Source organism: Mercenaria mercenaria, chromosome 6, assembly GCF_021730395.1.
Source record: "Mercenaria mercenaria strain notata chromosome 6, MADL_Memer_1, whole genome shotgun sequence".
Classification (NCBI taxonomy): domain Eukaryota; kingdom Metazoa; phylum Mollusca; class Bivalvia; order Venerida; family Veneridae; genus Mercenaria; species Mercenaria mercenaria.
The window spans coordinates 22552716-22679747 of NC_069366.1; the positions used below are offsets into that span (position 1 = coordinate 22552716).

The following is a 127032-nucleotide window of genomic DNA, read 5'->3' on the forward strand; positions in this document are numbered from 1 at the left end:
TGAGTTCTTGTTGTATATATATATGTTGGAAGCTTTTTGTGATACTTTATTAGTTCACCTGTCACGTAGTGACAAGGTGAGCTTTTGTGATCGCCCCATTGTCCATCTACAATTTCTTGCATAATATATTGATTCCTTTCAAAAACTGGCCAGATCCCACCATGGGTTCCAGAGTTATGGCCTCTTAATGGGTCAAAATTTGCTATTTTGGCTTGTGAACACGATAGAGACCACAATTTGCTATCGATTTTAATTAAACTTGCACACAACTTGTATTGGCATAATATCTTGGTTCCTTTCGAAAACTGGTCAGATCTCTTCATGGGTTATAGTCCCTTAAAGGGCCAAAATTTGCTATTTTTGCTTTTGCAGCCATGTAGACTTCATTTATGATTTGATTTGATACAAACTTGCAAAATATCTTTAACAACAACAATAGATCTTGGATTTTATGATGAATCCTTCAAATCTAGTTATAGGTTCCAGAGTAATGGCCTGATTGACCCCTGAAAGAGCAAAAAAAAAAATTTTTACCTTGTGAACACTGTAGAAGTAACATTTTACATTCAATTTCAACCACACTTACACACAACTTAAGTCACAATATGGTCTTGGTTCCTTTCTAAAACCGGCTAGATTCCATTATGGCTTCTAGAGTTACTGCCCCTGAAAGGGGCAAAATTTTTTATTTTGGCCCATTCAGCCATTTAGAGGTTTCATTTATGCTTTGATTTGATACAAACGTGCACAGAATGTTTATCTTGATGATCTCTAGGCCAAGATAGAAACTGGGTTGCGTTTGGTCAAAAACTAGGTCACCAGGTCAAATCAAAAGCCTGTTTAAACCCTCGAGGCCACATTTATGACCCTATCTTCATGAAACTTGGTCAGAATGTTTATCTTGATGATTCCTTTGCCAAGTTCAAAACTGGGTCATATGGGTTAATAAAAAACTAGGTCACCAGGTCAAATCAAAGGAAAAGATTGTTAACACTCCTGAGGCCACATTTATGACCCTATCTTCAAGAATCTTGGTCAGAATGTCTATCTTGATGATTCCTAGGCCAAGTTCGAAACTGGGTCAGATGGGGTCAAAAACTAGGTCACCACTCAAATCAAAGGAAAAGCTTGTTAACCCTTTACTCCATAGATACTCCTTTTAACGCATCTATGCATTACTCCATAGATACTCCTTTTAACGCATCTATGCATTACTCCATAGATACTCCTTTTATCGCATTCTAGTACAATGATAGATAAATGCAAAATACCAATAAAATGTATTGGCAATGAAGCCCACAAAAGCATATTTGTGAAGTTTAAACTGTTAGTAAAAGATCAGTTTCAGAAAAACTTGTGGTTATAATTGTAATTTATTGATAATTATCAGTTTTAATTCAGGTGGCATTTTCTGAAAATCACACTGACTTTATACATATTAGGACAGCTATTGATGGATGGAAAAGTACATAGGTGACCCAAAAACAAGTTATTATTTGCATTCTATCATTCAACTATGGCAAATTATGTAAAAGTGAGAAATAAAATTGGTGTAATAAAAGGTGTGGTTACCATAGCAACCATTAAAATCCATAGATCACTTGTCAACATTATGGAATTTATGCTAATTGACCTGGGCCCCTTGGAAGTGTGTTTATTGTGCACAGCTGTCAAAACAATGCAATAATTAGGGTGTTGTTTGCATCATTATTTATGATGTGGATCAATAAATTTTATAGAAAGTGTCTTTGATCAGTGCTTCTTATCAAAACATTATGTAATTAATTAATTTTATGATCTATGAAGTTCTGTAAGTTTGGTAGGGGTGTAGATTTTAATGATTAATTAAATGGGTTTGCTTATTTTGAAAATCACTCAATAAAGACCTTTCTAGTCTTTCATTTACCTTCAATTAATAAAATTGTGCATTTGTAACAGTAAAAAAATTTCTTTTCTGTTGTATCACATGCATAAAACAGCTAAATTATAATAATATTGTAAGGTCTTAGGTTTGTAGCTTGCTATTGTGAAAAATATTTATCACAAAATTATGAAAAATATACCATCAGAAAGGAAATTTAATTCTAAAAATAAATTATGTTGGACACTAAATGGTTAAAACAAGTATTCATAGACTAATTCTGATCTGAGTAACACAGGTATAAATTTTGCATTTTTCTCCAATAACCTGTATGGAGATAGTGTACAGATAATGCAACTGAGTGTATTGGGTATCAATAATCAATACTATTGTATCTGTATGGAGTAAAGGGTTAACACTGTAGAGGCCACATTAATTTATGACCCTATCTTCATGAAACTTGGTCAGAATGTTTATCTTGATGATTCCATTACGGGTTCGGCCAGGTGAGTGATATAGGGTCATCATGCTCCTCTTGGGTTGTTATGTCTCCCACCACACAGTGGTGTGGGAGACATATTGATTTACTCCTGTCTGTGTGTGTGACTGTCTGTCACAAATCTTGTCCGCACTCTAAGTTGAACATTTCTCATCATATCTTCACCGAACTGGGACAAAATGTGTTTGACCATAAGTCCTCGCTCGGCCAAGTTCGATAACTAGCCAAAGCGGCCCAGGCACTTCGGAATTATGTCCCTTGAAATACAGAAAATTGGCCTTTTTACTCTTGTTTGCGCTCTAAGTCGAACATTTCTCATCCGATCTTCACCAAACTTAAACAAAATGTGTTTGACCATAAGTCCTCGGCCATTAATTTTATAACTAGCCAAATCAGCCCATGCATTTCAGAATGATGGCCTTTGAATATCTGAAGATCGGCCTTTTTACTCTTGTCCGTGCTCTAAGTCAAACATTTCTCATCCGATCTTCACCAAACTTTAACAAACTGTGTTTGACCATAAGTCCTCGGCCAAGTGCGATAACAAGTCTAACCAAATAGGCCAAGGCACTTCAGAATTATGGCCCTTGAATTACCCAAAATCAGCCTATTTACTCTTCAACGGTATATTTGTAGTGAGTAAACAGTATATAAAGACTGACTTACTATTTAGATGATTAGGCAGTTGTGGGAGACATGCGCTTTTCTCAAAATATTTACACTGCAGAACTGTCTCAATACAAATCTAATTACCTATACAAATGTTGGTGCACTTAAGACTGTTATGTGGCAGATTGTTATCTATACAATTTGTTTTTGAGTATACTTTATGCTAGCTGTAAAACAGCATCAGTTTTGTTATAATTGACCATATGCCAGTCCTCTATATTTGAACATGTATTCAAGCATAAATCTGCTGTTCTTGTCACTTTGTCAGGGGTGTTTTAACAGAAGAGTAAACATGTGTTTACAGAGAGATTCTCGCACTCATGTGCTGTTAAAACACCTTTTTATATTTGCGCGTTCCGTAGCAAAGTCTAAACATATTACGGTCCCAAAACGGATAATTCAAAAGGAAATGACATCAGCATGATATAACAAAGCAGAAATTACCGTGCATTTCATGATATTTTAGTGACGCTGAGGGACAATAATATTCATGTATTAGTTTTTTAGCTCACCTGAGCACGAAGTGCTCAAAGGTGAGCTTTTGTGATTGCCCTGTGTCCGTCATCGTCAACAATTTGACTGTTACACTCTAGAGGTCACAGAGATTTTGGCCCAATCTTAATGAATCTTGTTCAGAATGTTACTCTTAATAAAATCTTGATCAAGTTCGATATTGGGTCATCTAGGGTCAAAAACTAGGTCACCAGGTCTAATCAAAGGAAAAGCTTGTTAACACTCAAAGAGGTCACAATTTTGGCCAAATCTTAATGAAACTTGGTCAGAATGTTACCCTCAATAAAATCGACGAATTTGATATTGGGTCATCTGGGTTAAAAAACTAGGTCACCAGGTCAAATCAAAGGAAAAGTTTGTTTACACTCTAGAGGTCACAATTTTGGCCCAGTCTTAATGAAGCTTGGTCAGAATGCTACCCTCGATCAAAATTTTGGACGAGTTTGATATTGGGTCATCTGGGGTCAAAAACTAGGTCACCAGATTAAATCAAAGGAAAAGCTTCTTAACACTGTAGAGGCCACATTTATGACTGTATCTTCATGAAACTTGGCCAGAATGTTAATTTTGATGATCTCAAGGTCCAGTTTGAATCTGGTTCATGTGGGATCAAAAACTAGGTCACCAGGTCAAATCAAAGAAAAAGCTAGTTAACACTGTAGAGGCCACATTTATGACCATATCTTAATGAAACTTGGTCAGAATGTTAATCTTGTTAATCTTTAGGTCAGTAGGTCAGATGAGCGATACAAGGCCTTCATGGCCCTCATGTTTACACGTTTTATGCTAGAATAGCATTAGTTCATGTTCATTTCATGTTATAACATCATCATAATCTCTCGAGATATGTTGGTACCCTCACCCAACCAAGCTCGGGCACCAACCAATTCCTGGGAATTCTGCAGATCTTATAACACAAAAATGCATTATCCCTACATAATCCATACTCTAGAAAAAGGATTAATTCAGTCCAAAAATTCTTTCATGTTGGGATCTTTTAAAATTGACTGTTGTCTCACAAATACAATGAGACATGTTTGTTGTCGAGCCCGCTTGCGGTGAGCTCGATATAGTCGTCACTTTTGGCGGGCTGGTGTATGTGCATGCGTGTGATTTTGTCCGGACCATAACTTTGACATGCATGGACTAATCTTGTTTATATTTGGCATGAATGTTAACCTCAAATGAGGAGTGTCATGCACAAACCCCCATGTTCCTATCTCAAAGGTCAAGGTCAAATTGAAGTTTGTCCAGACCATAACTTTGACATGCATGAACCAATCTTTTTTATATTTGGCATGAATGTTTACCTCAATGAGGAGTGTCATGTGCAAACCCCATGTTCCTATCTCAAAGGTCAAGGTCACATTGAAGTTTATCAGGAGCATTTCTTCTTCATGCACGGTGGGATTTTGATGTATTTTGGCATGAATATTCACCATTATGAGACGGAGTGTCATGCGCAAGAACCAGGTCCCTAGATCTAAGGTCACACTTAGAGGCCAAATGTGCTGGCGGGCTCGACATTCTGCCTGTGGGCATGCTGAATGTATTTCTAGTTAAATGCTTGGCATAAGGTCAATCAGGTTGAAAGTATAATAGTAAAACTATTGTGTATTGTTGTTGTTTTACATTAAATATTAGGGAAAATTAGAGCTTGTTGTTTTTAATGAAGTCATACTTGGCTCTTGTACTTTTAAGACTGTTCCTAATTTTTCAAGTTAAAAGCTTTCAAATGCGTGTTAATGCCCATCAGGGTTGCCACTTAGTTGTGAAAATGCTAACAGCCGTCCAATCCACCCTTTTATATTTATTTTGTTTCAGATATAATTGTCTATTTTGGAGGCAAGGGTTGCAAAGCCTTTGTCATCAAAATTCCAAAGTTAACATAAAAAAAGAAATGGATTCAAACACATTTAAATTGTTTATACACAATTACACTAAAATGTGTTTGGAAATAATGCCAGTGCCACTGAACATTTTAAACATCGACCCAGGATTTCATTTTTCCCCCCGACTTTTCTAAAATTTCATTTTTCACTAATCATTATCAAGATTTCCCAAACAATTCACTGACCTTGAAAAAAGATCATTTTTCCCTGACTTTTCAAGGTAAATGGCAATCATGTCCATATATTTCTTGGAAGTAAAAGTATTTGAGCCACGCCATGGGAAAACCAACATAGTGGGTTTGTGACCAGATGGATCCAGACCAGCCTGCGCAGTCTGGTCAGGATCCATGCTGTTCGCTTTTAAAGCCTATTGGAATTGGAGAAACTGATAGCAAACAGCATGGATCCTGACCAGACTGCGCGGTCGCAAACCCACGTTGGTTTTCTCATGGCATGGCTCGTTTACAATATTTTTACTACATTTTATATGCCAGTAGTTAGGAGCATTCAATACTTTATATAAAAGGGAAATTCAGTGATCATGGAAATTGAACCCTTCTTGGACAATGCTTGGATATTTTTCATTTAGGTGCATTTCATTTTACATTCAACATTGACCTAGATTGCTAAAAATGGCCTAATATACTGTTCACTTAAAATACAGAACTGTTGAACTGCCCAGTATCTTTCAAATCTATTTTGAAATGGACTGCAGATAGAGCGGGTGTGGGTAATCCCGAACAGGGGGGTAATTCCGAACACATTTTTCCAATGACATTTTTGTATTCTTGAAAGGCACCAATCTAATCCACGGCGTCACATACAGGATAACAACGAATTCCATATCATATTGCAATGAATGCAAAGTTTTGTCGCGCACCTTTTCAAAATAACAGACAAGAATTTATACGACCGCTTGCATGCATGTCGTTCTTATCGGTTTTCGTGTTTTGATGCAAGTAGTATGTAAGGATCTAAAAGTATTGATTTTTACCGCTGACAATATTTTGATGGAATTCTTACATCACAAGTGTCACGTGGGAAGGGAGTTAACTGCATTTCTCATTATGAAAAACGTTGAAAGATCAAAGAAGCCGTTCGGAATTAGACACACTTGTTAATTAATGTGTGGCTAATTCCAAACAATCAATGTATGAGGAACAGTTTATCCAAATAAGTATATATAAAGACTTATAATATATTTGAAGCAAATAACTAGAGTTAGATTATAAATAAATAAAAAGTAGATAAATAAATATATGAGCCGTGCCATGAGAAAACCAACATAGTGGGTTTGCGACCAGCATGGATCCAGACCAGCCTGCGCATCCGCGCAGTCTGGTCAGGCTCCATGCTGTTCGCTTTTAAAGCCTACTGCAATAAGAGAAACCGTTAGCGAACAGCATGGATCCTGACCAGACTGCGCGGATGCGCAGGCTGGTCTGGATCCATGCTGGTCGCAAACCCACTATGTTGGTTTTCCCATGGCACGGCTCATATATATATAAAAAAGATACAGTAACAAATAAATAAATCTACTACTTTGAAAAATGAGTTCAACTTCCTTTCATTCATATTGGCTCGTTTCAAACATGTGCAATATGATCCGACTCTGGTAGAGGAGGCGGCGACTCATGTAGCAATAGCATGAGCTTGTCAAGAGTTGCAAGCAAATTTTGGGTGCCAAGACAACCCTGCAAGACAAGGTCCATGTTACTGCTATGCATGTGAAAAACCCTACATGCACCAATTGTGGATACAGATTTCACCCTAAATGTGTGGCAGATGAATTATTGGGCTATACAGACAAACTTCTGTTTGAATGCAAATACTGTTAATTTAAACACAGATTCTAAGACATTTTTAACACTGCAAACTGCATCATGTATAAGGGTGTTAATACCATATTCAATGTTTCGGACATTAATCATGTAGAAAGTTGTCACAGATGTTGTTCTGTGCTTCTGCAAATTTAGGTTTAGATACAGATGGTCTGAAAATTCCAGTTATATGTTTCGTTTTATAAAGTTTCTTTGTTAAAAATGCAAGTATACTACTGTAAAGAATGTCTGTGTTTATCATTGTAAACAAACAAACGTTCTGTTCTTAAGAGGTTGGAACTGTTCGGAATTAGCCCCTCTGTTGTTCGGAATTACCCGCTCTGTTCGGAAATAAACGTCCAATAGGTAATATCCTCAGTACACTATACTGACAATATCTGTATATGTTCGGAATTATACACGCTAAATCAGCTGAAATCACTCTATAAACAAGTTGTTTTTAAATGGCAATATAAGTGGGTATTTCCGAACATTCAACATTATTGCTTAACTGTTCGGAAATACCCACACCCGCTCTATTCAAACCTAGGATCTCTGAAACATAAGGCAGACATCACATTGCTGTAACAGCAGGTTTTATAGTGAGAGGATTAAGTGCACCCTTATACTCTACCTGATTACATTAAATTTTCTTGAACTGGAACAATTTTGTCACTAACATTTTCAGAATACTTCTAAAAACATCTGTGTATCAAAAGCAGCCAACATTTTTGGCCATCTTGGATTCTTCTGCCTACCCCAATGCATTTCTGTAAGACATTTTTCTTTTCTTGAATAACTGCTTAATATATAAGACACAAATCTTGTTGTTCTATGAAAATATCTCCACCCTAGCAACAATAATACAAACTCGAATTAAAATAGTTCAATATTTATTGAGCTTGGTATCATAATATAAAATACACAGATCACATTTACAGGAGTTTCAATACAATTATGACTATATACAAAATCACAAAGATAAAAGAATGAACAACATGTGACAATAGAAGTAAGGGGTGATTTGAAAAAGTAGAAAAGTGAAGAATGGCACTAAAATGCAATGACAACTTTTCAGTTTGGAACAGAATTATTCCTGCAACCCTCTTCACTGTTTGTTGGCAAAAGAATATTATTACTGGTACTGAAGGATTCAACAGAAGATTTTCAAGACATCATACAACGTCAAATTTAAATAGCCCCAAAATCTAACACACCCCATTTTACAGGAAACACTAAAATGGCAACAACAAAAAATATTTTCAATAGCACTTGAACTGCAACTGACTAGTCTTCATTTTATGAACAAAATGTATGGACAGATTTACATTTTCAAGCACTTAGAGAAAATGCAACTTCATTTTACACATGCCAAAATATTTTTTACTTGATGTATGCAAGGTGAAAGTTGAAAATTATTTGGTATTAAAGCAGATTTACGATCATTTCTTCTGTGAAATCTGCAAATATACAAAATCCTGACACAGTGCAGTATTGAAAGCTGAACATAAGTGCCAAACTATTCATATTGATCAAAGTATCTGACTTTATAAAATGTTATGAAAGACATTAAAAACACTGGACACAGCAGTTTATATACAAGGACAATTTACAAGATCACAAGGAAAGTATTTAACACGAGGCTGAAAATCAAGACCCATTACTGTAAATGACTATGATGTTACACTGTCTCAATATGCTGAATCATTAACGTGTTAGTAATGAATGCCGACATTTTCAGATCTTTTGTTCATACATTTAACATTTAGGCGAAATTCCATTTAAAAATTTGCTGTCTTAAAGATATCCAATATCCTTTTTTACTAAAATATTTTATCTTTGGAATTAACTATTTATTTCAAATGCAGAAAAATCCAAATCAGAGGTATTAAACTTTTATCAAATATATAATTCAATTCTGTATGTAGTGTTACACTTCAAAATTCTGTGTGTTTAGACTGGTAAAATCCACATTGAAATTTCTTGCAAATCAGTAAATTGTGCTAGAAATGGATGAAGTCCCGCTATGGTTAAAACCATCTAAACACATATAATATAGCTTGGTACAAAATAAATAGTTTACTTTCCATGGGTATCGGAAAATCAAATTTACATGTCATGATAATAATCGTTTGAACATCTAAATGGAACAGCCAAAAACATATACCCACATTTTAATTCGCCTTTCAATAAAAATACAGTTCCTGAATTTTTTTTTTATAAAAACATCTTTAAATCCAAGAGAAAAAAAAACAACATAGTTGTGTTCATTCAATTTCAAACTTATACTATAATGGGCCATCCTTTATATTACTGAACCAATGTTTTTATAAGGAAATGAACACTTTTTTTCCTTTTAGAAATAATATATCCCAAACAGTGATTTGTCATGGAATAAAATTACTGTTTGGAGTTTAGATGCGAAGGAATTATATCATGAAGGCACAGCCCGAGTGATATAATAATATGCAATCTAAACGACAGTGCAAATCACTGAGATATATTATTTCGGTTTAAACATGTTATCAAGGATTATTATGTACGTCCTTGTGGATATCTATCAAATATTTGCCTGATTTCTGTTGATTTCTTTTCCAGCGCGCCGCTATGCCTTCTAACGCTAAGACATAATAATTATGACATCAGAAAAATGAATTGTTGAATAATAACACAGTTTTCATCCTTCTTTTTTTAAAGGGACTGGCCTCTAGATCGTTAGACAATTTTTAGAATATTTTTAGATATCTGGAAATGCTATATTTCTTAAGAAGACTTTAAAACTTAATTACCGACAAACTATATGTAACGGAAACACATGAAAATTTGCTGTTTTTACTACCTTTTACGATGAAAATCGAAAAGCGTTTGTAATGCTTTACTCCAGGTAAGCTGTCTTAATTATAAATATCTATATTTTGATGTCATAATTCACTAATTCTGCTATAGTGCTATTGGTAATGTCTTTATTGCCGCAGCGGTCCGGGGTTCCATTCGCGATGAGGTCATCTTTTTTTCTTGATTTTGGAATTTTTAAAATATTTAAATTATGAAACAAAAACTCATATTCTAATGTTCGTAATATGACCAAACTTCAATTTGAAAGAAAGATTATTTTTAGCCAAGGTCAGTACCTTGAATAGGAAAACAAATCGGGTTGTGTTAGAATTCTAAAGAAAACGTAGTGCATGTAAATATTCATGAAATTTGGGTCTAGTATCCCTTTTAAATGATTGCACAAACTGAAAACTAAGCAATCGGAAGTCAAAGAATATTAGTCAAGAAAGTTTAGTAAGAATAGAAAAGAGGAAGTGTACATGTTCAAACAAAGAATACACAAAAATATGACACCTTGTAACTGGTGTGGGTTGTGCAAAATTCTGTATTACATATACTGTGACAAAGTAACTTTCAAACTGATAATATATTTCCATTTAAAGAAAATAAATCATTCACTTTACACACAGGTAAAATGCTCTATTTGAAAGTGCACCGGTACAACATAGACTATGGTGTCAAGGGCAGATAACTGGCATTATTTCCTGTACTTCCTTAATTCATGCCTACACACAAAATTAATTATATTCCAATCCCTCACACCTCAAGATTTCCTGCACACCAGATAACTTTCAAATATATATTTAGAAGTTCCAAATTTCTACTGCATTAATCAAATATAACAGTTAAAAATTTCCCTTGCATAAGCCAGACTCCAGCTGTTACTTATAAATTCAACAGAAGGATGTTTTCAAATTAAAAGGTGTTAAGTTAAAAACAATCTTGTGTGGTCTAATACAGAAAAATATCATTCAACCCATTGGTACTGTATATCAATGAATAACCTGAAGACTGATCTTTTTAATGACACTGTGTCACCAGATTGTCTCAACATTTCATCTCACATGAGGTTATTTTTTAGCAATCAGTAATATAGCGTATCATCAAATTATTTGTTGGCCGCTGCAGCATGTTTGTTATATTTTTCCACAACGATTTTCTTATATTCTGTCTGATTGTTCCACTGTTCAGCTGCCTGTGCATTCAATGGACTCTCATTGTTTGGCTCTGTAAAAAAATAAATACATAAAAAAATTAGTCACTGATGCTCTTTGTTATCTACTTTGTACAAACACACACACATTTTTAAGGAAGGATATCCTTTTATTTGGTAAAAGATCAAAAAATGTTTCACCTTGTGTTTATTACAATGCAAAAACATGTTCATTTTACCAGCTTTATTCTGACAGATGAAACTTGAGCTATCACTGAAGGTGATGAATGTACCCCACGCATGCACTGACACAGTACATTGCAATTTGACGCACGAGTCAATATCAAATTTGGCACACAAAGCTGTCCTTTTAATTTTTCTCAGAAAATAAAGTTATTACTAAAGAAAACGGAGTTGTTTGTTATAAATTGGATAAGGAGCTACTTATATACGAAAATATGCATTGCATAGTTTAGTTAAATAAAAGAAATATGGTTGCAGTAAGCCCCTTGAAATTGCAGAATTTACTGTCCCTACATAGAAATCTTAATTTTTGACATTTATAACTAATAGTTAAGGCAATACTATGATGTAATTTTATCAATGATGTAATCTATAATGTTTCTTTAGTTGTATTAATAACAGCTAATATCAATTTTTTCATTTTCAGACAACTAATTCTCTGCAGAAACTTTGTCCCTAACTTTTGACACTTAATTGTCCTTTAAATAACATAAGCGACATGTAAAGAATCCTTTGCTGTAATTTTTATCTTTGGACTCTTTAAAAGGAGGTACATTTAGTTCAAAATGGCGGCGTAGGTGTTTACTGTGTGTCAACAAAAGGAAATTTAGAATTACAAGAAAATATTGGTAAGTAAGTGAGTGCGTGATATTTTATTTTGTCCTTTATGTTATATCAACTGCAAGATTATCATATGATGCAAGCAGAATTCTCAAGCTGCTTAGGTAAGGGGTACTTAGCCTTGTTAAAAATAAGGTTTGGTACATGTGATACCCTATGCCATTTTTATGTTTTTACCCATAAACCCCTGCGTGACTCCTTCCAATAACGGTCCCTGCAGTAACTACCAATATTGTTATTGGAAGGATGATTTTTGTTATTGATAGGACATTTGCTTGGTTTTGACTATGCAATACATTTATTTCAAATAAATAACACAAATCTCAGTTTATGTCCACCTTATATGTCATTATTTATGAGAATAATTGAAATAAATGATCATTTTTTCTGAACTTATGACATTAAAGATAGTTTGTGTTATTGTAATGACCGAAAGCGTTACTGCAAGGATGATTTTTCAAATATTCCTGATGTGTCGGTTGTTACAGCATGGTAGTGAAAAATATATAAAACCAGTGTTTAAACTGTTTTCATACGCCATACTTTTTAACATTTATCAGTCAAGAAATGAAAGATCAAATCCATAGGATACCCTTTTGATAAACCCCGTTATTGGAAGGATTATAAAACGTTACTGCAAGTACTTTGCTAACTTAATTTAGCATGTTTTTTTGCTATTAAGTATGGGACTGAAAATGCATTATTTCATAGCCCTAGCTTGATGTCCGTCCAACTCATTTGTACATGTATAAGCAGAATAATTCATTCTAAAAACAGGTAGAATACCAGATCATCTATTCCTGTAACTGAAACGACTTTAAATCATTGCTGTAAAGAATTGTGCTCCAATTTCTTATTTACTTGCTAAAATTGGTGAAGGTGAAATAAATGTAGTTTAAAATTCTCATTACTGTTGTATTTATGCGTATCAATATTTGTTTTACAATACTACCCAAACCTGTAATATTTTTGTAAGCAGAAAGACATTACCAGTATGTTACTGGAAGGAGTTTTAAAATTACATATTAGTTATACAATTCAAGAATCGTTTATTTTGGTCATCATACATGTATAATTTATGCAGTTCGAATTCAATGTGAAATTTATACAAATAATTACAAACAAATAGAGACAACACTGTTAAATAATTATTTGTATCCAAGAATATGTTACTGGAAGGACAATGTTGTGTTACTACTTAACAATAATCTAACATTTCAGATAATGGGAATGTCAAATGCCGAGCGCCAAAGACGGTTTCGGGAACGTCGAGATGCTGATCCAGAAAGACGACAAATATATCTGCAGAAAGGCAGAGAGAGGTATCGAAATGACTGTAAAAGTGGAAAGGTCAAACCAGTTGAACAGTTATCAGACAGAGACAAAAGAGCCATCAGGAAGCGATGGAGAACACAAAAGCGAAAGGACAGGTTGCGACAGAAAAAGAACATGGAAACGCTTAAAACTTTGAATACACCTCCCTCGACACCAGAGCATGAAAATCCTAGTAGCAGACAGAAGAAACAACACAAAAAGAAGTCACGAAGAGAAGAAGCAAAATTATACAGAGAAAAAAAGAAGATGGAACTTGAGATAGAGAAATTAAAGAAAAAAGTCGAAATGTACAAAAAGAGACTAGCCCGCAAACAGTCAGAAGACGAAAAGAAACAACAAGATACACCCAGAAGACGAACTCGAAAATTGTTGCGTAACCTTGCACCAAAGGAAGTAAAGAAATCTTTGTTTAGTTACCAAGTCCTAATAGAGGCACTCAGGCAGAAATATAAGGAGAAACGAAAGAGAGAAAAGACAGAGTTTGCCACAATTTTATGTAACCAAACACTGAAGAAATATCGTATCAAGAGTGAAACATATAAACTGATTGGACAAAACCTTCGAAGAAAACGGAGCAAAACCGGATATAACTCTTTAACAAAACGAGTGTCTGAAAAGGTGCATGCATTCTATACACGGAATGATAACTCGAGATTAATCACTGGAAAGAAACAAACAAAAACACACAAAAAGATTAGAAAACAAAGAAGGGTGTTGCTATTGAACCTGAAAACCTTGCACAAAAAGTTCTTATCCGAGGGAAAGACGAACGTTAGTTACTCCGTGTTTTGTAGACTTAGACCGTTCTATGTTGTTTTTCCAAGGCAGAGTGATCGAAACACATGCTTGCGTAAAACATGCAATAATACAGAACTGCTAGCAGAAGCATTAACAAGGGCAAAGGCTACTAAATCAGTTGATTTAAATTCGTATGTAGAGGAGGCAGTGTGTAATATCAATAAGAAAACATGTATGTATGGTGAATGCAGTGTCTGCAAAAATAAAAGCGTTGAAGTGAACAAAGCTGTTTTGGACATAGATGTAACATGGTTCGAATGGACTACAAAGAGAGACGTGCGTAAAATAAAGAAAGCAAAAACTATGATAGAGAAGCCTGTCTATGTGACAGTGAAAGAATGTAAAGAAGGAAAGGTTGATCAACTATTTGATAGGTTTAGTGATCAGCTTAAAAGATACCAAAAACACATATATCGAACCAATACACAATATGACTATTACAGTATGAGAAGAAAAACACTTAGTGAAAATGAGTGCATTATGCGTATTGATTTTTCAGAGAACTATGTTTGCGGATATAGTGAAGAGATACAAAGTGTTCATTTTGGTGCGTCAAAAAAACAAATAAGCCTACAAACAGGTGTTACTTACATGAACAAGAGCTGTCGGAGGACAGCAACGCTCGACTATTCAACAGCCTTGTCGACTGAATGAATACGAAAGTCGAAAAAGGGGCATAATTTAAAAAAAGCAAAATAGGGTTATGGAACCTGCATAGTGCTTATCAGCTCATGACAGTGGACAAGTGTGTGAAGTTTCAATCCATTCCCATTAGTGGGTACTGAGATACCAGCTTACATACAAAACCTTAACCAAAAAATTCTAAGTCGAAAAAAGGGGCATAATTTTGTAAAAAAGCAAAACAGAGTTATGGAACCTGCTTTGTGTATGTCAGATCATGACAGTGAACAAGTGTGTGAAGTTTCAATCCATTCCAATTAGTGAGCACTGAGATACCAGCTTACATACAAAACCTTAACCAAAAATGTCTAAGTCGAAAAATGGGCATAATTTTGTAAAAAAGCAAAATAGAGTTATGGAACCTGTGCAATGTATGTCAGTTTATCACAGTGAATAAGTGTGTGAAGTTTCAATCCATTCCCACAAGTGGTTGCTGAGATACCAGCTTACATACAAAACCTTAACCAAAAATTTCTAAGTCAAAAAAGGGGCATAATTTTGTAAAAAAGCAAAATAGAGTTATGGAACCTGTGCAATGTAAGTCAGTTTATCACAGTGAATAAGTGTGTGAAGTTTCAATCCATTCCCACAAGTGGTTGCTGAGATACCAGCTTACATACAAAAACTTAACCAAATCGGGACGCGGACGCCGACGCATGGGCGAGTCCAATAGCTCTACTATTCTATGAATAGTCGAGCTAAAAACCATTCCACAGAAACATTCTGCACAGTTAGTGACTCGTTGGTGCATGGCCCTGAGGGTGTCTGGGGGCATTTAAGGCCCGTCTTAATAGATATGAAGAAGAAGAACCCAAACATATCTGACATAGAAATTTTCAGTGATGGACCTGTTACGCAATATAGACAGAAGGGAAACTTTTATCTTGCTGCATTAAAGGGGAGGGAATATGGCTTTCAGAATATTACCTGGTCATTCTTTGAAGCCGGCCATGGCAAAGGTGTTCCAGATGCTATTGGAGGTGCTATTAAAAGACAAGCTGATAATGCAATTAAATATGGACGAAATATTACATCTGCTGAGACGTTTTGTGATGCAATTGCGAAGGAGTCAAGTGTGAAAATGTATTTAGTGTCTGAGGAAAGCATTAGTGAAATGAAAAGAGAATTAGATAAAATTGCCTTGAAGGCAGTACCCGGCACTCTGAATCTCCATCAGGTGATATGCGAGATTAAAGACGGAAAGATTAAATATAGACACTTGAGTTGTAAATGTGGTGTAACAAATGAGCACGAAGGGCACGAATTTGAATTAGCAACAATTTTAGAAACGACAGGTCAAAACGGTGTCACCAAAGAATTTAAAGATGAAAACAACAATGAAGTAAAATTAAATAAAACAGACACTGAAAAGATACATGAAAATGAAGCCGTGCCAGGAAATGATAAGGAAGCAACTAAATTTGTTAAGATATTGTCTCATCCAAATGTGAACATGAAAACACAGACAAGACATGTGACTGGCAACAGAAAGAGAACAAAACATGAACCATCAAATAAAAGGGCAAAGAGAAAACGACCACTTTCAATTGATTATGAAGATCTGTTGATAGACTGGGAAACATGTCGATCATTTGATGAGTTGAGAAAACATGTGCAGAAACTTCCAGAAATAGCAATACATGTTAAAGTAGATGAAATAAATTTGCCAAAAGATCGCCTTGATATTGACTATGATGCCATAAAAGATATACCAAATGATGTAAAAGTCCCAAATAACGTTGATGAGATGTTTCCAGTAAAGGTCAGTGCAGATGGGAATTGCTTACCATCTTGCGGGAGCGTTTTCGCTTTTCTCACACCTGGAAGAAGTGAAGAAATGCGGGCAAGAATAGTGAAAGAATTGGCCATGCATGAGGATGTGTACTTAGACAATGCATTTCTGCAGAAAGGGTTAACTTCTGAATGCACTGGCACTATCAAATCTTTGAAATCACAGTATGCGCAGTACTCAGAGTACTACATTCCTGGGATGTCACTTAGTGGAAATACCATTCGAGAAATATACAGAAAGGAAGTACTATCAATAACAGAAAACAATTCCTTTATGGGGATCTGGCAGATATTTGCCCTGGCCAGTGTTCTCAACTGTCCAATATATTCAGTTTATCCAAACAAAGGAAACGCAACTGTGCGAAATGATTTAAACAGACTTATAATGCCACGTACACAACTTGAATCGCGTCCAGTACATATATTATGGACAAACACAAGAGACGACATTTCCTACGAACATTGGGTACCAAACCATTTTGTTGCTCTTCTGCCAGGCAAAAGGAGATCTGAGAAAGGGATTACAAAATGTGACACTGAACATGTGAAAGACCAACACACAGAGACTATGAACACTGACAATCAGAGCTATGACTCTTTGAAAACAGAAAACGAGCGTGATGCCGACACGAAGGGTCAAGACAAAGGTATCGATAGTGAAAAAGATCAAGGTCAGATGTATGAGGAAGTTAAGGATCTAGGTAAAAGTGCACCCAGTATGAGCCAGCAAGACGATAGTACCGCTAACATGAGGTTGAAGAAGAACTACGTAGAGACATGAAGGATAAAGGTGAACAATTAGATAAGTCTATGGACGGTGACGAAAGAGCTGCTAAGAAAAGTCAATGTGACAGTGTTAAGGACAAGGGCCCAGAAGATAGAATCAATGATGTGAGGAAGAAGGATAAACACAATAGGGTTAAGGATGAGCTTAAAATTGTTGGAAATATGAACGAGGGTGGTGATAGTAATATGATTGTAAATGATATGAGTGGAATCAATAACGTAAGTATGGAAACAAGAGCACCGCCTTGCGGGTGCTGACGCTCATCTGATTTTTTTTGTGTAATAGAAATATTGTCCTACCCATGATTTTCTAAGTCTAAAAAGGGCCATCATTCTTGCAAAAAGCAGGATAGAGTTATGTTTCTTGATGTACAGTGTCCACTTATGATGGTGAAAAACTGTTGCAAGTTTTAAAGCAATAGCTTTGATAGTTTATGAGAAAAGTTGACTTAAACATAATACTCAACCAAGAAAATGATTTTCTAAGTCCAAAAGGGGCAATAATTATTGCAAAAATCAGGATGGAGTTACGCTGCTTGCTGTACAGGGTCAGCTTATGATGGTGAACAAGTGTTGCAAGTTTCAAAGCAATAGCTTTGATAGTTTAAGAGAAAAAGTTGACCTAAACATAAAACTTAACCAAGAAATCTGATATTTTCTAAGTCCAAAAGGGGCCATAAATCTTGCAAAAAGCAGGATGGAGTTATGTTTCTTGCTGTACAGGGTCAACTTATGATGGTGAACAAGTGTTGCAAGTTTTAAAGCAATAGCTTTGATAGTTTAGGATAAAAGCTGACCTAAACATAAAACTTAACCAAGAAAACTGATTTTCTAAGTCCAAAAGGGGCAATAAATCTTGCAAAAAGCAAGATGGAGTTATGTTTCTTGCTGTACAGGGTCAGCTTATGATGGTGAACAAGTATTCCAAGTTTCAAAGCAATAGCTTTGACAGTTTGGGAGAAAAGTTGACCTAAACATAAAACTTAACCAAGAAATCTGATATTTTCTAAGTACAAAAGGGGCCATAAATCTTGCAAAAAGCAAGATGGAGTTATGTTTCTTGCTATACAGGGTCAGCTTATGATGGTGAACAAGTATTCCAAGTTTCAAAGCAATAGCTTTGATAGTTCAGGAGAAAAGCTGACCTAAACATAAAACTTAACCAGGCAACGCCGACGCCGACAACCGCTAAAGTGATGACAATAACTCATCATTTTTTTTTCAAAAAATCAGATGAGCTAAAAAACCAAGCTGCTGATAAGGAAACGGAGAATGACAAAGTTGTTTATAAAAAGAATGATACAGAAAGTAAAGAAAAAGCTGACAATAAAGTAGAGTATGAAGTAGATTGTTTGAACAAATATGTTATAGTTCAGTTTAATGGCAAACCATATCCTGGCTATGTCCAGGACATAGATGAGACAGAAGTTGAAATATTATGCATGCACCAAGTGGGTAGACGAACCGCCAACTGCTTTTTCTGGCCACAGAAAGTAAAAGATTTATCATGGTATAACTATACAGAGATAATGACCGTCATTCCAAATCCCACACCAATAGGAAACACGCGACATTTTAAAATTTCAGAGAAGCTCTGGGAACATTCTCTAAATATTTGCAAATGATTACTTACATTATTGTCATTATATTGAGGAACATGATGAACATTATATGGAGGACACTATTGATGAAGTGTTTAAGTATAAAAAGGCTTCCACCAATTATTGCTTATTTTTGCACTTCAAATTTCATTTACTATAAAAAAAGACCTTTGATTGTTTTTCGTTTAAAAGATAGCATAGATCAGCAGGAGTTCTTGTAATTCAACAATCACATTTTATGCGTCAAAATATATTTCCCGTTCCCAAACAACTTTTTCATATCTTATCAGAGAGACCATTGCTTGTATATCTTCCTTGAATCTCCTCATGAGAAAGTCATGGCTACATTAAAGTTTAGGAAAACCACTTTAACGTGTTTTTTGTTCAATTCAAAGGTTTTACTCCACCTTAGTTTGTATCATATTTCAAATATCAGCCAGTAAGGTCTGTCTATCAAGTTTTTACATAAACAGTATTAGAAATATCTGTGAAGTAATAGACTTAAAGATTTAAATTTGTTAAAGTTTAATTTCAAAAGTTCGTAATTCAAATGTTTGTGTTTGTTCATTTTCATTGAAAGGAAAGATAAACGTTAATGTGTTCCTGTAATAAAGGATTATTTCTGGTATAATTGGTAAATATGACAGTTTATGCCGTCAAAAGTGTGCACTTCATTTTTTACACTTGAACAATATTCATTTCTGATCGGATATCATGTTATCTTGATTTGCGAAGATCTTTAGTAGATATGACTGTAAATGATAATAAAATGTCATTGCAATAACTATGAAAACATTTTGTTTAGAATATACTAATTCATATATGTTCTTCGTCCCTATTAGTAGCATTCATATTGTATTATCATATTCTTTTTGCTTTGATTTCTATAAAAAGTACTAAGTCGTGAGTGAAAAGTATTATTCGTACAATAACTGACCACTGTCATTGCAATAACACATTTATTTATCATCACTGTCTTTTACTGTGTCTCAAGAATACCGAAATAGCACAAAATAGTCAATAGAATTGTTTTAGTCTATAAAGTCATATTAAGTTTTGAAATTCTAGTCATTCATTTACAAATGCAAGAAGTTAAATTTTATCACTTTTTCCTTTAAGTAACAATACACTGTCTTTGCGATAACACCCTGAAAGTGTATACTATTTTTGCACACAACAGGAACATTGTAATGTAAAACTATTTCTTTCTTTTGTTACTGTTTTCTCATTGTTACCTGTTTTGTATATTGTTTGTGGTTAGGAGTTTCAAATTAAGTTTTGTCATTGATATTTGGTAGTTTTTCCTTTAGGTAACAAAAACTGTCCTTGCAAGCATGCACATGTCCTTGGCGTAACGGAGCATTGATATCTGCTTATTTCAGTGAAACATAATACAGTTATAAGAACACTGGTAAGATGGATTAAAGCATATTGAGTATGATACATACCAGCTAAAAGAGATTTGTTTACTTTTCAGAATGAGAAACTCGGACATGTTTAGAGAAGACAAATCTGAATTGATTGTTTACATATAAATATCATATAGAGATAGTACCTAAGTTTTTCAAATCATAGGTTTGAAGTTAAAAAGCTTTGAAATGAAGACAAATGTCCATATATTTCTCAAAAACAGAAATATAGACAATATTTTAACCAGAAGTGCGGAGTTATGAGCATTTAATATTTTCATGATAACGAAAATTTTGTGATCAAGGACATGTAACTCTTCTTGAACATGGAGAGCATAAACATCAAAGGGACATAATATAGTCAATATTTTCTAATTGGGTGCATTTGATTTAACATTCAACTTTGATCTGGATTGCTAAATACTGATCCATAATACTGTATGCTAAAAATTTAGAACATCTGGAACAGTCTATTAACAGAAAAACTATGCTTAAGCAGAATCTAAATAGTTAAGCTCTAACTGGGACTCGAACCCAGGACCTCTCACACCTAAGGCAGACACTCTACCACTTCCCTATAACAGCAGTCGCTAATAGCTATGCAGTTTAATTGCTGGATTACATTGCGTGAACTGGAACAATAATCGGTGAACTCCGGATTATCGGCGTATTCGCTTTGTTACCTAACGGCATTTTTTGTGTAAAGAAAAAATATAATCTAATGCTGCCAACGTCATAATTGGTCAAATCTGCCCAAATTTCTCAGACGTGTTGTTCAGAGTATGAACTTACTAACTGGCAGTACCAGTGAAATATTACTTACACTGAATATTTTATATTTGCCCTTTTTGCAGCTGCCGAACGGCAAAGACGATAAGATTTGTCCAAATATAAGTAATTATTTTACCAGTTTTGAGAGAATTTCAATTAATGGGAAATTACAGTTACAAACTAAATACCTTTCTGCAACACATGCAGTCATTAGCATTCACTGTCAATCAGTATTATGACTAAGATCGACTGTCATTCATTCATTTCAAAGTTTCATAGACAAAGTCCGTTGTTTACATTTTTATCGTAACCGGTGCACTTGTAAAAATCACTTTAGTTTGAAAAATCAAAGTATGCGAAGAGCTATGGTACGGTCTCTATATCATACCGCTGTTTTCGAAATTATGAGACAGAGTCACTTTCTTTCTACATATATAACATACATGCAACTTTTAGGCTAACATAAAGTATAATTTACAAACATTTTTGTTCAAAGGTTTGAATAACTGTTATTTTCAACATGTTACTGTAAGGACAATATCTGAGGAGATATAACATTTGGCATTCGATCAATAACCAACTGAAGATGAATTAAGGTTGGATTTTGATCTATATCAGTTCTGGGAATGTATACTAATCAACTGAAGGCAAAAAACATACGAAAATATCACTTTCATATTTCAAGATTTGTATCATCCAAATATGCCTCAAATTTGATATTGACTCGCACACAAGATTACATAATTATCAAGCACAAATTGTAAAGTAACAAAAAAATACCAATTATGCTGGATTTTTTTTTCTGAAAGAACGTAACATGCACCATGCACAACTAGGGTTGGTACCAATCACTTGTGTAAAGTTTCATTATATTGGGGGGGCAAGGGTTCAGTTGATAAGGTGCACACAAGATTGCATATGCAGACTGTATGTATATGGCATAGTAATACAAGAGGACCATGATGGTCCTGAATCGCTCACCTCTTCCCACATGACCCAGTTTGTGTATGACGTCGTTTTTTTCTATTATATGGCATAGTGACCTAGTTTTTGAGCTCATGTGACCCAGTTTTGAATTTGACCTAGATATTATCAAGATAAAAATTCTGACCAATTTTCATGAAGATCCATTGAAAAATATGGTCTCTAGAGAGGTCACCATGTTTTTCTATTATTTGACCTATTGACCTAGTTTTCGAAGGTACGTGACCCTGTTTTGAACTTTACCTAGATATCATCAAGGTGAACATTCTCACTAATTTTCAGGAAGATCTCATGAAAAATATGGCCTCTAGAGAGGTCACAAGGTTTTTCTATTTTTATACCTACTGGCCTAGTTTTTGACCGCACGTGACCCAGTTTTGAAATTGACCTAGATATCATCAAGGTGATCATTCAGATCAATTTTCATGAAGATCCATTGAAAAATATGGCCTCTAGAGAGGTCAAAAGATTTTAATAATTTTAGACCTACTGACCTAGTTTTTGACCGCAGTTGACCCAGTTTCAAAATTGACCTAGATATCATCAAGATGAACATTCAGACCAACTTTCATACAGATCCCATGAAAAGTATGGCCTCTAGAGAGGTCAAAAAGTTTTTTTAATTATCTGACCTACTGACCTAGTTTTTTAAGACACATGACCCAGTTTCAAACTTGACCTAGATATCATCATGGTGAACATTCTGACCAATTTTCATGAAGATCCCATGAAAAATATGGCCTCTAGAGAGGTCACAAGGTTTTTCTATTTTTAGACCTGACCTAGTTTTTGATCGCAGTTGACCCAGTTTCAAACTTGACCTATATATCATCAAGATAAACATTCAGACCAACTTTCATACAGATCCCATGAAAAATATGGCCTCTAGAGAGGTCACAAGGTTTTTAGCTCACCTGTCACAGTGACAAGGTGAGCTTTTGTGATCACCCTTCGTCCGGCATCCGTCGTCAGTCCGTGCGTCAACAATTTCTTGTCTGCACGATAGTGGTTTCATTTATGATTTTGTTTTAACCAAACTTACACACAACTTGTATCACCATAAGATCACGGTTCCTTTCTTGAACTGGCCAGATCCCATTATGGGTTCTAGAGTTATGGCCCCTGAAAGGGCCAAAATTAGCTATTTTGACCTTGTCTGCACAATAGCAGCTTTATTTATGATTTGATTTTTACCAAACTGGCACACAACTTGTATCACCATAAGATCTTGCTTCCTTTTTTGAACTGGCCAGATTCCATTATGGGTTCCAGAGTTATGGCCCCTGAAAGGGCCAAAATTAGCTATTTTGACCTTGTCTGCACAATAGCAGCTTCATTTATGATTTGTATTTAACCAAACTTGCACACAACTTGTATCACCATAAGATCTTGGTTCCTTTCTTGAACTGGGCAGATTCCATTATGGGTTCCAGAGTTATGGGCCCTGAAAGGGCCAGAATGAGCTATTTTGACATTGTCTGCACAATAGCAGCTTCATTTATGATTTGAATTTAATCAAACTTGCACAAAATTTGTGTCACCATAAGATCTCTGTTCTTTTCTTGAACCGGCCAGATCCCATAATGGGTTCCAGAGTTATGGCCCCTGAAAGGGCCAAAATTAGCTATTTTGACCTTGTCTGCACAATAGCAGCTTCATTTATGATTTGATTTTAACCAAACTTGCACACAACTTGTATCACCACAAGATCTTGCTTCCTTTCTTGAACTGGCCAGATTCCATCATGGGTTCCAGAGTTATGGCCCCTTAAAGGTCCAAAATTGGCTATAGTGGCTTTTGCAGCCATATAGAGACTTCATTTATGGTTTTATCTGATACAAACTTCCAAAATATCTTCAACAACCATAAATCTTGGATTCCATGACAAATCAGATCCAATCGTAGGTTCCAAAGTTATTTTATATCTGATTACCTCCCCTGATTATAATCAAAATGGATTTATATCAGTAAGTACTTATAGGACTTATTTGAAATTTCATTATTGTTATGAGTTGGACTGAGACAATCAGGGTAGATAACTATGGACTGATTTTATGTCAAATTACCTCCCTTTATTTCAAGTTAAAATGGGTATATCTCCGTAACAAATGAAGATACTGATCTGAAATTTCATTTATGTCAGCAGATTTATTTGGCGGATCCTTCTTTTGTTCACTTACAATTTTTTTTTATTACTTCCCTTTTACGTTACTATAAATAGCTTATTTTAGTAACTTTTTTATTATTGGCCGTAGGGAAAAACCAAGACCACTTTTCTGTGGTACAACATGGATGCTACCTCCAATTTTTAGGTGTATTTTGACATATCTATACCTTGAAAGAATTTTTGTTTTCTTTTTGGTTTAATTTCTTCCTTTTGTTGTTCCTGTCCTTTGGACTGAGATATCTTTTCTGAGGACCTTCTTGTCCTCAAGTGCAATGATAACAGGTGAGCGATATAGGGCCATCATGGCCCTCTTGTTTCATTATTTGACCTATTGACCTACTTTTTGATGGCACGTGACCCACTTTAAAACTTGACCTAGATATCATCAAGATGAACATTCTGACCAATTTTTATGGAGATCCATTCACAAGTATGGCCTCTAGAGAGGTCACAAGGTTTTTCTATTTTTAGACCTACTGACCTAGTTTTTGATTGCACATGGCCCTGTTTCGAACTTGACCTAGATATCATCAAGATGAACATTCAGACCAACTTTCATACAGATCCCATGAAAAAAATGGCCTCTAGAGAGGTCACAAGGTTTTTCTATTATTTGACCTACTGACCTAGTTTTTGATGGCATGTGACCCACTTTCGAATTTGACCTAGATATCATCAAGATGAACATTCAGACCAACTTTCATACAGATCCCATGAAAAATATGTCCTCTAGAGAGGTCACAAGGTTTTTCTATTATTTGACCTATTGACCTAGTTTTTGATGGCACGTGACCCACTTTCGAACTTGACCTAGATATCATCAAGGTGAACATTCTGTCCAATTTTCATGAAGATCTCATGAAATATATGGCCTCTAGAGAGGTCACAAGGTTTTTCTATTTTTAGACCTACTGACCTAGTTTCTGACCGCACATAACCCAGTTTCGAACTTGACCTAGATATCATCAAGATGAACACTCAGACCAACTCATACAGATTCCATGAAAAATATGGCCTCTAGAGAGGTCACAAGGTTTTTCTATTATTGACCTACTGACCTAGTTTTTGACGGCATGTGACCCACTTTCGAATTTGACCTAGATATCATCAAGGTGAACATTCTGTCTAATTTTCATGAAGATCTCATGAAATATATGGCCTCTAGAGAGGTCACAAGGTTTTTCTATTTTTAGACCTACTGACCTAGTTTTTGATGGCACGTGACCCAGTTTCGAACCTGACCTAGAAATCATCAAGGTGAACATTCTGACCAATTTTCATGAAGATCCATTGAAAATTATGGCCTCTAGAATGGTCACAAGGTTTTTCTATTTTAGACCTACTGACCTACTTTTTGGCCGCACGTGACACAGTTTCGAATTTAACCTAGAATTTACCAAGATGAACATTCTGACCCATTTTCATAAAGATCCCATGAAAACTGTGACCTCTAGAGATGTCACAAGGAAAAGTTTACGCTCGCACTAACGGACAGAAGATGGACGCTACGCGATCACAAAAGCTCACCTTGTCACTTCACGACAGGTGAGCTAAAAAAAACAAAGTCCCATAGCAGTTAACTGTGCAGATTTATTTTTCTGAAAGGACCTAACATGCATCATGCAAAACTAGGGTTACTACTGATCACATATGTAAAGTTTCATTAAATTGTGTGCATGGGTTCAGGAGATTAGGCATGCACAAGATTGCATATGCAGACTATGTATATAGTATAATAACAAAAAACAGTCCCATAACTCTGCAAAAATTTTTTCTGATAGAACCTAACATGCACCATGCACAGTTAACTACTGTTGTTACTGATAACTTTTGTGAAATTTCATTAAATTGTGTCAAGGGGATGAGGAGAGTTGGTGCGCACAAGTGTCTACAGATGGACGGACAGACAAACAAACTGAAACCAGTATACCCTCCCTTTACAACTTAGTTGTCGGGGGATACAAAAAAAAAACAACAAAGTTATAAATTTCTGTTTCAACTGCAAATGTAATATATGTTTTTCTCCTTTCGACCTTTTTACCAACTTTGTTTCGTTAATAAAACAATTGAAGAATAGTGTCTTGACTCTCTCACCTGACAAACTGAAAATTATTTAACTGAACTCGGAAACAAAGTTCAAATTTGTTGAAAATCAAGGTTGTGTTAAAATTATGATCTGAGTTATTACAGAATTTGAGTTCAGACACCAGTACCAACAGTCAAGATTCTGAATGGCTGTTTCTAAGCACCATAAAGTTACCAACAGCTGCCTTGTAAGACTGGTCTCTAGCAGTACAAAATGTAACAGCTTTTACATGTATAATGCTTTACATGGAACTAACCTCCAAGAAGACTTTGCAGAGATAGCAGTATAGTCCGGACATCATACAATGCTGACCATTTCTCTTTTAATATATCGAGGCAGATGTTTCCCGACTGGTCTACATTTGGGTGCCAACACGGGGTCTCAAATTTCACTGTAGGGGCCTGGTATGGGTAACCACTAGGAAACTCTAATGACAGTTTATAACTTAATCCTTCATATGCCTGGAAAATAAAGTTCAAATACACCATATCAATTATAATTATGTACTTAACATGTTCAACTCAAACTTCACTGTAAGTAATCAAAGAAAAGCAGAAATAACAAGAGCACTGCCTAGCGGGTGCTGACGCTCATCTGATTTTTTTGGTATAATAGAAATATTGTCCTACCCATGATTTTCTAAGTCTAAAAAGGGCCATCATTCTTGCAAGAAGCAGGACAGAGTTGTGTTTCTTGGTGTACAGCGTCCGCTTATGATGGTGAAAAACTGTTGCAAGTTTTAAAGCAATAGCTTTGATAGTTTATGAGAAAAGCCGACTTAAAAATAATACTCAACCAAGAAAACTGATTTTCTAAGTCCAAAAGGGGCAATAATTCTTGCAAAAAGCAGGATGGAGTTATGTTTCTTGATGTACAGGGTCAGCTTATGATGCTGAACAAGTGTTGCAAGTTTCAAAGCAATAGCTTTGTTTGTTTAAGAGAAAAAGTTGACCTAAACATAAAACTTAACCAAGAAATCTAATATTTTCTAAGTCCAAAAGGGGCCACAAATCTTGCAAAAAGCAGGATGGAGTTATGTTTCTTGCTGTACAGGGTCAGCTTATGATGGTGTACAAGTGTTGCAAGTTTTAAAGCAATAGCTTTGATAGTTTAGGAGAAAAGCTGACCTAAACATAAAACTTAACCAAGCAAAACTAATTTTCTAAGTCCAAAAGGGGCAATAATTCTTGCAAAAAGCAGGATGGAGTTATGTTTCTTGATGTACAGGGTCAGCTTATGATGGTGAACAAGTGTTGCAAGTTTCAAAGCAATAGCTTTGATAGTTTAGGAGAAAAGTTGACCTAAACATAAAACTTAACCAAGAAATCTGATATTTTCTAAGTACAAAAGGGGCCATAAATCTTGCAAAAAGCGGGATGGAGTTATGTTTCTTGCTGTACAGGGTCAGCTTATGGTGGTGACTTTGATAGTAAATAACTATTTCAAGTTTCAAGTCAATAGCTTTGATAGTAACAGAGATATTTGACTTTATCAAAAACTTTAATCAACGGTGACGCTGGGGCGAGTGCAATAGCTTAAGTACATGATATGCCACAAACTAATGCATTTATAAATTTCCATCTTCCTGAATATCAACATGGGATAAAACTTAAAATAATAAATTGTGAAATAGACAAGAAACCATTAATTTCACACAGGTTAAGTCTAGTCAAATAGTGTCAATCAAAACCATCACCAGTGCAGGTGCATACACTGCATAGCCTTTGTCCTAGTATAGTGAACAGTGGACAACTGCTCCTATCTCAGTGGCAAACATGACCACATAACAAATGACATGCAAAGACATACCGTGCCCTTTGCTCCAATAAGTGTAGCTACCCATCTAAAGAGATTGTCACCATCAGGAAACGCTGAAACTCCCGGATCACCCGACATCTATTAAATATAAAATAAATACCGAGGTCAATCAATTACACAATAATTAAACTTTATTAAAGCTGCATATTTATGTCAAATTTTTCAAAATTTAGAAATTGATTTCACTAGATAGTAACTGCAATAAAAAGAAAATAAAAATTGATTTAGAAATTTATTATTTATAACAAGAGGGCCAAGATGGCCCTAGGTCGCTCACCTGAGTAACACACCATAACAGTGTAAACATGTTTTACCTAGTGATTTCATGGAGACAAATATTCTGACCAATTTTCAGCAAGATTGGACCAAAAATGTGGCCTCTTGAGTGTACACAAGCATTTTCTTTGATTTGATCTAGTGACCTAATTTTTTTATCACATATGACCCAGATTTGAACTATCCAAGCTTTCATGAAAAAAACATTATGACAAAGTTTCAGGACGATTGGAGTAAAAAAGTGGCCTATAGAGTGTGACCTAGTTTTTGACCAGACGTGGCCCAGACTGAAATCATCCAAGACTTTATGTAGGCATAGGAAATAAAGATCAATATAATAGCACCTTTACTAATCCTACCAGGTGTTCTGTATTACAAAAGTGGTTCTATTGTGACATTCTGATGCAAGCAAAACTGTATTATCTGCACTAATATTTACATACTCGTACCTCATTTTATTATTGGCTTGTTAAAAGTTAACTTTTTACCATATGTAAGTTGACAGAATCATAGGAACCATGTCTTGAGGGGTAAATCAAACACAAATGAATAAATCCTAAATGATTTTGTTGTGCAAAAAAGTATGATATTGTGTCTAAAACAATTTTCATTTTCCACACAATTGTTTAATTGCAAGGGAAGTAAACTAATAGATATCTCTGCTTATAAGTACTAGCCCAAGGCAAGAGTTGTCATTCTTTGTGGATCACAACTTTAAATTAAAAATTAAAACTTCTGTTACTGATATTAACAAAACTATCATAAACTTCACATTTGTGAAATCACTTTTGGTTATTTCAAGGTCTTGGAAATCAATTTCTAGTCTTTATTTAATGTAATACCAGGGCACTCGTTTGGCCATTTTTGGGGCCGAATATGGGTACCATTCCCCTCCTAAAATAATATGTTTTTTCCCCCTTTCTCAGAAGAAAATTCCCCTGATGATAGGGTGTTTGACACAAATAGATATGAACTCTTTCTTTTAATATTATATAGTGCCTCTAAGGAAGATTACTGTTGCAATATAGTCACATCAGTCAGGAATGATTGAAAACAGTATTAATAAGTGTGAAAAGTAGTTACATATACATGGCTTAAACTTCCCCTTTCGTCTTAAAATGTCAAAAAATTCCCCTTCCTGAGGGTATGGGTACCTGTCCCCAAAAGTTGTCTAGTGCCCTGAATACTATCATTGAAAATTTTAGGGTCTATCTCTACTTTATGATAACAAACATTCTGACCAAGTTTTATGAAGATAGAATCAAAAATGTGCCCAACAGAGTGTAAACAAGCATATTCTTTGATTTCAAATCAAAGCATAAATGAAACCTCTATATCACACCCTATTACCTGATGTCCACCATGCCGAGGGATGCGGCTGCCACAGAGGTCAGAAATCAATAACGATGAGTAGTGGTGTTAGTCTTTTGAGCTGTATTTTTTCATTTCGACTTTCCATGAAAATATTCTGGTGCAAGCATACGTGTAAATGCCTTAACATATTATATAATTAATCCTGATCGCCAACTTTGCGAAATAAAGAATAATTCAGCTGTTTAAATTGGATGTTTATTAAAATTGATGCGAAAATCATATTCAACGGCCCAATTTGAAGTGTTTACAAAATAATTTGATCGGATTTACCTCACACGTCAAACGATCAATCATCTGGGGATAATCCTGGCAAGTTTCAAGTCTGTCCGTACGTCTACACCGACGTTCTGACCCTCCAAACGGACCCGGGTATAGTCACACATGATAAACTTTACTGCAGAGGGCATTTTTAAATGATGCTCATCCCACCGAGGAGTCAAAATATAGGATACCATTTACGGCAGAGGGAAATTTGGTGTAAACTCGTTTATTTTGGATGTTTGTTTCGCTTTTAAGACTTGGGAGGTCATTGAATCATTTGCAGTATGCATTGTTTATACTTTCGTTTAATAATGGGCGATTTTCAATGGCGAACACCGCTGTAACACAGTGTTAATCAGTCTATATTGTATTTCTACCTCCGACATTGCATGCTATCTGCTACATGTATAGATTGGTTCTGCTGCTGTAAATGTTCATTTTATAAATTCATTTTTGTTTCAATTTATTTTATGATGAATTATACAGAAATAATGATATCTTTAGTCCTGGTACTTGCGTTCTTGCAGGATTCAGTGTTGAAGTTACGGTTAATATTAGATATTAAATCGTTCTGCATTTATTATATACAGCGTTCGTTTAAATACACATCAGATCATATAGTTTAACACAGTTTGTCGAATAGTATATTTAAGCATATATATTTGAAATATATGAGAATTGTTTTTAAAAACTGCTAAGACACTGATTTGCAGCTTACGCTAGAGTGATTGACCATTTAGTTACATGGAACTGGAATAAAATGAAAACATTTGAACTGCTGCATATAGGACAAAAAACATATACCGACGTGATTCCAAATGAAGGTGAAATATTCATTTCTAGTGACCAGCTTGTGGGCATTTATCGAAGGTACAGGGCAAAATATCAAAATTGAATACATCTTTAAAGTTGTCAAGAGAGATCGATCAGAATGAAATCTTCATTTCAGATAGTAACTCGGTAATAACAGGTGGTTTAGTTAATTCCATTTCATTTTGATAGATCTCTCTTGACATGACAATTAACTAAATGGTCAATCTCTCCAGATTTAACTTCAAAATCATTTTTACAGTAATAACATGTGTATGCCTTCATCTTTGGTTCTGAAACTGAATACAAAATAAATTGTTTAGAACATTTCTGTAAACGATTAATAAATAACAGCTTTATTCAGAACCGATCACTTGACATATGCCACTGACAACAAATATATTTAAGTTTTCTAGCCTAACTGATCTTTTATGTAGAACTATATGTTACTATCAGTAGCCTCTTAGTATGAAAGCTTGATAATGCAAAACAATTTGATATTTGATATTAACCTATATTCAACACTGAATCCAGCAAGAATGCAAGTACCATGACTTAGGATTTCATTGCTGGCAGCAAATGTCGGTATATTATGATAAAAAGAAACAAAAATGATTTTACAAAACGAAGACTTTCAGCGGCAAAACAACTCTATACATGTACAGTATCGAATTGTATGCAATGTAGGAGATATATATAAATACAATCTAGACTGATTGCAAAACGATTTATCATTTAATATAAACCGTAAATTCAACACTGAATCTAGCAAGAACGCAAGTACCGATACCATCAGGACTTACGATATCATTATTTCTGTATATTTCATGATAAAAGAAATTGAAACAAAATTGAGTTTACAAAACGAAGACTTATAGTAGCAAAAACAACGTCAGAGATAGAACTTCAATCTAGACTGATTTATAACACCATGTTACAGCGGTGCTCGCCATTGAAAATCGCCCATTACTAAACACAAGTATAAACTATGCATACTGCAAATAATTCCACGAGCTCCCAGGTCTCAAAAGAAAAACACACAGCCAGAATAGACGTTTTTACACAAAATTTCCCTCTGTCGTAAACGATATCCTATATTTTGACTCCTCGGTGGGATGGGCATCATTTAAAAATGCCCTCTGCAGTAAAGTTTATCATACGTGACTATACCTGGGTCCCTTTAGAGGGTCACAACGTCGGTGTAGACGTACGGACAGACTTGAAACTTGTTAAGATTATCCCCAGATGATTGATCGTTTGACGTGTGAGGTAAACCCGATCAAATTATTTTGTAAACACTTCGAAGTGGGCCGTTGAATATGATTTTCGCATCAATTTAAATAAACGTCTAATTTAAACAGCTGAATACTTCTTTATTTCGCAAAGTTGGCGACCAGGATTAATCATATAATATGTTAAGGCATTTACACGTATGCCTGCACCAGAACATCTTCATGGATGTCGAAATGAAAAAATACAGCTCAAAAAACTAACACCACTGCTCAATGTTATTGATTTCCTACCTCTGTGGCAGCCGCATCCCTCGGCGTGGTGTACATCAGGTAATAGGGTGTGTATATGGCTGAAAGAGCCTATATAGAAAATTGTTCCCCATATAGGGGCAATAACTCTAGAAGCCAAGACAGAATCTAGCCAGTTTTCGAAAGGAATCAAGATATTATTGTGTCTTAAGCTGTAAGTGTAGTTAAAATCCAATGTAAAATGTCACACTTCTATCGTGTTCACAAGATAAAATTAACAAATTTTGGCTCTTTCAGGGTCAATCAGGGGCCGTAACTCCAGAACCTATGATTGGATCTGTTGGATTCATGACGGAATCCAAGATCTATTGTTGTTAAAGATATTTTGCAAGTTTTTATCAAATCAAACCATAAATGAAGTCTCTATATGGCTACAAAAGCCAAAATAGCAATTTTTGGCCCTTTAAGGGGCTATAACTCTAGAACCCATAATGGGATCTGGCCAGTTTTCGAAAGGAACCGAGATATTATGCAAATACAAGTTGTGTGCAAGTTTAATTAAAATCAATTGCAAAATGTGGTCTAGCGTGTTCACAAGCCAAACAAGAGCTGTCTCCATAGGATGACACATGCCCCCGATAACACTTTGAATGAATAGTTATGGCCGATGTTAGAGTTTAGGACCTTTGACCTACGGACCTGGGTCTTGCGCGCGACACGTCGTCTTACTGTGGTACACATTCATGCCCAATAATTTTAAAATCCATGCATGAATGACAAAGATATGGACCGGACACGCCCATTAATGCACTATCATGAAATATGACCTTTAACCTCTAAGTGTGACCTTGACCTTTGAGCTACGGACCTGGGTCTTGCGCATGACACGTCGTCTTACTGTGGTACACATTCATGCCAAGTTATTTGAAAATCCATCCATGGATGACAAAGATATGGACCGGACACAAATGCACTATCATGAAAACTGACCTTTAACGTCTTAGTGTGACCTTGACCTTTGAGCTACGGACCTGGGTCTTGCGCGCGACACGTCGTCTTACTGTGGTACACATTCATGCCAAGTTATTTGAAAATCCATCCATCGATGACAAAGATATGGACCGGACACGAAAATTGCGGACAGACTGACAGACCGACAGACGGTTCAAAAACTATATGCCTCCCTTCGGGAGCATAAAAATAGCAAATTTTGGACCTTTAAAGGGCCATAACTCTGAAACCCATGAAGAAATCTGGCCAGTTTTCGAAAGGAACAAAGATATTATGCCAATACAAATTGTGTGCAAGTTTTGTTAAAATCAATTGCGAAATGTGGTCTCTATCATGTTCACAAGCCAAAAATAGCAAATTTTTAAGGGGCCATAACTCTGGAACCCATGATGGGATCTGTCCAGTTTTCGAAAAGAACCGAGATATTATGCAAATACAAGTTGTGTGCAAGTTTGATTAAAGTTGATTGGAAAATGTGGTCTTTATCATGTTCACAAGAAATTGTGGACAGACGGACGACCACAAAAGCTCACTCTGTCATGGTAGAGCTAAAAACACTCGACTAACCAATTAAATTATTTTAAATATTCAGAAAAGTCTCAAAAGCGTTAGTCATGCTATTGTTATTAATTGAAAAATGAAAAATAGAAGCTACTTAGCTTTTATATTTTTATGTCGGATACACATTAAAACGTCTACTTAAACAATACTAGTTTATCATTTTTCGATATCTAATATCAACTGCTGTTTTCAAAAAATGAAATTTTAAAGTTTATCTGGGGGCATGTCTCTTTACTCAGTTATTCACTTACCATAAAAATTCCTAATTTTGGCAAATACAATTACCAAACTTGAAAAGAATAGTTTTATTACATTATTTCCAATGTGAACTTTAACATTTCATTAAAAGGCATTGTGCTCAATTAATTCTTTAGTAAAGCATTTTTTTGTTAAATACAATACCGCCAGACAAAGTACTTACAAGAAGTGTCCTCAGCTCTTGCTGCAATCTGTTGAAATAAAGGAAAGGTTGAAAATTAAAAAAAAGACTGCGAAGTGAATATAAAACTTATAACAAATTTAAGTTAAAATCACTGTCACAATATCTGGGGAAAAAACTGGAATTTCACATTAAAAAAGAAAAGAAAAGGAAATGTTGCTTTTATACCAACAAAGATACCCAGAACATTTTATATCAACCCATTTACAAATAACGTCAAAACTTTGATGTAAACAAAATGCTAAAAATGTACCTGGAAAATACCCAATCAAAATTGTTTTAGCACCTTATCGGTGTTTTATAAAAAAGATGCCAACTTCATGAAAATTGTAATTGAATATTATAAGAAACAGAAGTATCTTATACTTTATAGATCTAATTAAATTTCTGAGCCAGAAACTATGAAAATGGTCCAAACAAGTCATATAACCACTTGCAATTGTTTGTTTTTGCCAAAAATTTTCTGTAAAAAGGGAAATATGATTCTTGTTTCTTTGTAATGGGTGTCACTGTGGGTACACTTCCCACAGTGGACAATCATTTTTTTTCAAATACAATGTTCTAAACTTGAGATTATGTCATTAAAAAGAAAAGGAAAATAGTACATGTATTTGAAAACAGATCATCCACAATAGGAAGCGGACTAACGGCCATGACAAAAGAGTCAATCAGCACCTTAGACCTCTTGACTATCAGGGAATCTTGATTTCTGAGGTAACACATAAAGTATATCTCTCATAATGATAGATGATATTGTCTGTGTGAGGGCTCTGTTGGTAAATGACAACACAACACCAACCAAGCTATTCTTGACAAGGAAATTGTGTCAAAGTTAGTTCTCTTAACTTCTTTAAAATATGCACTGACTGAAATGTAGTTGTGGCTGTTTTTATTTTCTGTTGGTCGTGTCCATTAAGTTATAGTGAAACCCCATTTGGTTAACTAACCAGTATCAAACCGCAACATCTTGCATGAAGTCTCTAGTGAGAAACTGATGACGTCATGCAACAGTTCAGAGCACGCGGTTATTTTTGAAAGTCAAGATCAAAATTTTATTTTTAATTATTCTATTTATAAATTTAATTCATCAAAAACATAACCATTTTCGATAAAATTCATAAAACAAGAGCCGTCAGTGGACAGCATGCTCGATATTCTCAGTGCTTGATAGTATAATATAAGCTATGACTCATTTAAGACTGGTTAATAGTAAGTGGTTTAAATCATAAATTGAAACCAACCACCCTCGATTTCCTTCATTATTCTAAAGGGATTATTGGCTTATCTGGGGTTGCTACTATGAGTAAAACTTTAACATTACAATAAGCATATTCTAAGTCGAAAAGGGGCCATAATTCAGTCAAAATGCTTGATAGAGTTGTCTCCTCCTTTTTACAGACTGGGGTCATGATGGTAAACAAGTATGCAAAATATGAAAGCAATATCTCAATGGACTTTGAAAATATTTGGGGTGGTACGCAAACTTTAACATTTGTGTGACGCTAACGCCGGGGCGAGTAGGATAGCTCCCCTATTCTTCGAATAGTCGAGCTAAAAACATACCTTAGAAAGGTTTAAATTCTCAGAAAAGGTCAATAAATAACAATTTTTTTATCCCCTATTGGTTTTCAAAAAGAAGAGTACCCTGATCAGGTGACAACTGCAATGGCGGACAAAATATTGCAGACAGGGGTGCCAATTTTGAAACTTGTGTGCGTAACTTGTGTTCAAATTATGTTGCATGGATTATTTTATGCCAGATTAAAAGAAAAATGGATTAGAAATATTTTAAAGTAAAACTAAAAGGCGAGTCAATTGCATTTCATTTGATGAAATTATAGCATGACAGTCTTCTGGCACAATTCAAATAATGGGATAACCCTGACAAATGTGAAGTCCTTAGAGTAAGCAGGAAGAGAAATCCCATTATTTATCCCTACAGGTTACACAACACAGAGTTAAAGTCCACCTCATCAGCTAAGTACCTAGGAATAACTATCTCCAATGATTTGAACTGGTCACAACATAATTACATATAGAGAACATAACCTCTAAGGCAACCTCTTCCCTTCAATTTATCAAGAGAAATGTCAAGACAGATAACATAAAGGTTAAACAAGCCGCATACACCACCTACAATGTACGTCCGCCCCCAGTTAGAATACTGTTCAAGTGTGTGGCATCCCTGGCAGAAATCTCTCACCCATAAACTTGAATGGGTCCAAAGGTCAGCAGCTAGGTATGTAATGAATGACTACAACTACACATGCAGTGTAACCGAAATGTTGAAATCCCTAGAATGGAAAACTCCAGTATCGCAGGTTAAACTGTTCACTACTTTTGTTTTACAAAATAAGGACCCAGTCCGTCGCAATTGACCAAAGTTACCTGACCCCCATTAGAAATCTGACATACTTGATTCCTTATTCCAGCACCCAATACTTTGCTAACTCTTATTTCCCTAGAACCATCCGTCTCTGGAACTCCCTCCCCACATCAGTCAAAGCTAGCCCCAGCCTCAGTATCTTTAAAGAGAGACTGGCGGTGGTCACTATGTAAATTGTAATTCTTCCATTCTGTCCTATTTTAACTGTAGCATACTGTCCTTTTATCTTTTAGTTTTACTTTTAATACTGTAATATACTAAATTTCTTTAACAACAGTTACTGTTTCTCTGACAGCACCAACCAGTCATAATCGGAAATTCATAATTTTAACATGTCCAAAACATTGCGGAATGATACTTATTTCACTTGGGTATTGATTACATTTTACTCGGACTTTATCATAGACTCCCTGTGTAAAAAACTTTTAACTAAAATAAAATTATTAAATTGATATAATATTTCAATGAAACTTCAAAGTTTTGTTGTTTGTAGCATCATCTGGGGCATGTGCAGTTAAAAATCTTAATTTGATTTCTAAAATAGTGTGATATTTATTTCTAAATGTTCATTGTAAATATGCTTCGTTATACAGGTCCCAGAAAAGTCACAAATTACCTATATAGCTAAATCTAGCTATATATAGCTAGAAATAGCTATAAAACCAATAACAATTGTTTAACATATGTGTATATTAAATGTAAAATAATTATTATCCCATTCAAATGGTTTATGAGACAGAAGACAATCACAAAGAATGGAGATCTATGCAGTTTCAGTTTCAATAAATGTTACGAATTTCTGCGATTAGGCCTAACAAAAAAAATTGTTTGTTTCCAGTGACATGGCCATAAAAAATAAGGTAGGTAGATAGGCATTTTTTTTTTTTTTTTTTTTTTTAACCTAACACCATCCTAGTTTCAAACAGGGAGATTATAAACCTTATAAACATGCATCCTATTGTTATGTTTGATTTACACCTGAATGTACAATGACTTTGATGATGTTTTAGCAATATAAAATGCCATTTAATTGTGTATTTAAATATTATGAAATAAATATATGCTTTATGTTTGTGTTTTGTTGTTGTTGTTTTTTCATTTCCAGAGTAGCCCATCCGATTAGCTCAATAGGTAGAGCAGTCGATCTACGGATCAAGTGGTCATAGGATCGTTGTGTCTATATCATTCATTCTCCGCCGCTAACTCATGTGGAGAAGTTGGCAATTACTTGCAGAGAACATGGTTTATATTTGATTAAACATGAAACTTGAATGAAATCTTGCTGTGTATTCTCTCTTTAAATAATAATTTTAATATTGAATATTATTCAACAACCAACATTTATATTTCAAACTAAAACCAAGTAAAAGCACACTGGCCAGGAATATGATTTGCATCTTTGATCTGCATTGAGATTAATACCATCACCCCCTACCCCAGTCTAAAATTCTGGATTAAATGGAAATGCTAGACAATGGAGTTTTGACTGGTATGCCCAAATTGTGAATTAATAAAGCTGCAAGTGGTTGTTCAACGTCTTACTACTATAATTCCAGGGTTTTCCCTAGGAAATTTATTTTGAGGGACATCATGTTCCCCCAAATTTATTTTTCTGGAAAAAAGAGACTATTTTGGGGGACATGTTAGGATTTGCTTGATTACTTTGATACTCTTTTGGGCTTTTAATAGTTTAAATTGATTGAAATTAACTTTTAATTAATTTGAAAAATTGTTTTTTTTGGGAAAACTCATGCCCCCCTTTGCTAAGAAAAGGAGGACATGGACCTCGAAAAGTGGTAAATTTACCACCTTTTTTGGGGCTAGGGAAAACCCTGTAAATCCCATCTAAAACCTGACTTTTCAAGACTCTGCAGGCCTCGGCCTTAACTTTTTTCAGCAGGTCCACCAACTGCTGAAATCTAGGAGAGCTGCTCAGACTTTAGTGGACCTCCAATTCTATCACATAAATTGTGATGTTGTAGACGTCATAATTTCATATGACTCAAAGAAACAGGACTTATTTCTAAAATAATTAAAAATGGAAGACTGTAGCAATCTGTTATCCCGAAAAATAATTATTTTGAAAAGTGTCCCAAAATATGGACACAATAATCATCATCCACCCGACGTCCACCCGTGTTGAAAGTGAAAAAAAAAACATTAATAATTATCGGTAATTGTTCTGATGATAAACTAAGTAATTAGCCTTGTTTTTATCATCAATTAACCCCGCCTCAAAGAGCTAAAAGAAGTGTCAGGGCTTGAGCTAGGGAGCAACTTGAGCGAAATAGTCGCTTTGTAGCTCCCCACTGTAGCTCTAATCTAACATCAAAGCGAAATTCAAGTCGCCCGATTTTTTTATCCACACTCCTCCAGTTATCCGCTATCGGCCTGTTGACACTTGACTGGAATACACGATGGCATAATTTAAGCTCCGCCTACTTCAGATTACGGAGAAGTGCGAAGGTGACACTTGAGTTGATAAACAAAGCAGTAGGGATTTATATTATGTAAGCTTACACATTCTGTTTTGAACATTAGAAAGTATCTTACCGTGTTTGGCTCCAGTAATTTACTTAAATCCACTAAATTTTACTCGTATTTTTCAAAACCCAAACTTAAGAAACACAATGATATCACTGACACTTTCTGTGACTAAAATAACGTAACTGAAATTTACGCAAATTTTTGACACCTGCCATCAGAAACTGGGTTAAACCTGTTTGACAACTGTTTCTTTTAATGTGTGCCGACACCAGCGTATCAAAGAGAGACCAGCAGATCAAAGAAGATGTGTATTCCGTGTGATGTCATGGTGATGTCACTGCTATTGACATGTATTTAATTCACATTATTTCTTGTTGACTGACTTTGAGCTTTGAGTGCATTAGCATTGGGAGCTTGATTTATTTTTTTTTTGCTGATATGGAATTAACTTTTTTTAATTGTATTCATATTTAAAGGGTTTTCTTGGTTTGGACAATCATTGCAAGAGTGAAAAAAAACTTGATTTTGCAGTTTAATTACATTAGATTCACAAGGTTAAAAATGATAAGAAAACAGAATCACTGACATTTTCAGTGAATTTGTTATTTACTTTAAATTAATAGACTTTGTAAACAAAGACAGGGAATAATAAAAATAGTACGTTATATTAAGCATATATAGTTCCTTTTTCAGCTTGCATGTCATGGTGCTAAAATCTTTCCACGTTTTCCCTAAAACCTCGCCACTTCTCCCTAAAATCTCTCCACTTCTCCCTAATCTTACCTGAGGGAGAAGTGACTTCTCCCTAAAAAGTTAGCCTAGCTTAAGCCCTGAGTGTGTCGGTTATTATGGCATATGAAGTGGAGATCAAAGCGGTATAGTTGCCCGAGATTGTCATGGCATTACGTCATGTTTTCGCGCCATGTGACACATCACTGTCTGATCGTACTTTCTCGATTCCTTAAATAATTATTGTTGAGAAGAAATCAATAAAAAAGTTTTTTCTTTATCTTTTTTTAAAAGCGAATGTGCAATATCCCGAATAAACTGACATGCAAATGTGTCGTGAACGATGATAGTGGATAGCCTACCTCTGTGACCTATTTGCCCTCAAGGAATTTACATTATTGTTTGAAAAGAATATCTAACAAAGTGTTGTGTCAAAAAATACATGTACTATGAGTAATTTAAAACTTATTAAAATCCGCAACAACATCATACTGCTTTATTTTAAAACCACATTTCTATTTATGTTCACGAGGTCACGTAACCTAATTCTGCCGTGCTAACAGAAATCTGTTTGCCAAAAATCGTTTTACTCCATGTATTTAAATTGCTGCTGCTTTTTCATTATTTAAGATTTTTAAATTGTGTTTTTTTGTACATTCTGGTCAAGAGTCTGAATTTTATTACCACAGTATGTACCGTTTATTTACTTTAAGAAAGAAGTAAATAATCAAGATCGCGCTGTTTGAAATTTTACAAAACATTATATGAAAATCTGATCGTTTTTAAAGAATTTTGCCTACATTCCTGTCGATATCTTATTAAAATTGTTATAGAACTCAAACTGTATTAGTTCTCAAGCGGTGTTGAAAATTTAAAGTGATTACATTGAAAAATGAATGCACCACGCGCGTTTATTGTGTCAAAAGTAACCGCGATGCAAATAAGATATTACGATAGGGCGCACGTGTTTGTGGAATGGAAAATTACCAACATGACGTTTTGATATTTTTACGATTCGCGGGTAAATTCCAGTCAATCCAGGTAATTTTGCCTGATGTATTAATTTCTCAATTTGGTAAAGTTACCACGTAAAAACCACCCGCCCGATCGGTGGAGTAGTCCATTCGTGCAAAGAGCTATAAAAATAATAATATACTTATTTGCAAAAATATGTGGCCCGATTTTACCGCTAAAAAAGTTTAGGGTTGGCGGTAAAAAAAATAGGGTAGGTCGGGCCACCGGAAACAAACAATTTTTTTTTACGCCTTAGTCATTTATAAATTTGTCTTATACTACTGGTTGGCGACCCAGAATTTCGGACGACCCAGAAAATCGAACAGTTGTGTAAACGCTTTAACTCTCAACAGCATCACGCATCTACAGTTGAATGTAAACGAGGTAAACAACACTAAAAATGTCTTTTCATCATTAAAACCGACTTAACGTGATTCTGCCAGACAGAAGGGATGAAAATTAGTATTTTCCTACTGTCCAATTTCTGGGTCCTGCAACACGCTGAAAATGTTAAATTTACGTACCCTCTTTCGGGCCTCAGTGACGTGTTCAGTTTATTTCTACATACAAACAAATTTGTGTTTAGCGACACCGAAGAACTGAGCTTGATTTAAGTATCATTTCATGGATCTTGAATTAAAAATGAAAATATGACAGATGAAAAGGTTGTAAAATTGTTCGAATCTGGGTCGGCAACCAGTACGATGATTATCACAAGTGAAAAATTCTGTGATCGCAAAATACTGCCACAGTTATTGAAAATGTGACTACAAAGATCTTTGGATTTGTGTTATTGTCTTTCATCTTATAAACCTTTTGGACGTAATTATGACCATTTTGCATCTTGTTTTCACATATTTTGCATTACTGGTATTGGTTTTATAGCTACTTCTAGCTATATATAGCTAGATTTAGCTATATAGCTAATTTGTGACTTTTCTGGGACCTGTTATACCCAAGTGGAAACTGGCAGGTACTCGAAAATGCAGCTCTCTGATTGGTCAATTAGTACCCCTTATGTACTGTTATGTCATGATAAAGTTGTGAATCGATTGTTGGTTGTACCGATGTAGATTCCTGGTTAGGTTTCAGTACGAGAATCGTTTCAGCATATAAACATGTCTGAGCTGGAATGTATGCCCTTTTCTCGTTATTCCGAGCCCCTAAGCCGGTTTTTCAGTGCTGGTCAGTAGAAGAATTAAGTTTCAAAAGAGTTTTTGCTATAGTTTGGTACTCCAACATCTAAACTTATAAAATCCCCATGAAGAAAAATTCTAAGGATTTTTGTAAATGAATAATCTAGGCTTTCACATGATGACCCTAACCCTCTGAAACAGCCGAATTCTTTCTCGTTAAAACTGAGACTTGCAGTAATTTGTACTAGCTCTGAAACATTAAGGCTTTTTTGAAAAAGTTCTTTGTTAAAATTAAGAACAGATATATTATTGTGTTAGTGGACAAAAAAGTTTTAAAATAAGTGCTTTCTGTTTTCTGTAAGAAGGTTATATATTACCCCAATGATTTTAGATAAGCAAATTTTGTGCCAAAATTTTCTGTTGTGTATATTTCTATTTTAATGCAAGTAATTCTATTTTCTTTTTACTTTTGTTTAACTGTCATATTATTTTTTACAACATACATAAAATTTAGAAACAGGAAATAGCTGCAAGTGCAAATTTTCCAAAGGCTCGGTTCAATGAGAAGGCTCGGAATTACGGAATTACGAGAAAGAGGCATATAATTTAGCTAACAAAAATGTTGTTTTTAAGACCTAATTTTAGTATAATTTCTCACTATAAATATGATTTTCGGCATATATATTGATTATTGAACCTCTAGAAAGCCCATATACGGGTCCTTCCAGTGTTCTTCGGGGTCCCAAGAAAAAAAACATCGCGGAAACTTATGACAAATTGATATTTTCTTTTCTTTTATTGTTTAAATTTTGTATACCTCTTGCTAACAGAATGTGTATCTTTTGCTGAAGATGTTGATCTATTGTTTTCTTTTGTTCTTGGTAAGCTCAGAGCTGGGTCAATGTTTTGCTCCGACATTTTCTACAGTTTGCTCGAATTTCAAACTTCCCAGGCTAAAATGAAAGGACCAATGAAATTCGTCTTTTCCGTGAACGTTAAATTCACTATATCGTGACGTTGACAATAATTTTCATATACTGTAATGAGGTTATTTCCCTTACTAAACTTTACACCATTTGCACAAGTGTTTGGGAGACCAAAATCCGATACAAGATACAATTTTGTCGCTCATATGTTAGTCAATTACTGTTAAAATCGATGCATGTGTGCGTAAGTCTTGTTACTGTTTTTTTGCATGTAATTTTATTGCGCAAATAACATAGGATACAATAGATTGTGCAGTTTTAGACAGTTGTTGTATGTCAATCATTGACAGGAAACGTCAAAACATGTACATGCACGATGTCACAGAAAAGTAGGACACTTTTACCTACTTACGCTCTTGTGACGTCAATAACATTGGAACCTTCATTCAAGTTCATTTAAATATGAACACATACAGAGATGTCAACAAATATCTGCTGTTTAAACATTAAGCAAATTATAGGTCTGAAGTGAAGAATTCAGGCGCATGAAGACAGCAGTTTGACATTTTATTAACATGCAAGATTTGCAGAAATCGTAAGAATAAGACAACATTTTCCATTCTGTTCTTGTTATTATCAAATGTCTAGTTCTTCTAGAACATTTTCTAGTGTGAACATTGTCCTATTTATTGACCTGTGTTGTACTACTTTTTGATAAATTATTATCCAATTGTATTTTCAGCTTTTTCTGCCAGTTATGCTGTTGCTTGAATAGGGTTTCAACCATTGGATTATTTTTGACATGTAGGTAATAATTTTAAAACTTAGTGACTTTAATTTTAGTTTATAAATCTCCCTGTTAAAATGTGTTTATAATTTGTATATATTAGTAACTACAGCGAACTTGCCCTTTAAGAACCAGTTTTTAATTCTTTATCAGTTTTCTTCGTCAAGTTTATATTTTAAATATAAATTTCATCTTAAATGCTGGACAGATATGTCACGATCAGAATAACGTAATCCGGGTCATACTCGCCTATTCCGAATCACCACAAATGACCTGAAATTGTTTTCTTGTTACTATCCACAACAACATAAAACTACCATCTTGAATCGAAAACTGAAATTATTTTATGTCAGGAATGGAAATAATCGCATTTAAAGCCAATTAAATGACTAAAATGGTTATCATGACATCCTTCTCTGGCATTATTGAAATATGTTGTTTTAAAACAGTCATGTGGGCGATCTTGTCCTTCGTGTTAATAAAATTGTCACATGGTATAATGATACATCCCCCTTTTTCTTTAACATCTGGCCATGGGTAAAAATAATAACATAAATTAATATTTTGGACACACTGAATCGGCATTTTTTTCTGCAATATTTAAACAACATGCAGCAGAACAGAACTGAAAATGTGTGATTCGGAATAGGCACAATGTAAAACATCTATATTTCCTCTTTAGGCATCTCAATGGTCAAGTTGTTTTTAATGTGGGATATATGACTGGAAAGAGCGTAAAATTTCCTTCTTTTTAATTTCCCTTTCGTTTCATTTCATTAAAAAACTAGAAGGCAAGCGCTCTTTGAATCTGACATTTTTGTTTACATTCGTCAGATTTCCACATAAGAAAAAATATAGCATTTGGACAGTGTTGCAGATATTAACTTGAACATTTACCAGCAATGAATTATTAGTTTAATGCATTAGATATAAAACCAAAACGTAGCTTACGGTTTTTCTTGACGTATGCGTGACGGCTGCTTAAAAGCATGGAAATGAGTCAGTTTACAGACTGGTTCAGAATAGGCGAGTTCAATGTACATGTCTTTCTGTTTATTACATATTATAGAAGTTTTACAAACATTTTACCTGCGATCATTTGCTGAACCAGAAAGAATATATCAGTTCTTAAGGTTAGAGAAAATTTTCTGTTGTTAAGAAAGTAAGCTAACAAAATTAAAAAAATATTACTTTGATGGCAGTGTCTACTATACCTATAAGGGGAAGTAGCAATGTGTTGGAGTTTGCATAAAACTTTGTCAGAATGTGTTTTTCTCTGTCTGTGAAATTTAGGTAAAATTTACTTTGTCAGACTTTTTGCATCTATAAATTTAGGTCATATTCAAAATTGGGTTGTCAGAGGTCATAAACTAGGTCATTAAGTCAAGTAATTTTTGGAAAAAAAAATGTATGAGGTATTGCCTTCACTTGATCGCTGTGGTCGGTGACGGCGTTGGTTAAAATTTTTGTTTAGGTGCAAGTTTTCTCAAAAACTATAAGAGCTGCAGCTTTGAAACTTTGCACTCTTGTTTATTATCGTTACATGACTATGTAGGACAAAAATCACAACTGTCATATGTATTTGTCAGAATTATTGCTTTTCTGTTACTTGGAAAATTTGATTTTCTTGGTGAAAATTTCTGTTTTGGTCCACCTTTTCTCAAAAAACTGTAAGAGCTACAGCAGCTTTGAAACTTTGCACACCTGTTTATCACCATAAGATGACTATGTAGGCCGAGAACCATAACTCTGTTATGCATTTTGTCAGAATTATAGGCCTTTTTGTACTAAGAAAATCAGTATTTCTTGGTTGTTTGTTTAAGTTCACTTTTTAGCTCACCTGAACTTTGCTCAGGATGAGCTGTTAGTGCAGGTGGATAGTCCGCATCATGCGTCAACATTTTTTACTTAAATATCTTCTCCTCTGAAACTACTGATCAGAATTAATCAAAATTGGTCAGTAGCATCCTGGCATGGACTTCTATCAAGTTTGTTCAGATGGTTCAACTTGGCCAGAGCTAAGAATAGAAAAAACTTTTTAAAAACTTGTTCTCATGAACCACTTGATGGATCTTCATCAAACTTGGTCTGTAGCATGATTGTAAGGTTCTCTCATAATTTTGTTCAAATGGGGGCACTTGGCCCCTAAAAAGGGGCCGCTAGAGCCAAAATTAGAACTACTTATACCTTCAAACAACTTCTTCTCATGAACTGCTTGATGGATGTTCATCAAACTTGGTCTGTAGCATCATGATATTAAGGTCATCTCCCAATTTTGTTCAAATGGAAGTGCTTGGCCCCTTCTAGAGGCCACTAGAGCCAAAACCAGAAATACCTTTAAACAACTTCTTAAGACTTAGGATTTTCATCAAACTTTGTCTCTAACATCATTATAAGGTCCTGTCCCAATTTTGTTCAAATTAGGGCACTTGGCCCCTTTAAGGGGCCGCAAGAGCCCAAACTAGAAATACCTTTAAACAATGTGTTCTCATGAAGTGCTTGATGAATCTTCGTCAAACTTGGTCTGTAGCATCATTATAAGGTCCTCTCTCAATTTTGTTCAAATAGGGGCACCCACTAGAGCCAAAACTAGAAATACCTTTAAATGACTTCTTCTCATGAACCGCTTGAAGAATTTTTATCAAACTTGGGTCTGTAGCATCATTATAAGGTCCTCTCCCAATTTTGTTCAAATGGTGGCTCTTGGCCCCTTTTTGGGCCACTAGAAGTAAAAATAGAAATGCCTCTGAAATACTTCTTATGAACTACTTGAATTTGCATCAGACTTGGTATGGAGGATCATTATAGGGTCCTTTCTCAAATTTGTTCAGATGGGGGCAGTTGGTCCCTTTTAGGGGTTGCTAGGGCTAAATGTAAAAATACCTTTTAATGACTACTTCTCATGAACCACTCAATGGATCTTCATCAAACCTGGTCTGTAGTGTCAGTATAAGATCCTCTCATAAATTTGTTTAATTTGGAATGTTTGGCCCCTTTTAGGGTCAGATGGTTAAAGTCCTCTTCAGGTCAGATCATAGAGGCCACATTTTCTACCTGATCTTCATGATACTTGGTCAGAATGTTTGTCTGTTTAATCTAGGTTTAAGTTGTAACTTGATTGCTTGGATGAGAAACTAGTTAACTAGGTCAAATCATTGAAAAAAAAGTTGGTTAATGATCTGTCTAACTTACATAAACCTGGTCACTATGAAATTACCTTTAACAATATCATAGAAATGTTCCTTTGTTGACCATATACCAAGTTTGTTCAGACCATGCCAGTGCCACAGGATGGGGTAGTAACTTTTAGTAATTCCTTTATGCATTTAGTTCATACTTTAGAAAATCTTCTTGTTAGAAAACACTGGCCCAGTTTCAAACTAATTTCACACAGATGTTTTCCATGTGTGACCCTCCACCAAAATTGTTCAAGCTATCTGTGAAACTCAGGTGAGCGATCTTTGGCCATCATGGTCTTCTTGTTTTTTGAAAAGGACAGAATCATCACAACTGTCACAGTGTGCATTAAACACATGCATTTTTCTGTGCTGAATTGTGTAAATTAAAGTAATACATGCTGGCAGTATGTGTTAAATCTTCTGGATGAGTGCCTGATGTGTATAATTTCTGTGGCATGCATCATTTGATCTTTTGTTGGTAAGAATATTTACAGCTGAAAAATTGGTGAATCTTGAATTTTCTGATATTTTAGGTCATTGATCAATCAGTTAAATGTAGACTTCTGACTTATATATGGAAAACTAATACAAATACGGATTTGACAAAGGTATACTAAATCCAAATTTCATAAACAATTTCTACATATTTTTTTAAAAAGTGTATGTAAACTTAAAATTAACATGTTTATGTGTGATAATATCACTGTGCATTATGTTTGAAATGGTAGACACAATTTCTACATATCTTTTTAAAGGTGGTCAATCACATTTAAACAACATTTAATGACATTTTTTACTTTTTGTATATTCTGGTAGAGAATTATTTAAGGAACAAAAAGACCGATTACATAGAGTTAGATTCCTATTTGAAATGTATATTTTATTATTTTTATAAAATTTTGTAATTACTCCCCTTTAATATGAAAGTATATAAAAAGCTGGGTATTTCTTTTTATTTCGATACAATGTCTAGTTTTACATTTGCATTTGATAGACATATCAACTATTGAACAATCTGAACCAAAATGCAAGTTTAAAAGCTGTGTGTAGCCTCTGAATTCATTTATTTCCAATCTATCTTGGTTGCACAACCAAGATAGGCAAAGGGAGGTAATAATAATTTTTCAAACTTGCGTTTCTAATGAATTCCATCTAAATACATAATTTTTAATGCACATATTTTACAAATATATTACAATATGTCTAATATTTATACATTTCCTTAGGCAAAGTATGTTTATCAAATTTATACTTATGATAAAATAACTCTATCTTGGTTGGGCAACCAGGATAGGAAAATGAAATTTTAAAAATACCTCCAGTGAAAATCTAATTTGTATTAAGTGTTTAGTGAACATAAATGAGTGTAAATGATCAGATGCTAAAGTTTCGAACAAATCCGTTACATGTCCAAAATCTGATTATCCACCTTTAAAAAGTTTATGTAAACTTGTAATATTACTATGCATTATGTTTGAAATAGTAGACACAATTTCTACATATCTTTTTAAAAAAGTGTATGTAAACTTAAAATTAACATGTTTATGTGTGATAATATTACTGTGCATTATGTTTGAAATAGTAGACACAATTTTGACATATCTTTTTAAAACGTTTATGTAAACATAATAAACATAAAATTAACATATTTATGTGTGATAATATTACTATGCATTATGTTTGAAATAGTAGACACACCTCAGTCCTGTATAACTTAAAGTACAAATGTGTACTACACTGAAAAATCTTGAAGTTTTTTGAACAACAACTGTTAGTGCTGGACATTTAATTATATGTAGCACCAGTTAACTTTTTATTTAGTCAAATTAAACTCAGTTGATGATGATTTTTTACATTTGAATCAAATATCTGAAGACAAAAATATTTTAGTGAAAGATTTTGGATATCTTTAACCTTTACCCTGCTAAATTTCTAAAATGGACTGGTCCATCATTCAATTTAAGCACTACCATTTATTATTTGAAAATTTACTGACTGAATAGCGAACAGTGCAGACCATGAATAACTTAATGTTCATAGTTAAATATTAATACAAAACAGTGATATTTCAACATTCTCCGAAGAGTATTAAGTCAACTATAAATAGTTAGAATTTTCAAAGACTGTCCTAACAGATAAGTTTTCTCAAGAAATAACATTTTTATTTGCAAAATATAAACATTTAGACAGAGCTCAAAGAGTTTGCATGAAACTGGATGACAAAAGGCTATCAAGTTCAAACAAAGTCAGAAAATAGTAGTTAAACTTCTTTGCAGGTCTATAAAATAAGACAAACAAGATTAAAGCATTAAATGAATTGCATATTTTCTCTTAAGTCCGCTGACATCAAGTCACCTGCTCGGCTGCATCTCACCGATGGGGGTTCCAAATCCTGCTAAGGGTGTAGAATTTTCATGTGAGGAACATCCAGCTGACTTATGGAAGGTCAGTGGTTCTACCTAGGTGTCTGCCCATACGTAAAAAACAATACCAGGCGCGTCACCTAGAAACACTCACTGTATGACCTAAATTTGTCTTGGTCACAAGTTGGTGTGAGTCAAATCCCAACAAAAATGAAAAAAAATATCCACTGTTCACAAGGTATATTGTCGTACCTTCCTGTTTCATTATATATATAGACTATTTTATCTAACTAATGCAGTTCTCCTTTTTGTTCTCATTTACTAATATACTGGTATAATTATAGCTTTCTAACCCAAAGACATGTTTAAAAACCTGCTCCAGCCCTACCTAAGTTTAACCTTAAATTGTTGCTGAAAAAGCATGAAAATCCTGACTATGAACAGTGACGACTGCCAAAATAGAGTCTACCGGTATTTTATATAAAATTCTATATAAAATACCTGTGGTTTTGCGTGCTAAAGTGTGGCGCATGGCCGTTAACTGTTACTTATTGTAATAATGGGTTGCATACACACAACAGAATTTGAATAGCCGCGGAGCAGGGCTTTAACCTTTCCCCTGCTAAATTTCTAAAATGGACTGTTCAGTCAGTACCATTTATGATTAAAAGGGGTGTTCACTTAAATTTACTGACTGAACAGCGAACAGTGCAGCATGGATGTGCAGGCTGATCTTGGTCTGCACAGATCGCAAAGGCAGAATCACTTGCCACCAGCAAGTGAAATAAAGTTATAATCACAGTATACATTGTGTGAAAAAACTGTGTCAGTTATTCTTGTTTGATGATATCAAGGGGTATTTTGATGTTGAATTGATTATCCCAGATGTACATTTAACCGTGACTTGACATAAAATTTTTGACATAAAATGTTCATTAACTGTATGTGCAATATAACTAGAGATGTATCATTTAGATTAAGTATACTGGTTCAATATCTGAGCATACTGACAAACTATAAATACTAACAGACTGTATAATGAATATTCCAGGAATATTTGATTAAAATTTCATAGTGCATATTATGTGTAAAAGGTTTGTAGTTTCTAATAATGTACATGTTGAACTTTTGTTACACATAAAATCTGATACAGAGTTACATACATATATACAGGTATATTAAAACATGGAAAATGTAAACAAATCAGTATTTCTAAAATGTATGATCACACTTTCTGGCCCCCAGGAACTATTTACTGTTGTTTTGCTGATTTTTTTTATAACTGTATTACAAAGAAAGAATTTTGGCCCCTTTATTATTAGACCTCAGGTAAATTTATTTTAGTATGAACTTACATAAACTTAGATATGATGTTGAAAATTCATAAACCAACACAGTTTTGTCAAAACATGTTCCGCTTTAATAAGCTTCTTCAGTTGACAATAACATACACAATGATACATGAAATACGGAAATGATGTCGATGCGCCAAATGGACGTCAACGTTTAGACGCCACAAATGGCTGATAAAAGTGCTTCATGAAATAATACGTCTATGTATGTTAAATAATATACATTATTATACAATTTTTCATTGTAATAGTTGTAGAGGTTATAATTTAGATAATACACATAAACTCATCATTAATTAACTGGATCAAATGATACATAAACTTAGATAAAATTGCAGTTGTATTCTTTTTTTATTAACCTGGATCATATGTCTTATTTTGATATGTAATAGTTTTGTTTCGAACAACAAGCTGTCATGGTAAGAAGATTAAATTCTCCGGGTCAGATTTCAGGAAGCTCAGTTCTATTTAAACTTTTTCAGAAGTACAGTCACATACAGTAGCTTTGTACCATTCTGTTTTATGCACCTTTTGAAGAAGCAGGGCTATATTGCTTTGCACCTGTTAGTCGCGCCAGTCGATAGGTTAGTCCATCTGTAGGTAGCTTTAATGGTTTGTGCACAATAACTTGAGAACCACTTGACCTGGAACAAACTTGTTAGCATGATTGGGATTATGAAAGGGATAACCCTTACTGTTTTGGGGGTCATTAGGTCAAAGGCTAGGTCGCAGGGACCTGAAACTTGAAAACAGTTTCTGCTCAATAACTTGAGAACCACTTGACCTGGAACCTTTAAACTTGATATCATGATTGGGCTTATGAAATAGATGACCTCTGTTGTTTTGGGTCAAGGTCTCAGGGACCTGCACCTTAAAAAGGCTTTCTGCTAAATAATTTGAGAACAACTTGACACAGTATCTTGCAAGTTGATAGCATGATTGGGCTTATGAAGTAGATGAACCATAATATTTTAGGGGTTAGTAGGTCAAGGCCATAGTGATCACAGGACTGAAAATGGCACAGCTTATCTTGGAGGGCTGGGGCATACATGTTTTACAAACAGCTCTTGTTATATTGAGAGATGTTAGTTTTGTCTTTTTACAGAGTGAAAGTGTACTTGATGTGAAAATAAAGTCTTCGTAAAACATGTCAGCAACAGCTCTAGAACTTTGGGGTGTGACAATAACCAAGGATACAGCAGATCAGATCATAGAAAAGGCCAAGCAATGGGCTCTTCTCCATGGTAAGAATATAATGTTTAAACATCTTTAATTTTATGTTTATGACTTGTTCCGCCCATCTGAAAACCATTTTTATGTTGCATGTACCTAAATATTATGCCCTGTGTATTCTTTGTATGTTTCACAGAGCTACCACAAATAGCTAAACCCATATAAAGGCACTGACCTCCAGATTTAGTTAAAAATAATCTTTATCTCAAATTGAGGTTTGGTCACATTATGAACATTAGAATATGAGTTTTTGTTTTTAAAATATTATAAAAATTCCAAATCAAGAAAAAAAGTTGACCTCGACTGGAATCGAACCCCTGACCACCACAACAATAAAGACATTTTCTGTCTTTGCAACCAATAGAGCTATAGCGGAATGAGTGAATTATGACTTCAAAATAAAAATATTCATAATTGAGACAGTTTACCCGGAGTAAAAGCATACAAACGCTTTTCAATTTTCATCGTAAAAACAGCAAATTCTCATGTGTTTCGGTAACATATAGTTTGTCAGTAATTAAGTTTTAAAGCCTAAACAAATATAGCTTTTCTTTCCAGATATCTAGAAAAAAAATTGTGTTGTCGAATGATCTGGAGGCCAGTCCCTTTAAAAAATACTTACCTTCTTAGCTCATCTGATTTTTTGAAAAAAAATGATGAGTTATTGTCATCACTTGAGCAGTTGTCAGCGTCGGTGTCGGCGTCTGCGTCGGCGTTGCCTGGTTAAATTTTATGTTTAGGTCAGCTTTTCTCCTAAACTATCAAAGCTATTGCTTTGAAACTTGGAATACTTGTTCACCATCATAAGCTGACCCTGTATAGCAAGAAACATAACTCCATCTTGCTTTTTGCAAGATTTATGGCCCCTTTTGTACTTAGAATATATCAGTTTTCTTGGTTAAGTTTTATGTTTAGGTCAGCTTTTATCCTAAACTATCAAAGCTATTCCTTTAAAACTTGCAACACTTGTTCACCATCATAAGCTGACCCTGTACAGCAAGAAACATAACTCCATCCTGCTTTTTGCAAATTTTATGGCCCCTTTTGGACTTAGAAAATATCAGATTTCTTGGTTAAGTTTTAGGTTTAGGTGAACTTTTTCTCTTGAACTATCAAAGCTATTGCTTTGAAACTTGCAACACTTGTTCACCATCATAAGCTGACCCTGTACAGCAAGCAACATAACTCCATCCTGCTTTTTGCAATAATTATTGCCCCTTTTGAACTTAGAAAATCATTTTCTTGGTTGAGTATTACGTTTAAGTATACTTTTCTCATAAACTATCAAAGCTATTGCTTTAAAACTTGCAACAGTTTTTCACCATCATAAGTGGACACTGCACATCAAGAAACATAACTCTATCCTGCTTTTTGCAAGAATGATGGCCCTTTTTAGACTTAGAAAATCATGGGTAGGACAATATTTCTATTATACAAAAAAAATCAGATGAGCGTCAGCACCCGCAAGGCGGTGCTCTTGTTTTGAAGAATTGTCCTTAAAGTCTTCTGTGAGAGATTTCTCTTGCCGGATTTTGAGAACACAAGATCACATAAAATCACCATACTGCCTTGGTATTACTACTCATATAAAAATCAGGTTTTTCTTCATCAAGTATGACTTTCTGTCTAATTTTCCTATAAATGTCAAAAAAACATCAACAATGAAAGTCAAACCAAGAACTAGCCATAATTTAGACCTGTGTGGCCGACCCAAGTGAAAAATTAGTGTTCAGTAACCTGTATGCCATAATTATGTGATATGTGACCAAAGGGCTCCTGTGCTGGTTCTTTTAAAACTGTTAGGCATTTACATTAATATTTATGGATTATACTGCCCATCATCTTTTTATCATGGATTATGCAACCCATCTGAAAACCATTTTTTGCTCGACTATTCAAAGAATAGTAGAGCTATTGGACTCGCCGATGCGTCGGCATCTGCATCCGCGTCCCGATTTGGTCAAGTTTTTGTATGTAAGCTGGTATCTCAGTAACCACTTGTGGGAATGGATTGAAACTTCACACACTTATTCACTGTGATAAACTGACTTACATTGCACAGGTTCCATAACTCTGTTTTGCTTTTTTACTTGTTCACTATCATCATCTGACATGCAATAAGCAGGTCCCATAACTCTACTTTGCATTTTTACAAAATTATGCCCCTTTTTTCACTTAGCAGTTTTTGGTTAAGTTTTTGTATGTAAGCTGGTATCTCAGTATCCACAAATGGGAATGGATTGAAACTTCACACACTTGTTCACTGTCATGATCTGACATGCACTGTGCAGGTATGTAAGCTGGTATCTCAGTATCCACTGATGGGAAAGGGTTGAAACTTCACACATATGTTCACTGTCATGATATGACATACAATGCAAAGGTTCAATAATTCTACTTTACAAAATTATGCCCCTTTTTCAACTAAGCAGTTTTTGCTTAAATTCTTATATGTAAGCTGGTTTCTCAGTACCCACTAATGGGAATGGATTGAAACTTCACACACATTTCCACTGTCATTAGCTGATAAGCACTGTGCAGGTTTCATAACTCTGTTTCCCATTTTTACAAAATTATGCCCCTTTTTTGACTTTTGTATTCATTCATTGACAAGGCTGTTGAATAGTCGAGCATTGCTGTCCTCCGATAGCTCTTGTTTACATTAACATTTATGGGTTGTGATGTCCATCTAAAAATAATTACATACACATCCTTGGATGCTGATTACCAATAAACCTGACTGTTAATTTGAATAAAAAATGAATCGCTGGTAACAGTATTTTTAAAACCATCTAAAATTAAGAAAAAAAAGATGCCTGCATTGGGTATCAAACCCAGTACCGCCAAGGAGGAATATTATACATCACATTAATTATATAGATATTTAGAATTAAGGCAGTTAACCTTGACTAAAGCATTGCAAATGCTTTTTCGATTTTCATTCTAAAAATTAGTAAAAACAACTAATTCTCATGTGTTTCTATAACAAATTAAATTTCAAAGCTTTTTTAAGAAATATAGCATTATTTTCCTGATGCCTAAATTTTTTTTCCACCTTTTTTGTTGTTGTACAATCTGGAGGCCAGTGGCTAAATGTTTTAACTGAAGAAGTAAAACCCTTCTAGATGAAACATTGTTCTTAAATATATCATTTACTTATAATTTTTGAGTAAATGTCTCTCATATTGAGGTTTCATGATATTTTCAGACAAAAAAACTTATACAGTACATTTTGGTTTACGTATTACATATATTCTGAATCAAGTATAATGTTGGGAGTCAGTCTGTGCTAAAGAAAGTTTAGAAAGCAGACAAATATGGTAGAATTTTTTTTTCAGGTGTACAAATGAAGCCCCAGCATGACCATTGTTCGACATGCCAATGTGAGTATGCCCCAATCACATTGTTCCCCAGCCCCCTGCCAGTAACCACTCTCCAAGAAGCTAAATCCATGCAGAAACATTACAATCTTCTGATGCACAGAGTGGCTCATGATCCAGATTTTCTAGAGCAATGTTTCAAGAAGTAAGTTGGATTTTTAACCAGGTTTTCAACGAAAACCTGAGTTATTAGATTGGGGTAGATGTCGGTCGGGCGGGCGGGCGGCGGCGGCGTCAAACTGGTGTTTCCGGTCAATAACTTTGTTTCGGTAAAGATATTTAAATAAAACTTGGTATGTATGTAGCTTATATCAAGACAAAGGCTGGGATTGATTTTGGGGTTTCTGGGGTCAAGGTCAAGGTCACTGTTACTTAAAATAGAAAAAGGGTTTCCGGTCAATAACTTTTGTTTCGGTAAAGATATTTGAATAAAACTTGGTATGTATGTAGCTTATATAAAGACAAAGGCTGGGATTGATTTTGGGGTTTCTGGGGTCAAGGTCAAGGTCACTGTTACTTAAAATAGAAAAAGGGTTTCCGGTCAATAACTTAACTTAGGAATGAGCTATCATGAGGAAACTTGGTGTATAGAAAACTTATATAAAGTTGTAGCTTGGGATTGATTTTGGGGTTTCTGGGATAAAGGTCAAGGTCATTTTTACAAAAAATAGGGTTAGGGTTTGGGGTTAGGGGGGTTAGCTATTTTTAACATCCCATGGGGGGTTTTTGATGAAAGTTGGAAAAAAAACAATTGTTCACCTTTTCAGGGAAAAGGGAGTGTAATGCCGAAAAACCCGGGGGCCCCTAGGTCTAAGGCCCAACCCCCCCAAATTTAGAGGCCCCAAAGGTTTATAAAAAATGAAAATTTTTGTCCGGGGTATTTTTTTCTGCTTTAGGGGGATTTTCCATTTGGGCACAATTATACCCCCATATGGCCCAAATTTGCCCTTGGCAAGTCCCTTTTTTAGAATTACTTCCCCTTTGGGTTTTAAATATAAATTTTTTTATATTGTAATTTTTAATTACTAGCGTGGGGAAAAATGGGGGGACCCCTTTTTAATAAAAGGGCATTTTACTTAAAAAATTTCAGGTGTTTTTTGGCCCCAATTTTCCCCAAACCGGAAAGGGGGTTTTGGTGGCCCTTTTTTAAAAAATTTTTTTTTTTTGATTTTTTTTTTTTTTTTTTTTTAAAGTTTAAAAACCTCCCTTAGTTGTTACTAAAATAATTAAGGTAACTTTTTTAAATTGACCTTTGGGGGAAAAACCCCAAGCCCATTTTTCTGGGGGACAAATGTTTTTATTTCAAATTTTTGGGGTTGTATTTTAAGGTATCTTCCCGGGAAAGGAGTTTTTTGGGGATTTAAAAAAACAAAAAAAAAATTAAAATGTTTACAAAAAAACCCAAAAAAAATGAAAAATACAGGTGCAGAGTAAAAAAATTTTGCTGGGGGAGGGGGTTTAATTGGGGAAAATTTGGGAAAATTTGTTTTTTATGAAAGTGTTAAAAAAAACCTGGTTTTGTGGCTTTTGCCGGGGTTTTTGTTTTTTATCCCAAGGGGAAATTTCAGAAAAGGGGTTACCTTGTTTTTATCTGAAAAAAAGGGTTTTTTGGTTTGTTTGTTTGTTTGTTGTCCCAATTACTGTTGAAAAATTTTTTAGGGTAGTAATTATGGGGGGACTTTGACTTTTTAAATTGGTTGGGGAAAAATTTTGGTCCCATCTGGGCATTTTTGGCCCCCCGGAGTATTTTCTTTACTATCGCGGGGCCCTCTAACTGATTGGGGGGGGAAGGGCAGGGGGTTTATTTGGAGATCAAAAAACCCCCCAAATCAAAAAATTAAAACTGTCGTTTCCCCAAGAAAAAGTCTAATGGACCCCCCAATTAAAGGGGGGAAGCCCACAAAATGCAGAAATTCAGAATTTAAACTTCCAAAATGAAATGCTTTACTTGCTACATTTTTGTTTTATTAGGAAAAAAAAACTCCCAAATCCAAAATTTTTCACCTATCTGAGACATTTTTTTGGGGAAAAATTTTAAAAGGATTTCTTTAATATCAGTGTTTTTTTTCAGGTTATAAAGGGGGAGGATTTTTCAAAGATTTTTATAGGGAATGTAAAAGAGGAAGGGGGGGAGAAAAATTACTAGGTTTTTTCTTTGTCATTGGTATGTATTTGGGTCATAAATCAGAAAAATTTTTAAAGATGTTTTGAAAAAAAATGTTTTAAATTTCCCAGAAAAAATCATAAAAATTGGGGAAAAAAAAACTTTTGATTTTTAGTTTTTTACATGTTAGGGGGAAAGGGTTGGGGAAAAACATTGGGGGGGGCCCCCTAGGGCTGGGATTTCTTTTTTATGAGACCCTTTTTTAAAAGGGCAGACAATTTTTTTCAATCCCAGAGACCTATTTACTTTTTCCCATATTTTTTTCTTAGTGTTTGGTTTTTCCCAATACCCAAAATTTTGAAAAAAAATTCTATTTTTGGGGGGAAAAATTTCGCTCATCTCATTTTAAAGGGGATTTGTGAACCCCTTTAATCTTGTTTTTTTATTTAGTACGGGAATTGAAATTGGGGTTGGGAAATAAACTGTCATTTTAACTGTGGGGGAAAAGGAAAACTAGTAGCCCCTTTTTAGAGTAACCCGAATAATTTGGGGCAGGTAGGGGGCCCCCAAATAGAACCTTTAAATTTAATCTTCCCCCAATTTGGGACGGGGTTAGCTCCCTCATAGGGAAAGGGACTTGGGGCCCTGAAGTAGGTGGGGAAGAGCAAGCCGTTTAAATTTCACTGGGTCTTAACCCCCTTGGTCATAAACAAGCTTTTAAAATTGAAACAAACTTTTTTTTTAAACGTCAAAGGGTTATTTTAAAATTTAAAAAGCCCTTTCATTCCCTGAAGAGTTGTTAGTTTTTTAAATTTTGTGCATAAAAAAAAATCACCGTTTTTACAAAAATTAACGGGTTTAAAAATTTAGGTTTTGAAAGTAAACTTTTGGGCCGTTAGAATGGGGACATTTTTCGAAAAATCTGGATATTTTGCTATTTTTTATTTTTAAAAACTTGCTTTTGCCCAATTTTGTTTCGGGAGTTCAAAATTTATTTGGGATTTTAAAATTTTGAGTGAAATCTTTCAAAAATTATTGAGGGCTATTGTTTTTTTTTTTTTTTCATAAAAACCCCCCCCCCAAAAAGTTGGGATTGTTTCGTAATGTTTTACATGAGGGAAAGTGGGCCCAGTGTTGTAAAACCCAACGTGGACTGCCACCAGTCTAGTCTAAAAAGTTGAGTTCAATAAAATAGCATTATTTTTGTGGTCGTTTCGCAAGGTGGGGGGTTTTAAAACCCCGGGGGTAACAATACTCAATACATATCTAGTTTTTTATCTCCCAAATCTCCCAACTTTGGGGTTTTCACAGGTGATACTATAAAAAATTAGTTTTTCAGAGCTGTTTTTTTAAAGTGGGGAGTGTTCACAGGAAAAAAAGCAAATCAATTCAGATCTAGCTTTTCTGGTTATATCATTGCTTTTTGGGGGTGTTCGTGGGGGTAAAAACTATAGAATCTAGTTTTGGGGGCCCAATTTTCTAGTGGGTGTTAACGGGGGTAAACTAGGGAAAATTAGCTTTGCTTGCATCTTCGGGGAATTTTGGGTTTTTTAAGGGGTTCAAAAAAAATATAAAATCAGTTTTGCGTCTATTTTTCGGGAAGGGGGGGGTTAAAAGGGTTAAAAACTATAGAATTTAGCTTTGTCGTCTATTTCGGGAAAAAGGGGAAAGGGGTTCCAAAGGAAAAACAACATAGAATCTAGTTTTTGCCGTTATTTCGGGAAATGGGAAAGTGTTAACGGAAAAACCCCATAGAATCTAGTTTCCCTTCGTCATCTTTGGAATGTGGAGGTTCACAGGAAAACAACATAAAAATCTAGTTTTGCTCTTTCTATTTTTGGAATGTGGAGGTTCACGGGTTTAAAAAACTATGGGAATTTAAAACTTTGTTTTTGTCAAATTTTTCGGGAAATTTTGAGTTTTTAAACTTGGTCTAGCTTTTGGCTGGGTCAATCTTCGGAATTTGGAGTGTTCACAATTTAACAACTATAAAAATAGTTTTGCCGTCTATTTTGGGGGAAATGTGGGGGTTACGGGTTTAAAACCTATAGAATCTAGCTTTGCTGGGCCCCCCAATTTTTCTGGAATTTGGAGTGTTAAAACAGGTTCCCCAAAATAGAATTATTTTGGGGCTCGCTATCTTCGGGGAATTTGTGGAGTGTTTCACAGGTAACCACTAAAAATCTAGTTTTGGGCTGTCAATCTTCTGGAATGGGAGTGTTCAAAGGTTACAAATACAGAAGCTAGTTTTTTAGTACATGTCACAAAGTGACAAGGGACCCTATGGATTGCGCACCCGTCCTTTGTCGTGCGTAGTGCATGCGTGGGGTAAATTTTTGCTGAAAACCACCAAAGAGGTAAACATTTTTCAGGGGGGATCTTTATAAAATTTGGTTTCAAAATTTTTAAATTTGATTGATATTAGGAAAAGGTCAAAAAAAACTGGGTCAATTGCGTTTCAAAAGTTAGGTAAAGTGGGTTTCAAAAACAAAAAAAACCCTTTTGTGACCCCTCTAGAGGCCATATTTTTCAACGGATCTTATAAAAGGTTATTCAAAATGTTAAATTTGATGAAAATTAGGGAAAAGTTTAAAAACGGGGTAAAGTCCGTAAAAAAACCTAGGTTTCGGTTAAAAAATTTACAAAAAATTTTGACCTCTCTAGGGGCCCAAAATTTTTCATGGGATCTGTATGAAAGTTGGTCAGAATGTTCATCTTGATGATATTAGGTCAAGTTCGAAATGGGTCAAACTGTGGTAAAAAAATAGGTCAGGGGGTTCAAAAAAATGGGAAAAAACTTGGGGGCCCTTTCTAGGGGCCCAAATTGTGAATGGATCTTCATAAAAATTGGTCGGGAATGTTCATTTTTGAGGAATTAGGCCCATTTTCGAAACCGGGGGTCACATGCCTTAAATAACTAGGACAGTAGGTCAAATTCAAAAAAAATTGTGCCCTTTCTCTGAGGCCATTTTTTCAGGGATCGTAGAAAGTTGGTCTGAATTTTCCATCTTGATATTTAGGTAAAGGTTCCCAAAAACTGGAAAAACTGCGAAAAAAAAAAATAGGTCAGTAGGCTAAAAAAAAAAAAAACCTTGTGCCTTCTAGAGGCCATCCCTTTTAAAGGGTTTCTTAAAAAATAAGTCAAAAGGGTTTCCCCTTGTGATTTTAGGTCAAGTTAAAACTTGGCACAGTTTTTAAAAAATAGGTCGGGTAGGTTAAAAAAAAAAAAAAAAACCTTTTTACCCTTTTGGGGAAATATTTTAGGGGTTTCTGTATGAAAGTTGGTCTGAATGTTAATTTGTGATATCTGGGTTTCATTTTTAAAAACCGGGGTTTAAAAATGAAATTAAAAAAATAGGCCCTTTTAGGTCTAAAAGTAAAAAAAACCTTGGGCCCAATTTAGAGGCCTTTAATTTGAATGGATTTCAGGGAAAATTGGTCAAAATTTTTCCCCCTTTGGGGTTTTTGATATCTAGGTCATTTTTCAAAAACTGGGTTTCACGTCCCCTTTCAATAACTGGGGTTCAGAAAGGCCCAAATAAAAAAAAACCTTTTTGACCTTTCTAGAGCCAAATTTTTCAATGGATCTTCATGAAAATTTGGTTAAAAATTTTTTACTTGAGGGATTTTCTGGGAAAAAGTTTCCCAAACTGGGTTTACATGGGAAAAAAAAACTGGGGTCACAATGTCAAAAATAGAAAAAAACGACGAAACTGGGGTTTAAAAAGGGGAAAAAAAGGGTTAAGGGAGACAGGTGGCGATTCAGGACCATATGGTCCTTTGTTTTTTTTTGGCCCCTTTTCTGCAATGTGAAGTTTTCACAGGCACAAAACTGAAGAAGCTAGTTTTGTGGGTTTTTGTTTTCCCCAATTTTAAAAACCTTTGTTTTTAAAAAACAAAAAAATCCAGTTTTTGGGGTTATTTTTTGCAATGTTTAGGGGGAACTGTTTATAGCATTGTATTAAGGGTTTTGCCCTTTTGTGGGGGGAAAGTGTTAACAGGAAAAACGCTATGGGAAACCCCCGGTTTAATGGTCTGTCCTTTGGGATGTGGGGGTTTTCACAGGGTTAACTGTTTAAAGAAATACGGTTAAGGTCTGTCCTTTGGGGATGGGGAAGTTTTTAAACGGGTTTAAGGTAATTTCCAAAAGAAAAATGTGTTAAGGGTTTTTCCTTTGTGTGGGAGTGTTCACAGGAAGCTTAGCATTTTGTGTTAATGGTCTGTTTTTTGTATTGGGAGTGTTAACAGGAAAAGCTATAGCAGGGTTTTTGGTTTTAAGGGTTTCTGTCCTTTGTGTGTGGAGGGGTTCCAGCTAACGTTATAGAAATTTAGTTTTTAAGGGTTTTGCCCCTTTGTGAGGGGGAGTTTTTCACAGGTAACTGCTATAGCTCCCGTGTAAGGTCTTTTCCTTTGTGATGTGGAGTGTTCACATGTAACTGCTATAGCAATACGTGTTAATGGTCTGCCCTTTTGTATGGGGGATGTTCACAGGTAATTTGCTATGCAAACGTTTGTTTAAGGGTTCTCCTCCTCTTCAGTTTTGCGGGGAACGGTTTTTAGTATCTAGAAAATTTTCTTAGAAAAACCTTTTTAAAACACCCCCGATACGGCAATTTTCCCTGTTTTTCATAAAAACTTTTTTTTTTTGGGTTTTACAAAATTTTTTGGGGGTTAAACCCCTTATCAGGCGGGAAACACGTGATTCTCCCCTTTGCGACAGGAAAGATTTGATCGCCACCCTTCCCCGTGCAAGTCTGATAAAGATTGAAAGGGATCGCCATTCAGTCAGTTTTTTTTTTAAAAAGCCCCCCCGTTTAAAAAATTTCAATGGTACGCCCAAAAAATTTAAAAGATAGAAAAGTTCTTTTATAAAAATTTGGGCGGGAAAGGGGTTTAAGTAGGGAAAATTTGGGTTTAAAACTGTTGTAAAAAACTAGGTCCAGGTCAGTCTTTGGGAAAAACCCTTGTTTGTTATAGAGGGATTTCATTTAATACTATCTTTTTGAATTTTTTTTTCAGAATCTTTTCCCTTTAAAACTAAATCAAGTTTAAAAAAATAGGTCTCTTGGGTAAAAAAACTTTGGTCAAAATTAAAAAAAAAAAAACTTTTTAAACACATTTGGGGGGTACATGATTTTAAAAATATTTGGGAGGGAAAGTTGTTTTAATAAAAAATTAAAGGGTTTAACTTGATTTCTAGGTCATATTAGGTATAATCAAGGGGCATATGCTTTAATTTAAAACCCAATGAGCCTCTGTTAACCCAAAATTTTTTCAACCATGTTAAATGTTGGTCACTTTTAATTTTCATCATTCCAGCCCTGTTTGGGCCCTTTGGGAAATTTTATCATTTAGGGCCCCAAAGAAATATCCTTTGTTGGGGGTTTCCCCAAAAAAATTTGGGGTCAATTCATTATACATTCCAAAAATACCACCCAAACCATTTTCATTTATTTAAAAAGAATTTGAATTGTGCACTTTTTTTTAGTTAATTGTAGTGATTGATTTGGGTCATAAGGGTTGGTTAAAAGGTACACAATAAGAGGCCGGGGGTAAAAGTGTGGGGTTATCAGGGAATTTGGCTTTCTGGGAAAATTTTTTTCTTTACACCTGACTGGCATTTTCCCGTCATTTTTCCCAAAAAAATTTTGTACCCCCCCCCCCATGCCCAAAAGAATTTTTGTGCTATGACCCTTTGGAATATTTGTAAGGAAAAATTTTGGTTATTCATTGATTGTATACGGTTTTTTAAAGTTTAAAAAGCCCAAATTAAAATTCAATACCTTGTAGTTGTTCCCCCCTTCCCTTTAGTTTTTTTTGGATTTTAAAAAAAAAATTTTCCTTATGGGAAAAAAAATAAAATTTTTTTGGGAAAAAACGAAATTTTAAAAAATTTAAAAAATTTGGAATTTGGGTTTGGGTTTCATCATTTTAAACTTGGGAAAACGGCATTTTTTTTTTAAAGTAGTTTAATTTCCCCTGCTTTTATTCCCAAATTAATGCAGAAAAAGTGCTTGCCAAAAAAGAAAAAGTTTTTTATTGTTTGCCCCCCTTTAGCAATTTCTTTTAGGGGAGTTTTTGATTGCCGTGTCCGGCGTCCCTCGTCCGCTCTGTCGTTGCGGGCTGTTTTCCGTCGTTCTGTCAACATTTAGCTTGTTTTGGGTGCGATTTGAGGCTGTATTTTTTTAATTTAAACTTCAGGGAATTTCTGGGCAGAATTTTATAACCTTTATTTAAACAGGCCCAGTTCGAAAAAAGGGTCAAACTCCCGGGCCAAAAAAAAAGGTCACTAGGTCAAATAAAGAAAAAAAACCCTTTTGTTTGCATAGAGACTGTATTTTTCATTAATCTTATGAAAAATTGGTCAGAATGAAAAACCTTGATTAAAAACTAGGCGATTTGAAAATGGGTCATCTCGGGTCAAAAACTTTGGTCACTAGGTCAAATCAAAGAAAAAACCCCGTGGGATGCATAAAAGGCCCGTATTTTTCAATTTTCTTCCGAATAAATTTGGGCAGAATGATAACCCTTTATGAAAACTAGGTGAAATTCGAAAAAGGGGATCTCGGGTTTTTTAAAAAAATAAGGGGCACTAGGGGAAAACAAAAAAAAAAAAAAAACCTTGTGTTGCAATAGAGGGCTTGGGATTTTTTCCCAATTTATCTTCCTGAATAAATTGGCGTTCCCGAATGATTTCCTTTGAGGAAAAATAGGGCCCAAATTTTGAAAATGGGTCATTTAGGTCAAAAAAATAGGTTCACTAGGTCAAACAGAGAAAAACCCCTTTTGGGATGCCCATTTTGAGGCGGGATTTTAAATTCAAGATCTTTATGGAAAATTTTGGGGGAATGATTACTTTTATTTAAATCAGGCCGGTTCCCAAAATAGGTCATCTCGGGTCAAAAAAAATAGGCCTAGGTCCCAAAATTAAGGGGAAAAAAACCCTTTTGTATGGCCAAAAGAGGGGTGGATTTTTCAACTGATTTTCATTTAATATTGGTCCAAAAAAGATGCCTTGATGAAAATCTAAAGGGCCAAAATTCGAAATTGGGGGATCTGGGTCAAAAAAAAAGGTCATAGGTCAAATCAAAGAAAAAAAAACCCTTTTTGTATGCGGGTAGAGGCTTTTATTTTTCAATTTTCTTTTATGAAAATTGGTTTAGGGAAAGAAACCTTTATTTAAATTTTAGGCCCAGTTCGAAAATGGGTTAAACTCGGGTTTTTTTTTTTAAAAATAGGTCAGTAGGTTCCAAAACAAAAAAAAACCTTGGGGTTTTGCCCTAGAGGCCTTTTTTTTTTCAATTTATTTTTCATGAATATGGTCAGGGGGAAGATTGCCTTGATGAAAAAACTTTGGCCGAGTTTGAAAAAAGGGTCATCCCCCGGGTCAAAAAAATAGGTAAATAGGTCCCAAAACAGGGGAAAAAACGTTTGGGGTAGGGGATAGAAGGGGGGATTTTCAATTTATTTCATGAAATTTTGGGCAGAAGATTTCCCTTTATGGAAAAACTAGGCGGAAGGGGAAAAAAAGGGGGCATTGGGGTCCAAAAAAAATAGGTCAAGGTTTAAATTTAGGAAAAAACCTGTGTTTTGCGATAGGGCGTATTTTCCCTATCTTTATGAATTTCCCCAAAAATAATTTCCTTTATAAAATTTTAGGCGGAGTGCGAAAAATGGGGCATTCTGGGGTCAAAAACTAGGGTCACAGGTCAAAAACGAAGAAAAACATTGTGTATGCAATAGAGGAGTAGTTTTTTAGTTTTTCTTCATGAAATTTGTCCCGAGTGATTTTCCTTGAGGGAAAACTAGGTCGAGTTTGGGAAATGGGTTTTCTGAGGGCCAAAAAAAATAGGTCACTGGGCAAAATTTTTTAAAGAAAAATTTTGTTTGTTTTGCGATTTGAGACTGTTTTTTTTTAATTGATTTTTTTTGAAATTTGGCAGGGATTGCCTTTAAAGAAATCTAGGCGAATTTGAATATGGGTCATCTGAGGTCAAAAAAACAAGGTCACTTGGTCAAATCAAACACAAAATTTGTGTATGTGATAGAGGCTGTATTTTTCAATTGATCTTCATGAATTTTGGTCAGAATGATTGCCTTGATAAAATCTAGGTCGAGTTTGAACATGGGTCATCTAGGGTCAAAAACTAGGCCATATCTAAGAAAATGCTTGTTTTATCGCAAGAGACCAATTTTTTGGTCCAATCTTAATGAAAATTGGTCAGAATATTTGTTTCCATGAAATCACTAGGTCAAACATGTTTTACACTGTTATGGTGTGTTTCTTAGGTGAGCGACCTAGGGCCATCTTGGCCCTCTTGTTTTATTTATTCTACAATTTTTAAAGAAAAATAATCTACCACTGGTTGTAGATGAAGATGGGAATATCAGGCTGTTTGGTAAATGTTTAACTTTAAAATTTGAACTCCTTCCTTCCTTTGTCCCTGTGTGTTTGTGTTAGAATCATTAACTCTCACTTTTATTGCTTGGCAGAATTAGTTCAGACCTCTGCATTATACATCCGTGATATGAATCTATTTTCAAAAAGAAAAAAAAAATTGGAAAAAGGCCTTAATAATTGGCAGAATCGGTTCCGATTTCCACAGTTGCTTGAAGTAGACAATATTGATGGCCCTTTTTTACTTCTATATAATGTGCAGTGTATATATAGCATGTCTGTATTCAGTTTTCTGTCTATCTGAATTCATATCTCAGACATGATTTGAAGGATTTCGGTAAAACATGGTGACGTTTGAAAATATAAATGCTTTCTATAGGCAAAGAATGCTTTTTATGCCCCCGAAGGGAGGCATATAGTTTTTGAACCGTCTGTCGGTCTGTCTGCAATTTGCGTGTCCGGTCCATATCTTTGTCATCAATGGATGGATTTTCAAATAACTTGGCATGAATGTGTACCACAGTAAGACGACGTGCAGTGCGCAAGACCCAGGTCCGTAGCTCAAAGGTCAAGGTCACACTTAGAAGTTAAAGATCATTTTTTCATGATAGTGCATTGATGGGCATGTCCGGTCCTTATCTTTGTCATTCATGCATGGATTTTAAAATAACTATGCATGAATGTGTGACACAGTAAGACGATGTGTCACGCGCAAGACCCAGCTCCGTAGGTCAAAGGTCCTAAACTCTAACATTGGCCATAACTATTCATTCAAAGTGCCATCGGGGGCATGTGTCATCCTACGGAGACAGCTCTTGTTTAAGGGTGAAACCTGTATCCTATTTTGCAGGGGATATCAGTTCACTGAATTTGCTTGTTTTAGTTGACAGTCTGTTATGTTTTTAAGGGACAGCAGTAGTAGATTGACATATGATATAAAAACATGAACATTCTTTAAGCTTCCAGAGAATGTTCCAGCTCATGGTCTTGCTGTTGGTTTTGTGAAGGCATGGGAATGCTATGCTAAACCTAGGTAAAATTTCTACATTATCACTGTACAATATGTTTACTTCATAATTTAGTTATTTTTTAGCTCACTTGGACCAACCATTCTCTAATTGAGGACTTACAAGAATATACTTTATCCTGTCAATTCAGAATCTGGTCTTATTTTTTTTTTTGTTCTATGCATTGTTTTCATGATACTTCGAACTTTGTTTCCTTGAGCTCGAAGGAACCAGCAAAGTGGTAGTTCGAGCCATCGAACAAAATATACAGGGATTTTGCCGGGACATGATGAGAAGTTCGAGTGAAGGATGGTGTACAGATTTTCAAAGTTCGAGCGAACAAAGTTTGACTGTACATATAATTGATACCAGTGATGAGATATTTTCATGGTCATATTTTCAAGGTCTAGGTCACCGAGCTTATAAGTCCGGATTTCTTGTCTCGGTCATATCTCTGTGCATTTCAGCAGTTATGTTTTTCATACTAAACACAACAGTTACCATCCATCATGCAAAGTGTCATATGCATGGACATACAATTGTCATGTCTTTCAAAAAGTATATTGAATTTGAACTTTATGGATCACGTAATGTCTGAATTTACGTTTAAAGTATTTTTAGGTAATTATGTTTGTTTATATGTCACTCTCATTGTAATGCTTTAATAATTGCAAGAAGTGTCCATATCTGAATATTTCTCCAATTAACGGTCAATTTTATTATTATATTCTGTATATTGAATCAGCAAAAAAACAATTTTATTATTATTTTCTTGTGTACAGTGCAGTGGTGTTGTTTATTGTACAAGCCGTAGAGAGGAACTCGGTGGATCAAAGATGGCTGGAACGTAAGATGCATGAGATAAACCATGATGTTACCGTGGTATATAGCACATTACTGTATGCATCGGAACATTGTCAACTATTTGAAGGGAACATATTAATGTTGTAAGAATTTTTCCTTTATGGAATCCATTGTTTTGGCAGTTGCACTTGAAGCCCTGCCAGGGGTGTTGCTACCTGTATGCAAAGTACCCAGCTGTGTACACATGGTGGTTGGCATAAATTGGAAACACAAAAGGTCTATAGAAGCAGTTTTAATAGGGGTGGGGGTAAGGTATATGTGTTCTTGTGACAATTTATTCTGTTTTGATAATGTTTTTGGTAGACTATCGGATTTTTGAAGATACTGATGCAAAAGTTTCTGAGTTGCTGTAACTAAATGGGTGTTTCACAGACACTCTTGAATGTACTTTTCAGTACCAGTGCATGTTGTCCCTGTCATCTACAACACGAAACAACCTACATTCTTCCTATATATACCTTTTATTTATGTAATATGATAGAGGTTTCAACAATGAGCACTCATACCAGATGGTATGCCAGTGACTAACAAAATTTAATCATCTTTATATGTTGGTATTTTAGCGGGGAAATCATTTCTTTATTTCAGACTACCCTACACATAAACAACTATACATAAATGTTCACCATGATAATATGATTAGAATTATACATAATCCAGGTCACTAGATCCAAGGTCAAGGCCACGCTTAGAGGTCAAATACATTAACTTTTTGTCCATTCTGTATCTTATAAACTGAAGGATTTTCATGAAAGATGTATCAGCTGTTTGCTTGATCAAGATGATGTGCAGAACTCTTGACTCAGGTCAGAAATAAAGGTAAAGGTCATATAGCTTCATTTCAGACTGCTTAATTGATTTTCTAGTATTTACACATATATGTTGACCATCATTATATGACAAGAATCATGCTTAATCCAGGACACAAAATCAAAGTTCAAGGTCACATTTGGAGGTCAAAGGTTATGATATCAAAATTTTACCTTACATGACATTGTATCCAAACAGTGTCTGAGGGGTATTAATCTCCTTCAGTGATAGCTCTATTGTATTATTACAGAGGATGTTTGTATTATTATAATTGCAGGGATGGTAAGGAAGTTGCTGTGATATATTACAGGGATGGTTATATGCCAAACCATTACCCAACACACAAGGTAACGGCATATGTTTCACAGTACGGCTCTTTACTAATAGAAATATAACTGAAGCCAAACATATAACTTTGCTACAGAGATAGGAAACTTTGAACAATAAAATCATCAACATTAGATGGGCATATCATGTCATGTCTTGGTGTTATTATATTTTAATTTAAAATCATTTAGTGTTAGATGAGCCAAAGGTGGACGGATATTGTTTTCCATCCAGCTGTTTGTCAGTCTGTCTGTCTATTTGAAATTGCTTGTTTTTCGAAAAGTATTTTAGCTGGAATCGCCAAACATTACAGAATTGTTAATTAACACATGACCTTTGCTCACATTTAGTATTATCCCCTTGATCCAGTAAAAAAGAATTTTTCCCCTTAATTAGTAATTTTTAGTTCAAAATTTTTTTTTAGCTAGAATCACCGAACCACACATAATGGTAAATTTGCACATGACCTTTGCTCACATTTGGTATTATCCCCATTGATCTCTGTATCTGTAGGAACCCAAAGTGGCAATTATGTGGTAGCGGACTTTATAGATTTATGTGTTAAGTTATATGTAATTTCTTAATAACATAAGTAGCATTTCTTTTTGCTCCATACATTTAACTCTATGTCTTTCCAGGAAAAAGATGTGCGTCTGTTGATGGAAAAGTCCTGTGCTATAAAGTGTCCGAATGTAGCGTTACAGCTGGCAGGATGTAAGAAGGTTCAACAAGAGCTTGCAGTCCCAGGTGTCCTTGAAAGGTTCATAAAGGACAAAAATGCTTGTGATAGTATCAGGAACACATTTGCTGGCCAGTACAGTCTAGACACAGTAAGTACATATATTTCTAGACACAGTAAGTGCATACATTTCTAGACATTGTAAGTACATACATTTCCAGACACAGTAAGCACATACATTTCTAGATATAGTAAGTACATACATTTCAAGACACATTAAGTACATGCATGTCTAAACACTGTAAGTACATACATGTCTGGTCACAGAAAGTACATACATTAGTAGACACAGTAAGTACATACATTTCTAGACACAGTAAGTACATACATTTCAAGACACTGTAAGTACAAACATGTCCAGACAAAGTAAGTACATACATGTTTAGACACAGTAAGTACATACATGTTTAGACACAGGAAGCACATACATTAGTAGACACAGTAAGTACATACATTAGTAGACACAGTAAGTACATACATTAGTAGACACAGGAAGTACATACATTAGTAGACACAGTAAGTACAAACATGTCTAGACAAAGTAAGTACATACATGTTTAGACACAGTAAGTACATACATGTTTAGACACAGGAAGTACATACATTAGTAGACACAGGAAGTACATACATTAGTAGACACAGTAAGTACATACATTAGTAGACACAGGAAGTACATACATTAGTAGACACAGTAAGTACAAACATGTCTAGACAAGGTAAGTACATACATGTTTAGACACAGTAAGTACATACATGTTTAGACACAGGAAGTACATACATTAGTAGACACAGTAAGTACATACATTAGTAGACACAGTAAGTACATACATTAGTAGACACAGTAAGTACATACATTTCTAGACACAGTAAATAAATTCATGAGTAGACACAGTAAGTACAAACATGTCTAGACAAAGTAAGTACATACATGTTTAGACACAGTAAGTACATATATGTTTAGACACAGGAAGTACATACATGAGTAGACACAGTAATATTTCTAGACACAGTAAGTATATACATTTCAAGATACTGTAAGTACATACATGTTTAGACACAGGAAGTACATACATGTTTAGACACAGGAAGTACATACATTAGTAGACACAGTAAGTACATATATGTTTAGACACAGTAAATACATACATGTCTAGCCACAGTAAGTACATACAAATGTCTAGACACAGTAAGTACATACATTAGTAGGCACAGTAAGTACATATATGTTTAGACACAGTAAGTACATACATGTCTAGACACAGTTAGTACATACATGTCTAGCCACAGTAAGTACATACATAAGTAGACACAGTAAGTACATATATGTTTAGACACAGTAAGTACATACATGTCTAGACACAGTTAGTATATACATAAGAAGACACAGTAAGTATATACATTAGTAGACACAGTAAGTACATATACGTTTAGACACAGTAAGTACATACATGTTTAGACACAGGAAGTACATACATTAGTAGACACAGTAGGTACATATATGTTTAGACAAAGTAAGTACATACATGTTTAGACACAGTAAGTACATACATGTCTAGACACAGGAAGTACATACATTAGTAGACACAGTAAGTACATATATTTCTAGACACAGTAAGTACATATATGTTTAGACACAGTAAGTACATACATGTTTAGACAAAGTAAGTACATACATGTCTAGAAACAGTAAGTATATACATTAGTAGACACAGTAAGTATATACATTAGTAGACACAGTAAGTACATACATGTTTAGACACAGTAAGTACATACATGTCTAGACACAGGAAGTACATACATTAGTAGACACAGTAAGTACATATATTTCTAGACACAAATAAGTCATATAATAGATTTAGACACAGTAAGTACATACATGTTTAGACAAAGTAAGTACATTTCATGGCTAGACACAGTAAGTATATACATTAGTAGACACAGTAAGTATATACATTAGTAGACACAGTAAGTATATACATTAGTAGACAAAGTAAGTACATACATGTTTAGACACAGTAAGTACATACATGTTTAGACACAGGAAGTACATACATTAGTAGACACAGTAAGTACATATATGTTTAGACACAGTAAGTACATACATGTTTAGACACAGTAAGTACATACATGTCTAGACACAGGAAGTACATACATTAGTAGACACAGTAAGTACATATATGTTTAGACACAGTAAGTACATACGTGTCTAGACACAGGAAGTACATACATTAGTAGACACAGTAAGTACATACATTAGTAGACACAGTAAGTACATATATTTCTAGACACAGTAAGTACATATATGTTTAGACACGGTAAGTACATATATGTTTAGACACAGTAAGTACATACATTAGTAGACACAGGAAGTACATACTTTAGTAGACACAGAAAGTACATATATTTCTAGACACAGTAAGTACATATATGTTTAGACACAGTAAGTACATACATGTTTAGACACAGTAAGTACATACATGTCTAGACACAGTAAGTATATACATTAGTAGACACAGTAAGTATATACATTAGTAGACATAGTAAGTATATACATTAGTAGACACAGTAAGTACATATATGTTTAGACACAGTAAGTACATACATGTTTAGACACAGGAAGTACATACATTAGTAGACACAGTAAGTACATATATGTTTAGACACAGTAAGTACATACATGTTTAGACACAGTAAGTACATACATGTCTAGACACAGTAAGTATATACATTAGTAGACACAGTAAGTACATACATGGCTAGACACAGTAAGTATATACATTAGTAGACACAGTAAGTATATACATTAGTAGACACAGTAAGTGTCTATCATACATCATATGACAAGAAATTTTGATTAGAAATAAAGCACCACTTGCATTAAGAGATCACCTAAAGGAAGGGCAAACAGTTGGTCTCTCGTTTTTTAATACAGCATAATTTGATCTTTAATGACACATAAGGAATTAATAAACTGGTCACTTTATAGTCTTGGCCCCTCAAGTAAGTTTGACTGTACTGTCACAATGGTATACTTTGAGTTTTATATTCACCATAATTCCAGAGTTACCATTGGTTGTAAATAGTCCCATCATACCAAGAAATTATTTAATTCTGTGGGCATAAAAATTGGTTTTAAGTGTAAATGAATATTTTATATGGACTTGAATTTGTTGATTTTGAAGATAAAATAAATTTTGTGGATTGAAGCAATGAAGAAATGACTGAAAATTTATCTCTGTGGAATATTATTTATTTCACAATACATTTTGTATCTTTTTTTTTTAAATCTCAAGATGGCCTTTTTAAAGGGCAAAAACTTAGAAGTTCTTGTTTTAATTAAACTGGATGGGAATTGCAGTATAAAGATAACATGATAGCTTAATGGTATCTTTCAGACTGAAGAAGGAGACAGAAATGTTGAGATGGCTTTGGCACATCCTAAAAAGTTTGTTCTTAAACCTCAAAGAGAAGGTGGAGGTAAGTGAATATATAGAATGTCAGCATTGTTGACCTTTATCAAGAAGCACTGTGTCTGTGTTTAACTCGCTTTGAATGAGGTATAATTTAGGTTATCTGTATATCCTCTGTTTATGACACCTCAGAAGGGCAAACTCATCTCCACAAATAATTCTAAGTAAATTAACATCTCCAACAAACTACAAACACATTCCCAACTGTGTTCATTACAGCGAGGTTGCAGTGTATTTGAAGACAATGAAAATGAATTTTTGAAAGGGAAATAACTATACTCTGAAGGAGAAACGCATTTCCTTAAGAGTTACTTATCCTTGACCTCTATAGCTTATAATTTATTTTTTAAAATTGACGTTTACCTCTATCATAGCTTTTATCTTAAATTTTGTTTTAATTAAGGCAGTTGTCTGAATTTATTTCTCTGTCTCTCATCTGGTTCTCTATCTCCCATCTTTTATTTATCTGGTGAAGATTTGTGAGTTACTTGCAGAAAACAAGTTAGTACTGGTGCAAAGTCTAGGAACAGCAGTTAGGTTACTTTACGCTGCTTGACACATACTGTTTGAAAACAACATTTAACCCAACAAATTAAACAACTGTTTAATTTGTTGAACCAGATCTTTCAGAAGTGAACACATGCTTATTAGACTTGAGTCGAGAGATGAAAATTTAACAGTGGTTGTACAGTTGTACAATATTTAATGTTCAAGTTCGGAATGTCCATTGGTTCAATTCTCAGTAATAGGTGTTCTTTTATATTTGTAATAAAATGGCACTTTAGATGCACCAATATTTTCTTAAAATTGTTTGCCTCTAAAAACCTTGTTTTATTGGAACTTCCGTGTCTCTTGTTTTTAAATAAGATAAGGTAGGATTAAATATTCTATTCAACAATGTTATTTAAGGTAATAATATATATGGTGAGGATATCAAATCATTTTTGCTGGGCATAAAGGACAGTGAGGAACGCAACGCCTACATTTTGATGGAAAGGATATTTCCATGGCCACAAAAAAACTACCTGTTGAAGGAAGGCAAAGAACCAATACTACGAGATGTGATAAGTGAATTGGGCATCTATGGTGTATACCTAGGGTAAGGCAGTCACTTAACCTGTATCTCATAATTTATTTTGATTAGGTAGGAACTTTTAAATTTATACAAGTCTAGCTAGTTTACCAAATTTTATTAATTATGCTTCCCGGAGGGGAGATCGTTAAAATTCTTCTGATGGGCTAAAAAACCTTGGCCATCACAGGGCTTTGTTACTTATCTCTGTATATATAATCTAAAAAAAATTCTTCAGAAACTGTAAGCCTAATTTCTAATCTAGTTCAACAGATAAATGACCCAAAAAATGTTCAGACAATTTGATTCATCAAAAAACGTGTTCCTCCTTGCGTCAGACTAGTTTCCCCATATGGAAAGGTTTGAAATTCTAATAGTCAAAACCATCTAGTCAGCTTTAGAAATGTTGTGAACAAATACAAAGATTAAAAGTGTTGTGGATTGGACCAACATTTATTGTGAATGGAAAGTGACACTACATTTATCATTTTATCAATTGGATAATTGTGATTAAAATGTTTTAACTGGCAGGAATGAAAATTAGTCAGTTGGTATGTAATCATTTAATGCTTGTTCATTAAAAGCACGAGTTTTTTGTATCAGCCACCTATCATGATTTCATTAGAGAGGACTTATTGCCCCCCCCCCCCCTTCCCTCATCTCCCTCATCTGTCTATCCCTCAGACCATCACTCAAAGTGGAATCCTTAGATAAAATATACATGTATATATAAGATATTTTTGATTCATTCAGTCGTGTAGGAGTTATGGCCCCTGACTTAGTAAAAAATTGGTCATTTTAATGTTGTGTCGCAGTAGCTCTAAAAGTATTTGGCCTAGAGTCACCAAAGTTTACAGGAATGTTGGTCAGCATGTGCAGTTGTGCACCTGGGGTTTCGCGTCCGGATTCATTCAGTCATGTAGGAGTTATGGCCCCTGACTTATTTTGTTTTTAGCTCACCTGTCACATAGTGACAAGGTGAGCTTTTGTGATCACCCTTCGTCTGTCGTCAGTCTGTCCGTCCGTCCGTGCGTCTTGTGCGTCAAAAATTTCTTGTCTGCACAAGTGGTTTCATTTATGATTTGATTTTAACCAAACTTGCACACAACTTGTATCACCATAAGATCTCGGTTTCTTTCTTGAACTGGCCAGACCCGTTACAGGTTCCAGAGTTATGGCCCCTGAAAGGGCCAAAATTAGCTATTTTGACCTTGTCTGCACAATAGCAGCTTTATTGTACCCCCCGACAACAAAGTTGTAAGGGGGGGTATACTGGTTTCAGGTTGTCTGTCCGTCTGGCCATCTGTCCGTCTGTCCGTAGACGCAATCTTGTGCGCACCATCTCTCCTTATCCCCTTGACAGAATTTAATGAAACTTCACACAAGTGATCAGTACCAACAGTAGTTGTGCATGGGGCATGTTAGGTTCTTTTAGAAAAAAAATTTGCAGAGTTATGGGACTTTGTTTTTTTGTTACTATACTATATACATAGACACAATCTTGTGCGCACCATCTCTCCTCATCCCCTTGACACAATTTAATGAAACTTCACACAAGTGATCAGTACCAACAGTAGTTGTGCATGGGACATGTTAGGTTCTTTTAGAAAAAAAAATTGCAGAGTTATGGGACTTTGTTTTTTTGTTACTATACTATATACATAGTCACAATCTTGTGCGCACCATCTCTCCTCATCCCCTTGACACAATTTAATGAAACTTCACACAAGTGATCAGTAACAACAGTAGTTGTGCATGGGGCATGTTAGGTTCTTTCAGCGACAAAAATTGCAGAATTATGGGACTTTGTTTCTTGTAAACATACTATGTACATACAGTCTGCATATGCAATTTTGTGCATGCCTAATCTACCAAACCCTTGCACACAATTTAATGAAACTTCACACAAATGATCAGTACCAACCTTAGTTGTGCATGATGCATGTTACATTCTTTTAGATAAATATTCTGCATAGTTATGGGACTTTGTTTTTTGTTACTATACTGTATACATACAGTCTATATATACATACAGTGTGGGGGGGGGGGGGGGCGAGTACATTCATCACCTTTAGTGATAGCTCTAGTTTATAATTTGATTTTTACCAAACTGGCACACAACTTGTATCACCATAAGATCTTGGTTCCTTTCTTGAACTGGTCAGATTCCATTATGGGTTCCAGAGTTATGGCCCCTGAAAGGGCCAGAATTAGCTATTTTGACCTTGTCTGCACAATAGCAGCTTCATTTATGATTTTATTTTAACCAAACTTGCACACAACTTGTATCACCATATGATCTTGGTTCCTTTCTTGAACTGGCCAGATTCCATTATGGGTTCCAGAGTTATGGCCTCTGAAAGGGCCAGAATTAGCTATTTTGACCTTGTCTGCACAATAGCAGCTTCATTTATGATTTGAATTTAATCAAACATGCACAAAACTTGTGTCACCATAAGATCTCGGTTCCTTTCTTGAACCAGCTAGATCCCTTAATGGATTTCAGAGTTATGGCCCCTGAAAGGGCCAAAATTAGCTATTTTGACCTTGTCTGCACAATAGCAGCTTCATTTATGATTTGATTTTAACCAAACTTGCACAAAACTTGTATCACCACAAGATCTTGGTTCCTTTCTTGAACTGGCCAGATTCCTTCATGGGTTCCAGAGTTATGGCCCCTTAAAGGTTCAAAATTGGCTATTTTGGCTTTTGCAGCCATATAGAGACTTCATTTATGGTTTTATTTGATACAAACTTCCAAAATATCTTCAACAACAATAAATCTTGGATTGCATGACAAATCAGATCCATTAGTAGGTTCCAGAGTTATTTTACATCTGATTACCTCCCCTGATTGTAGTCAAAATGGATTTATATCAGTAAGTACTTATAGAACTTATTTGAAATTTCATTATTGTCATTAGTTGGACTGAGCCAATCAGGGAAGATAACTGTGGACTGATTTTATGTCAAATTACCTCCCTTTATTTCAAATTAAAATGGGTATATCTCCGTAACTAATGAAGATACTAATCTGAAATTTCATCTATGTCAACAGATTTATTTGGCAGATCCTTCATTTGTTAACTTACAATCTTTTTTTTTTTTTTAATTACTTCCCATTTACGTTACTATAAATAGCTTATTTTTAGTAACTTTTTTATTATTGGCCGTAGGGAAAAACTGAGACCACTTTTCTGTGGTACAACATGGATGGTACCTCCAATTTTTAGGTGTATTTTGACATATCTGTACCTTGTAAGAATTTTTTTCTTCTTTTTGGTTTAATTTCTTCCCTTTCTTGTTCCTGTCCTTTGGACTTAGATATTTCTGAGGATCTTCTTGTCCTCAAGTGCAATGATAACAGGTGAGCGATATAGGGCCATCATGGCCCTCTTGTTTAAGTTTTTTCATTACACAAGACCAGACTTCTTGTCCAGACTTATTCAAAAAAAAAAAAGTTTGTGAAACATGTATGTTAAAATGTACTTGACCTAGAATCATAAAACATTAGAGGATTGTTTTATAGCCTATGAAGTGTTCTCTTCAGGATTTTACTCAGCTAGGCCAGAGTTATGGCTAGCTAAGTGAAAAATACACATAAGGTTCTTAAAAGTTTGTGTTGCAAACATCTTAAAAATTATTTAACCTGAGTCATAAAACCATGTTACAGTGGCAGGAGTGGGGGCACCTGTGTCCTATGGACACACATCTAGTTTCATGTAACTTGGTACATGGATAGATGGCAATATGGAGAACATGCATGTCCTCTTATTTTGTTGCTATGACAAAAAAATGTAATTGCAATGACAACAAATAGTTAAAAAATATGACAGACATGTAGGATCCTGAGTACAAGATTTTTTTCTTTCATGGGACTTGATACCTGATAGATGGCAATATGGAGAAAATGTATGTCTTTTATTATGTTGCTATGACAACAAATGTGGTTGCTAATAGCAACAAAAAGTGACTTGATAAGTTAAAGTACAAGTTAGAGATTTTTTCATGAAATATGGCAAATAGGTAGAAGACAATGTGAAGACAATGTGGAGAACATGTACATTATTTTATTTTCTACACGTGTCCATCCATTCATCCATCTGTCTGTCCTTCTGTCAGTCACAAATGCTGGATTCTGTCATAACTTTAAAAGTACAAGAGATTTTTTCATGAAATCTTGGACATAGATTGAAAGCAATATGTAAGTTATATAGATCATTTTATTTTGTCCTTTTATCTGCCCATTTGTCCATCTGTCTGTCCATCCATTAGTCACAAATGATAGATCCTTTGTCAACTTTTAAAGTATAAGAAATATTATCATTAAACAGGACTTACTGGTGATAGATTATTTGAGCCACACCATGAAAAAACCAACATAGTGCATTTGCAACCAGCATGGATCCATGCTGTTTGCTTTCAAAGCCTATTGCAATTAGAGAAACCGTTAGCGAACAGCATGGTTCCTGACCAGACTGCGCAGATGCGCAAGCTGGTCTGGATCCATGCTGGTTGCAAATGCACTATGTTGGTTTTCTCATGGTGCGGCTCATTTTGTGAATATGCTGACTCTTTAATTAAGTTCAATGTAAGAAAATTGGTTCCTATGGCACCAAATAATTATGACAAGCGCCCTTTCAGGTAGAGGACTTTTATTTCTGAGCTGTAATCTTGTTTATCCTTATATATATATGATAATGATTTAACTTTTATTCAGGACTGCTGAGGAGGAGTTTCTTAATGAAGAGGCTGGCCATGTTTTGCGGACAAAGTCAACAGAAGATGATGAAGGGGGCATTGTAGCTGGCTTCGCAACAATCGATTCTCCATTACTCGTACAACCTCCATCAGTGTACTAATGTCCTATATATTGTATGCATCGGTTCTCTCAGTTTTAAATCAGAGTTGTTCACTGTGAAACTTTGTTTAAATTCTTAATTGAAAATATGCTGGCATACTTACTTGTTCAGAGGTATTCACAGTGAAATATTCCGGCATAACTTATGTAGAGGACTTCACTTTGAGAATATGCCGGGATACTTACTTGTGTAGAGGTCTGCACTGTGAAAAAATGCTGGCATAATTATTGAATCACTTTGTCTGCGTATGACAGTCCGTCCTGTCTCAAAACATTTAAGATACGATGTAGTAACTTTAACTCCACTAAAGGATATTAGATATAGCTGTTATAATCGCTTGTAAAGTGGCAGTTATTGGCAATAATTGCGATTGTTTTTGATTTTTTAATTTGTACAAAGGTCATCATTGTAGACTGTGGATTTTGATTGTATTTTAACTTATATAGTGGCCCTCCCTGTGGAATTTTGTTGACAGTGTAACTTGCAAAGGGCTCTTCTTTTTAAACTTTGTTGGCATTGTGACTTGTACAGAAGTCCTTTCTCTTCTTTTTTTATGCATTATTACTTGTAAAGAGACCATTTAGTTGGCATTATTACTTTTACAAGGGTACTTACTTTGGATTTTTTTTTGCATTATTACTTTTACACAGGGCATTCTGTTGATATTATCACTTGTACAGAGGTACTTACTTTAGATTTTAGTTACAACATTACTTGACAGAGGCCCTTACTGTAGATTATAATGGTAGTTTTACTTGTACTACTTATACAGAGGCCCTTACTGCAGATTTTTATGGTATTTTTACTTGTACTACTTATACAGAGGCCCTTACTGCAGATTTTAATGGTAGTTTTACTTGTACTACTTATACAAAGGCCCTTACTGCAGATTTTAATGGTAGTTTTACTTGTACTACTTATACAAAGGCCCTTACTGCAGATTTTAATGGTAGTTTTACTTGTACTACTTATACAAAGGCCCTTACTGCAGATTTTAATGGTAGTTTTACTTGTACTACTTATACAGAGGCCCTTACTGCAGATTTTAATGGTAGTTTTACTTGTACTACTTATACAGAGGCCCTTACTGCAGATTTTAATGGTAGTTTTACTTGTACTACTTATACAGAGGCCCTTACTGCAGATTTTTATGGTATTTTTACTTATACTTCTTATAAAGAGGCCCTTACTGCAGATTTTAATGGTAGTTTTACTTGTACTACTTATACAAAGGCCCTTACTGCAGATTTTAATGGTAGTTTTACTTGTACTACTTATACAGAGGCCCTTACTGCAGATTTTAATGGTAGTTTTACTCAGACTTCTTATACAGAGACTGTTATTTTGGATTTTAATCGCATTAAACTACTTGTACAGAGGCCCTTATTGCAGAATTTGTTGGCCTTATTTCTGGAACGGATGTCCTTTCTGGGGATTTTAATAGTGTAATTACTTGCAAAGAGGCCCTAACTGCAGATTTTGATAAGGTTATCTGTTTGTAAAAACATGCTGGCATTTTATAAATACAACATGCTGGAGAGGATGACATTAAAATTGTCAACCCAAGAAATGGAATACACCTGAGGCAGTGCCTTATGTTATACTTAGTAGGTTACATTAAAAATGTTTGGAGTGGTGGTATGACATGTAACAATGCTTTTTACACCAATTCAAGTTGTTTTTAGCTCACCTGAGCAAAAAGTGCTCAGGGTGAGCTATTGTTAGCGCTCAACGTCCGTCGTCCGGCCGTCCACACTTTCCTTTAAACAACATCTCCTCCTAAACCACCAGGCCAATGTTAATGAAACTTCACAGGGATGTTCCTTGGATGGTCTTCTTTAAAAAAAATTCAAAGAATTGAATTCCATACAGAAATCTGGTTGCCATGGCAACTGGATGGAAAAACTTTAAAAATCTTCTTGTCCAAAACCACAGGTCATAGGGCTTTTATATATTTTACATTTGGTATGTGGCATCATCTAGTGGTCCTCTACCAAGATTATTCAAATTATCCCCCTAGGGTCAAATATGGCCCCACCCTGGGGGTCACATGTATTACATAGACTTATATAGGGAAAAATCTTCTTATCCAAAACCACAGGGCCTAGGGCTTTGGTATTTGGTATGTAGCATCATCTGATGGTCCTCTACCAAATTTGTTCAAATTATCACCCTAGGGTCAAATATGGCGCCGCCCAGGGGGTCAGATTGTTTATATAGACTCATATAGGGAAAAACTTTGAAAATCTTCTTGTCCAAAACCACATGGCTTAGGGCTTTGATATTTGGTATGTAGCATCATCTAGTGGTCCTCTACCAAGATTATCCCCCTAGGATCAAATATTGCCCCGCCCCGGGGGGGGGGGGGGGGGAGCTGGGAGGGGGGAGCACATGGTTTAAATAGACTTGTATAGGGAAAAACCTTTTAAAAAAATCTTGTTATAAACCATAAGGCTCTAGTAGTTCTCTACCAAGATTGTTTAAATCATGACCCTTGGGTCAAGTTAGGCCACGCCCGGGTGGACCCTTGTTTTACAGCAGTGGCAAAGAAATTTGGACCACAAGCATAATGTTTGATACAGATTTCAATATTCATCTTGAATTGTCTTAGTCATGACCTACTGACCTACTTTCTTGTTTTTGAAGGTACAGCATAGAAATTTGGACCACCAGTTTAATTTTTAAACAGCTTTCAGTAGTTATCTTGAATAATCTTTACCATGACCTGCTCACCTGGTTTTTGTTAGTGAAGCTTAAGCAAAGAAATTTGTTCAAGCAAGCAGCTAAACTCAGGTGAGATGGCCCTCTTGTACTAAGATATATTCATCTATGTGCAAAGCAGTTTTGCATCACTGAGGCAAGATGTTTTTTTCAGTGGTTTAGTGAAATATAACAGGGGATTATATTTGAAACATTCAATGTTTCAAACAGTTTAATATTTGTTTAGTAACTTCCACTGTTATGTAACTTCACTAGAACACTACAAAAACTGTATTATAAATCATAGGAAGTCTTTCTAAAATTTAAATAAGTAATTTAAAGATAACAAAAGTTTATAAATACATGTTCCTACAAAAAGCATAATGATTTGTGTGCTGTTGTATTAAAATGTTAAAGAAATGTAAATGTCTCAAAGAATTATTTAACTTTTTTCTAGTAGTAACATTGTGACGTCACGATTTTGCATGTGACATTGTGCAGGTACACTGGTGTATTGCGGTAAAAACATTTATAAGACATAAAATTGAAAGAAAATTTGTTTGTTTTACATGTAAAATTGAAAAATCGTACACTTGTAAACACCAGATTTCAGATTTTCACTTTTTTGACACTGAAAACAAAAATAAATATCCTCTATGTGATATGTATGTACAAGTAAATCCACTGAAACAGAGGCTGGGTTAATATTGGTGTTATTATGTTCATCTCTAGTGCTTTGCCTAGAAGTGTTATGTATGTATTGAAATGTCATATGTTTTCCTTTCTGAATTATTGTTGATGGTGAAACAGTATGATAATGGACAAAATATCTCTAGTAGAACTCATGAGTTATGGCCCTTGACATAATCAAAATTGCCTTCTTTCACATTTTAGTCGCCACAATCTTCTTGAAACTGACACAGAGTAATTTTATTTCTACTTTTGTGTTTGATATACAGCTCTTTTTGTTGATAGACGACAGTTATTTATTTATTTTGTTGAGTTTAACATCGCACCGACACAATTATAGGTCATATGGCGACTTTCCAGCTTTGATGGTGGAAGAAAACCCCAGTTGCCCCTTCGTGCATTATTTCATCACGAGCGGGCACCTGGGTAGAACCACCGACCTTCCGTAAGCCAGCTGAAAGGATAGAGGACAAAATTTGCAAAGATATTCACATTTAAAAAAGGACAACCTGTCATATGTGACATGTTAAAAGATGTATATGAAAACAGTTTCCCTTTTCCTTTCTTTGTGTCTTAATTTGTTAGGGGCTTTTGTATTGTTAAACCATACTTTATTCACTTGTTATTAAGTGGGCCTTTAAGAAATGTAATTACTTCCATGTAAAGGTTAAGCAGTTGTTCAATGCTGGTACATTGGGCATATATGGTACATACCTATTCCCCAGAGGGTAAGTCCATCAATCATTCTGGTCATTTTGTGTTATTCCAGAAATGATTCTAGGGTAAGTTTTTATTAATGTCACTCCCTTTGTGATCATAGTGTTCGTTTTTGGTATAAGGAAAATAATTCTGTGTATGCTATGTTGTCTTTGATTAATATAAAGTTTTAAGTGTTTGGATTCTCAGAATGTCTACTCAAGAGGAGTGTAATGGAATATAATGATATATTGACAGTCCTTGGGCTCGTTATAGGGCGGTGTGTTAATTTGAGTTAATGTGAAATATTTAATTTCACTGGCATAAACTAGTTGGTTTTGACAAAACGGTTTTATTTCATTGGGACAATAAAAAATTTAGGGATTTAAAGGTATATTAATCACATCTTTAGCTAAAATATTTTAACATTAGACATTAACTTAACGTGTAGGAAATTCTCATAATTAATGTAGATAGATGGTTCGGCATCCACAATTTACATAAACATCTCACCTCTGAAACTACTAGTCAAACTTGTTCTGTAGTGCCTTGGCAAGGTCTTCTGTCAAGTTTTAAATTGGTTCAAGTGGTTATATGTGACCCCTTAAAGGAGTCACTAGAGCTGAAAATAGAAAATCCTTTAAACCACTTCTCATGAACTGCTTGATGAATCTTCTCAGAACTTGGTCTTTAGCATCATTGTAAGGTCCTCTATCAGATTTGTTCATATGGTGGCACTTAACTCATTTGAGGAACCACATAGCTTTACTAGACATAGTTTACAATTCACGATTTAGTATGTTATACATATATTCAAGGTCAAGTGAGTGACTTAGGGCCTCCATGGCCCTCTTGTTTGGTGGTAGTACAAACTTGTACTGAGCGTAGTTACACATTTATTACTTGTACTGTTTTATACCTGTCACAGCATACTGTTTATACACAAATATTTATTCATTTTTACACAGTTCCTGTAGATTTTCAAACATGAAATTTAGGCACAACACAATATTATCCCCTATGAAAATGAATGATTTCTAACTGTAAAGTGGATCATAGAATATTTGTGTTTTCTTTTGACTGTTATAATTTAATTAATAGGCTGGAAGATAAAATGGGGAGGCTAATCTATACATTTTAAAGAACATATTTGAGGGATTGAAAAAGAACAAAGCCTGATTAAAGAAAAAATCAACAATTTTTCAATTGAAATCAAGCTCCCTAGCTGTTTTCAAATTTTGAACACTTTAGATAAAATAGGACTATATGTCATAGTATCAAGTTCATATTTTATTGTTACATAAGATCAGGGTATAAAATTCTGTAAACTTTTGTCAGAAGTATTCCAAGGTTGTTGTGATATTTGAACATGTACTTTAATGTTTATTGAATGTATCATTATCATATAGCCAGAAAGTTTGCTCAAATATATGCTTTTATGTACATAGTAAAATATTCCAGTTTGAGTGATATTAATCAAAACCAAGGCCAATGTTCATTAATGTCTAAAACTTAGAATTAAGAATTGCAAATACTAATGTTGTCATAATTTAGTGTATAGTATATCTTTACTTGATGAATTTGTAATTATATTCTATGTACTGAAGTGAACATTTGCGAAAAAATTGTAAATAAATTTAATTTGTGATGAAATTTAATTCCTAGCTTGCTTCAGTTCCTAATTTTCATATTTGAAAGCACAAATTTCAAACAGTAATACACATATCCTAAAAATACCTTAAAAAAGGGACATGATGACGTGCCCAAATTTGAAGAAGATATTAAATTATGTACAATTTAAAAAAAAAATCTGTTCAAAGAAAATAATTCTAGGAAATGTCCTAAGTTGTTCAGACAGGTTAGTGAACACCCTCTCTATTGACTTGGTCAGATTTGTATATGGATGGAAAAAAGTTTAAAATTAGATATGTAAAGCTTATAGTTATATTTTTTAAAAAGTTCAGTTGCAATTTATTTTATTTTGCTTGTTATCGTTTCCTTAATAATACAGTCACTTATTTAGTTATTTATACCTACAACAAATTTATATCATTCTAGAATTATATAGGGGTAGACAAACTGAGCAATAAAACGTTAATATATTAATGAGTTTGTTTTTATAATATTAATACGTATTATATACCCAAGATATAATGTGTTAAAGCGGCTTTTGAAGGCAACCATAAAACATGCACCAACACTAAAATCGAGTACCTAAAATTGGTTGCAAAGTCACTACTTGGACAGGCGATAGGTATGTTTGCATTGCTTTAAAACGCTGTTAAGGTTTTGTTGCGACATAATTTTTCTAACAAAACTTCTGCTTTGGAAGTTTATCTCTTGGTCATCAAAGAATGACATCACACAGATAGTGCACGTGTCAAGTTCAGTAAAACTACCCAGAAGCCGTGAGTAAAACTTTTCAGAAGTCGTTTTTAGCTCACCTGTCACAAAGTGACAAGGTGAGCTTTTGTGATCGCGCGGTGTCCGTCGTCCGTCCGTGCGTCCGTGCGTCCGTAAACTTTTGCTTGTGACCACTCTAGAGGTCACATTTTTCATGGGATCTTTATGAAAGTTGGTCAGAATGTTCATCTTGATGATATCTAGGTCAAGTTCGAAACTGGGTCACGTGCCATCAAAAACTAGGTCAGTAGGTCTAAAAATAGAAAAACCTTGTGACCTCTCTAGAGGCCATATATTTCACAAGATCTTCATGAAAATTGGTCAGAATGTTCACCTTGATGATATCTAGGTCAAGTTTGAAACTGGGTCACGTGGGGTCAAAAACTAGGTCAGTAGGTCTAAAAATAGAAAAACCTTGTGACCTCTCTAGAGGCCATATTTTTCATGAGATCTTCATGAATGTTGGTCAGAATGTTTATCTTGATGATATCTAGGTCAAGTTCGAAACTGGGTCACGTAGGGTCTAAAACTAGGTCATTAGGTCTAAAAATAGAAAAACCTTGTGACCTCTCTAGAGGCCATATTTCTCAATGCATCTTAATGAAAATTGGTCAGAATGTTCATCTTGATGATATCTAGGTCAAGTTCGAAACTGGGTCACGTGGGGTTAAAAACTAGGTCAGTAGATCTAAAAATAGAAAAACCTTGTGACCTCTCTAGAGGCCATATTTTTCATGAGATCTTCATGAATATTGGTCAGAATGTTCACCTAGATGATATCTAGGTCAAGTTCAAAACTGGGTCATGTGGGGTCAAAAACTAGGTCAGTAGATCTAAAAATAGAAAAACCTTGTGACTTCTCTAGTGGCCATATTTCTCAATGGATCTTCATAAAAATTGGTGAGAATGTTCACCTTGATGATATCTAGGTCGAGTTCGAAACTGGGTCATGTGGGGTCAAAAACTAGGTCAGTAGGTCTAAAAATAGGAAAACCTTGTGACCTCTCTAGAGGCGATATTTTTCAATGGATCTTCATGAAAATAGGTCAGAATGTTTACCTTGAAGATATCTAGGTCAAGTTCGAAACTGGGTCACGTGGGGTTAAAAACTAGGTCAGTAGATCTAAAAATAGAAAAACCTTATGACCTCTCTAGAGGCCATATTTTTCATGAGATCTTCATGAATATTGGTCAGAATGTTCATCTTGATGATATCTAAGTCAGATTCAAAACTGGGTCACGTGGGGTCAAAAACTAGGTCAGTAGGTCTAAAAATAGAAAAAACCTTGTGACCTCTCTAGAGGCCATATTTCTCAATGGATCTTCATGAAAATTGGTGAGAATGTTCAGCTTGATGATATCTAGGTCAGGTTCATAACTGGGTCCTGTGCGGTCAAAAACTAGGTCAGTAGGTCGAAAAATATAAAAACCTTGTGACTCTCTAGAGGCCATATTTTTCACGAGATCTTCATGAAAATTGGTGAGAATGTTCACCTTGATGATATCTAGGTCAAGTTTAAAAGCGGGTCACGTGCCTTCAAAAACTAGGTCATTAGGTCAAATAATAGAAAAACCTTGTGACCTCTCTAGAGGCCATGTTTTTCAATGGATCTTTATGAAAATTGGTCAGAATTTTTTATCTTGATGATATCTAGGTCACATGTGCTCAAAAACTAGGTCACTATGTCAAATAATAGAAATAACGATGTCATACTCAGTTGAACACTGGGTCATGTGGAGATAGGTGAGCGATTCAGGACCATCATGGTCCTCTTGTTAAATACCATGTTCAAGCGATATTTGTAGGATCTGACAGACCGAATTTAACGCGACTTCTGTCTTTTTAATATTGAGAGTCAAACAAAAATCTTTGCATACCATTTTGACCCTATCTATATGAACAAATCCATACTGGATTGTAGTCATTCACTCAGTTACAAACAGGAATAAATATCCATCAAGAAAAGCAACGTTCCCAGAACTGCAGCCAAAGTACGGCATGTACGGACGCGAACACGACCAACAAACCCACACGCACACGTGCACACACACATACATATATCAAAATATTCAACCAACGAGGGCAAAACGAACAATGAAAGGAACACCGAGACCCTCCCCCTTGAAATGCTCAGTGGCAACACCACTACCACGGAGCTTAATAAAAGAGGATAAAGATCCAATAGGAATATCCATATTCCCAGACTTCAGCCTCTCAAAACCAAACCACACAGTAGCTTATGTATGTTTGTTATACGTACGTACGTATGTTTGTATGTATTATATATGCGTACACAATAGACATATACAGATAAAATATAGACACAGTAAAACAAATAGACAAAAAGGTCAAATAAACATATTTAGGAACCGGTTCAAGGAAAATTCGTCAGCGAAATTGAGGTCCCTTTTGAATGGTGCATTGATGTTTGTGCTAATTTGAATCCACTTTATATTGATAAGTTTCTGTCGTACATCGTGTCATCATACAGTCATCAGTTGTAGTAAGTCTGCCAAGATCCTTCAGTGTTTCTCCTTCAGCCTTCGACCGGTCTTGCAGTCTGCATTATACATGGACTTGGTCGCCCTCGCCAGTCTTGTGGTAGCAGATCAATGAAACATAAGACCTTGGAGAACTTGGAGCGATGATACATCCATGGATTTTTGTTTCTAGAAGCAACATATTGTTGCTGTGTTGCTGAATGGCAGTAGTCCTGATATAGAGTAACAGAAGTCCGTTACTGTTGCACTTTCCCATGCCATGCATCCCAGACTGGATGATTGGTCACTACAGGCATTGAATTCAACATGGACGATGCGCGACAGCAGAGATAAAATGTCTTGTACAATTGGTGGAACTTGTCTTTTTCATCGTTTGTGCTTGTCATTGGTGCGTAAGCAGTAGTCGCATGGGTAGTCAATATGCCGACCCCACTAAAAAACTAAATACATGTAGGAGTATGTACAGAAAGGTTATACAACATATACCTTCTTAGACACTGAATGATAGTCAACATTCTTCTGTCTAATGAGAGGAGCTTTAAGATCGCCAGATATTGTTATCAGCTACTCAATCCGTCATCCAGTTTCCATTACTAGCACCCTCTTTCCAAATATTTACGGTACGTTGTTTTGAATATGGGTATATTACGGATATTGCAATCCATTTGCAGGTGACGTTTCCAGTCAAAAGGATAATAATTTTAGGTCAAGCTACTGTAGGCCCTAAGTGCCTGTGTATCTAATGAATTTAGGTTATCATGGAAAATGGGAGGTAATGCTTGTAATTATACACGCAAACACATTAAGAGCAATATTGTTTAGTAACAGGTTATCGTTCTCTCATAATTATTATGTCACCATACAGTTGGAGGTTTACCTTTAGATCTATATATTTTAAACTATGTCCTTAATGGACGTATAAGAAAAGACATACTACAAACCAAAGTATATCTAAGCCATAGCTGGTTTTCATAGAATATTTCAAGTACATGTAAATGAAATTAATGTGTTTATTTTAATGGACTTCCGTCGCATCGTCCATTTAATTCAAGAGGAGGCTAGTCGGGTATATTTTAATTACTTTTTAGCTCGATTATTCGAATAATGAAAGACGGCGTCGGCGTCACACCATGGTCAAGTTCATATTTTGTGTAAACTGTTTTGCATATGGCTTTGAAACTTTTATCACTTGTCTATTATAACAGTATCTATCTGTACGAAAAAATACATAACTCTGTCAAGTATTTTGGGTGAATTATGGTCCTTTTTGGACTTGGAAATTGGTTCAGTTTTCATACAAGTCTACGTTTTGTCAAAACTATTTGACATCTGGCTTTGTAACATTGAACACGTGTTCATCGCCAAAATCTCCATCTGTAGGCAAGGGTATGTAACTATGTCAAAGACATTTGGCAGAACTTTGGCCCTTTTTGGACTAGGGAGTCAGTTCAGTTTTTCGTCCCAGTCCATATTTTGTCTAAACTGTTTGATATATGGCTTTGAAACTTTGACCACTTGTTTACCGTCATAGTCTCCATATGTAAGCAAGACTACATAACTAAGACAAGGAATTTGGTTCAATTATGGCCCTTTTTTGACATAGATATTACTTAATATATTGATCCCATACTTATATCAATTCTTCGAATAGTCGAGCGCGCTATCAACAGACAGCTCTTGTCTACAACTTCTATTGAGACATTGTGTTCCAGCATTGAGTACTGGTCACTAAATGGGACTGCAGGAAATAGCAAGATATTTCCAATTCTATAGATTCTGTGATGATGATTTTTATTTTTGAAGCTTTAGCAAAGAAATTTGTTCAAGCAAGCAACTAAACTCAGTATAGCGATATAGGGCCATTATGGCCCTCTTTTTTAATCATTGTTCTGAATTTTTATTACAACTGTTTGTAAATCCCGAAGAGGAAATATTTTTAAGTGTTGACTGTAAAAATAATGAAGGAATAGGTCAAATTAGATGTTAAAACGTGACTGTCTCGGCTGTAGTAACTTTGAAACCACTTGTGATATAAATGGATCCAGTTGTCTACATAAATCTACCAAAATGGTTCCGCAATGTAAGAACGTGAACGTGTTTATCGGGTTTAGGCAGAGTCCAAATTTCTAGCCGCTCAGGCGCAACAGTAAATCAAATTTGTCTAAAACATTCAAATATACAAGATCATTTACTGTTTCTTACAGTGGTAATGTATTAGAAATTTATCTAAATATTCGAGCCAGATTGTTGTTTTTAAGTATCCTGCATACAGCATGGAAATTACAACTTTCGAACGTACAAATGGATTTTTTTATGAATCTGACGGGACTTTTGAACATTTAGTCTGTCGTAAAAGTTATTTTTACATACGAAATTCGACTGAATTACACAATTATCGCACTGAATATACCATCACGTCTAAAATTTTCAAGTTTTTATTCCTCTTTTATGCCATAGTTTAAACATAAGCAGTGCCTTGTAATAAACTGTACCAGGTATAGCTTCCAACTATAAAATATATTTCCTATAAATTTATATCTACAACATCGATATAATTAGTTAACCTAGAAACTTCCTTTCTTAATTGCAGATGCTTCGTTTAGCTGATATAAAATCGTGTGACCAATCATGTCTTTGATCATGTTGATCTTCCGGTAGGTCTGCTATAAGCACTCTTGCCTGACTGGAAATCATTGAGTAGCTTCATTAGCACTCCTGTTGTTAAACAAATCAGGTTCAAATAATTTACAGCTCTTAATGCGCTTTTATTACCTGTCTATCTACTTGTTATCGCGAAAAACAGATTAGAACTAATAGACTACACTTGTAACTTCATGCGACAAATAATGCCTCATTCAAAATATATCTGATCAACACTCACTCGATTAGATTGCTACCTCTTTGAACATTCCAACGGAAAAGTTTTCCAATTTCCTTTAAAGGAAATTTCAGGGAAGATCCGCGAGCTTTTCGACCAAATTCCGGAAGTTGATTCGCACCTGCGCCATTTTGATGCGATCAATATCCATTGAAGGCTTGTGAAGAGTCGTTCGATTGATCAAAGTCTCGGAAGTGCTTACCTCTGCTGGATTAGGGTTTATTACTCTGTCATAGACCTGAAAAGCTAATAAAAGTCTTCATGGTTACTTCAAGAGAGATTCGTCATCTTCACATATGGCTAAAATAAGCAAGAGGCTCTTTCTTTAAACTACGATTATGTTGAATATATTAGTCATGATTTGATGTCGTCTGGCAGTCCAAAATGGCTTGTGTACTTTTAAACCAAACAATCTCTGAACAACAATTTTGAACCCAGTTTGCGCTGGACATTTGTAGACATGGTACCATTATCTGACCTCTGGCCTCATGCTCATCATCAGTCCAGATCATGGGAGATATGTCGATTTCATCTTTTGAACTAACTAAAATGTAAAGTCTAATTTATATTATTTCTTTAAATGGAATAGAAACATAGCAATTGCTTAATTAACAGTTTAATTGATATGTTGATCTTCTGTTTCGTTTCTACGCGACCGACATATATATTGCGTGCACGTATAAACGTGTATATATTTGAGTTTATTTTGGAATATAGAATATTATGTATTTAAGTAATTATAAAACAGTAATTTATGTAAAATGATATTCTGCAATTTGGTTATCATCAAAATAGTTATAAGTTCTGATATAAAGTTTCAAAGTTTATTTCATTCTACATTGCTTTATATTGTTGTAAATGTATGTTCACATTTTCTTAGATGTTTGGTAAATGCCAACGTTAACATGTAATTTATTGAATGCCTTCTGTATCACTATATGTGTATGTTGTACACATGACTGTCTTGCCATGCATTATGTTTTGTTTGTCCTCATGGGCCGTTTTGCCTGATGGAATATTGAAATATATAACTTGTTAAAACTTACCAAAACTTTCATTTTCTGAACTAACTGTAATGGCCTCAGAGGCAAGAAAATTATGTCTTTTCTAATGTTGCAACAACCAGTGATAGACGTCCGACAGATTTTGCAATGAACGAATATAACTTTTTTATGCCTAGACGTGTTATTAGCGTAACGTGGCTTTCCTTTGAGGTAGCGAATGACATCGATTTCCTTTGACGATAAAAGAGATTGCGTATGGTGGAAACTAACTTGGGTCTAAAATGTCAAATTTATACTAACGTATATGGTAAAATCAATGAAACAGAATGGATTTAGATATTCTTGCAATCTTGTAAATATTGTTTTGGGCAGAAAATATTTTATTTCATATAAATTATATTTACAGACACATTCTTGCAAATAGTCATATTTATCTTGTAACACATAGTTTAGCAAAGTAAAAGACAAGCATATTTCAAATCAACTTCGACCTTATAAATCGCTTTATATGCGTTAAAAATTCAGTATTATTACAATAAGGTCTATTTATCTGAAAAACATCAGTTCACAGAAGTGAATATATATATTTTGCTACATGTGACTTGATATGGATTCATTTCAAAATTCTTTTAAAATGCACTTATTGTAAAAAAAAAAGTATTTGTCAGCCTTTACATTAGATTTTAGCTATATTTTGAAATATGAAATGAACAGTTTTAACACAATTATGGAATAGTTACTTTAAAAAAGGTTCAAAAGACACACTTAAATGATATGTAATTCATTCGAAGTTTCGTAACAACAAATACTGATTCAAATACATGTCTGTACCAGACATTCTAAAACGTTTTCTTCACATTTATGTTAATATCAAGGAAAATATTTTACTGTTCAACACATATACAATAGAATCAAAACCAAAGATATTTTCATTTTCCTTCGACTACTCATTGTTTACTAAACGCTGTGACCTGTAGTGAGATTTACTAAAAAAATACATTTTATATATTGTTAATTTGTGACACTGATGCTGTATTTATGGTATTAATAGCAATAGGACAACTGAGATTGAAAGGAAATATACACGAACCCGTCCGTTTCTATATAATCTACGTTTTCAAATTAATCATATTAAATTAAAGATTTGAAACCTAGCAAAACTGTTGTTAATTTTTTTTGTAATACTTACATTATATTCGGTAATGAAATTAACAATAGTAAATCATCCACTTAAAATTCAGATAGCATTTATTTGCACAGTTTGGATGTATATTCAATAATAATATTCAGTACATTGATTTTCGCAGTTTAGCTTCAATTTTTATGTACGATTTTATATTTCTGTCTAAATTAGATTGAATGATGGCAAAAACATTTGCAATATTTCCACATGTACATATATGTATATTTCTCTAGCTGGCTTACGGAAGGTTGTTGGTTCTACCTAGGTGCCCTGGGGTCTTCCTTCACCGTCTAAAGCTGGAAAGTCGCCATATGACCTATACTTGTGTCGACGTGACGTTAAATTCAACAAAAACAAAAACAAACATAAATAAAAGATATTTAAAAGATAGACCTAGCGGTCTTTCGTTTTATCTTTGATAATAAATAAGCACCATTTAAGACTTGTGTAGTGTTTTCATCAAGAAAAAATATATAAGCACAGACTCTTACAAACAGTTTTTTCTCAGTTTTTACTAAAACTGTTTACCACAATCACTGTATGTTATTGCCTTCCAAGTGTGTCTATTTCAGCTATTGAATACTTGATCGTTTGTAATACCTCAATGCCAAGAAAGACTATTTTTTATATTGCCTCCTTAATGTTGCAACGAACAGCGATTGTCCGCCAGTTGATTTTTTTTGCGATGGACGAAAGATTAATTTTTATGTCTACACGTGTTATTAATGTAAAGTGGCTTTCCTTTCAGGGAGGAAATGACATCGATTCTCGTCTGCTATAAAGCACAGAACGCTTAAAGTCATTGCGTGTGAGGGAAGCAAATTATTTAAGTCCAAAGTGTCATTAGTTTACTCACATATTAGGTAAAATCAATGAAATAAAGTATTTTCAGATTTTTTTTACGATCTTGTTCAGGTTGTATTGGGTCGAGACTCAGATTTGTATTACAATATGGCTAACAATGAAAACGAGCATCAGCGGTCTTGCACGCGGTTTAGAAGTGTAAATGGTATACCTATTAAACTTCAACGTTGGAGAGTTCAGAATTTTAATCATCTAAATGTTTATTAATTTTAAAAAGTCAGTCGTATAATAGAAATGCAGATAAGTTATCAACAACATGTAACGCTATACGTTTACTTTAAATGTTTTTCTTTATACATATGAAGTATTTCAAATGTCTTTGCCGCCTTTTATTTCATATCTTACTACTTTTTACCCCCACTGCTTTCCTTTATTTATTTTTTTTGTTTGTTCGCTTGTTATGTCCTCTTTATTTCGGATCATATTACCTAAAATATTTCTTTCTTTTAATTAAAAGTTCTGGAACAAACCGATGTATGTCATTGTCTAATATTTTGATATGATAATCTTTAGATTAAAAACTGTTGCAAAAATAGTCTATCAAAATAGTCTAAAAACATTAACAAAACAGTAACTGAAGTGAATCCTGTAATAACTTTAGAATACAATATAATATACTCGGTACATGGATAAATGGCAATAATGAAAATGTGAACGATCTTTATTTGTTTGTTGTGGCAAGTAATTTGGTTGTTATGGCAAAAAAAAAATATATTCAAAAATATGAAAAAAAGTGGATTCTGCGATAACTTGAAAAATACAATAGATTTTTCATAAAGCTTGGTGCATGGATAAAGGACAATATGGAAATCATGTATACGTACATTTTATTTTCTCCGTTTTTCCTATCTGTTCGTCCGTCTGTCTGTCCTTCTGTCATTCTTAAATACTGCGTTCCTATATTACTTTAAAAGTAAAAGATATTTTTCCATGAAATTTGGACATAGGATGAAATAACTAAAAATATGCAAATCGGTTAATTTATATGTCCATCCATTACCCTGCGTTAATATAAAAGGTAAAAGACATAGTTTTATAAATCCTTGGTTATTTGGAGAACATATAAGTTCTGCATTTAAGTTTTAATATCAAACTGTAGTTCATATAGCAGCAAACTGTACAGGTGAAATAACTAGAAATATGCAAATTGTTTCATTTTTTTTGTCCATCCGTCTGTCACAGAGGATGGACACTGCGTTAATATAAAAGGTACACGACACATTTTTATGAATCCTTGATTATTTGGAGAACATATAAGTCCTGCATGTAAGTTTTAATATTAAAACTGTAGTTCGCATAGCAGCTTATTGTACAGATGTCCATTCCGGTTAGGGACTTTTATTGCTGGGCATTAGTCTTGTTATTGAATAATATTTGTTAAAGATCAACGGTTCTACACTATTTCTCAGTTTTAACCAAATATGGTATTATTGAATAAAACTTTCACTTTTTATTTAGGCCATAAGAAGAAACTCTCTGAAGATTCTTTTGATTGTCTGTTGTTCTCTTATTGAGAGATATCTATTTTAGCTATTGAACACTTGATGGCTGGCATTCGCGGCAAGAAATTTATGGCCTCTCTAATGTTGCAACGACCAGTGATAATTGTCCGCCAGTTTTTGCGATGAACGAAAGATTAATTTTTATGTATACACATGTTATTAGTGTAAAGTGGCTTTCCTTTGAGGGAGGAAATGACATCGATTCTCGTCTGCTGTAAAGCTAGAATCGCAACAAGACATGACATTGCGTGTGGTTGAAGCTTATTATTTAGGTCTAAAGTGTCATAAGTAAACTCACATACATGGTAAAATCAATGAAATAGGATGGGTTCAGATTTCTTGAGATGTTGCTAATGGTTTGTTGGGTCGGGAGTAACATTCATTATTTTGTAAAACATTTGACGTTTCTTTTGCTAGCATTAGTGTGTTTCATCCACTTAAAACTTTAGTTAATTGTTCACTCGTGTAGCTTAGCAGTAAGCATTAAGGCGTTTTGAAGAGCATCTGTAGCGTAAGACTTAGTGTGAAATAAAAAAATCCATGAAATGAGAGATATCAAATTCAAAATTTAAATTCTAATACCTTGATTGCCACGTACGTTCTAAGGCACTATAAAAGTAAAACATTAATTTTGTTCCAGGTTACTTCGTACACATATAAATTTCCTGAATGCTATTTTTGTACGCTGCTACAGATATGTGCCGATACCACTAAAATGCTACAGGTTGGTAATTGGTTTGCGTCAAATAAAATATTGACAACCTACGTTGTAAGGTGACCCAAGTCTATCACGACAACTTTATTATATGACAACCCCATTACAAGCTTTTAGGGAGCCGGAAAAGCCGATATTATCTTGTTCTAACCAAAGCATGATGTTCACATAAATGCTCTATCTGTTTTGTTTAATTGCTGATGTCAATTCTAGGCGATGTTATCGGGGTAAAATATCAATTACAACTACAATTACACATCCGCTTACTCAAAATGATGATCCTGGTATTCGATCAGTTCTTAAAATATAGACCAAAGTCGATGTCTGTGAAAGACAATAGCGTTTGATGGTATTGTCCTTGACTTCTAAAATAGATATAAAAGGAGTGTTGAAATAAGAAGGTTTTACTTAAAACTCAGATACATATACTACCGCTTGGAAGCGCTAATACATAGAAGAATTATATTCATTTTCTTAAATTTATTTATTTATTTATTTATTTATTTATTATATTTCAAGGAATTTCATACAAGCAGAATTTTATGTCAATTGATTATGAAATATATAATAAAGGTCTTATAATATGACAAATAATAATAAACCGTCAGAACAGTTACCTTCGAATGTCATATTCCAGGCTCTTTCGGTTTTATAACGAGCTGTGACAGTTTTCTCTTTAAAGACATAAAAGTTATTGCCGTATTCAAGCTTTGGTTCTCGTAAGTTTTCAACACGCAGTTTATGTATACATGTATAGCCATTTTTCAAATTTTCAAATAAATCTAATTTCTTTTCAGCCAAACAAAAATGATAGTATATGTAAAACAAACTAAAAAAGTATCGAAAAAAGAAAGAAAATGAAAATTGTGTAACACAATTAAAGATTGATTACGTATGTGGTCTAAAACACTCAGCAAAAGAAAATGTTTAAAAATAAACCCACATATCAAAATAACAAGCTTACCAGATACGTTATGTCTCAGGCAGGTGAATATTTTTCAAGTTTAATAAGTTAAAAGTATGCTCAAAATATTTGAATACTTAGATATCGAGAACTTTCCCAGTCTGCCAAAACTGTTGTAGTTAAAAATTAATTGAATGCATACCTCCTCTGTCTTTATATTTTGTCATCTCATTTCTGTATCTTACGTGCATATAATACTATATATTCATAAAAAACAAAATATTTTTTACATGAACAAACAGTGGAAATATCAATAGACTTGGCTAATCAAACATTTCGTTACCAGGACTTGTATATCAACTGCAATTCATCAAAAGCTTGATAAATTATTTCTTCAGTGCATTTTTGTGCAATATAATTATTAGATAAAGCCGCCAATATGGCAGAATCACAATCTTCACTCTGAAGATTAAATGTGTTTTCCATGTTCACATTCCCGGAGCTAGCAAAACTTGAGAGTTTTCACAAATGAATACCAATGTAATTACTAATATCTCGACTAATACCCCTAATTTGAATTCTTTAGAACACTTTCGACATTCGGTATGACAGGGCATATATTGGCTTAGACTGGTACTGCCACCTTCTATTCTTTGATGATCATGATTGATGAATGGAATTGCTCAGTGGTTTAAGACCCTCATTACCTTAAATAACACGACTTTGGCATTTTTGGTGTAAAGTCTGTGACACTTTGTGAATCGGTCGAGTGCCAGTCTTGTGTCATGACTTCACCATTAATATTTATCCAGGTTTTTTTTTTTGCTAAAGTTATTGTTAACTGTAATATCTTTAAGTGAGACGGTTTTATATATTTCAGGCATTGCAACGGGGAAAAATACGCGATCCGTTGAAATATTCATTCAGTAATATCGTACGTAATCCACAAGTCGTCCACATGTGTTGTTTATTTGCTGAATATATATTAAAAAGTAACCGCTGTTCCATTAAGAAGAGTTTCGTTGTTTTATAACTATTTTTAGAGATACATATGCAGTAGATATTCCGGGGCGAACATGTGTTCTTATAAAATGTTTCTTTATATATCACAAACACGTCTGTTATTGAACATCTATTTATAAAGTAAACTAAAATTAAATAGGCTTCTCTCCTTGCACTATCAGAATTGAATTTGAAATTTATTCTAAATCAAAGGTTTAATTTTGATACTACAGCATGTCCGGGTTACCTAAGTGTTGCATGCAGTGATGTTAAAGTCATTGCCACATTTTCTTGTTTTCTGGTGAAAATATGTAACAATAGTCTCAATATACATGATAAAAAATTTATTCAGAGAAATAAACATAGACACAAATAACAGTGTTAAGTACAATTGATAGTGTGATTTCTCTCAGCTTCGAAACAATTTGATTCAAACGAAGATGTTTTTTTTATATTTTAACCAGGATCCTGAAAGAAGAAACTTGTAGTACCACACATATGTTTGGATGAGTATTATTGCTCCGAACCTGATAATTTATAGACATGTTAAGTACATATTTCAACCAAAATACAATTATCAAAATCAATTACTTTGCAGAGTTTACTAAAGTACTTAAAGTTTTTTTAACGTCTTTAGTTTTAGTTTATTTTAACGTTATCTAGCAGAGTTTGAAATTCAAAGCAATTTTGTGTACACTGACTGAACTCTTCGTATGTCCTCACATAAAATATATCTGAAGCAAAGTAAGTATTATATTTACGCTTGACTTTGTTTTAAATAATAAAAATTCTATTAAGAGTTGTATTCCATCTACCTGTCGAAAGGTAGAGTAAAGATATCAATGGGACAATGAAATTAATGGCATGTCAATGGAAGGCAATTACACGACCATTTCAGATCCGTCAGTATCTCTATTAACATGTAATTTTCTATGATTTTCTCTTCAGATATAAGTGGCACCAGCAACAGACACATCAAAGCTTTAATTATAATTGATAGATGTGATTGAACAGAATGCATGAGAGCAGCAGTTAGGTAGACGCAATATCTAAGTTGCCGTTAGTTTAAATGTATAGATAATGTTTGTTTTATAATTTAGTTTTGTTATCAACGTATAGTACAGTATATCACGACAGCAAACGAAAGTAAGATTGACAATAAAAAATATTAGATGTTTCATACATTTCAAATGTTTCGCTTACTGCATTTGATTTGTCAACACTCCAGTCAAGTCTTTATAAAGAAGAAACTGACATTAGTCTGTTTGGGAAGAACAAACGGCTACACATCCAGAAAAGTTTTCAATGACATATGTTTAGCGATTGAAAACCCAGTATATACAATCTTGTAAAGTTAAATGTGAACAAAATGTAAAACTTAATTACTATGTACACTTTAAAACCTTATATACTGTTGATAAATACATATATGTTGCTGATGTTAAGAAATATAGAAAGCAAGTTGCTATATTTCGAAGCTCAAACTACAATCTAATGGTTGAAAAATGTAGGCAATAAGAATATCGGCATTGTCCCTATTGTGTTTTTATTTCGATGTAAATGAGATGTGGAACCAAAATTTGTAGTCCTGTTTGGCGCCATATAACCTATACTGTGTTGGTGCGCCGTTAAACCCAAATAAATAAATAAATAAATTGTCCCTATATTGTGAAAGTGCACTGGAGAATGAGCTTCATTTTTTATTTTGTCCTTTGTATAATGACATCAGAGCAATATATATTTCAGAATTTTATGGTACATATGCGAATGAAGAAATATGCATATGTCTAACGGAAATGCATTTCAGAAGAGAGAGGAATACATGTATATATTTAAAAAGTTTATTGTAAAAAGGGAAACAAAACATATCTCTTGACATAGAATGATTGTAACACGCTGGCTTGTAACTGTCACTGTATAATATTGATGTTCATATTGTATGCATATTATTGTATATGTACAATAAAGAATTGAATTTGAATTTGTTTAAACTATCTTAAAATGTTTCATTGGTTTGTTTCAGATATCGTAGAAAATGACAGGACAGTTGCATGTGTTTTGGGAAACAAGAACAAGCATTGTTAATCGAAGAAACGAAGATAAAACTGATGATGACGGAAGAAAACAAATCAGTTTAATGATGGTATTTGCTACAATACGTACAGCTCCCTTTTTTAGAAGTCCTTTAGTAATCACTATTTCCGTCAATACATCCATTTGACAAATACCTCTTCCCCCGGTTAAACCAAGTAACTCCTATTCCGAATTTACTCAGCACTTACCTTATTATTGAGTGTAGTGCACGGAACTCAAGGTCACAATAATGTTTTAAAACATTGTCACTTTTAAGAAATAATTTTCACAACATTCCGGTAGATGGAGCTTGACTCAATTTGTATAGACAGAACCGTTAGGCATTCAGGTTTTGATAATGAAATTTCTTGTCCATTTGTGATTTTGTCTTTATTTTGTAGAGTTACATTATTGTGGTGTGTGGCCTTCCTTCTGTCTTCTTGGTGTTAAAGAATTTTATATATAGTTTAGTTCTTGTTACTCTGTCTTTGATTGTACTACACAAACAAGTCTTTATTCAGTGGAGTCCCCCAAGTACATGCAGTATATTTACAATTTCCGAAGAGGCTGTTTCATGTAAGTTTTGTTTTTGAAAAGGCTCAACATAATTTTGAGACGAATGAAGATATGAAGAGTACTAATGCCCGACGTATTTCAAACTCTTTATTAAGTCACTTAGGTTCAGTTTAATTTAGCAAGTGGGATATGTTCTTTTACTTTAATTCATACTTCTAAAAATGTTACGATCGAAATTGGTGGTCCTTGAGGTTGTTCGTAATTGTAAACACTGACTGAAAGCGATTGATATTTCTACTGGTAGGGATATTACATATACTGTTTATGTTAAACATGAAACATTCAAGGTTTTATTGTCTATATTAAAAGAGAAAAAAATCATAAATTGCTTTTTGAATAGTTACGCCACACAAACACACATAGAACACATTTTTTGTTTGTTTGAAGCTACCATTTATAAAGGTTTGATATGAATTTTCCTAAGATTTTAACCATAACTTGGTATGTCTGATACATTTTCAAAGTGTTGTCATAAAATACTGCTAGTACGAAAAAGCATTTGCCTCTAACAGTAGTTCTGTAAAGTTAATGATTGAAATTAATGAAAAATATTTTATATACCAGCCGACTTGAAATATTTTTGTGCAATAAGATGTCATTTTTTTCATCGAAAACTGCACTTGACCGTTATATATACGGAACACAGTAATATGTTTAGACATATATTCCACCTCGCTCAAACGTACAATTTAACATACCATTTTGTAATCATGTTCTAAAAGAAGATATTTCCTAAAGAAGTTTGACAAAAGGAGGGAACGATGGTATAAAATCAAAAGAAGAATAAGAACGAGAAATTTGGTGGAGGAAATAACTACTTTTAAGTTACTTTTGCTTTTAAATTGTATATAGCATTATCTTATAATTTGCCGAGTGTCATTATAGGAGAATTTTCGCCGATCTGTCTGCCCGTATTCACAGAAATACAAAACAGAATGTACAAGACCAATGTGCAGTTTACAGTTTATTTTAATACTCTCAGCACAAATACAATTGTGACATGAGGATACACAAAAAACATTTATACACATATACATCAATTTGCCAGGCTGTGTACAAACAAACAAACAAAAATGAGGGAAATGTGAGATGCACAAAAAACGCATCTCTGATTAGTGTTAATTTGACGTAGACTACGTGCGAAAATGATCACGATAGCTCAACCTGAGCTACAGGCCCGGATTTGTGTAAATTTAATGACAACTACGTACGAGTGACCAGACAATGATTAAAATGGCTGCTTAGATTGTTTGTGTTGTTGCTGCTATACATTAAGCTAGCAAGAAGAGGGGACATACATAACTTTTTGTTGTTGTTGTTGTTGTTATTATTATTATTAAATCAGGAACAAAGTTTTCCACCAAATAAAATTAGAGAAGTAAAGAGCTTTGACTGTATTTAGTTGTTTTGGTTAATTGTTAAACAAGAAAAAACTTGCTCACGCATTTTCTGCCACCCACCTTGCAGAAATATTTAATTTTTCTTACTGTCTCTAAAATTGTAACATACGTGTATAATGTTCTACTATCTATTTACAATTCTGTTATATTATCCCAGTCTTATTATAACTTCAAATATAGCGGTTAAGTTAACAAGGATATGTCTTGTGTCTTAATAATTAGACACTATCAATCTAGTTTGATCTGCAGTAGAACTATTCTGTGTATTTTCAGTTATGTTAACATGGTGAATGTACAGAGTAGCTTTAAGCAGGAAGGTCTAATATCAGTTGTTCCAGCCCTGAGGTAAGTTTTAATAACAACTTTTTTTTCCAGATTTTCCAAGTGCATAACTTATTTTTTTTTCTTTTTTGTTCAAAATAGACTGTATATTAGTATGTGAAATAGGTATAACTAATAACTTCTGAATTTCTTGACTATTTCAAAGCTGTAAACTGGTGATGTTTAGAAAAAGAAACATGAAGCATGATAGGGCCAACTGCCTGTGTGATCTTGTAAGGTAGCTGGTTTTAGTCATACCCCGAAGGTCAGGAAACCATTGCAAAAAAGGGTATTTTTAAATGCAGTTTCGTTATCTATTTCCTAATATGTAGTCGGAAACAATTTACAATTTTGGAAGTCGGACCACTACATGTAGGGTCCATTTGACACTTTCGATAATAAATTGACCCTTGGTTTTATCATAATATACCATTTTTTATTGATTTCTTTTTTTTCAAATCATTTTCTGATTACATTTTTTTTTCAGCTTCACGCTATGATTTCTGGCTAAAACTGTCCATTTCTGATGAAGTGAATACCTCATTCAACACTAATATAATTCAATATCTCTACTTAATTACAGTTGAATGGAGTCGTATATGTTCCTGAAAAAGGGAAATGCAAACGATCAAAATTCATTACTGGATACACTATACCATTGTTATGCTCTACCTGTAAATAGATGTAATCGGAACCTCCCGGCTAATTTGTTTTCAGTTTGTTGAGCGGTAACAAAATCTGAATATTGATCTTGTTCTAGTAATTGTAATGACACGTGTAGTTTTTTTAACATTAACCTTAATTGTCTGGTGATTTCCATTGTTATTGAAAGCTTAGGAAGCAAAATGGCGCCCAGTCACCGGAAGTTAATATGACTGAGCGAAAAGAACGAAATCGAACGAAATTAATAATTACAAATTAAAATCATTTCGCAGAAAATTTTAGTCTATGCAATTAATGTTATTTTATCATTAGCACACCACGATATCACTACAAACTTTATAGATAAGGTCATCAAATGACAATCTTTCAGGCCTATGAGGTATGTACATAAATATGCAAATGAAAAGTATCCAAATATGAAACATACAGATGCGTTGCACAAGCGTGGTTATATTTTATCGTCACATTAGATCAAGGAGACCCTTCAATACTTAAATATAAGAGTACAACTTTTGAAATTAAGCCTACGTATAGATCAATATGTTGTATCAAAATAAAAAAAAAATGAATCACGCGAAGATATAATTGTTTTCATTTTAATACAACACAACAGAAAGAGTTTTTACTTGATCACAAAGATATAAAAAGTTACTTTTCCACGAGACACAACAAAGACGTTATTTTGTTTATGTTTGTTGTGTTTTTCCCTCATAACTTTTTTTCTCTAGTTTGTAAATTCTCGACATTTTAATGTGTTTTTATGACTTTTCAAAATGGTTAAGTCGTAAAATGAGTAAATTTATTTGCTTTCATAGTTTAATTTTAATGAAATTTCAAAACGTTATCAACAACATAATTGTTTTGAGCGTTCCCTAAATTTCAAAAAGTGATTTCATTAATTTTTAAGATATTTACATAATATAAAATAGCTGGTTAGTTGTTTTATTCAGTGCAGGATAGAAACAAGACCAAGAATCCAATAGTTATACCAACGTTCCCAGAACACAGTCTCCCAAAACAAACCCCAAATGCAGCATAAGAATGTATTGATAACAAACAGTTAGCAAGGACAAAAACAAACAAGTTTAGGAACATTGTGAGACACCGCCTTCGAACGGTCCGCTTGAGAGCTTAAACCGGATAATTGCGCACAGAGCCTCACATTTCATCCCCATCGAAAATTGCAAGACAATGTGAATAAAAGTTTTCCCCGCCGGGTGAATCCCTTACATACGTATTGGTAATTAAGAGCAAAAAAGTAAAACATAAAAAGAAACCTTAAGTTCAATGTACTCAATGCCTTTGCAAAATGAAAAGCAAGAAGAGAAACATTGTTGAGGGCCCGACGAAACAGGCCAGAAGGTAATAATAAAACTGAATTTTCTTTTCTTTTGCTTAGTTGTCCTCAATGCTTCCAAAGGGTCGTCTTACAAACATTTTACTTAAGTTTTCCAGAACAAAAAGGAAACTCAGATACAAGAGTCACGAGATTTCCATTCAGTGATAAAAGAGAACACAATTTTAGTGACACATTTAAGACATGAAATCCAGTTGCATTGTTTATTTCATGTATATATAATGAAACAGGTATTAAGGGAAATCAAAATAGTTTACAACATAAGAAAAAAATAGCAAAGCTATCCTTTCAGAAATCTCTTATTTTGAGCAATCTTCTTTCCACCAGAGATACTATTAATTTGTTTTTAATCTTCTTTGCATAGTACTTGCAGCTCTATCCTCATTGGATCAGTATTGTCTGAAACACCTTTGGGAATTAGTTATGAAAAACGCAGTGATTAAAATGTAACTTGGATCATACTGAAGCATTTGACGCTAGCCTTTGAAAAAAAAAGAATATTGTAATGAAATACAAGCATTTGATGTGGTTAAAAAAAGTATTTTTATATTAGTATTTGTAATCAAACGTTGAAATAACTGATATGGTATTGGAGAGATATGAATGTTTTAATAGAAAAAAATAATGTGTACAATACATCTTTCTAGACACTCGTAGTATAATACATTAATAGTTACAAACATTTTGTTTAATTTCGAAGCAGTCTGTTTTGAAATGCAATATGTTAAATCCATAAGGACACTGGCAAAATCTCTACGTACGAACTATTAAATCGCACCCCAGCAGTCATACAATAATAATCGATAGTTATGCGAGTGTATATATTATGTATTTAGCATTAAACCATGTCTATCTCCCCTTCAGACAAGTATAGAGAAGCGTCGTGTCAAAATTTTGTAAACTACATTTGCGCTTTTTTATTCAGAAAATTGCAGATTCTCAGACAGCTATACTGTCTCCGGATCGTACATTTCAGAATCATTTATGGCTAAAGTAACGTTCAAGTACCAATTCCGAAATTCATGATCCATATTTTTCAGTGTGTTCGTAAAGAGAACTGATCCGGGATCAGTGCCTGGATTTCTTAAACATAACAATTTCATTAACAATAGCAAACTTGAATACCAACGATTTTAACAGAATCTTTAAGTGTTTTACAACCCGCAATTAGCATCAGACGAAAATGTTTAGATTTGAATACCAGTGACCATAAAAGCATAGTTCTCTACAAAAGTAAAATGATACTTACTTTTTGCATAAATTTCAAGTATAAGATGTAAGCGTAGTCTTGAACCTCACTACATTACTTTAGCTTCCAGGCATTTCCTAGTATATGCTGTAGACCAGTAGAATGTTGCAGAATCTTTAACCGCTGAATGATAAGGTTTAATTGTAATAAAAATAGACTGGTAATTGCATTTTCAACAAAGGCTTCAGTTTTCATTCCATTCGATTTCTATTGCATTAATTACAACCTACCGTAAGAAACAACAAACCATTCTTTAATCCGTATTTGTATTTCCCTTTTTGGTCTGTGGGCCAGTTTCTGAAAGTCCTCTAGTTTTTCGATTTCGTAACCCAGAAATTAGGCAAAGGTTCATCCACTTCAGCCATTAATACATTCATTCCGGGATTGTTTAAGACCGGATGTCGCTTTCTACCGTATGTCAAATAAAAATTATACTCATTTTAGTAAACCTTGTGTATGAAAAATGCGGAATTCTCTCTCTTTGAAAGTATTGTTGGCTACACACGAATTCTTAACAGATTGTTTCAATACTGACTTTCAGATATTAGAGTTTTGCGTATGTAATTGTTCTAAATCAATTAAAGCTTCACTGTAACAATGTTTTCCAAATTTTGACGATTTCTACCAAAATTTAGGGGTCAAAATACCCCACCCACCCGAGCTACATTTTTGCCATTTTAAATAACTCATAAAATTATCAAAATTACTATATTTTTTAATAAGACATCATCAAATAATTGTGTTAAGATTCACAATTTTATATATTTTCATGAGAAAATATAAAATATTGCAATCACTTTAGGTTATAGACAACGAGCATGCAAATGTAATACATATAAATCACATGCTGTTTCTCAATAAATCAAGCCTATTTGTGTTTCATTTAGAAAGGTTTTGGGTACCAATAATTTTCTTCTATTTTAGATGTCAAAGTAAGCTTACATGTATAATTTTAACCTTTATTTGATAAAGATACTTTAAAATGTAACATACGTAACAGCCGCCACTCAAATTTTCCGCCTTGAAGAATTAGCAACATTGAAAATACTCCAGCAATTGCATTTGTATGCTCTTAATTAAAATAAACTATGCACACATGACCGTTATAATTTTGTTGGACTTAACCCTGTAACTATTCTCAATTATAGGATGTCGACAAACTACAGTAAAACAAGGGTGCCTCTTTCAGCATCACTGTAAAGATAGCATAGATTTAATAGCATTTTATGGATTCTGCTTCAAAAGATAGCATATTGATAATTAACAACAGACTTGGTTACAGTTTGTACGCAGTCTGAATATTTTTGTCTTTCATTCAAAATAAATACAGAACGTGAGGGTATCTAAGAATCAAATGTACGTTACCTAGGTTTTAGTTTATACTTATTTGTTATAGCTCGATTGTAATAAAAGTTTCAAGCCTTTTGAAACCACTTTTTGAGTCCGCTTCCTGGAGAAACCAATACTGGTGCCATATGAGAGGTCATGGTCGTGATCCTAGTGAGGCTCGAAACCAGAACCACTGGATTGAGCGGCCGGCACCTTATCCACTAGACCACCTCTCCTACCTAGGTTTTAAAGGTCACCTATTCAATTTTATATTTCGTATATAATTATTCTAGGCTAATACATAAATCATGCTTACTGGCATCGCAAAGTACCAACTCAGTTTTTACAGCATTACAAAGATAAAATGAATAATATATTGTGAAACGTATGTTACCAAGATTACACAGAACATTAAGTAATATTAAAGCTACATTAAGTAACATTAAAGCTATTATAGTTTTGGGGTTTCGATGGACTTAGGCGGTTTCAAGACAGAGAATTTTATATTTTTAATGCGTTGTTTTGATATTCACGGAAGGTAAGATGTATTCATCACTGAAATTATCGGTTTATATGCATTATGTGTTCAAAGTTGCTGATATAATTCCTGAAGTAAATAAACACGGCACATTTTGAACTTATGGAGCATCATACATATACAGTACAACATGGGTACATGTAGTGAAACAAATGACATTTTTTGTAAAACATGCTTTTTAAAATAGTTCTGTTTCTGACCATGATGATTTTCAAATATCACTTAAAATGTGGGACGGAATTACTGAACTACGAATTCATATTACATTCCCTTAATGTGAAGAATTTTTGAAAGAGGAATTTGACACTTTTCCAGAAAAGAAAAGATACGTATACCCCATTTTTACATTTTACCCAAACTACATAAATGTAAAGATAATTCGTTGCCATTAGGATATCCAGGTAGGCCTATAGTATCTGCATGCAATTCCCCTACTGATAACATATCTAAATATCTAGACTATGTATTGCAACCACATATGCAATCATTACCTTCGTATGTCAAAGATACTACGGATTTCCTTTCAAAACTTAAGAACTGCAGTTTATCATCCAACAGTTATTTGGTGACTTTGGATGTAACCTCTCTATATACGAACATTCCACATGATGAGGGTATTGAAGCCTGCAGATTTTTCTTAAACAGGGACAAGAGTCTGTCTGATACTAGTTTGTCCGTAGAAAGTATATGTAAACTTATTGAACTTACACTTAAGAATAACCATTTTCAATTCAATGGTGATAATTACATTCAAACAATGGGGACGGCCATGGGCAGTCCGTTCGCCCCTACCTATGCATCATTGTTCATGGGTAAGTTAGAGCAAGACTTTTTACAAAGCCAGCAGCTGAAACCTACATTGTGGCTTCGATTTCTGGATGATGTTTTCATGATCTGGGATCATTCACTCGACGAACTGAATAGCTTTGTTAAAGCCCTTAATGAATTACATAGCTCTATTAAATGCACGTATGAAATTTCAACGAAACATGTGTCATTCCTGGATGTTGATCTTACGAAAGATACCAGTAATAACATATGCACCAATGTACATGTTAAAAATACTAACATCCATCAGTACCTTCTCTACTCCTCTAATCATCCAAAGACTTGTAAAGACGGTATTCCCTACAGTCAGGCTAAGCGATATCGTCGTATTATATCTGACGATAATCAATTTGCTAAATCTCTGGACACTCTACGTGAATTTTTCAAATCCAGAAATTACCCAGACAGTGTAATAGATGCTGCATTTAACAAGATGCATAATGTTACACAAGACGAAGCTCTGAAATACAATAACAATTCTGATCAGGTTGATATTGTGCCTTTTGTTACTGAATATAATCCCTCCCTCCCTAACATTGCTAGTATCATACATAAATACTGGGATTTATTTAAACTATCGCCAAATGTCTCAGTCCAACAGTTGCATTCCTCAAGACCCGTGTTAGCATACAAACGTGGTAAAAATCTTAAAGACTTCCTTGTAAAGTCTAGATATTCTGCAATGCCCCCTACCCCCATCAGCGCCCGTTCCAGCAAATGCTACCGACCTAGATGTACACATTGTAGCAAGATAGTAGAAACTGATGAATTCGTTAGTTCTTCTAATTCTTCTATGTATAAACTTAGATTTAATACAGACTGCACATCATCAAATGTCATTTATGTCATAACTTGTAAAAAGTGCAACATGCAATATGTGGGTCAAACACGACAACAGGTTTCTAAACGTATGAACAGTCATAAATTTGACATTAACAATTTCAGCGATCCAGCATATGCTAGCAGTGTGGCTGCCCATTTCAACAGTACTCATCACAATTTAGATGATTTCAGTTTTTTACCAATTGACATTGTCGATAATGATTTAGATAGATTATTACGTGAAACGTCCTGGATTCACCGGTTAAATACCGTGCACCCATCTGGCATGAACACCAGAGTATTGTTTACTGTGTGAATACAGTTAACGAGTAACATTTAATACTGTCTTATATACCAACTTTTTCATAGTATCCCTACAGCTTAAATATTTTCACTGTATAGTATTGTTTTTAATGTATTTTCTAACTTTAAAATAATATTAATAATTTTTGTAGAAGTTAAGAATATATCGGCTCTATTTTCCAGCACTTTGATATTTTATTGCCGTTTTATTACCTCCCCTTATTACTGCTTCAAGGTTCCCTTTTCCGCCGTTTGACTGCATTTTGTCTTTAATCGTATTTTAATGAAAGTTTTTAATTTTTTGATTGTTTCTGTAATTATAATATGTGTGGTTAGCTTTTAAATTAATGTTAATTTACTATTTATATAATTATAAGTAGATCTATCGTTAATTCTCGCTTATGCTTCACATGTATACTTCAAAATTTGTCATGTAGATATGTTGGGTTTTATTTTTTTTCTCTACTTCATATTGAAGAAATATGTTTTCGATAAATACCCGCCGTATCATTATGATCCGTATCTATATGTACATTAATACAAACATATTCTATATTTGCGCTTTTTGTCACGTTGACGTTCGCGTCCAAACGGACGTGACGTCGTTTGTATTGTACGTTGTTATTTCTGACGAAGACATAAAGGTCGAAACTAGTCAAGAATGTGTTGTCTTGGTCATTTTAAATCCTTTTGATCTATTCCCTTAACGGAAACATAGATAAGACTCCTTGTTCGTATCCTGATTGTGGTATCATTATTGTCAGTTCTGCGTTCTTACTAGAATTCAATATTCTATTTTCAAAACTATTAACAAATACAAAGAAACTAGTTCGTTCAAAAATTGGTGTATTTAAACTGTTACATTTAGATTACCTTGGTATGTAACTGTGTTTCAACCATTAAGTCTAGTAACTACCTTAATCTAATTTCGGTAACGTATGTTTCAGAACTACACAAGAGGACACATTATAACACCTATGTACACCATATGACAGAAATATACTCTAAATTTTGATATGAGAGGTTGCGGGGAGTCACTTTTCGGTATCAGTATCAGAATAAGTTCATCATACACGTATAAATGCATATGAACATACTTACAGAGTCTGTACTATTTGCTTGGAAAATGCCATTGGTATATTGATATCTTCATGACATATCTGTAAAAACTCTTTTTAGTTAAGTGCTTTATTCGGTAGTAAAATCATTAAGCTACATCCTAAAAGGGATTGAAACATACGTTACTTTAAATATTAATTACAACAATACCAATAATTATTGCTCATACAACCAAATAAAAAAAAACAGATACGATACAGGACTTTTTGATTCCAGGACTTGCTCAATTTATAGCTGCGAAGCTCTGTATACTACCTGTTCATTATGTCAAGCAAATGCATGACTACAGATATATTCATAACAGTTTGGCACTATTTCAGAGGAATACGCATTGAAAGGATTTTGTTGAATGATATATGATATATCTGACTATTTCTATTTCAAACAAAACAGATAAAACTTTCAAGCACAACCTAAAGGTACATCAATATATATGCATCTTAAATTGCTTTGATAGGTTTAGAACTGTATATGCTCATTTCTAGGATACACTGTATATGTAACATCTATCAGGCAGCCATTCTGATACAAATTAATATTACATTTTAGCTACATTCAAAATCCTTTGAATGAAAATTGAGAGTAACCTGTTTAGTTTTAAAAGAAATAAAAGCAGTATTTAAATCATATTACTAGTATGTCTTTTATGGTACGCATTTTGAAAATGGTGCCATCTTGATTATAACAATAGAAGTAGTTCATATTGGTAACGTAGTTTTCAATTGAACATTATAAATCCTTTTAAATGTTTAAAAAGACATAAGTGTTTGTACAATGATCTTTTTCACTACCTCAGAAGAAAGTGACAATTTCATTATATGTTCCATTCTCCATTACTCATTATTCTACTAGGATACACTGTATATGTAACATCTATCAGGCAGCCATTCTGATACAAATTAGTATTACATTTTAATTACATTCAAAATCCTTTGAATGAAAATTGAGAGTAACATGTTTAGTTTTAAAAGAAATAAAAGCAGTATTTAAATCATATTACTGTTATGTCTTTTATGGTACGCATTTTGAAAATGGTGCCATCTTGATTAGAACAATAGAAGTAGTTCATATTGGTAACGTAGTTTTCAATTGAAATTATTTTAACTTCTATTACAGGAATGATTACTTAAATCTTATCCATATGTATGTTTGCAAACTTACTTTTGGCGACCAGTTTGAAAATGACAGGACAGTATCTTTATTAGATTGATCTGGATAACCAAATTTCAATCCTTGGAAACTTATTTGGTTTATTTTATAATACTGAATATCTAAACAGCAGTAGCTCATCAATATTTGTACATGTAGCCGATTTCAGGTGGTCATTTTGTGAGCGGTAAAATCCTCTGTAACATGTTTCAATCAATATCAAGTGATTCGTGTTATAGTTTTGACTTTTAAAGAGCTATGCCTCTTTCATATGTGCATATTTGATCAAATTTAAAGCAGTTATTTGGAAATTTGGAAAGTGGTGGTCGTCTTAATTTGTATAGTGTGCGTAACTAAATAACCTAATTTGTTGGTAGTTTAACAAACATAAATTTTGGGTGATTTAATAACTACGTACAAAATGACTACTTAGAAGACCTAAGCTAGCATAGAAGAGAACTAAAGTCATCAAAATATAAAAGCTTTTGTTGCATTAAGTCATATGTGTAATAAGTTTGGATTAATTTGAAATAGCTGTCATCTTGAATAAAGACTTATATTGCTGGATCTGCTTCCATTTTGATGTTCTCCATAGGGAACTTCCATAAAACTTTTGCGGTCGTTCTAGTTTTTGCAGTACTTTCACCATTTCTACTGCACTAGCAAAGAATAGGTCTGTCAGTATGCAATTCGCCCAGAAATAAAACATAAACCATAGGTTTAGCCAACTGACATTAAAGTGTAAAGATGTCTGAAATTTTAGTTAGTTATTCATTCATTTCATTTTCTTTACTGTAAACATTAGGAATCTGTTCCTTTATAAAGGATTAAAAGTTCTAAAGATTTCCCGCATAAATAAATGTACTAATGTGGTGGGTGGGGTACATCAACCCCTACTTTTTACATTTTATTCAGTATATAATACATATCGTAGCATTCTTTGACAACAAAAGTAAATTATTTATTATTTCAGACATTTATTTCAGACATTAAAAGATAAGATTTGTTATAAGAAATGTCGCATAAATGTCTCTTTTACCATCCAAATCAGCGATATCCCTATACAATGCTAAATCGTATTTATTAGACACCAACGTTTTTAAAATCGTCATTAAATTTTACTGACATATTGCTCAGACCGACATCCGCCCTTAAAAGTTTCCTGAATGATAGTATAACACCATGGTATAGCTCAACCTTTGCCTAATTTCTGGGTTACGACTTTAAAATTTTTTGGCCTTGGCCCACGGACCATTTGTTATAGTCGTATAATATAATTATAAAGAAAGGAAAGAAAGAGTTCTGTTGCCTAATTAAGTAGCACTGTTTCGATTCTGGTTAGATCGGGACGCAATCTTAGGTTGAGCAACCAATATTTTATCAGAAAGGTCATCACTTCTCTTAGATCTTGCAGAAGTGTTACTAAATATGCTTTCCTATCTCAGATTTGAACACCAAGTTGTCAGTGTCGTTAGAAGGGGTTAATGTGTGTCTGTTTAGATCAAGCTTGGTATAAAGGAAAAAAAACAAGGATAAATATCCAACAGGGAAAGCCACATTCTAAAAACGCAGCCCCCCCCCCACCGCCAACCTAGCACACGGACGTAAACACGACCAACATACACACTCACACAAAGCAAACACACTAGGACAAGGAACACAATGGGGCACCGCCTTGGAACAGGCAGTGCAAAAATCACCACTGGGGAGCTAAAACCGGTTTATGGTGCACCTAACTTCACTCTTACCCTCATCATGTTCAAAAGTCACAGGACAGTGTTAATAAAAGTTATCCCCACTAGGTGAAACCCTAACATAAGCTTATATCAGTACGAAGGTTGATACTGCACATTGGGACAACAGGGTCAATGCAATTATGAATATAACTAAAATAGCGAAAAAGCATTCCGCTAAATCAAGAGCAAAAAAGACTGACGTTTAATACATGTAAAGCCGTCTAGGGCAAGGTCACTATTTAACAGGTCTGTTGATTAGGACAAAGTCATTTAGATGCAACATTATTTCTATTAATTGCTTTGTGATTTGAAAAAAACCAGGGTTTCTTAGAATTTTAACCAATGTTTTAATGCTTTGATTAAATAGAACATGTGTACATTTTTAAACTTCTAGTGGTCAATACACATATTATTCTGTAACACGGCTTTGTCACAGGATTGCGCTAAAATATTTATAGAGACATTTATTTTCTAAACCATTTCAAAGATTGTTGTTTACTTTGTACACTTTGTTGCGTTGTTACAGCAACAGATTGCTGTAAAGTAATTTTCACCTTCGCTGTTATTTTTTTGCAATAACCATTCACGGAACCAAAAGTGTAAACACCGATTTTCTTAACTAATTATAATTGTTTTGTTCTTTAAGAACTTTTTTTATCTTTTCTTTTAAAAATGGACAAAAGTTAAACAAATATAGTCACTTTTAGCGTAAGAATATTATATGGAGCATAGTTTTATACTGTTTTGTCAAATCATGAAATTTAAGAAACTTAAGGAAGAGAAGGAAATATTATACCATGAAAAAATAATTAAAATAACTTTTAACTTTTGAACATGTTCATGAAAGGAGTTTAATTGCATGTTTCTTTACTGAGACGGATCGAAAAACAATGTTTCATTTCAGTTTATTACAACAATTTTCTGGTTAAGAAAACCTCAAAGATGTGGTATTTGACATCTTCTATACGATTAGAAAATATTAAAATAATCTTGTGTTGACCTCTTGTTATTCCTTTGTGATAATATTCTATTCTGCGTTTACAAATTGCCCGCGGATAAAACTCTCGTCTCCGCGATTTGGTGCGAGATCGTAAATTGCACGCGCTTGTGTCGATGTTCGTCTGCCCTAAGAGCATCCCGCAGACTTAAAGTAGCCAATTACTGTCATTGAACTTTTTCATTATTAATAAATATATGAAATAAGAGCAAACATCATTTAATATATTAAGAAACTTCAGTCATTTTACAAACGAACACTTTTTTCAGCAAGAACATTCGTTTTGACTCAGCAATTCGTTTTGGGATGTCTTTGATGTGACAGAGGATTGTTTTTGTCTCTTTAAGCTTTGCAAAATAATAAATTAAACTAATTTTTCCGCATAACTTTAGTTAATTTAATTGAAATAAGACATGGTTTGATATATATGTTGATCCATAAAAGTGACTCATACATCAGGTAGTTTAAACATTTAACTGTGTCGTTTGGTCATTTTTGTCAGTGTGCGACTATTCATCTGTAATATAAGCACTTATTAACCTGTAGCGTCGAAGGGCCCTGTTATTGCACCATTTAGCTAGATAAAACCGATGGAAAAGCAAAATTCAAAGAACTGTAACCCTATAGCAGTTTATGTAATACGTGTACATAATTAATATATACACAAAAATACACAGAGTGTGTAAAAGACATTGAAAACAAGGATAAAACAACGAATAAATAAACACGGTGGGGCACCGCCTAGGCGGTCATTGGTAAAACACCGCTCGTGAGTTTAAACCGGTAAGTTGTTCACAAACTCTGACTTTTATTCCCACAATATTCCAAAGTTAAAAAAGAACTGTGTAAATAAAAGTGATCCTCGTTATATTAGTCCCTAATATATGTAATGGTGACAAAAGACATGAAATATTAAGCATGAATGGTTCGTGTAAATAAAAATAATAGAAAAATAACATAACGAACCGAATAAACCTTGCAGACGGCTAAAGAACAGTAAAAACACCATTGTGCACCCGTCGAAACAGACCAGAAGACAAAAATCAAAACAGCTCAGTCCCACTGGCTTTAAGAACTGCATATCTTTTCAGTTCAGACACAGTCATAGTGAAATCCATACGGCGTCCATATCAGATAATCAAAATTGATTTCGTTGGCTTGATTGAATGATAGTTATATTTGATTATTTATGAAAAATAAACTAGGTGCATTTTCCACCAACATGTTTTATCATTACTTGCAGATATTAGTTTTAAATGTGTAAAATCCTCATAAATAACTGCTGCGTAAAAACTGCCAGTTGCAAATTCATACTTCGGCCAGTTATATATGTATTGTTTTAACCTGATATACAATACAGTTTATTTATTTCGTCTTTACACAAATGCTGAAAGGTAGGTTTTCATTTTCTTTTCAATTATGAAATTTCGGCATAAGATCAATTAAAAGTAAATGGAACTAATGCTAACATTATGACAGTAGCACAGTCAAACAGAAATTGAATTGAACACGCTTTTTGCAAATTTAAGCAACTATTTATCTAGGATTTTCATGTGAAATTTTGTTAAATGTGATGCCTGAACCATGATCTAGAATCTCTATGTAAAACATTTCTGGGTTACCAGATACAAACAGGTCAATTTCAGTTTCTTTTAGTGATTTTCTTGAAAATGAAATATTATTTGGAAAACATTTAGCACACAAGTGACAATATTATATTGGTTCAATAATTATGTTGTATCTGTATAATACATTTGAAGTCTGAATTTCTAGCGAATTTCTTTAAATTAAATTATACAAAAATATTTTAGGCTTAGTACATCAAATACATAAATGTTTCAAGCAAAATCATGAAAATAGCCTATGTGGTAGATCCAGTTTTACTCCAATATTATAAACAAATACAATATAAAAGTTTTTAGCTTTTGTTGATTGAATGACGACCTTTTTCATAAAGCTACTGCTAGGTGCAGAAAACAATTAATTGTCTCATGAAATAAAACTAAATGAATTTCTGTACTATCTGTCAATATCTTATAAGTTTACGGGTGTTTGAAGATCCTTATATGATTCATCTGAATAATTTATCCAGCAACAAAAGGGACAAAATACAAATTGAGCTTAATGAAATTTATTTTTTTCAGATAGTAGCATATCTATTGGCCATGGCTGTGAATATATACTCTTGAATAAATGCATATATGAATGCAATGATGATTACAACGAATGTCATGAATCTTTGCACATAAAGTTCTTTTGTAAATGCTCTACCACACTTTAAGTTAAAGGTTAAGTTTTTTTGCTCCAGCACCGATAGCAAAACGCTTAAACTTTATAATAGTATATAGTTTGTATATATGGTTTTCTGTTCTTCCACAGGAATTGTGCATTTCTAAACTCATCCAACCATGACGAAGTGGGGTAGGAGCTGAAATATACAAATCAAAGCACTGAAGTACTGAAGGGGCGATTTTCTTGTCGGTCTGAGGGAAATTTTATGTTCGAACCCCGCTACCAACCGGACTGTTAATGATTATGGTCTAGTCCTGTTCCTTCCCTAATATGTCACAACCAGTTAAATAGTTTTCCCTATATATTCTATATAAAGCTGACATTTTTAAAGAGCTATCAAACATAGCTAGACCCATTTCAGAGAACAAATCCTTACCTCATTTTAAAGAGTTATGATTAAACTGATATAAAATGAAGAGAAAAGTAGGGGTCATTTATCTTCTAAGAGAGATTTCTCTGGTCACATTTGCTTACTGTAAACTGACATCAAAATCACACTGCTGTGACCTGGAAGTACTACTCATACTACAATTGAGATTCACTTCACCAAATACAACCTGCTCTCCCACTTTTCCTACCAAAATGTCACAAATGCATCCACAATGAAATTCAAACAGAAACTAGCTTTAATTTAGACCTCTGTTGCCATGCTCAGTGAAAAATTAGTGTTCAAATACCTGGCAGCCATTACGCGATAGACCAGATGGCTCCCACGCTGGTTCCTTTAGTTTAGTTAGGCCTATATACGATGGTTAGGAAAATTGACGGACCCGTAATAGTGTACCTCCTTTTTTGAAGAGTATTCAATTCCTACCATAAACCTACTTCAACTAATTTTTCCGGAGGATGTAGGTTCAAGCCCCGCTAGGACCAAACGTGTTTTTTTTTTCATTATATTCCTTTTATGTAGTAAGATAAGCTTTTTTTTCAAGATTTATTATTGATTTATTGTACAAAAGCGGAAATTTTTCATTTAATTAGCCATTTCTTGCTGTTTAAAGTGAATTTAACCTCTGATACAGAGGGGTGAAGGTTTAGAAATCTTTGAAAATACTGAGTTACATGTGGTAAAAGTTGTTTATTTTGCATTTATTATTTAGTTTACATATTGTGAAAGAAATGTAGGTAGGTTTTACTTCTGCCCTATGGTTATTTTTAAAGGCAGAGAGCAAGGGCATATTTTTTCAGTGTTTGGGCTTAATTTCTGTCCGATTAAATCCTTTTACTTGAGGTTCCCCAGAAAAATTGTTATCGACAGTTTTATTTTGTGTTTTATAATTGTTACGTAATACTGTGACGTTTTTTTTATCAAAATGTTTGGTAAAATGAATTCTCTGCGATCGTTTTGCGCAGTGGTTATCAATTTATCTCTGTTTGAGCTTGAGAAAATAACATAAATTATACAAAATTAAAAAAAAAAAAACACACACACAAAAAAACAAAACAAAACAAAAAAAAAACGAAACGGTAAAAGCTGTTTAAAATGCAACACAGTGCAAAAACAATGTTAACTTCAAGACTGTATCAAGTTAATACAGCTATTAAACATTGCCATTACGGGTCCACTATCTTAATATATCCTGAAATACAGCTAAAAACGGGTGTTTATACAAAAACCGCTTACATCTACCCCCCATCCCCACCTCCGTTATTAGCACTTTTTACAATATTACTTTCAGCATTCGTCAGAATGTTTCTAAAACGAACTTGTTTAGTATAAAAACTGCCCCCCCAAAAATACACCACACAAACAAACTGCCGTTAAATCAAATAATTTTATAGTATCTATTATAAGTGTAAACATTTTTTACCAAAATGAATCATGTACGCTGTTTCAGTATACAAATCGTAGAATGTGGCCATTTGTTTCTTCTCACGTTACTGTGGCAATTCCACGCAGCGCTTACCTCCCCTACAACCTATAGCAACTGAGCTGGAAGAATTTATTTTTAAAATTTTACATTATTCATTATTTATAGTATTATATATGCAAAATCATACCTAGTAAAAGTAACACTTTTATTAGACATATAATTAATATTAAATGCGCAGTATAATTCATATCGACATTTGTTATGAATGAAACTGTGCTTGGAACCAGTGTTTGTTTGATGAGCTATTTATAGACCGAGGTCATAAGTTATAACGAAGTGGTCGCTGGAATCCCGTTTCCATTTAAACAACATAAACATTATCTAAGTGTTTCGATAAAATTTTAATTCGATGTGTTGTATATTTTTGTTAAAAACGTCTTACATTTCGCATAATTTATTAGCTTTACCTCTGCATATTACATATTGTCTGTATTATGTCGTTGAGTTTTACCTTACCAAAGACGAAAAAATTCCATTCATACGGACATTTCATTCATAGGGGGCAAATTCATTTACCTTCATTATGTAATATTTTCTAATGTTATCTGAAAGGATAACAGAGAGCTGCATGATATAATCATTTACAGAATCACGTAGAAATTATAGTATTCTATGTATTTTGGACAGCTATACATATTTATATGCCATACATGTTATTACTGCTCTGCGGAAATGTTAGGACTATTTCGGGGGCGATTGTTTACTGTTGCTTGTAGGCATATGGTATTAAGAGAATCTGAACCGTACTGTTCACTCTGGGGCTAATCGCCCCCAAAACGGACAGCAAACTATTTAAACAAGAGAGTGGGTGGGTTGTATTTCTTTAAACTCAATATTTGTGTTGATCATATAAAACTCTGTTTAACAATAATAATATCTAAGCCAAAACAATACAAAGGTAATAAGGCTTTCCGTGAAAAATGTTTTTTAAACCAATTCACCTGCTACAGGTGAATATGTTTTAATCATATTGATACAGCTATAATGTTTCTTCATCCTTCAGTGTGATATCTACTAACGTACCCTGTTTCTTCGTCGTCTGCACCTCTGTGTTCTACGTCAATCCACCTACAGTTGAAATCCGATATCTCGATCGCGCCTTTTCTCAAAATTCCGGCTATCTCGACGAAATATTCAAGTCCCGTTCCGAAAAAAAGAAACGTGCACAAAATATCGTTTTATGTCGTATTTTGGTTATCTTGAAGTAAAACGCTTGGTCCATTGGATTTCAGGATACCGAGTTATAATATTTCGTCGTCTGCCTTCGAGTGTTCTATGTGAATTCACCAACTTACAATGTCTTCCAGCGGTCTACTGCAACATCTCTCCTTAGAGTCTACGAGATTATTGCGGACATTATTTTTGTCTTCAGCATCCACATTACATGATGTTAAAGAATGTAAAGATGTTTTTGCTCTACGGCCCGAAATAACCACTAAACATTGACATTATTCATTGTCTTTAGCAGAAGTCTCGTATATTAAGGTATCATCAATGACGTGATTGTGAAAACCTGCTTGATGGATTTTCATTAAAAAAAATTAACACCACCATCTTTCTGTTACTATGCAAGAACAAAATAATATGGTAACAGTGTTATTTACTTGAAAGGTTGGATTCATTTATTTGCTACAGTTCTGAAGGCTATTACAGTAATGAAAAAGAATTTATCTCTGTACATGCGTAATACAAAGCATGTACTAATAACGCTGGTTTCCGTTACAATCTTTTGAATCTGTACAGTAATTGAACTTGATTATGAATATTTAACCAAAATTTGAAGCCATACATGTATCAATATAGTAATTATCTCATTGAGCCCGGGTCTAAGTACCCTCATAATGGGTCTTAGATAAGACTTTTCCTTTCATAAGTTAGAGAAAAATAGCGACATTTTCCCGAACTCGAGAACCAGTCATCGATTAGATAGCCCGGATCGGAAATCGAGTGTGCACTTAAAACCTTTGGTGCTCGATAAGATTGATTTTGAAATTTCTGCTGTTACAAACTGTGAGAAATAATTCCGATCATTAGATCTAGCTTTAATTGACTGGGCTATACACTCAATTACAAGTCGTTATTCCAAAAATATCGTGTCGTCTGTGGGAGAACAATTGGCGCGTGCCGCGTGAAAAGCTTCCAAACCGGAAGTGATCAACAGGCAAGGTAATGTGTTTTTCATGTTGCTTATTCATTAGAAGAGTTTTGTAATATGGTGTAAAACAAATGAGAAACGATAATATAACATGTGTAGTGAAGCATTTATTTATCGTCTGCTTCATTACGTCATTTATTATGTCTTCCTTTCAAATGACCTTCCGCTCAAACGCTTTATTTTCCTCTTCGTTAATGTAATAAAGTTTTCATGTTCCTTTTGTGATCTGCAACTGCAGGTAACGCTAAGATGTATGAAGCATATCCTAACATAACGCAATAGTGCTGAAATATGATCAGTATCACAGTTGTCTTTTACAATCTTTATTCAAGACAGTTTACAGGTAATTGATACATATTCTCTACTTCTTCGGAAACGACATTAAACTCTTTGCAGGTCTCAAATTCAAAATGATCACGAAGAAGATCTTTAAGACCACGAAGGAAAACGAAGAAAGGCTGCACACCAATGAGTGAAATGCCACAAAACATAACTAAATTCATCCACATCCTTTTCACCAAGAACTTCATGCTCACTAATGACGACGAACGTTTCACAATGATCATAAAAAAATCAAAGATAACATTAGACCTATCCAGAATAAAGTTAAACATCTTAATCATAACGAAGTAAAAGGTCACGATACCCATGGAACGAAACAGAAATATTCTGGTATAAGAATTAACATTAATTTGTTCTACGTCTTTTTTGGTTTCATTGAGTTGTGCCATGATTTTATCTAAATTTTCAAATTTTATCTTGAATACAAAGTATTAAATACTGAAATGAAAAAAAAGCAAAGTCTTGTTACAGAATGATAAAAATAAGTTGCATTTCTAAAGGAAATTGAAATGAACCTGCATGTTAAAAACAATATAACTATTTTAGTCATCGTAGGTCTATGGTCCTACTTATTTTGATATAGACACTACTTCAGTCAAGTAACCTTCAGAAATGAATTTTATGACTTTGATTTTGTTATTTTCACGAAATAAAATAAATCTGTTTTCCAGGAATTACAACAGTGCCAGTTATAGGATTAACTTATTTGTTTTTACAGGCTATTTAATTTTTCTTACCGTTTTTGCTGTTTAATTGTTTGTCAAAATTAGAGTAAACTTAAATGTCTCAGTTTGCCACCTTTTGGAGGAAAAGTCATGTTTCTGTAACCATTTTGATGATAGAAATATAAATTTTGGAACAACTGGGATCAATACACTTGCATCATAGTATAAACAAGTAATTACGTTTCCAGCAAGTCTTTGTATATTCCCATTCCCTTTGTTTATTCATCCCTGTTCTACTTTCTACTTTCCCCTTCAACCTCCCCCCTTTCTACCCCTTACCCCTCCCCCCTTACCCTTACCCTCCCCCCTTACCCCTCCCCCCGGCCTCTATCTATATTTGGCATGAATTTATATGTACCTGTTAGATTTTTGAAGCAACCTGTCTGTAATATTTTTCCGTTACAGCTTCTTTTTTCTATGGGCCTACTTTGCAAATGCGTGGCTCTTAGGCTGTGTTTTTAGTCTCCGTGCTTCCGAGAAATCTACCCTTACCTATTATCTTTTGTATGTGATCAGAATATAATAAAGGGCTGCATCAATATGACTATCAGTCATTTGTGAAAAGTATGAATAAATAAATGAATAAATAAATAAATAAATGAAACATATCTTTATAAGCATAGAACACAAGCAATGCAAGGTATATTCAGTTTGAGTGAGTATAACAGAGACAGGTCAATGAAAAGTGTAATACTCCTCCCATCACCCCCACCCCCACAAACTGGCAATGGCTTAAGAGAACCTCTTTTGTGATAGAATATTGAATGGTCCCTAGCAAAGACTGACTATGTTTCCGTTACGCAATGTCTTTTGTTTTGCTTTACTCATGTAAATGTATTCATAGCATGGTGCTTAAAAGTTTAGCAGTAGGAATATCTCTATATGCAGGTATATACAAGTGTAGTTACAGTGTAGTATTAAGCAGTCAGAATATCACTATATGTAGGTATAATATAGGAAGTGTATTTGATATATATTAGATATTTCCTGTAGTCAGTGCATTTATGAAACTCCGGCCGGTTTCTATGTAGTGCAGTTTTGGCCGAATGATGATATACAGTCTACTCTCAACCTTCTCCCATACTAAGGGGATCATCTAAAGACTGTTTGGCCCTCTTACAATCACAAATTCCTCTTTGTGTGCTTGTTTTTTCTCTTGAAATATCGTTCTAAACATTTATGTTCAGAGTAATACTAAACGAAACGTTAGTGTGTTTGACATTTATACTGTAACGTTACATAAACACCATTATCTAACATTGTTGATCAGCTAACCCTCACACCACCTATTTGAACTTTGCACAGTATAGGAAAATATAGTCATAACTACGTAGTTTTGAAAATATCTTCTATGTTTTATAGGCCTGCAGTTATTTTCTCCGCTACTTCATTGTTTTGCATAATAGTTTATTACTACTATCTAGTGAAATCTTGTTAGTCATATTGTAACATTTTGTTCACTGTCATAAGTTTAGTTTGATTGTGAAGAAGGCATGAAGATGGCCTGAATGACTTTGTTTGGTATATATAGGTTCAATGAGGTTTAAATTAACGTAAAGAATTGCTTTATATTTTAGTTACTTGACTGCTTAATTCTATTCTTGTCTTGTGTAACGCTTGTTCAAAACAATTATTTTGAAAGTTTTTACAAGATGTTTTTAAAGTAAAGGTATAGTGTGCCCAGATATTCAGCACCAGTTGTAATATCTTATCAAAGAACATGCGTTTCGACAATAATTTCTTACTAATGTTATTTTGCGTTATTTTGTGTCATAAGTTTTCATTTGTGTCCTTGTCTTTGACAGTTCATTCCTTTTGCACTGCAGGTACAAAGATTTGCGCATTGTTAAGTTGCGCAGTTGTTCGAATGACTTTTATGTTATTGTTGCAGTAGTTGTTTCGTATATTGGCTTGCGAATACCGTTATTGTATGTTGTTGTTTTTTTCATATGTTTGTTTCTGATAATGGAATTATGTTCTTCTTCGTGTGAAAAATAAAGCGTTCCTGTGGTATGAATATTATTTTGTATCGATTATTTGTGGCATGATTTCTTTCTTCTTATGATGAGAAAATTCTGATGGTTATACGTTTTAGGTTGCTTTGTAATTATGCATCTGTTATAATAAATAGTTTCGAAAACGGGTTTAAATGTATATAGTAAAGGATGTGTTTATTATTGTTTCACCTCGACTAAAATGACCAACCATGTTGACTTACAAGACACCTACTGCCCGATTCCTATTTTCTCATGCCAGTCCCTTGGCAGGTAGGCGTTTAGTAATTTAAACCATTATTTTATGGAGCGGAATTCATATAAGTTTCAAGTAGCTTGTTTTCCAATCCATTCGATTGAAACTTTCTTTGTTTGTTTGTACTATTTTGATTGACGTATGTCTTTTTATCAAACTTTGTTAATTTAGATATAGTACTCGTTTGTATATACAATTTGTGGAAATAAATACAGTTTAAACTAACCATTATTTTAGTGGCTCGCGGTTCAGCAACCAGTACTTAAACCTTCGACCTCCTGACTGTACAATGTATTGTGATATATGACGGAATTCTCTACCATAGTATCAGTGAAACTGTCTGTCCATATTGACAAAACAAATGGAGCATCAACTCTTTGCTGAATACTTTTTTTACGTTCCAGTAAAAAATATTTTCAATGATTTTAAATACTTAAATATTTAAATTAGCTTGTATAGACAAAATATCTTAGTGAGACAGAATAAAAGTTTAAGATAAGCAAATGAAATGTTTTGGTTGGTCAGATGTGAGAAAGTCCTGTTCATACATGTATACGAAATGATGATACTTTATGGTATAGGAGTGATCGTGTTTGTAAACAAATCCATTGTATTTTCTATTTTTAGAACTGATAAGACAAAGACCGGGTGGGCCGACGCCGAGCGTCCATGTTTTTTGTAAACAGTGATGTTTTTCTAACGGCTTAAACTTTCTTAAAACACAAATAATATCAATAATTTTTTGATCAATGGAAAGTGTATAAAACAAGCAATTTATTGATTACTTTTGATTATAAATTCGAAATTAAATGGATTAATTATGAACGCTTAACTTACAGTGTTTTTTCAAAATGTTTGGAGGATCGCTACGCCGCTATTAAAATCTTATGTCATTTAAAACGGATATTCATTTTAAAAGATATTTAAATGGGAAAATATGAAAATCCTAAGCATTCCAAAACTTTTTTAATTTTTAAAATCCATAAATGAGCGAAAAAGTTATTAAAAATTAAAAATTCAGATCCCATACACAAACGGTGTAAAAACATTTGTTTTACCCACCACCAGATAAACAGGTATTTATGCGTGACGTCATGGCGATCTCTCCTATTGCATTATTAACTAAAATACTGAACAAAATAGCTAACCCGCTATTTGCTGTTTTGCCAAATATCTTAAAAATACTGCATGTACTTTCTGAAATTTAGTTTACATTCAGATATTGATTATTGCAAAGATATCATTTTATTCATTTTACTACCACACCCCACTTTCTAGAAGTCACAAAAATACACATATAAGTTGTGTTTTTAGAAGACGGATGAATACATTTATACGAATAAAGATTTGTACGAATAAAGAGGTGTAGATTCTGATGTTTTACGAGGAACTGTTTGAATATCATATAAATATCAAATGATCTTGTTCGATTGCGTACAGCAAAGACATTGTTTTGTTTTTGTTGTCATTTTCTTCACCCATAACGTTTATCGCTAGTATATAATTTCTAGACAATCGAGTGTATTTTGTGACTTTTCAAAAATGGTTTGAAGTCGTAAAATGTGTAAATTCATATTATGTCATTGCTTGATTTTTTTATTTTATAATGTTATTGACAACATATTGTTCTAAAAGTACACTAAGAAAGTACGTTTAGTAATTTTTAAGATATTTGCAAAATAACAAAGGCGGGTTAGCTATTTCGTTCAGTATATATAAATCTCTTTTCTACTCAACTATATTATAACACCTATTCTTTCCAGATATGCAGGAACTACAGTAAATTTGTAAGTTGTTTTCAGTTTATCCTTCGTTCTCATACTTCAGCTATTTTTGTAAAGCTATCATCATAGTTCCATCAATATGTACACGCATTTGTCTGACCACACATAGAGTTGGGCCTTATCTAATCTCGCTGTCTCCAACCTTTCATTATCTACATCTATCCACAACCAGTTGCGGAGGCCAACAGATGCCGACTGGCTGTCATCGTTATGTGCTATGATGGTAATTGTCAAATACCCTACTTCTTGTTTACACCACGTGACTTATAAATACTGACATACAATGCATACCTTTCTTGAACCTGTGGGCTTATCAGTCCGTGTCTATCTGTATTGTAGAACAAGCTTGGACTGTAATACCTACAAGAGTACTGAATCGAGCTAAGATGTGTATATCCGCAGATTGTTATCTCTCTTTGATAAATATTACCCCGGTCACTTCAGAGGGTAGTGCTCGATGATTGTACCTTTGCATCTAAATTGGATAAATATGACATTCCGGAAAACGTTTGCCGGGCATATGGTAAATCAGAGCGTATTTTTGCTTAGCCGAAAGAAAAACAAAGTACAATATTATTCTAACGTATATTACGTGAAAAATGGCGGGATAGGTCGGTACTTAATTATACACGTCAAAGGACAATCTTGTCTATTCGCAAAGAGCTGTTAAGCTAAGTTTAGCTAAACTTGTCTGTACCTTACATAACTGTTTTATGGGCTTTCTCCCGTTCAGTCCCTGTGGATAGGTCGTTCTCTGTCTGTACTACTACTAGTATAAGATGAAATTTGCACCCTGAGTAGCTGCGCTTGTATGTAAGCACCTTTGAACTTATTTATCTTGGAAAGGATGCTAATCATTTCATTTCCTCCTGTTAAAATTAGATTTTAATTTATTCAAACGACTTAAGAAAATAGGGGATGAATAACAGGTCCGCT

At 34.1% G+C, this 127032-nt stretch overlaps 3 protein-coding genes across 3 annotated transcripts; 2 read left to right on the forward strand and 1 right to left on the reverse strand.

The window, feature by feature from the left end:
- Positions 1-8130: 8130 nt before the first annotated feature.
- LOC123549424 (ubiquitin-conjugating enzyme E2 C-like) lies at positions 8131-43275 on the reverse strand. Its single transcript, XM_045337521.2, has 5 exons — positions 43116-43275; positions 34529-34556; positions 28325-28411; positions 26772-26976; positions 8131-11316 (listed from the first exon to the last, which is right to left on the reverse strand). The coding sequence occupies exons 1-5, from the start codon at positions 43214-43216 to the stop codon at positions 11198-11200; spliced, it is 540 nt and encodes a 179-aa protein (XP_045193456.1). The 5' UTR covers positions 43217-43275; the 3' UTR covers positions 8131-11197.
- Positions 11915-15327, forward strand: LOC128557639 (uncharacterized). The gene is made up of 2 exons (XM_053545385.1): positions 11915-12114; positions 13328-15327. The coding sequence occupies exon 2, from the start codon at positions 13331-13333 to the stop codon at positions 14891-14893; it is 1563 nt and encodes a 520-aa protein (XP_053401360.1). The 5' UTR covers positions 11915-12114; positions 13328-13330; the 3' UTR covers positions 14894-15327.
- Positions 43276-43350: 75 nt separating the features above from the next.
- On the forward strand, positions 43351-85363 carry LOC123549423 (glutathione synthetase-like). Its single transcript, XM_053546705.1, has 12 exons — positions 43351-43468; positions 43967-44028; positions 52011-52149; positions 55477-55663; positions 57178-57181; positions 66980-67053; positions 67810-67974; positions 68979-69048; positions 69667-69858; positions 73163-73244; positions 74147-74336; positions 79030-85363. The coding sequence occupies exons 3-12, from the start codon at positions 52053-52055 to the stop codon at positions 79169-79171; spliced, it is 1203 nt and encodes a 400-aa protein (XP_053402680.1). The 5' UTR covers positions 43351-43468; positions 43967-44028; positions 52011-52052; the 3' UTR covers positions 79172-85363.
- The last annotated feature ends 41669 nt before the right edge of the window (positions 85364-127032 follow it).

Coding starts and splice junctions, on each gene's coding strand:
- LOC123549424 (XM_045337521.2), bottom strand. CDS start 43,216: ATGTCGGAGCAAAACATTGACCCAGCTCTGAGCTTACCAAGAACAAAA. Junction 34,557..43,115: donor ACACATTCTGTTAGCAAGAG/GTATACAAAATT, acceptor TTATTTCAACAG/ATTGCAGCAAGAGCTGAGGA. Junction 28,412..34,528: donor AAGAGCTGAGGACACTTCTT/GTAAGTACTTTG, acceptor TATATTTAATAG/ATGTCGGGTGATCCGGGAGT.
- LOC123549423 (XM_053546705.1), top strand. CDS start 52,053: ATGTCAGCAACAGCTCTAGAACTTTGGGGTGTGACAATAACCAAGGAT. Junction 52,150..55,476: donor GCAATGGGCTCTTCTCCATG/GTAAGAATATAA, acceptor TTTTTTTTTCAG/GTGTACAAATGAAGCCCCAG. Junction 69,859..73,162: donor GCCAGTACAGTCTAGACACA/GTAAGTACATAT, acceptor GGTATCTTTCAG/ACTGAAGAAGGAGACAGAAA.
- LOC128557639 (XM_053545385.1), top strand. CDS start 13,331: ATGGGAATGTCAAATGCCGAGCGCCAAAGACGGTTTCGGGAACGTCGA.